The sequence below is a fragment of the Rhinoderma darwinii genome, chromosome 4 (genome assembly GCF_050947455.1).
Source record: "Rhinoderma darwinii isolate aRhiDar2 chromosome 4, aRhiDar2.hap1, whole genome shotgun sequence".
NCBI classification, from domain to species: domain Eukaryota; kingdom Metazoa; phylum Chordata; class Amphibia; order Anura; family Rhinodermatidae; genus Rhinoderma; species Rhinoderma darwinii.
In genome coordinates, this window is record NC_134690.1 from 373675843 (window position 1) to 373784018 (window position 108176).

General features: G+C 41.5%; 1 protein-coding gene across 1 annotated transcript; it reads left to right on the forward strand.

The window, feature by feature from the left end:
• Nucleotides 1-6672: 6672 nt before the first annotated feature.
• VPS54 (VPS54 subunit of GARP complex) lies at nt 6673-89818 on the forward strand. The gene is made up of 23 exons (XM_075863138.1): nt 6673-6906; nt 23011-23164; nt 27899-28140; nt 29242-29317; nt 30455-30492; nt 32455-32586; nt 37736-38121; nt 43541-43667; nt 43868-43975; nt 46616-46671; nt 50365-50461; nt 56630-56973; nt 59867-59996; nt 61829-62010; nt 64210-64322; nt 66180-66243; nt 66328-66433; nt 72626-72713; nt 74416-74537; nt 75158-75238; nt 78072-78179; nt 88158-88252; nt 88649-89818. Exons 2-23 carry the CDS (start codon nt 23020-23022, stop codon nt 88752-88754), a joined length of 2946 nt encoding a protein of 981 aa, XP_075719253.1. The 5' UTR covers nt 6673-6906; nt 23011-23019; the 3' UTR covers nt 88755-89818.
• Nucleotides 89819-108176: the final 18358 nt, after the last annotated feature.

Below are 108176 nucleotides of genomic sequence, written 5' to 3' on the forward strand. Positions count from 1 at the left end.
AAACCATTGTACCCTAGCGACCATTTCCTCAAGACTTTTTTTTTTAGAAATAACTGGTCATCCAAAGCACAATATCAAATATAAATTAATCCAAAGGATTGGTTTCCTTTGTCTAGATCTTTCTAATGAAATAAAAAAAAGATACTGTATATGACTGTCCCTTTAATGCATACAACAGATGAGTAATACTAATACTAGCCAAGCAGAACTTCGCTTTAGATTTCACTCTGTAATATATTTCATTGATCACATTACGATAAGTTCTGAGTTATTTTATTTTTCAGAAGGTGCACTTTAACCGCAGTATTTGCAGATTGCGTCCTCCAAATCTAGGTCTCGATGCGTTGCCATGTTAGGACAGTAGAGGTCATCCTAAAGCAATGTTTTCATGGAACCACTAAGGTAACAAGAGCAAATGTAAAATATACCCTGAAAGCGGCAGAGGTAAGACTGAGCTATTACTTCTACTTAAATCACAGAAGATCGTGGTCATCGACTGATTGTATCTTTTTAAATGCCTAAACTATTATCGTTGTCGGCAGCACATCTCCCTGTGTAAACAGAGATGCGCTGCCGACATGATGGAAATATATGGGGACGATCGATTGGAGTAACGAGTGCTCGTCCCCATACATAGCTTCTTGTGAAAGGCGCAAATGAGCGCCAATCAACGTCTTGTTGATTGGCGCTCATTTACACAGCCCTCGTCGGGCCGTGTAATACCAGCGTAAGGCTCTGTTCACATTTGCATTGAGGGCTCTGTCGCACATTTAGTCAAATTTGACGGGAAGAATATTGCTGCATGGAAAACTAACACCATGACGGAACACGTCATTATAAGTCAGTGGAGTCCGAACAGAAATGATGACGCAGACGTGAATAGAGCCAAATGCACACAGTATATTATTCCACACAATAGAGATAAACACTGTACACGTAATTACAAGCACAAAAATTCTCAAGTACATTCGCCTTAGTATAAAGAGGTAAACGAGTAATAAAAAGATCGAAGAGGAAGGAAAGAAGGAAGAAAATAAAAGATTTCTACTTTGGCTCCTAAACTGTAATCTGTAAATCTGTGGCAGACGTAGAGCCTCCTCCTCAGCCTGAATCTGGATATTAAACTTCCGCAAGTTTCTGGAAAATGCAAGTTACTCATTGTATAATGAAACGTTTTAGAATTTTCCAACATACTTTCTGTATCGATTCCATGTGGTTTTCCACATCTCTGCTTGCAGTCATTCAATAGGAACCTTCATTCTTCACTTACGGTGGAAAAAAATCTGTACTGGTCACATTAAGATTTTTTTTCTCCAATGATCTAAATAATTATGGGACCGGCAGTTTGAGGTGTACATTCTAGGATGGGATCACTTTTTATAGCCTAAATTGTTCCCATGGTAGAAAAATAAAACCCTGCTGCTCCTCATAATGGGCTATAGAGGTTACAGCTGCAAGAGGGCCCCAACGTTTTTGAAGCCCATAGTCCATCCAGTCATATAAAATAGTATTATAAGAAGGGGCAATGACTTCTCCTAAATGTGCAATAATGTTAGACAGACCAATATCACTAACTAAAGTATATAGAGTGTACATAACATTTAATCATTCAATATAGTGGTATGTGATGTTAAAGGGGTTGTCCAGTCCCCAAAAATAGATGGCCTATACTGTGGATCACAGTATTAGTCTTCTCTTATTCACTTCAATGGGAGAAGGCTGTAATACTGTGAACCGCTGCTACAAGTGTGTCAGCGCTTCACTGTATGAGCAGATAAGGAATAAATGGGAAGCAGCGATCATACGAGGGCCCCCTCAAAACAGCTGATCGGGGGATCCCGGGATTTGGTCCCAGACTGATCAGATATGGGCCATCAATTGTTAGGGACTGGACAACCCCTTTAAAGGTGACTCTGTGGAGGTCCCAGATACTGCTTTTGCATGAGGGCCCAGGACGTCCAAGCTGTAGTAATAATGGGTGATTTTAATTACTGGGATATTAATTGGTGTCATGGTTCGGCTTCAACTGCAAAGGGGAGACATTTCCTCGACCTGTTGCAGGAAAATTTTATGGGCCAGTTTGTGGAAGACCCGACTAGAGGTGACGCTCTGTTGGATCTGGTCATTTCTAATAATGCAGAGCTTGTTGGGAAGGTCAATGTTCGTGAAAACCTCGGTAACAGTGATCACAATATAGTTATATTTTACCTATACTGTAAAAAACAAACGCAGGCTGGGAGGGCAAAAACACTTAATTAATAAGAAAGCCAATTTCCCCAGGATGGGGGCAGCAATTCAGGATATAGACTAGGAAGAACTAATGTCAAATAATGGGACAAATGATAAATGGGAGATTTTCAAATCTACTTTGGGTAATTATAGTGCAAAATTTATTCCTATAGGTAACAAGTATAAACCACTAAAATTAAATCCCACATGGCTTACACCTTCTGTGAAAGGGGCAATACATGACAAAAAAAGGGCATTTGAAAAATACAAATCTGAGGGTACAGCTGTAGCCTTTGTAAATTATAAAGAGCTTAATAAAATCTGTAAAAATGTAATAAAATCAGCAAAAATACAAAATGAAAGGCAGGTGGCCAAGGATAGTAAAACAAATCCCAAAAAATTCTTCAAGTATATAAATGCTAAAAAGCCAAGGTCTGAACATGTAGGACCCCTAGATAATGGTAATGGGGAGTTGGTCACAGGGGATCAAGAGAAGGCAGAGTTACTAAATGGGTTCTTTAGCTCTGTATATACAACAGAAGAAACAGCAGCTGATGTAGCCGGTGCCAGTGCTGTTAATATATCAGTTGATATACTGAATTTGATGAATGTAGATATGGTCCAATCTAAATTAAATAAAATAAATGTGCACAAGGCCCCGGGACCAGATGGGTTACACCCTAGAGTTCTTAAAGAGCTTAGTTCAGTTATTTCTGTCCCCCTTTTCATAATATTCAGAGATTCTCTAGTGGTATAGTGCCAAGGGACTGGCGCAGGGCAAATGTGGTGCCTATTTTCAAAAAGGGCTCTAGGTCTTCCCCGGGTAATTATAGACCAATAAGCTTAACATCCATCGTGGGGAAAATGTTTGAGGGGCTATTGAGGGACTATATACAGAATTATGCCCTGGAGTTGGAAAAAATACAAAGAAGAGCAACGAAGCTAATAAGGGGCATGGAGAAGTTATGAGGAAAGATTAAAATAATTAAACCTATTTAGCCTTGAGAAAAGACGACTAACGGGGGACATGATTAACTTATATAAATATATGAATGGCACATACAAAAAATATGGTGAAATCCTGTTCCATGTAAAACCCCCTCAAAAAACAAGGGGGCACTCCCTCCGTCTGGAGAAAAAAAGGTTCAACCTGCAGAGGCGACAAGGCTTCTTTACTGTGAGAACTGTGAATTTATGGAATAGCCTACCGCAGGAGCGGTCACAGCAGGGACAGTAGATGGCTTTAAAAAAGGCTTAGATAATTTCCTAGAACAAAAAAATATTCACTCCTATGTGTAGAAATTTTTACCTTCCCTTTTCCCGTCCCTTTGTTGAACTTTATGGACATGTGTCCTTTTTCAGCTGTACTAACTATGTAACTATGTAACCACAGTACACCTGTGCCAACCACATTCTATAAGATTGACAGCTAAAATACTGACGAAGTAAGTGACATTGCCCCAAGAACCAGACATTGTGTCCCCAGTGTCAGACAGACTTTCTTGCTCCAGGCACCTGTTGTGTTGTTTCACAGTAAGCACAGAGTTGCAAGCATGTCCTGGGACAGTGAGTGCTGGAAAATCACGACTGTCCCGCTGAACTTGGGGACGTTTAAGAGGTATAAGTACCTGACAAATAAAGAACTCTACTTGTTAGTGGCTAAAAAGCTGCATGTGATATGTGGAGTGTTTGGAACTCCTGAATGCAAAATTGACATTGCCAGCAGTGAACATGTCCCAATACTTACTGCTCCACCATCCAGTGCCATATGAGCCAAAGTATCAAAAGCAGTTGTGTATGGGTCACTCGTTCGACCAAGGACGATCGTTCTTCAGATGACAACCTGCAAAGCAGGAATGTAGGAGGGCTTGTCACTTCCGGCCATACATCATCCGATAACTTTCTTATCCCATTGGATATGTATGGGCAAATTGCATGACTATAACAGCCAACATCATCTGAAATATGTATGGGGACGTCGGCATAATGAATATTCGTTGGACGAACAATCCTTTGAACATCGCCCTACTGCTGTCTAATGTGTATGGCCCGCTTAAAGGGGTTTTCCCACGAGGGAAATTTATGACATATCCACAGGATATCCTCAACGAAGAAATGGACCCACATTAAATAGAGTGTCTTTCTCAGGCTTGAGAAAGACCCTCTATTTAATATGGGTCGAAACGTTGCCGTTTGAGACTGGGTGTTTTGACAATAAAGAGCAATTTTTTATTCTACATCAGGAGACGTGTACTGCTGTTTAACCATTTCCTTGTTGAGGATTACATCATGTCAGATTCGGTTTATCTGATCTAACAGCGTGACACTGCTCCGGTAACCAGGACCTGTGCTGCTTTAAAAAGCTTTATATATCCACAGGAATTGTCATAAATGTAAGATAGATACGGGTCCCACACCTATCTCTAGACCAGGGCTGCCTAAACCCCGTTCTAGTTTTTTGTGCTCCTGCTCACTCCCGGCCCCTTCCTGATTACATGGTCAGGCATTACGGAAACAGCATAACTCGCTGAGCTACGCGGTTTCCGTACCTCCCATAGTAGTGAATGGCAGTTACGGAAGCAGCATAGCATGCAAGCTACCCTGTTTCCGTACCTACCATTCAGTTTTATGGGGCTTACGGAAAAAGTGTAGCTTAGAGAGCTATGCTGTTTTCTCCTTTATGGTCGGAAACCAGCCTAGACACAAAGAGGTAAAACGGGGTTTAGGGGCCCCATTATAGGGATAGGTGCAGATCCCAGAGGTGGCACCCGCATCTATCTGACATTTATGACAAATCCTGTGGATATGTCATAAATGTCCCTCGTGGGAAAAACCCTTTAAAGAGGCTCTGTCACCAGATTTTGAAACCCCTATCTCGTATTGCAGCAGATCGGCGCTGCAATGTAGATAAGAGTAACGTTTTTTGTTTTTTTTAAAACGAGCATTTTTGGCCAAGTTATGACCATTTTTATATTTATGCAAATGAGGCTTTCTAAAGTACAACTGGGCGTGTTTAAAGTTAAAGTACAACTGGGCGTGTATTATGTGCGTACATCTGGGCGTTTTTACTTCTTTTACTAGCTGGGCGTTGTGAATGGAAGTGTATGATGCTGACGAATCAGCATCATCCACTTCTCTTCGTTACCACCCAGCTTCTGGCAGTTCAGACACACAGCGTGTTCTCGAGAGATCATGCTGTGACGTCACTTCCTGCCCCAGGTCCTGCATCGTGTCGGACGAGCGAGGACACGTCGGCACCAGAGGCTACATTTGATTCTGCAGCAGCATCAGCGTTTGCAGGTAAGTAGCTACATCGACTTCAATAGCAGATAGGTGTTGCAAAATCTGGTGACAGAGCCTCTTTAAAAAACTAAAATATTATCTTTGACGGCAGCACATCTTGGTGTATAAACAGGGAGATGCTCTGCCGACATAATAATAATGTATGGGGACGAGCGATCGTGAGTGTCGAGCGCTCGTCGCCATACATAGCTCCTTGTGACTGGAGCAAATGAGCGCCGATCAACGAGCTGTCTCTTTGACTGGCGTTCGTTGCACCGGCCAGAATTGGCCGAAGTAAGAGCAACCCAAGGCTATATTAAAACAGGATAAGTGTAGATAGTGCCACACAGTGCCCCTTAAAGTTAGTTCCACACAGTGCCCCTGTAGAAAGTGACACACTGCACACCCCTGTAAAAATTGCCACACAAAATGTCCCCTGTAGGCACAAAATGACCTGTCCCCGTACCCACTCTGTCATCCAGCGATGAAGGCCTGGCCTCTTTAGTTCAGGTGTGCTCCAGCATCACGCGCCTACATCACAGGAAAAGCGCCAAATGGTGGAGCAGGGAACGGATGGTACCCTTGCATACCCCAGCATTAAGTAAGTAAGTGAATATAATTGAGTGCAGGGGTTCGGACAGCTAGCGACAGTGGTTGGCCAGTTGATTATCCCTGGCCGATCAGATACAGTATATTCACTAAAGACCCTCAGAAATCTCTTGGAGATAGCCTCCTGCTATGTGGGATCCCTGAGATATGGCGCTATCATCCATGCGTGCATCTATTGCTTCTTATGTTTTTCCAGTCATTAGGTTGTGGGGGCCATTTCATTCATCACTATGGGGCCCTATCAATTCTAGTTACCCCCTGCGGTGCCCAAAGTGTGCCATTTCTCAAGTTTTCCTGAAAATGATTCTTAGGGTCCACTCACATGTTGTGATTGAGGTGCGGTTCATACTGCATAAAAAAACTGCATTCAAAAACTATGCGCAATTTGGTGCGATTTTCGATTCAGATCCAGTTTTTAAAACATAACTAAATGGAGGTAACAACCACGCAATGTGTGAATGGCAGAAAGCAAGTATGTTCAATATGAAGGAGCAGAGAGCGGCCATTCTGGACCGTTGTCATTGTATTTATAATGATTGACTATGAGTATAATTGTCGGCAGTGTCGCTTGTAGGAGTCTTCCCCCTGTAGTCGGTGATACATGTGTCGGCTGCTTCTGCCCTCTCCCACGACTTCATGCCAGTATCAGCCTGGCGGCCATTCAGCGGATCTCCCCTCCCCCGGTGTCTGACGCGTTGCATGCCGGGCTCTGCTGCCGGTGCTCGGGGCTCTGGCTGCCCGGGAGATGCTGCTGGACCAGCGTCGAGACCCATACAGCTGCTGCAGGTACCGGCACTGAGGAGAGGGAGGCGGGGAAAGTTTGTGCGAGTGACCGTATAAGAGCCCGGACACTGAGGGGAGGGTAGGCCTGGCGGGGAGCGTGGCAGGGCGGATACTTTACTGGGAGAGCTCCCGGCTCAGGATGAGGCCTACGTCAGAGTTCATGTTCTAGTGCAAGCAAAGCAATGTTTACATAACGTAGTAGTGACTGGAGCAATGGCGGACATGACTGATACTGACTGCAAGCACCGGATCTATATGTCTTATGTAATGTCCCAGTCACCTGCACAGACACTGGTATATAATACATCATATAAGAGGATAGTGCTCATACATGTATATTATTATATTCGACACGAGATGTATATTATTATATTCTACTACACTAGATGTATCTTGTGTCTGTTTTTGGGAAGGTTGGATGACAACCAATATGTCGGTATAGCTCACACATAGGCTGTCACTCAGCTTTCCCAGACTCTGATATAGCAAATATGCCTACGGTAGTTTATTGTCTCTATCAGGTAGATCTGCCATTCAGGACTCTAGGAAAGCTGGGTGACAATCCTTGTCACCGCTGTAACGGCGGCCATGTAGGTAGTCACCCAGCTTTCATAGGAATGTAAACAAGACACGGCTCAATAGACATTTTAACAAATTGACGACTTCTATAACTTGTAAGAGTAAACGTGTGATTCAGCAGAACGGTACAGTCCGCATTATATTTGTTCTGGCCGCTTTTCTTGCGTGATTTTTATCTTGTGTGTTTTGCAATTCTATAGATCAGATCCCTTCTATAATGTGCGCCTTGGTCTGAGCTGCCACGTACTTAGAAATTTGGCACACGTTTGCGGCAATTTAGTCCACACCCACATAATAAAAAAGGTCAGACATGAGGAAAACGTAAAAAAAAAAATGTATGTGACTGTACGGTGTATAGCCCGAGCTGGATCTTGTTCACATTCACAAGGGGAGGTATTGGTACACAGCACGTCAATTGTATTTGCCTAAATGCTGCTTATTGGTTGCAGGTTTTCCCCATTGAATTCAATGGGAGGTAAAAACCCGCAACAAATAGCACTTGTTGCCTTTTTTGCGACGGGATTGCAACGATTCCGCCACAAAAAACGCAACTCAGAAAAAATACATCTTATACTTACCCAGGAGTGTGTGTGTGTTTATTCCTCCCGGCCGGCCTCCTGGGATGACGTTTCATCCAATGTGACCGCTGTAGCCAATCACAGGCTGCAGCGGTCTTCTGGGATGAAACGTCATCCTAGGAGGCTATCCTGCTAGCAGGCCGGCTGAGTGCTGCAGGTTTTCGCAGCGGGCATTCCGGGTGAAAAACTGCACATAGTTTGGTGTGGTTTTTCACCCAGAATTCCCTGCGGCACACAGGGTGGATATGCTGCATGCTATTACGCAGGGTAACCACCTCGTGTGAACTCAGCCTAATAGTCAAATTGGGTCTAAATGGCGCCTAAAATCTGTTATGTCCTTTCCTGCTTAGTTGTAGACAGAACACCACAAAGCTTGCCTTTAGGCCATGATCACACACACAGTTTTGATGCAGTTTTCAAAAGGAAGGAAAGGTATAAAGAAAAGGCTGATGTGTCTCCTTTCTTTTATGTTCACTTCTGTGTTTGGCTTAAAGAAAACCTGAGCCGATAACTGCAACACGATTATGCGTGTGAACCTGACCTAAAGGGGTTCTCCAGGGGTAAAACATTGATGTCCTGTCCTTAGGATAGACCATCAATATTTTATAGGTGAGAGTCCGACCACTGAGACTCCCGCTGATCAGACTACAGGGAGCACCAGTTGGTCCATTCATGTTGCTGCGCTTGGTAATGCCAGTCAGACCCTTTTCGTTCTGCTGATCATTGATGACTTTTTTCCTAAAGATAAGCTATCAATGTTTTACTTCTGAAAATACCCTCTGGCTCTATATATACCAGTGTCTCTTACTTCCGTTTCATAACGTTAGGATCCATTTTCCCATTGATTTCAGGCTTTTTTTAAATGGATATCAATGTAGCAGAGAAAAGGTCCTCTTACACAGCCTGACGAGGGCGTATGAACGATCGATGAGACAGCTCGTTTGCTCCTTTCACAAGGAGCTATTATCAGTAATGTATGGGGACGAGCGCTCATTACTCCGATCTCTCGTCCCCATACATTTCTATCATGTCGGCAGCGCGTCTCCCTGTTTACACAGCGAGATGTGCTGCCGACAACGATAATATTTTAGGCTGTATCGGCTGATCGTTGCCTCGTTAATACCGGTTGCTTGACTGTGAAATCGTAATTTAATGGCGCTGTGGTCACAAGTGCCACTTTTTACTCTGAGTGACAGCTCTAGCGTCCAATCAGGAGACCGCTATAGACATCACTCTAGCAGAGGGGAGGGGCTGGCAGGGTGCAGTAAGGAGAGCCTGGAACACTTGAATATCGAAGGGCGTGAATTTCTTGGTCATGCAACTTGCATGTTGGACACAGCAGGTATCGTTACACTGCCCTCCTGTAAATAGCGCTATCGGCGGATTTGATGGCCTAAAACTGTTGACCAATTTCATTATTAAGTAATTAAATCTAAAGATCTGTCATTTTCTAATAAACTTTGTTTCGATTGCTTACTATTTTTTAAGATCTCTGTATGCTGTCAGTGTATGAAAACATTCTTGTTTAGATCTAAGGCTATGTTCACACTTGCGTTGTGTTTTCCATTGTTCTGCTCTGTCGGTGGAACAGAATTACAAGGGAATAACAGAATTACAAGGGAATAACAGAATTACAAGGGAATAACAGAATTACAAGGGAATAACGTTTTGACTGAAAACGTTTACCTACTACTACTGATCTGGCAGCAGAGACAAATCTACGAATTTTTTCATCGAAAGGGTGTGCAGAGTATTTCTACACATTGTAATTGTGTAGAATAAAGTTAGGCTTTGTTCACATCTGTGTCGGGATTACGGAACGGAAACAAATGGAAACCATTAGCAACGGAAGCATTACTATTGAAATCAATGCTAATGCTAATGGAAAGCTATGGTTTCCGTTTGCCTTTCCGTTGATGGGTTTCTCTTATGGAAATGTCTGACGGAACCCATCAACAAAACCCCAATGCTGATGTGAACGAGGCCCTTAACATGATGTTTTTACCGCATGTTGAAAGCCGTAAAAACGAATCCCAAAAAAAACAATGGAGGAATCCCATTCCACCCCAAAAAGAATAATTTTTTTCAGTTTGCCAGCACATTACATGGTACATTAAATGGTGTGGCTAAAAAAGTACAACTAGTTAGGCCAAAAAACAAGCCCTTATGGCTATATCGACAGAAATATAAAAAAAGTTATGGCTTTTGGAAAGTGGGGAAGAAAGAAAAATCCAAAAAATGGCTGTGGCGAGAAGGGGTTAACTAGCACGTTCTCCCTACAGACATATAGGCTTGTTTTGGTAATATCTATAATTTATTTTATCGTTCTCTAAGGAGCATATCCTATAAGAGGAGCACAAAAAGTACCCAGCATATTAAAGGCTATGTACACCTTTGAATGTTGTGGGGTTTTTTTTTGTTTGTTTTTTAATAAAAGGGTCAGTCAGTGGGATTGGTGCAACTTCATAAATAGTTTTTATTAAAAATTATTTTTACTTTTTGAGATACAGCTGCTCTTAGGTGTGATAAATTACAGGTGTCAGACTGCGGAACGGATGGGAACAGGATTTAGTGACCGATACAGCTGCTCTGTATAGAGAATACAGAACAGCTGTATCTCAAAAAGTAAAAATAATTTACTTTAAAAGTCGCACCAATCACACTGACCTTTTTATGATAAAATAAAAATGCCATTTAAAGGTTTACGTAGCCTTTAACAGTGTGTTCAGGACATGCCTATGTTACCTGGTTCCAGTGTGCAAAATGCTCTGGTCCCACTACCCCAAACTGTGTGTTTATACTGCGTCTATAGACTCCCAAATGGCAAATTTGCCATAACTCATTTTTAACTTAATTTATCTTAACTCTTTTTTTTAATGTTGCGTCGTCCGCTAGGTAGAGCACAAAATAATTTTTTAGTAACAAAATAAATTAAGTCATTTACCCCCATTTATTAAAGAGGCGAGCGCATCAGGTCTGGACTCCCTAATCCTCATGTTTTGTGTTCAGTGACACGTCGGCTTGTACATTACATACTCCACGCGTTTCTCTTGTTTGCTCAGTCTGGGAGCAGGTCACACCTCTTTCAGTTTTTGCTTTCTTCTGAGTATGGTTCCTTTCACACCCAAAAATAAAATACATTTGTAAAAACGAGCGCTTATCTATGATGTGGCGAGTCGGTACTGTTTGAAAGGCGTACATTTATATGTAACAATAATAGTTTTTTTCGTTAATTCAGTTTGTTTTCCGGACAACGCCACACGTTCTGTCTTGTCTGCTAAAGACTAGTAGTCTGTTTACACGAGGGGATGTACCGCCGCCGTATGATATATGATTTTTAGGTCATAAATGATTTGATTAAAGACAAACAAGAAATTTCTCGCTGATCGTGCACGTGTTTGCAAACTTTTACTTGATATTACGGGTTTTTTTTTTTTACACTTTAATTGCCGCGTGTGAAAGGCCCTTTACGCACTCCTGGTGTTGAGAACTGTAATATTGTACCAAATATCTCTGCAAAGAATGTCCAGTTCCCTCTCCCAAGCTGCTATAAAGGGTGGTGTAACTGAGTTATCATTGGAAAGTAAGGCTGGATTCACACGAGGTCGTTACGTCCGTAATTGACAGATGTATTTCGGCCACAAGTCCCGGACCGAACACACTGCAGGGAGCCGGGCTCCTATCATCATAGTTATGTACGACGCTAGGAGTGCCTGCCTCGCTGCGGGACAACTGTCCCGTACTGAAAACATGATTACAGTACGGGACAGTTGTCCGGCAGGGACTCCTAGCGTCGTACATAACTATGATGCTAGGAGCCCGGCTCCCTGCAGTGTGTTCGGTCCGGGACTTGCGGCCGAAATACGTCCGTCAATTACAGACGTAATGACCTCGTGTGAATCCAGCCTTATAATCCATACATTTTTTAGATCAGCCCCTTAGGTAGCTGAGGAGCCATCAACAATGTCTCCAATCTTAGCTGCTGATAAGACGCATCGTGCACAACAATAAGATAATTATTTTAAGAACAATTGAAGGGGCAATTTACCAATTATTTAAAAATACACTGATTTGCGGCTGCTGTTGCAAAGAGTGAAATCTTTTAATAATCTGTGATATAAAAGGCATGCTCCCTATATTCAAATCCGATATGAGTGAATGGAAGTCTGAAAACCCTGTTCACATGTATTTTACTGTACTTTGTTGTGGATATTCTATGCGGACCGGAAATCCGCTACAAATCTGCCATGTCTGAACATGACTTTATTGTAAATGTGATTGCGGTTGTTAGGCTGGATTCACACATGCGTTTTTGATGCAGTTTTTTAAGCTGAAACCAAGACTTCTGCTTCACCTCTCTTTCATATCTACTCCTGGTTTTAACTGGCACATTTCACCTGTGATGGCGCTGCGTTGAAATTGAACACTTAGGCCGGGTTCCCTCGTAACGTAAATGCTGCGGAATTTCCCTAATGGAATTCTGTGTAGAAATTCTGCGGCATTTACAGTAGCAGCAAAGTAGGTGAGATTTTGATAATGCCATTGCGGGCCTCTGATGGGGTGCTATGGCAGCCGGGGGCCTGATAAAAGCCCCCAGGTCTACCCTGGGCATATGCCTATTAGGACGTGCCAGAGCCGCGACTGTAATGAGCCAAACAATAAAGTTAATATGTAATTTAAACCACAAGGTGAACACCGTAAAAAAAACACGCAAAAAACAATGTCAGAATTGCGTGTTTTTTTTCCCATTACTCCCCAAAAAAAGTCATTTAAAGTTAATCAATAATTCCCATGTACCACAACACAGAACCAATCAAAACTACTTCTTGTCCCGCAAAAAACAAGCCCTCTTTTCCCTACATTGACGGACAAATAAAAAAATTGCACCTCTTGGAAAGCGACGATGCAAAAAACTAATAATTATATTTGTAATATACAAAAAATTAAAGTTTAAAAGTGTTTTTATTCTGCAAAAGTCGTAAAACATGAAAAAAACCTCTACATTTGTGGTATCCTCGTAATCGTACCGACCCATAGAATAAAGGTGCCATTAAAAAGTACAACTAAGGGCGGATTTACACGAGCGTGTGCGTTTTGCGCGCGCAAAAGGCACTTAACAGCTCCGTGTGTCAGCAGCATATGATGCGTGGCTGCGTGATTTTCACGCAGCCGACATCATTATGACACTCTGTTTGGATGTTTGTAAACAGAAAAGCACGTGGTGCTTTTCTGTTTACATACATAGTTTTACTGCTGTTGCGCGAATCACGCGCGTCCCACGGAAGTGCTTCCGTGTGATGCGCGTGATTTTCACGCACCCATTGACTTCAATGGGTGCGTGATGCGTGAGAAACGCAGAAATATATAGCGGACACCCGCTGTGTAAAAATCACGGACTGTCTGCACGGCCCCATAGACTAATATAGGTCCGTGCGAGGCGCATCACGCGCGTTGCACAGACGTATATCACATTCGTGTAAATCCGCCCTAATCCGGCAAAAAAAACAAGTCCTCATACAGCTATGTCGACGGAAAAATAAAAAAGTTATAGCTCCTGGAATGCAACTATAGAAAAACGAAAAAAATAAATAGCTTGGTCATTAGTGCCTAAAATCCCTTGGTCACTAAGGGGTTAAAGGTGCTTGTTTTATATTGGGGTGTTTCATCTCAGAGGTTGGTTACTAATCTATTGGTGATGTCATATCTTAAATGCGTTATTAAATGACTGTGACTAACACATCGTAGCACTTCTTTATGCTTCATAGAAACCATTACAAGGACAAGATTCTTCTGTATAGCATGACAACACCCATCCCGCTGAGAGAGCTTTCTTGTCAGGCTAAATTCACACCTAGCGTTTTTGTTGTGGTCTTCTTATTGTAGTGATTCACCACAGAGGCCGCATATTACATTGTTGTGAATTGGATTTGTAAAAATCCTGTTCACCCAATGCAGTTAAAAAACCTCTAGACCAGGGGTCTCAAGCCCGCGGGACACCTAGCCGTTAGTACAGGCTCTGCTACGGGATTCTGTGGAATTCCCTGACATCGCTGTCCACATATGGACATTATCAGGGTCTTCTCCAGTGTGGAGTACCGAGCAGAGCGCTAGTATAGGCTCTGCTCCGGGACTCTGTGGAATGCCCTGACATCGCTGTCCATACATCGACAGTGATGTCAGGGGCTTCCACAGAGCAGGAGTCCCAGTGATGTCAGGAGCACAGCTGGAGTCCCAGGAAGAGCCTACTAGTGCTCTGCCCGGGACTCCAGCTCTGGGGTTGCCCCTGATATCACATTCCCGACCAGGAGAATCCACTGACGTCCCTGTGTATGGACAGTGACGTCAGGGGCTCCAACAGTAGAGGAATCCCCAGCCAAAGTGTCGGCAACGCTCTGGTTGGGGATTCCACTCCTAGAGGAAGCCCCAATGGAGCGATCTACTTGGGGTGTGTGTGTGGCATTATCTGGGGAGGGCACCGTGGCACCATCTGGGGAGGGCACCGTGGCACCATCTGGGGAGGGCACCGTGGCATTATCTAAAAAGGGGCTGCCCAATCTTGACATGTGTGTCTGCCAAACACTGCCAACTGAGCTGCTGGACTGCATTTAGCGACACTTAAACTGGAAAACTGGATTGTTAAAAATAAGCACGTGGAGAATTCTCTCAAATTTTTAAACCTAGTGGTATTATTATAGTAATGTAGTATTATTATAGTAATGTATTTTTATTATTATTATTATTATAGTAATATAGTGTTATAATAGTTCAAATAACTAATTGATTAACAATAATTTTGTATTGTATCAAATTTGAAATTAATGCGGCCCGTCAACTTCCCATTTTTTCTACATGTGGCCCACTTACCCGGCCGAGTTTGAGACCCCTGCTCTAGACTATAACTGGACATCCACTTTCCAAGTCTTCCTTGTTCCTGCACAATTTTCCCTGGTCTCACATGTATAATGCCTTGTTCCTGTGCAGCAGGGAGACCATACTATTGCAGGTAGCACTTCCCGTAGATAAATGTACTGAATTAGTGGTAAGTAGATACTTGGTAACTTGAACTCGAGCAATCTGCACAATATACGAAGAGCGGAAACCCAACCACTACCACATCAAGAGAAGCGGCGTATTACATACAGTTTCGGTTTTACTATGGACTTGCTGTATCTTTTTTTAGAGCAGCGGTCCCCAACCTTTTAAACCTTGTGAGCCACCTCCAACTTTGAGTGATGGCCGGGAGCCACATTTTAGTAAAAAATATTAAATTAAAAGTAGAGTAACACAAAATCAGGAAATTTCAATTTGCAGGTAAATATTTGAATTTGAAAAGTAACCCACTGGTACTCACCACCCAAATTGTCACTTTTCTGGTGATGATATATGTCTGTAAGGCTCTGTTCACATCTGCGTTGGGGTCCCGTTCTGACGTTCCGTCTGAGGTTTCCGTCAGAACTGGACCCTGAGCTGAACAACCCTTGCTTCCGTTGTTTCGCCGGAAGCAATAGCTACTCTATTGCTTCCGGCAAAACGACGGGTCCGGTGCACAACAGACACAAACGGAAACCATGGGCACCGGCTCCGTCACCATTGAAATCAATGGTGATGGAAACGGAAACCTCATATAGTCACAAACTCCTATGGCGAGCCACACAGCCGGGGGGTTCGAGCCACATGTAGCTCCCGGGACCACTGATGTAGATAAGAAGTAAATAGGGATGAGCTGCAATACCAGATACATCCCATGAACCCAGACACCCCCTTAAAATTTTCAGTTGCTGCTGATGACCGGTTTTCATTGACACCAACAATAAAAATAACCCATCCTTTTGGTTTTTTGAACGGAGAAAAAGTCCTGTACTCTGCACTTTCATCTCCGTCAAAAAAACTGATGCCTAACATAACGGATGCGAACAGACGCTAACGGATACAATTAAAATTCCCATTAATTTGAATGGGATTATTAACGGATCCGTTTATATCGGAATTCAGCCTTAGTTCTAATAAGATGTATATCAAGTCATTTTTTGTTCTGTGTTCTTCCCTGAACGGTTTTTGCCTGCGCAGTGTCATTTTATGTACACACAATAGGACTTGTGTTTTTAGAGGAATATTTCTCACTGCATTTTCTGACCTTTTTTTTTTTTTTTTTACTGTGTCCAGCTCTGCTCTTATCTAACAATTCTTTCCAAATTCTCATTCTAACTGTGCATATAAGGCTCAGTTCACATCCGTGTCAGAGCCTCCATCGCTTGAAAAAATAGTGCCGCATTCTAAGCTATTTTTTCGGTAAAGTGACAGAAACCATGACGGAAATCCGACAGACGCCATTCAAGTCGATAGGGTCTGTTGGGTGTCTTTGGTGTCAGTCATAGGACTGATTCATCACAGCATTGAGTTGCGTTTTTTTGCTCCTATCACGGAACAAAAAAAATGTGCAGATGGGAAAAGAGCCTAAGGGTCTTTTTACTCTCGCCACTATTGGCCGTAAAAAGGAGCGCCGATCAATCAGACGGCACTGGTTTGATCCTTTGACAAGGAGCTATTATCGGTTATGTATGTGGATGAGCGCTCATTACTTCAATCGCTCACCCCCATGCATTTCCATCACGTCAGCAGCGCGTCTCCCTGTTTACACAGGAATATGCGCTGCCAACAGCTATAATATTGTGTGCTTCATAAACGATGCAATCAGCCGATGGAACGAGCGTTTGCCAAATAATTGGCCCTTGCTGAACACATTTTCGTTGCTTTCACATTTTTGAGAGACCATACAGACCTTGTGAATCTCTGTGTACGCAGTTTTATTTGTTAATTTGTAATCATTGTATTCTTAACCACTTCCGGACCGCCCATTGACTATAAACGTCCGGGCGGTTCTAGGATGTCCTTCAGAGATAGCCTGTTGTCAGATGCTCCGTGGTGTCAAACAGCTGACATCACGGAGCTCTGCCCAGAGACCAATCAGTAAGGGCATGTGATCTGGTCACTGATTGGTCAGCGTCATACACGTAAACACGCCCAGTTAAAAACAATACACGCCCAGTTGGACATAACGAGAAAAAAAACGCCCAGTTGTCCATTTCAAACCTCATTTGCATATATATATATATATAAAATAGCTCATAACTTGGCCAAAAATGAACGTTTTTAAAAAAAAAACGTTACTGTTCTCTACATTGCAGCGCCAATCACATGCAATAGGAGATAGGGATTTGAGAATCTGGTGACAGCCTCTTTAAATAGGCACATGGCTAAAACCTGAAAATGGGCTTGGTCAGGAAGGGGGGGGGGGGGTAAAGCCTCTGGTCAGGAAGTGGTTAATATTATCTGAATTGTGTCTGGAATTGTTGACATTTGTGCTTACATTGTATGTATATTCACTCTGTGTTTATCAGGCAATTTGCATTACAGGACAAGGATATATTTCCTTGTACACTCTGCAATCTATGTAACCCTTGGAGCAGGATGTTGGCCTGGTTTATATTGTAGGTAAAGTCTATTTGTGTATAAGTATTATGTGAGGTCATGGCTTAAATTGCAGCTGATTCCATTACCTGCAAATGTAGAATTTAGCACATTTCTAATATATCTTTATTAACTTTCTTTTTTTTTTTTTTTTTAAATACATTTTTCATAAAAACAAATAAATTGCCAACAACAAGTACCGTAATACAACTATAACATTCTGGTCATATTTGCAGGCACAGGTCAACAGTGATAGCCATCTGCAGAGAAAGAAATTCCAGCATGTCGATAACCTTTCTAGACCGATACAAATAGATTAGGATCATAAAAAAACAACTGGTTCTATTAAGGCCCTTTTACACTGGCCAATTATCGGGCAAACGAGCCTTCACAGAACACTCGTAGCCTATAATTGCCCTGTGTAAACAGGGCAACGATCAGCCAATGAACGAGCAAATGCATCGTTTTTAAATAACTAATCTTACCGTTGTCAGCAGCACATCTCACTGTGTAAACAGAGAGTTGCACTGCCGACATGATAGAAATGTATGAGGACGAGTGATCAGAGTTAGGGCCTGTTCACATCAGCGTTCGCTTTCCGTTCCGTTGGAGGTTTCTGTCGGGTGAACCCCGCAACAGAAAGTGAATGTGAAACCACGGCTTCCGTTTCAGTCACCATTGATATCAATGGTGACAGAAACATCGCTAATGGTTTCCATTCGTCACCATTCCAGCAGGTTTACGGTTTTCTGACAGAATCAATAGCGCAGTCGACTCCGCTATTGATTCCTTCGTTAAAACGGAAACCTGCCGGAATGGTGGTGAACGGAAACCATTAGCGATGTTTCTGTCACCATTGATATCAATGGTGACTGAAACGGAAGCCGTGGTTTCACTTTCACTTTCTGTTTCGGGGTTCCTCCGACGGAACCCCGGAACGGAAAGCGAACGCTGATGTGAACAGGCCCTAACAGGTGCTTGTTCCTATACTAGATCCCTGTGACAGGAGCAAACAAGCACCGATCAACTAGCTGTCTCATTGTTCGGTGCTCTTTTAGGAGATATTACCTTTTTTTTTTTTTTTTTTTTTTTTTAACGTAGTGGCAATTTTTGCGAAAAATACCTCTTTCCTGTATTTTCTGAAATGTTCAGAATTTATATATCCCTATCAATCATACATAACGGCCGCACTCTGCTCACAAGTCCTATTAAACTATAATGAATACTACATGGTAAAACACACAATAATTGAAAGGACGTGGCATACAAGAAATGTGGTGTCATCGAGCATATAAACATACCAAAGGTCGCACAGAATGCAAGATAATTGTATTACAGTATGCAGATGAAATATCAATACAGGCAGAATACCCATGATAAAGTAAGTATTGCTCCAGGTTATGGAAAGTAATCAAGATAAAGTGCTTGGTGCAATCAATAGTATAAAGGCCCTATCACACCGGCCAAGACATCGTTGATCGGCGCTCGTTTGCTCCTGTCACACGGAGCTATGGATAGGGATGAGTGGTCGTTACTCCGATCGCTCGTACCCATATGTTATTATCATGTCGGCAGCGCGTCTCCCTGTTTACACACCAAGATGTGCTGCCGACAATGATAATATTTTACTTTTTTAAAACGATACGATCAGCAGATGATCGAGCGTTTGCTCGTTCATCTGCTGATCGCTGCCCTGTTTACACAGAGCAATTATCGGCAACGAGCGTTCTATAAACGCTTGTCTGCCCGATAGCCGCCCAGTGTAAAACCCCCTTAACTCGTGCATAGACCTGAATGTAAAGTGCACAGCACAATCGTTAGAATAGCCAAGGCATACAGCTGAGCAAAGAGGGGTCTAAGGCCTGTAGATTTCGTCCTTAATTACGGACTGTAACTACAGACCCATTCATGTCTGTGGCCGATGGACACCTTCCTGTATGTATATATTTGTATTTTACGGACCGTGCGCCCATGTTTTATAATGCGAGCACGGCCTGTAAATGCGGACAATGGACCGCGGCCGTCAAGTGCATGGGGCCTCCGCACCTATCACATGTATCGCTGGACACAATCAAAGTTATACATGCCTAATAAGTAGAGTAAGGCCTCTTTCACACGACAGTGAAAAACGGCCATGTGATGGCCGTCCTTTTAACGGCTTTCACATGGCCGTTTTCAGAACAATGATGTTCTATGGGTGCATTCACACGGCCGTTTTTTTAACGGCCCGTGAATAATGGCCGTCAAAAAATAGGACATGTCCTATTTTTGGCCGTTTTAACGGCCTGACGGCCCCTATAGAAGTCAATGGATCCGTTTTTAACGGCTGTCAATACATGTAACAACCGTTAAAAACGGATCTGTTACATGGGGATTGGCAAGGGAACTATTAGTTCCCTTGCTGGCTATCGTTGGCATACTCACGTTTGCGGCGCTTCTTCACGTGTGGTCACTCGTCTGTGGTCACTCGGGTTTGAAGGCGCCTCGATGACGTCACCGCCCCGTCGCGCTGCCTTGCCAGATCCCGTGCAGACGAGTGACCACAAGTGAAGAAGAGGAGAGACGGCGCTGCTCTCGTGAGTATGTTGCATGATCTATAGGCAGGCTGGTGTGGCATCTACAGGCAGGCTGGTGTGGCATCTACAGGCAGGCTGGTGTGGCATCTACAGGGAGGCTGGTGTGGCATCTACAAGGAGGCTGGTGTGGCATCTACAAGGAGGCTGGTGTGGCACGATCTACAGGGAGGCTGGTGTGGCACGATCTACAGGGAGGCGTGTGGCATCATATACAGGGAGGTGCGTGGCATCATATACAGGGAGGCGTGTGGCATCATATACAGGGAGGCGTGTGGCATCATATACAGGGAGGCGTGTGGCATCATCTACAGGGGAGGCAGTAAATAGTGTCTAGGTGAACATGTGACCTTCCTTTGGTTGTTTTCAGGGGGTTGGGACAAAAGAAGCCTGACCAATGAAATTCATCAGTTTTTTTAACGGCCATGAAAAACTGATGCAAAATGGATGTCAAACGGCCATTAAAAACGGACACATGGACTTGAAATGGATGAAAATTTAGAGACAAACTGATGCAAAATGGCCATGAAAAACTGACAGTTGATCAGTTTTAAATGGACATTTTTTTTCACTGTCGTGTGAATAAGGCCTTAGATAAGCCATACAGACCAAGATGGCTACCTACTGCCCAATGAGCATTTCACCGTTGCTTTTTCCTATGCCCCAGAATAAGCAATGGCGAAATGCCGCATTTCAAGCATTTTTATTTTTCCGAAGCTGTATAAGGGGATTGTTTTTTCAGAACGACTTGTAGTTTTCGGTTGTACCATTTTTGAGTACATATGACTCTTTGAATCCTTATTATTCTTGTTGTTCGTTATGGCGTTTACCTTGCAGGAAAAAACAAACCTAGTAATTTTATATTACGAGTTTTTACCAATGCGGCAATACCAACTATGTATATATTTTTTTCATTGAAGGGCAAAAAATATATAGCCACTGCACCCAGAGAAAAAAAACACGAGTTGCACTGAGGGCTATTCTCTAGTTGTCTACAATAATCAAACATTGTGTAAGGGGGTGAGATTATTATTTTTTTTTCTAGGTGCTGCGGTTAGCATTTGAGGGACAAAATGACTGGGTCGTGGAGTAAAAACAAAACAAAAACTATGACCCCCCCCCCCCCCATGTGTTAGAATAAGAGAGCAAGTAAGGGTGATACACTGACCAAAGTCCATGTTAGGCTTCGTTCACATCTGCGCTAGGGTCCCGCTCCGTCGGAACAGGACCCTGACTGACACAAACGGAAACCAAAGGTTGATTTCAATGGTGACGGATCCGGTGCCAATGGTTTCCGTTTGTCTCCGTTGTGCAAGTGTTCTGCCATTTTAACGGAATCAATAGCGTAGTCGACTATGCTATTGATTCCGTCAAAATAAGGGAACGCTTGCACAACGGAGACAAACGGAAACCATTGGCAACGGATCCGTCACCAAATCAACCTTTGGTTTCCATTTGTGTCAGTCAGGGTCCCATTCCGACGGAACATCGGAACGGGACCCTGGCGCGTATGTGAACGAAGCCTTACCCATTCTCCTGGATAACAGATCCCTCTCCTCTCCCTTCAGGCTGTCAGCGCACCCCTCACTGCCCCCCTTCTCTTCCTTCACACAGGCTAAAGGAAGAGCTGCAAATACAGTATATGTAGTTCCCACTTCAGCCAGCTCTAGCTCCGTCTAGTACAGGGTTAGAGCCGCGATCTTGGTCTTGCTCTAAAGCCAAGATTAGCTTGAACTAGAGCCTTTAGGGTATGTGCACACGATGAGAGGCTTTTACGTGTGAAAAGACAGACTGTTTTCAGGAGAGAACCGCTGCATCGTTTCAGACGTAAAAGCTCCTCCTCGCATTATGCGAGGCGTCTGCGACGCTCGTAAATCTTGAGCTGCTCTTCATTGACTTCAATGAAGAACGGCTCAAATTACGTTGCAAAGAAGTGCCCTGCATATAATGTATATGTGTCCTGCACTTCTTTGCCGAGGCAGTCAATTTACGTGTCGTCGTTTGACAGCTGTCAAACGACGACGCGTAAATGACAGGTTGTCTGCAGAGTACGTCGGCAAACCCATTCAAATGAATCGGCAGATGTTTGCCGACGTATTGTAGCCGTATTTTCAGGCGTAAAACGAGGCATAATACGCCTCGTTTACGCCTGAAAATAGGTTGTGTGAACCCATCCTTAGAGTAGAAGCTGCTGCTGCGGTTTCACTGCCCGAGCTGTACTCGGGCATAACTGCAAGGACCTTTTCCTGCACCCCTAGCACAGCTTGAGATAAACTGTGAGGAGGTTAATTTAGTACATGAGCATTGCCAGTAATCCATGGTTTTTCAGCTTAATTTTTTTTGGGGGTTTGTATTTTTCCCTGTTTGAGTTCTGAGAAGTATGTCCAGCAAAACAAGTAAAAAAATAATTAAATGAATAACCGTTGCTTTTTTTCCAGCATTGTATGCATTGTGCGTGCGCTATCTGTTTGTTTACATCTGTCAAATGTGTGTTCTGTCTGTCCCATATCTATTCAATGTCTGTCCCATGTCTATCCCTTAAAAAGCCTGTCCCTACTTACCATTTAGTAAGTGGGGAAATAATCTTTAGCATATGTGCTGTAGACCTGGCACATGAATTATTTAGCTCCTGGTGTACTGTTACATGCTGTCTTGTCATTACATTAGGCTGCAGGAAATATACCGGTAAATGCGTTCTTACCACGATCCATTATAGAGAACATGGGATGTGATGTGTTTTATGGTTTGAAGGCTTTGATGATATGCATAGCATTGAAGTTGTAAATTCACAAAATTTTTTTCTTGGTATGTAGAAATCTCTGTAAACCAATATAGCCTTAAATAGTAATATGTAATAGTATGAGAAAATAAATTGCACCCTGTACAAATCTGTCTTTGTTTTTGCACAGCTTCAATAGATGTATGCAATGGCGTCGAGCCCCAGCTCTTCATCAGTGCCTCACTCAAACGTCAGCAAACCTTTGTACAGAAAAGGACTGGATCCTTCACAACAATTAGGACTTGTACGCTCACTTCCAGATGTCTGCCCCAAAGAGCCTACAGGTAAGTTTCCTGAGTCAGGATTGATCCCTCTCAGTAAAGAGGTAGCCTATAAATGTATTTATATTGTTCCTGCCACAACCTCCTTTTGCTTGTATATTTTCATGCAGAAGCAGGATGACTTCAGCAGCTGTTTTCTTATTTGCCCTGTTCCTGAGTTGGAGGGACCTAAAAATCATCTAACGTGACCCTTAAAATATAATGAAGGGAGGCTGAAAGAATACAAACTTTGCATAGTTGTGTAATTTTAATTGAAGGATGTGCATGTAATAACAGGATTTTAAGCACCGACCTCCAATACTTAAAGAGGCTCTGTCACCACATTATAAAATCCCTATCTCCTATTGAATGTGATCGGCGCTGCAATGTAGAGAACAGTAACGTTTTTTGTTTTTTTAAAAACGATCATTTTTGCCCAAGTTATGAGCAATTTTAGATTTATGCAAATGAGCTTTTCAATGGCCAACTGGGCGTGTTTTCTCGTTTTACCAACTGGGCGTGTATTGTGTTTTTACCAACTGGGCGTGTTTACTCGTTTTACCAAGTGGGCGTTGTGAATAGAAGTGTATGATGCTGACAAATCAGCGTCATACACTTCTCATCGTTCCCACCCAGCTTCTGTCACTGCACAGATACACAGCGTGACGTCACCCACAGGTCCTTCAACCTTGGCGTCGGACGAGAGAAGACACATCGGCTCCAGGCATCCGAGAGGGCAATATGCTCGTCTCTAGGGAGAGGGTACAGTTGAATCTGCAGCAGCATCACCGTGTGCAGGTAAGCATAGTAAACTCCCTAGAGACGAGCACATTACCCTCTCGGACGGCTGGAGCCCATGTATCTTCTCTCGTCCGACGCCAATGTTGAAGGACCTGTGGGTGACGTCACGCTGTGTGTCTGCAGTGAAAGAAGCTCGGTGGGAACGATGAGAAGTGGATGATGCTGATTTGTCAGCGTCATACACTTCTATTCGCAACGCCCAGTTGGTAAAAACACAATACACGCCCAGTTGGTAAAACGAGAAAACACGCCCAGTTGTCCATTTGAAAAGGTCATTTGCATAAATCTAAAATTGCTCATAACTTGGGCAAAAATGATCGTTTTTAAAAAAACAAACAACTTTGCTGTTATCTACATTGCAGCGCCAATCACATTCAATAGGAGATAGGGATTTCAGAATCTGGTGACAGAGCCTCTTTAAGGCCCTTTCACACAGGCCTTTGCTCGGTTGAACGCTTGTTCCCGATCATTACCCTGTGTAAACAGGGCAGCAATCAGCCGATGTATGAGCAAACAGTAGTTCGTCGGCTGATCGCATCATTTATGTGGCCAGAAAAATGGTCGCTTGTCAACAGCACATTTCCATGTGGAAACGTGATGAGCTTCCCACACTTCTCCCCGCTAAAGCTCTTCCTCAAACTCTGTGGGCCCATTCACACGAGCGTGAATATCCAATGGGGCCGTTCACACATTCGTGAGTTTTCACGCAGCGAGAGTCTGCTGTGTGAAACTTACTGCATGTCCTATATATTGGTGTGATTTCACGCACCGCACGCGGATGCACGTACATGATTTGCGCATCAATTCGATTGAAAAAAAAAAATATGTGCTTAGCGAGTGCATGAAAAATACATGAGTCTCGCAAAGCACTCTGACCAGATTCACGCTAGTTTTTCTCGCGTGTGAATCTGATACGCTCGTGTGAATGTAGCCTAAGGCTACATGCACATGTTGGATGGACATATATAAAATCCGCACTGCAAGTCAATTTACGGGCGGAAAAGTTCCACAACGTGTAAAAGAGATTACTTGGACTGTATTTTACTGTATTACGGATTTGCTGCAGGAAATCAATGCAGAAAATCCGCACATAATGCACATCATGTGTATGTGGTCTAAGGGTGGATTTACATGGCTAGATTTCCTGGTCGGCAACTATCGCCAATTGATGGCATAGCACGTCTACCTGCGCTCATTTAGCTCCATTTACACGGGGCAATGGTCAAAATGGTTGTTCTTCTTCAAACATTTTGCCTCTTGCCAGCAGCACATCCCCTGTTTACACTGAGAGATGTGCTGCCAACAAGCGACCATTTTTCTGGCTGCATAAAAGATTCGATCAGCCGAAGTTGAGTGTTTGCCCGTTCATCAGCCGTTCGCTGCCCTATTAACACAGGGTAATGATATGCAACAACTGTTCGTACGAGCTAGTTCCCCCAATCATTGGCCCTTATAAAAAGGCCCTAAATGGTGTATTCCCATGTGTAGGTTTTGATCAGGTTTCATTTTAGGTTTTTTTATGTCGTTTTTTTTATGCCAAAACCAAGTGGAAAGTATAAGGCCTTATTCAGACCGCTGTATTCGGTCCGTGAGATACGGACTGTATGCCGGCTATATTTCCCTGGACTGAACACAGTTCAGGGAGTCGGGTTCATAGCATTGTAGTTATTTATGATGCTAGGAGTCACTGCCTCCCCGTGGGATTACAGTCTCGTACTGAAAACATGATTACAATACAGAACAGTATTCCTGCAGGGAGGCAGGGACATCATACATAATTATAATACTAGGAGCCCGGCTCCCTGAACTGTGTTCCCTCCGGGAAATATGGCCGACATACGGTGCTCACAGACCGAACACGGCCACCCGAATAAAGCCTTAGGCTTGGTTCACACGACCTATTTTCAGGCATAAACGTGGTGTATTATGCCTCGTTTTACGTCTGAAAATAGGGCTACAATACGTCGGCAAACATCTGCCCATTCATTTGAATGGGTTTGCCGACGTACTGTGCCGACGACCTGTAATTTACGCGTCGTCGTTTGACAGCTGTCAAACGACATGTAAAAATACAGCCTCGTCAAAAGAAGTGCAGGACACTTCTATACATTATATGCAGGACACTTATATACATTATATGCAGGACACTTATATACATTATATGCAGGACACTTATATACATTATATGTAGGACACTTATATACATTATATGCAGGACACTTATATACATTATATGCAGGACACTTATATACATTATATGCAGGACACTTATATACATTATATGCAGGACACTTATATACATTATATGCAGGACACTTATATACATTATATGCAGGACACTTATATACATTATATGCAGGACACTTATATACATTATATGTAGGACACTTATATACATTATATGCGGGACACTTATATACATTATATGTAGGACACTTATATACATTATATGCGGGACACTTATATACATTATATGCAGGACACTTATATACATTATATGCAGGACACTTATATACATTATATGCAGGACACTTATATACATTATATGCAGGACACTTATATACATTATATGCAGGACACTTATATACATTATATGCAGGACACTTATATACATTATATGCAGGACACTTATATACATTATATGCAGGACACTTATATACATTATATGCAGGACACTTATATACATTATATGCAGGACACTTATATACATTATATGCGGGACACTTATATACATTATATACGGGACACTTATATACATTATATGCGGGACACTTCTATACATTATATGCAGGACACTTATATACATTATATGGAGGACACTTATATACATTATATGCGGGACACTTCTATACATTATACGCGGGACACTTCTATACATTATATGCGGGACACTTCTATACATTATATGCAGGACACTTCTATACATTATATGTAGGACACTTATATACATTATATGCAGGACACTTATATACATTATATGGAGGACACTTATATACATTATATGCGGGACACTTATATACATTATATGCGGGACACTTATATACATTATATGCGGGACACTTATATACATTATATGCAGGACACTTATATACATTATATACAGGACACTTATATACATTATATGCGGGACACTTCTATACATTATATGCGGGACACTTCTATACATTATATGCGGGACACTTATATACATTATATGCGGGACACTTATATACATTATATGCGGGACACTTATATACATTATATGCGGGACACTTATATACATTATATGCGGGACACTTATATACATTATATGCGGGACACTTATATACATTATATGCGGGACACTTATATACATTATATGCGGGACACTTATATACATTATATGCGGGACACTTCTATACATTATATGCGGGACACTTCTTTCAGACGTAATTTGAGCCGTACTTCATTGAACTCAATGAAGCACAGCTCAAAATTTACGGCTGTCAGAGAAGCCTCGCAAAATGCGAGGAAGAGCATTTACGTCTGAAACGAGGCAGCTGTTTTCTCCTGAAAACAGTCTGTCTTTTCAGACGTAAAAGCCTCTCTCTCACCGTGTGCACACACCCTTAAGGACAGAGCTTTTCCTCTTATTTGAATCAACTCTTGCCTGTCTTATATTTACTATTTACTGAACATTGGCAGAAACCCTGCACACAGAATGGGGAACTACAGACTGCTGGAAGATGCCACTTTGCCCTTATAAGATAATTTACAAAGTTTCATGTATTCCCATTTACTATTGATTTATGGCGAAAAAAACTATGAAGATAAAGGAACTTTTTTTTTTTAAAGTTGATTGCAATAGTAAGGAAAATGCTTTATCATCTGATAATTTTTCAATTGTCATGGTATTTACTTAAGGTGATAAATAATTTAGAATTGATCAAGTACTCTACATAGCATATAACTTAGTTTCTCATTAATCTGTTTACATAGGTGACTCTAACAGTTTGTGTGATGAGCCATCTGTGGTTGCCGATCAGCACAAATGGACTATTTATCATTCCAAAGTGAACCTCCCAGCAGCATTAAATGACCCACGGCTTGCAAAACGGGAGTCTGACTTCTTTACGAAGACATGGGGTCAGGATTTTGTGGAAATGGACGTCTTACCCTCACCCTACCTCCAATCTATCAATAAGGAACACTTTTCGTCTTATATCCAGCAAACCAACCTAGTAAGATAAATGATTTCTTCTTAAGGTTTTCATAAGCTGGCCATACACTACCGATGTCAGACGGCCATTTTTCTGAGCGACTTGTTCACGGTTGGTCTGTGTAGGTTGTCAGGCTGGGCAACATTGTCAACAAATTAGCAATTAATCTCTGCTGTGAACTAGGTGGGTTTTCTATTAACAGGGTGCACGTGTGTCGTTTTGGAACAGACGATTTCCAAGTATTGCCAGTGATTGGACCTAAAAAGACTGGAAAAATGTAACACGGCAGATATCTGACTTCAGTCGGTGCCTGTCGCGCTTATTTATGTCATAAAGTGCCGACATTCAGCAGAAAATGGTCTTTTCGGTCATTTAAATGTCTAGTGTATGACCAGTTTAAGTTGAAATAAATGTATCAACAGGTGAGAACTTTTTTGCTCTTCTCACTTTGAGCTTGGCGGTATCAGGTAATTACTAAGGCCTCATGCACACGACCGTAACCGTGTGCACGGCCGTGATTTTCGGGTTGGCCGGCTGCGGACTGTCAGCCGCAGGCCGCCCGCAAATCGCGGGACATGCACATGGCCGCGGCCATTGTTTTCAATGAGCCCGGACCGCAGAACCGGGCCGTAATAAGACATGCCCGTTCTTTCTGCGGTCCGGGCTCCCGGGCCGTGCAAGGACCGCAAAAACTACGGTCGTGTGCACGGCCCCATAGAAAAGAATGGGGCCGCAATTCTCCCGTGGATTTTCGGGGGAATTGCGGCCGCCAAAACACGTTCGTGTGCATGGGGCCTAAAATAGTCTGTAGCTGCTAGTGTGTGCTGCAAGTGGATCTTCAGTAGAGTGTAATTCTCATATTTCCAAAACAAAGTTTATAATTCTACTGTATTCATATTATTATTGATAAGAAATCTTGTGCATTTTGTCCAGTTTTGCAATTGTGTCATGTTGGTGAATGGCCGCCATTTCTTGACTCATTTAAAGGAGCCCGAACTGTCTGTGTTACAATGGCTAATGGGTTGGAGATCTCATTGTGAGGAAAAAAGAATATCACCATAAGATAATTTTGGTTCTTGGGTTGGTTAATGCTTCTGTTTCCTGTTCATTTTATTTCTTCAGAGAGAAAAAAATCATGAAAGGGGGAAGTCGATATGTCCGCCAAAAGATGACTATAATAGGACCGTATTTTCCCACGGTATGTCTTCACTAAGAAACTTGGCGTAATTATGACCATTTGTCTCTATATTGTACCCGATGCATTTCTGCCATTGAATTGGTATAGGATTTTACATGTGATATTTGTCAGTAGACTGCAGATCCAGATACACAGACCATCTATGGCTATCACACGTTGCGTATTTCTTGCCAAAATTCTGCCCCGTACGACGACCTTGTCATCCACCTGTTATCGATCACATTTAAGTTCATGAACTTAGATTTGAGCTATATTAGCTGGATCCGTTTTTTATATATATATATATATATATATATATCTCTCAATTCAAAAGTTGTTCAAAATAAAAGAAAACTTTGATTTATTTAAAAAAAAATAAAAATACAATTCCCTTCAAAGGTTAACATAGCCTCTCAAGAGAATGAGGAAAAGATTTATCAAAACAAGTAGAAGAGAATACTGGTGTAGTTGCCTATGGCAACCAATCAAATTCCAGCTCTAATTTTTTAGAGAGCCTTTGGAAAATGAATGCAGTTAGCTGATTGGTTGCTGTGGACAACTGCTCCATTTTTTTCCCCCTTACATTTGATGCGCTGCTGACAACCATAATGTTTTTCACTTTTAAAACCATACGATCAGCAGATGAACAATCGTTTGCTCGTTCATCTGCTGATCGCTGCCCTGTTTACACAGCGCAATTATCTTGTACGAGCGCTCTGTGAACGAGCGTTTGCCTGATAATTGGCCTGTGTAAAAGGGCATTAAGTTTGGTACTATATTTAAAAAAAAAAAAATACATAATAATCTTTTATTATCTGATAATTAAGAAATCCTGATAATCCATTTAGTTTCCTACTCAGAATTGAATCTCTTGAGACCAGGCGCAGATGACTGAACTAATTATTTAACAAAAAAATTGCTACAATCATAATTTTGTTATCAGTTTATATTGCTCCGTCATATAACATCTGGTCTATGCTGTAAATTGGTGCAGCGGCAAAGTGTGAGCTTGGCTGTATATAGCCATTACACGAGAATTGATAAATCGAACTGGCCTCTTGTGTTTGTCACTAACAATCTCTAATCTTTGTGCTTGTTGATTTATATATTGACTTGCTGCTTCCTCTCACATTGGGAATTTTCCTTATATATTCTTAGTTAATAAATCAAGGACGGATCTGGATCAAGTACCTAAGGTAAGTCAAGTGATCTATTTGAGTGAGAATTAGATTATAGATGCGTGCATTTCTACATTTCGTGTTACGGTTTATCCTTGTAGACACTTCGTCTGGTTTTCTTTTTCTTTCCTCCTTTTCTACCATTCAATAATGTCTGTTATATACCAGTAACGTTTCATGTGTCCCAAAGTTACATTCACAAGACTTCAACTTTTTGTTTTGTAAATTATATTTCCACCTTGCGATACTAATTCAGGATTATGGAAAACTTGTTTGATTAAGAAATAAAAGGAGCACTGGTCTTAGCTCTTCATTTCACTGTTGCTGGACTTCCTGGGAGACACCTTAAAGGAACAGTGTCACCAATTTTTTTTTTTTATATCAGTTTTATGTTAGGGTTTTATTAAAAACGTTTATATTTATTTGTGTGTTTGTGAGTTACTTTTTTCTATTTTTACACTTTTTCTTCCCTATGGGGGGCTGCCATTTTTTTTCCATTTCTGTAAGTGTCGATTAACGACACATACAGACATGGAATACGGCAGCTCCAGTCCCATAGGGACTGCGAACGGGGCCCGTTCCATCCACTATGGTGTACGCCGTGTGTGTGGGAACGGCGCATGCGCCGCTCCCACACAGTCCAATTTGAAATGTGCGCCGTCCGGCGCCATTTTCCTGTGGACCGGAAGTCGCGGCCGGACAGTAAGATTACTACTTCCGGTCGCGGCTTCCGGACTTGTGCACATGGATCATCGGCAGCAGACGGACCGGAGGGAGCGGCGGCGACATGAGCAGATAAGTGATTTCTATGTATGTTCGTGTTTCAGTGTGTGTTTACTACTGTTTGTAAACCTTCTACACTGTGTTTTAGCTCAAAAAATGGCGACACACAGTGTAGGAGGTTTGACCGTTCAATCCCCTAGTTTCTCCCGGCACTAGCCAGGATAAAGGAGGGGGGGTTCTGAGAGCTCACTAGAGCGAGTGAGTTGTCTCAAATTTTGCAGCATAAAGCAATGTGGTTGCTTTACCACATGCAATGCTGCAATTTTGGGAATTGCTCCATCTAGTGACCAGTGCTGGGAAATATTATAAATTGAATCCATTTTATAATATTTCCTGACTCGTGAAAAAAATAAAAAAAATTAGAACAATGTTTAATCACCTATACACTAACTGTTTAACTAAAAAAAAACATGTTTTGCTGGCAACACATTCCCTTTAAAGAGAGTCCATCCATCCCTCTGTCCCTTCTTTCATTGATTGACAGCGGTCAGGCAGTGTAATAGTCGAGTTCACGCCTGATCCCGCAGCCCAGACGTAATCGTAATTGTGACGTAATCGGCGCATGCGCAGTACTGCCGATTAGACCGGTGAAACGTCAAGCGTGTACTGCGCATATGCCGATTTATGAAGCAGAGCCGCACGCGCATTTAGGAAACTACGGGGTCAGGCGTGAGCTCTTCTATTACACTGCCTGGCCTCTGTTGATCAATGAAGGGAGGGATTGACTGGGGAAAGAAGACCGAGCCTTTTGGAGCAACAGTGACACCCTCGTTTCTCCAAAATGCTCATTTGCATATATTGACTAAAGTGATTCTCTGCAATGGAGGCACCCGTGTGGAAAAGGAAACTAATGTTACATTCATGTGAGCCTGTTCTATATTACTCTGTTGCTAGTTTGGTAGGTACGTTTTTGGTGACAGACTCCCTTCAAAGGGCTTGTCTTCCACTTAGTACCCCCCTCTATTTGCAAAAGCCAAGAGCTGCTGGAATGAGGAGCTCCACCCGATCATCCTGATCTCTGCGATGGAGCGCCCTCCTCCTGTGATGGCAGTAAATGAGATAACATCCAGTGCCCCACAAGTAATGCAGGGTTATGTTACTGGTTCATGGGTGATGTGAGGAAGAAGATCCTTATGACTAGTTACATGAGAAATATAGGTTATAGTAAATCTAGTTCTTGTTCTCATTACTTTCCAGATCTTCATGAAACCAGAATTTGCGTTGGATGATTCCTTAACATTTAATGCGGTTTTACCATGGTCCCATTTCAGTAGCGCAGGTGGTAATGGAAGCAGAGACTCCGCATCGGCCAAGCTGCTTCAAGAAAAGGTAAATCTATACGTATAGTGGTTGTGTTTTCTATTTCATAGTTCAGCAGGAGGATTTTTTTTTTTACGTTCCAGCTTAAGACTAAGTTTACATGTGAAGGTTTTATCACATTTTTTATCCAGTTTTCGTAACAGGAAAGCAGCATTGTAAATTGAAATCAATGTGTTTTTGCAAACTGCATATCAGTCAGCTGTTCAGAACCAAGGATTTTTGGGGCTGCACTATGGTTTTTAAAGGCTATGGACACATATGGGGGTCATTTTTATTTTATTTTTATTGAAATGCATTTATTTTGTGATAAAAATCACTTTTGTAGTTGACTTTTATTTAAAATATATAAATCACTTTCACTCCTGCAGCTTCTATGTATCACAGTACATCGAAGCTGCAGAAAGCCATTCTGAGTTGAATTAGTCAATGAGCTGTACTGACCGCTCGGCTGACAGTGGCTCTTGTGTGCTCCTGGATCCACTTTGAAAATCACTCATGAGCACACTGGAGCCGCTGACAACTGTGCCGTCAGTACAGCTCACTGAACGCTTCGGCCCAGGACGGCTTTCTGCTGCTTCTATGTACTGTAATACATAGAAGCTGCAGGAGTAAAACAGTGACAAAAAAAGGAAAAAATGCAAAGCAGCAATTTATCAATTATCACGTGGCTTCTATACGATTTCTAAAAACAAAATTCCATTCATGGAACTTCAAGGGAAACCCGCATTTTATTTCTTGAGGAGTGGAAATGAAAAAGAAGTCAACTAAAATTCTGTCTATATTTTATTTATATGCAAGCATTAGGTTTTTTACATTTTTATGCCTCCCACCCTAATTTTTTTTTTAAATTATTTATATACATATATAGTTAGAAAAAAAAATCACTATATCAGGGCCAAATCACACCACTCACTATACAGTGATGAAATATTAGCTCCATACTTTTACTGCCTAAAATACACTATACAAAGACCAATGTTCCCACCATAGATACTAGTTCTACAGGCGCTCTGCAGACTCTGTTTGGAGTCATTCGCTTTTTGCTTTTCCAGCACCCTCCAAACCTACTCAAACTCCCCATCCTGCTACCCCCAAAGCCCCTCTACATTTACAGTAGATAACTAATCAATCCATCAAATATTAAAAGTGCATATATCATAGTTTATAGATTGTGACAAAACCGTAATAGCAGTGTTGTACATGTCATTTTATAATTACATGCTAAACATACATAAAAACATTAAAGGGCAGGTTTCCTGAGGCCTCATGAATACGACCATAGTTTACATCCGTAATTACGGATCCGGTAATTACGGAAGAAATTGCGGACCATTCATTTCTATAGGCCACAGACACCTTTCTGTAAATTTACGGATGTGTGTCTTCCACAATTGCGGGCGGCTACGGATGTGCATTCGTACCTGCGGACAGTAAAAACTCTTATGGTCGTCTGTCTTCGTAAAAAAACTCGCAGTAGTAAGATGTGGCTAATATATTAAAAGGCACACGCCACTTAATAAATTTGCCACATCTTCTGCTGTCCGTGCGCCAGAGAGGGAAATCTACGCCAGCTACAAGCGCAAATTTTGATGCATTTGCGACTTCTCTATGCCAAAAAACTGGCAAGCGCTATCGCCAGCAGACCCATAGAAAGTGAATGGAGCGGTGGCCGAGCATGCGTAGTCCCGCTCCATTCACATAGAGCACTCCGAGATCGGTGGGGGTCCCAGCGGTTGGACCCCCACTGATCAGACCTTTATCCTCTATCCTGTGGATAGGGGATAAATTATCATAATGAGAAAACTCCTTTAATCGATCTGATCTGAAGTACTCCGCTCCGATATATAGTGATCCAGAAGCACTAAATGAACGCAGAGTCCTACAGTAAGTGTGATATAACTTAATTTGCCATCTTACGTGAGGGCAATGCCACAGGGGTCTACACACAACAATCATAGTTTACCCATATACATATAGAACTCATCCAGTAGATTTAATAACCTCTATATGAATAGTGGTGTATCCTCATAGTCTAAGCAGCTGAAGCTACATCATGTGTATATAACACACAGTGTAACACATTTACCGCAAACCAGACATTGGATAGGGGAAGGGGCACAAGGCACATTAATGCAGTGTTGACCACTCAACTGTACTTTAACTGACCCCACTACCAGGTGTAAGTGTATACGGGAGTATCAAAAACTATCAAATCAATAAGGTTTATAAAATACACCCATCGGCAAATGATCCAAACCTCACCAATATATACGTGAACATTTTATTGCAAAGGGAAAAATCTAGATTCATACGAAAGACAATGCATATTTATAGCAAAGAGGGGATTCATGAGAAAAATATTAGAATATCAGTATTAATTGCATAATATATTAATGTATGTCGTTCTATACGTCTCAATCATAAATCAGTACCACATGTAGGAGAAGGCAAATCTCCCAAACCTAATACCTCTCCGTTTAAAATTGACACAAAGTCTATATGGCCTATGTGTATTTAAACTATGGATCTATTCAAGTTCTCCCTTAAGAAAAGCCACTCTTTTACCACCCCGTTTAATGGAGGTATATGGTGTATTTTCCAAAAACGAAGTTGCTGTCCCATGTGTTTTACCTCGGTAAAGTGTTTGGATACAGGCAAATCAAGATGTCTATTACATGTCGTGAACCTGTGGTTATTAAGGCGAGTTTTGCCATCTAACATGGTCTCGCCCACATAGGTTAAGTAAGTAACTTCAGCAAATGCCTGATTTTATAATTCACACCAGTAATGGATGGGTGAATGTCTCCCCTTAGTACATTAGCGTGCAATTTATTCAGTTTAAACCGGGATAACATCCCAATTTACACCTGTGTAATCTCCTTTATGTAGTTACTCGTATCCATCACAACTACAGCATCCCCCAATTGAGGTGGCCTTCAAGTTAGAAGATCACGGAAAACTCCAACATGTAAACTGTTATTGTAAACCTTTCACCAGTCAGACCACTTTCTAGCAAGGCACAAGAAAAAGAAGTCCAAAACGATCATGTATCCAAAAAACACCAACTTTTCCTACGATCAAGCAAGGGCACCTTAAAGGCATGGTGTCGCCCCAAAAACATGTTTTTTTTTTTAAATTTAAACATTTAGTGTGTGGGTGATTAAACATTGTTCAAATTTTTTTTATTTTTTTCGCGAGTCAGGAAATATTATAAATTTTTTCAAATTTTTCAAAATTTATAATACTACCCATTTTTGGTCACTAGATGGAGCTGTTTGGAGCTAGTTCCCAAAATTGCAGCATTGCAACATTGGGTTAAAAGCTATCGCTCTAGTGAGCGCTCAGCATCCCCCCCTCCTTTATCCTGGCTAGTGCCGGGATAAACGAGGGGTTTGAAAGGTTTAACCTGCTACACTGTGTGTCGCCATTTTTTGAGGTAACTCACAGTGTAGTAGGTTTACATGCAGTAGTAAACACACACAAACACTAACATACATTGAAATCGCTTACCTGCTCCTGCCGCCGCGGCCCGTCCGCTCCCTTTGCTGCCGCTGTCCCATGTGCACTTGTCCGGAAGCCGCGACCGGAAGTAGTAATATCACTGTCCGGCCGCGACTTCCGGTCCACAGGAAAATGGCGCCGGACGGCGCCAATTTCGAATAGGACTGTGTGGGAGCGGCGCATGCGCAGTTCCCACACAGACGCCGTACACGGCAGTCAATGGGACGGGAGCCGTTCGCAGTCCCTATGGGACTGTGGCTGCCGTGTTCCATGTCTGTGTGTGTCGTTAATCGACACACACAGAAATGGAACAAAAAATGGCAGCCCCCATAGGGAAAAAAAAGTGTGAAAAAAAGAAACAGTAAAACACAAACACACAAATGAAAATAAACGTTTATATTAAGGCACTAACATCTTTAACATATAAATAAAATATTTGTGATGACACTGTTCCTTTAAAGAGGCTCTGTCACCAGATTATAAGTGCCCTATCTCCTACATAATCTGCGCTGTAATGTAGATAACAGTGGTTTTTATTCTGAAAAACGATTTTTGAGCAAGTTATGAGCAATTTTAGATTAATGCTAATTTAGTTTCTTAATGCCCAACTGGGCGGTTTTTAACTTTTGACCAAGTGGGCGTTGTAAAGAGAAGTGTATGACGCTGACCAATCCGTGACCAATCAGCATTCAGCAATCAGCATCATACACTTCTCTCCATTCATGTCCATTTGTACTTGCGAGATCTTGCTGTGCTGTCACTTACTCACACATTAACTTTACTGAAGTGTCTTGAGAGTGAATAGACATCACCTCCAGCCGGGACGCTATGTCTATTCACACTCCTGACACTTTGGTAACGTTTTTGTGGGACTTAGGGTAGGTTCACACTGAGTTTTTTTGCAGGCAGAAAATCTGCCTCAACATTCAGTTTGGAATATTGAGGCAGATTTTGCTCTGCCTGCACGCAGTTTTTCACTTCGTTTTTCACCCGTGGCCAAAAAACACAGCGAAATACGCTTTCTCTGCCTCACTTTGATGTCAATGGGAGGTCAGATACGTAAACGCCCGAAGATAGGGCATGTCGCTTGTTTCCCGCGAAACGGTTTTTCCACTCACGGAAAAAAAAACTCCTCCATCTCCAATTGAAATCAATGGGAGTAATTTTCGGGCGTTTAAAAAAATAAATTAAAAAAACTCAGTGTGAACATACCCTTACTCACTCGCAGGATCATGCTGTGCTGTCATTCACAGAGTGATGTTGCGAGATTGTCCTCTGACTAAGTCCCACACAAACTTTACCGAAGTGTCGGGAGTGTGAATAGACATCGCTTCCTGGCTGGAGGTGATGTCTATTCACTCTCAAGACACTTCAGTAAAGTTAATATGGGTGTATGTGACAGCTATGCTGAGTACAAATGGACATGAATGGTGAGAAGTGTATGGCGCTTAAAGGAGGAATTATATCGGCAATACCTAATATATCTAGGAATCCCTGTGCTAAAAAACGGCCTGCAGTTTTGCAACTGTGTTTATGGCATGATGTCATGTTGTTGTGGAATGAGTGGATATTTCTGTATTTGTTAGATTTAAGCAGTCCGCTTTTTTATAGTTGTTTAATAGTCACCATGTGCACTTTTTTTTCTCTTTTATTCAAGCTGAGCCACTATTTGGACATTATTGAGGTGAACATTGCACATCAGATTTCCTTACGCTCTGAAGCCTTTTTCCACGCTATGACCTCCCAGCACGAGTTGCAGGACTACCTCAGGAAGACTTCCCAGGCTGTAAAGATGCTGCGGGACAAGATTTCTCAGATAGACAGAGTAATGTGCGAGGGATCTCTACGAATCCTGCGGCGAGCCCTGACGAGAAATAACTGTATTAAAGTGTACAATAAACTGAAATTAATGGCTACGGTGCACCAGACTCAGCCTACAGTTCAGCTGCTGCTTTCAACCTCGGAGTATGTGGGGGCCCTGGACTTGATAGCAACAACGCAAGAAGTTCTGCAGCAAGAACTTCAGGGCATTCACAGTTTTCGGTAAGTGTTTTATAATATTACTATATTCTCTGTTTTACCAAGATGCTTCATTTTTTATGTTCTGACACAAAACTAAGAAATATGAACTGAGAATATTAGGACTTTTATAGGGGTCATTACCTCCACAAGGGGCCAATCTTAAACAGGCACAGAGTATTTTCACTAGCATTTGCATGTGAGAAACCGAGAAATAAAGCACTATAGCTGTATCAAATATATTAGGAAAGCACTAATAAAAACCTAATTCATTTATGCTGCTGGTTTCTAGGCAGAATTAAATACGTTCACTGGCACAACAATTTTCATACTTTTGATTTGAAAGAAATCATATTATTCTTCCCATATCCATTTTCTGAAAGTAGACACCTGGCACATTGTAAAAACACCACCCTGCACTTTACACTCATGGACACCTTCAAGCAATTTTGCATCAAAGTGCAATGCTGTGTAAAAAAATGCATACAAAGTTTGTGGCTAATAGTCTGACCCCAGCAGAGCTTTCGATATACAAACTCACCTAATAAAAGATTGTGATGTGCACAGTACATACTTCCCACTTATGCCCGTCTACATGTCCGCTGCAATAACTAAACGCCGAGATCTCATACAAAAATTGCAAACAAGTGCTTGATGAAGGTCATAACTTGACCGAAACGTCTAAAAAGAATTAAGAATTTCACTCCAATCTTGTGTGCCGAGTACTTATTTTGCTAAACATTTTGGATTGGGTCCCTACTCGTGCACCCACTACTGCCTAGTGCTGTCCGAACCCCTGGGAACTATACATGTATAATTTTTCAGATAATAATCAGGACTGAAGAGACAAAAAAGCTCCAAAATTCACATGCCCGTAAATATCTGAATTACGGAGTCAACTAATGGTCAGATTAGGTGCAGGGGGTGAATAGATGTACTGCTCATAATCTCACACTTGAAGTAAACTTTCACTCCTTTTGGTAAGGTGACCATACACATTTGATGTATGTCGGCCGAACCGGCTAACCATATGATGTGTATGGCGGTGTCCCGAGTAAAACCTTTTTTATCCTGCTCCCCATCTTAAAATGAGCGTGGCGCTCTGAGTATTGCACATAGAGCATAGAGTCTGGTATCATTTGAAAGATTCTGGACTTAAAGAGGCTCTGTCACCAGATTATAAGTGCGCCGTCTCCTACATAATCTGATCGGCGCTGTAATGTAGATAACAGCAGTGGTTTTTATTTTGAAAAACGATAATTTTTGAGCAAGTTATGAGCTAGTATAGATTTATGCTAATGAGTTTCTCAATGGACAACTGGGCGTGTTTTTACTTTTTACCAACTGGGTGTTGTACAGAGGAGTGTATGACGCTGACCAATCAGTGACCAATCCGCATCATGCACTTTTCATTGTTCCAGCCCAGCATGATCCACAGCACAGTGTGATTGTGCAGTGAAAGAAGCTGGGCTGGAACAATGAGAAGCGTGCGTGTGTGGTGGGTCACATGACTGATTCCATGTCTAGTAATATTCAGCAAGGCTCCATGCACACGACCATAGAATTCGTCCGTAATTTATGGACCCATTCATTTCTATTTACCACGGACATCTTCCCATTTGTTTACTGGAAGGTGTCCGGGCGGTAGAAAGTCTCTGCAAAAGATAGGTCGTGTCCTATCTTTTGCTTTTTACGTTTTATGGGCGCATGTGCCAAAAATGCGGGTGGCTGTCCGTGGCCGTGTGCATGGGGCCTTAGCCTGTGGATACATTACACACGACTTATCTGTGGGATATACCATTCTGCTGTGACAGCCCTCATGCACTATAAGAAAGGTATATGAGCAAAATTTCTAATAGATGTGTATTAGAAAACTGTATGATTTTTCTATTCTACAAATAAGTAAAAAAAAGAATAAAAACTCGACAACCCCTTTGAAGGCTTTGCAAACCTTTACTGTTATATTTTTATTTTTCTGCATATGTATGTATTTTGGGCTAAAAATCTTATTAGTAATATATCTTTATTAAAAATTTTGCACAGAACCCGCATCTTAGAACCCGCATCTTAGAACCCGCATCTTAGAACCCGCATCTTAGAACCCGCATCTTAGAACCCGCATCTTAGAACCCGCATCTTAGAACCCGCATCTTAGAACCCGCATCTTAGAACCCGCATCTTAGAACCCGCATCTTAGAACCCGCATCTTAGAACCCGCATCTTAGAACCCGCATCTTAGAACCCGCATCTTAGAACCCGCATCTTGGCACTAAGCCGAATCCGTCAGTCCAGCTGATTGACCGCTTGTCTCCGAGCGGATAGTGTGTGCATCTGAAACACAGGATCATCATTCCAATGATCAAATCTAGGTCGATGAATTTAGATTTGATCATTAGTAGGGTAATCCAGTTTTTCCACGGTTTTACAAAAATGGCAACAAATCGGTGAGCCTTTGCCGCACAGAGAACCCAGTTTTATAATTTGGGAAACCAAAAGGGAAAGTGTCGTTGAATAATTGCAAAAGTTGAATTGATAACCGGCAGCTGTTGCAATAGTGATGTGTGCAGAGGTCCGTCATCGTGTGGTCAGTGGAAGAGCCGCCTTCTTAAGTATAATCCTTCCATGTTTCAGCTATTTACACTGGATGGTCTGCTGTAGTCTCCTTATACACAACCACCTCTCCATTGTTATCGACACCGTGACTATCACCCGCTATGTGTACAGCGTAATTACATAGTCTCTTTATTCTCGCTCACTGAAGATGGATCCGTATCTGCTATTCCTGAACAAATAAAATCACTTCTGGTTAAGAGTCGCTCTTCTGTGATTTGCACTTCTTAAAAATCAAGTTGAGGTGTGAATTAATATTTAGACTTTCTAGTATATAATTTATGTGAAAGCTTCCCAGTTGTTCTCATATCACTTTGTATCTGGTGTCTGTCATTTCAGTACATTAACGTGTATATTGATAGAATTAAGCAAAAGTGGTTCTATGTCTCAAGGTATACAATAAGAACAGTACATTTTGTTTATTATAAATGTTTTACCTTTTCGTTACATGCTATTATCACCTATGCTGTCTGCTATATATTCACTCCTAGTCGGCCGTTCACGTCACTTTTAGGTCCTATATTTAGCATAAATGTCTGTAAAGCTCTATATGGTTCCGATAGCCCGATGGAAGCTAAAAGAGTGTTATTTGGCCTTCATCAAATTGGTATACGTCTGTATACCTTATTATATATTTTTCGAAATTTATTTTTAAGAATGAAATAGCGAAGACCACACTATTTCAACTCGTTAGATCCCGAAAAAAAGCGTATACTGCATGGTATACAGTTTCTAACATGGGAGTCTATGTGTATTGTATGGCTTATGTCACAGGTATATGTCATGGGCTTTTCATGACCTATATGTTAAATGGGTACCACATTAGTCTATGGGTGACAGATTAGTTCAACGTAATGCCTCAAAGTAGCATCTGTCACCCATGGACGGTGGTATCCGTGATATGTTTAACATATACGTCGGTAACTTTTCCGTGATCTGAACTAGACCTAAAAGGGATTTACCTACCAAAGCCTTTTATGCTGTATCGACTAGCTAAGCTTTAAAAGTCTGAACAGCGGAAGTTCGACTCCTTGGACCATCAACGACTACAAGAATGGGTGTTCCCAATCACTTGGCTCATTTTAGAGACACTATGAGGTGCTGCTGGTGAGCAGCCACTGATCTGCCAACCGCAACAGAGTGGGACAGAGCAGAAAAGAGCTACTGGTCCTACTCAGCCAATCAGAAGGGAGAGCTGTGGCATGTGCATATAGCCTGTGTACCTTTGTAGTGCTAAAACAGGAGTTTGGGGTCAGCTTAGGGTGAGGAGGAGTAGCGCTTGTCTCCCTAAAAAAGAGGCTCTGTTACCACATTATAAGTGGCCTATATTGTACATAATATGATCGGCGCTGTAATGTAGATTACAGAAGTGTTTTTATTTTTATTTAGAAAAACGATCATTTTTGACGGAGTTATGACCTATTTTAGCTTTATGCTAATGAGTTTCTTAATGGACAACTGGGCGTGTTTTACTATATGACCAAGTGGGCGTTGTGGAGAGAAGTGTATGACGCTGACCAATCAGTGACCAATCAGCGTCATACACTTCTCTCCATTTATTTACACTGCACATAGCGATACAGCTATATCGCTATGTGCAGCCACATAAACACACTATAACGTTACTGAAGTGTCCTGACAATGAATATACATTACCTCCAGCCAGGACGTGATGTCTATTCAGAATCCTAACACTTCTGTAGCGTCTCTGTGATATTTACAGCAAGGCAAGCGTAATCTCGCGATATAACCTCTCATTTAAAACGAGATTACGCTTACCTTGCTTTAAATCTCACAAACGCTACAGAAGTGTCAGGATTCTGAATAGACATCACGTCCTGGCTGGAGGTAATGTTATAGTGTGTTTATGTGACTGCATATAGCGATATAGCTATATCGCTATGTGCTGTGTAAATGAATGGAGAGAAGTGTATGACGCTGATTGGTCACTGATTGGTCAGTGTCATACACTCCTCTGTACAACGCCCACTTGTTTAAAAAGTAAAACACGCCCAGTTGTCCATTGAGGAACTCATTAGCATAAAGCTAAAATAGGTCGTAACTCCGTTAAAAATTATCGTTTTTCTAAATAAAAAACTTCTGTAATCTACATTACAGCGCCGATCATATTATGTAGAAGATAGGCCACTTATACTGTGGGGACAGAGCCGCTTTAAGGCATCTAAAAGGGCATCCAAATATATGGACAACCAAAAATAAAGCAGCAGCATTTCCCGTGAACTATAAAATTGTTAATTATAGTGACAATAACCTAAGTTCCCAACTTAAAAAAAAGTAATTAAAGTGAATCTCCACCTCTTTATCATAATTTTATCAAAATTCTGCCCTGAATAATTTCCTAATATAACATTATAGCGATCAGAGCTTCATTTTTCTAATACAGAGCTCCAAATCCCCTACATAGACATGGATTTAAAAGATAACATGCTGACTGCCTGCTGCCACCACTAAAGGAAGCAAACTAGAAAAGTATGTCCTGGGAGGACAACCCGTGGACATGCAATATTAAGGCATATGGATATCGTAGACGGGGGTCACCTCTTGTGTACCCCCTCTATCTGCCAGAACTGAGAGCCACTTTGTAAGCGCGACTACTTCTCTAGCGGACAAGGCGCCTCCTTGCATTACATGGACAGCAATAAATTTCATGCAGGGGGAAATGTGTGGCTGACCACTGCTTCCCTCAGGGATGACGACTGATCCCCCGAGGGTGAGAGGAGACCGACTCTTAAGCTCCCTCTAGTGGTGGCTGCAGATAATTTGGAGCTCTAAAGATGTTTAGATAACTCCCTTTTTTTTTCTGTCTCCACAGACACCTTGGGTCCCAACTTTGTGAACTGGAAAAACTCATCGATAAAATGATCATTGCAGAATTCACATCATATGCTCGTACTGACTTGAACAGACCTTTAGAGGAGGACTGCCTAGTTATAGAGGAGGTGTGGGAATAGTTTTGAATACATTTCCAGCAGTATTTTTATAGTGAGACAAGTTAACTTTTTCTGTGTTCTCTTTATGCCTTCGATATATCGGACTATGCCTTATGTCTGGGTGTGAATGTTTATACAATGCCATTTAAGTTCCTAATTTATTATTTTTTTTCTTTATAACCCATAGAACTTTTTTTTTTTGTCCACAGGAAAGACTTGTGTCGTTGGTCTTTGGGCTGTTAAAGCAAAGAAAGCTGGATTTTTTCGAAATCTATGCAGATGAAATGATGACAACCGCGAAAAACATCATTAAGCAGGTATTGACCATAGATTCCGGAGTGCTTCCTTAACTGGAGCTCTGTATCCTATACTGAGACAGAGCGTCTTCGTTTTAGGTCAAAATGTTGCGTTCAGTTTCATGAATACCCCACATGATTTATTTGAGTGACTTTCTCTTGTTTTTCTTATTGACGCCATACTTTCAAATTAGTTTGGTAAATTGGAATTGTTAATAACATTTGGCAATATCTCTAGAATGTGGTAGTTGTGGAAAAAAAGAAGAGATTTAGTAAGCAAAATAAACCAGACTAATGAACTACATGCTATGTGCCAAATTTATTAGGTGCTTTAGACACTTTTTACATCGACTGTACCAGGACCAGATAATTGGAGATGATCATTGGGGGCAGACGTTTTTTTTTCTGGCCATCCAATCTTTTGAAGAACACAACATTCAGCCTACTCTCCCAGCCTTTAATGACTGATAACATGGAACAAAAGATTGCATTAAAGAGGCTCTGTGACCAGATTATAAGTGCCCTATCTCCTAAAGAATCCCATCGGCGCTGTAATGTAGATAACAAGTGTTTTTTTTATTTTGAGAAACTATAATTTTTGAGCAAGTTATGAGCAATTTTAGATTTATGCTAATTAGTTTCTTAATGCCCAACTGGGCGTTTAACTTTTGACCAAGTGGGCGTTGTAAAGAGAAGTGTATGACGCTGACCAATCAGTGACCAATCAGCGCCATACACTTCTCTCCATTCATGTCCATTTGTACTCAACACGCCGTGATCTAGCGAGATCACGCTGTGCTGTCACGTACACCCACATTGACTTTACTGAATTGTCTTGAGAGTGACTAGACATTGCCTCCAGCCAGGACGCTATGTCTATTCACACTCCCGACACTTCGGTAAAGTTTGTGTGGGACTTCACTCTGTGAATGACAGCACAGCATGATCTCGCGAGCTCACGCTGTGCGAATAGACATAGCGTCCTGGCTGGAGGTGATGTCTATTCACTCTCAAGACACTTCAGTAAAGTCAATGTGGGTGTATGTGACAGCACAGCGTGATCTTTCGAGATCACGCTGTGCTGAGTACAAATGGACATGAATGGGGAGAAGTGTGTGATACTGATTGGTCAGCGTCATACACTTTTCTACAACGCCCACTTGGTCAAAAGTTAAACGCCCAGTTGGGCATTAAGATACGAATTAGCATAAATCTAAAATTGCTCATAACTTGCTCAAAAATGATCGTTTTTAAAATAAAAAACCACTGCTGTTATCTACATTACAGCGCCGATCACATTATGTAGGAGATAGAGCACTTATAATCTGGTGACAGAGCCTCTTTAAGCAACATAGCAAATGGTGGTAAGGGTCCTATTAGATGTTCTTTCATGAACAATAGACGAGTGATGATTTAGTGCGTCGATTGCGTACAAAAGATGGACTATTACACATGACAATAACTTCAAGAGATTTTCGCTGTTCAGACGTTACTGCGATTGTTGCTGGTTTGCGCACAACTCAAACGACTGGAAGATTTCTAATTAGACGAGGGGATGTGGTGGCAGCGAATGATAATCTTTCATTCAGGTGGATGTGACCGGTTCATGCAAACCCAACGATTTTTCATTTTGATCATTGCACACTATTACACGTGGCGATTATCTCTTGCATTAAAACGTTTGAACAAAAATGTGTACAATAATCGCTTTGTCTATTAGGGCCTTAAAGGCGTTTTCCCAACAGAGACATTTATGACATGTCATAAATGTCAGATAGCTGCGGGATCCACCTCTGGGACCCCCACCTATCTCTAGAACAGGGCCCCTAAACCTCGTTCTACCTCTTTGTGTTTTGGCTGAATCGTGTGATTTTCGACCATGAGTTATGGAAACGGCGTAGCTCGCATGCTACGCGGCTTCTGTAACTGCCATTCACTACTATGGGAGTTACAGAAACAGCGTAGCTCAGCGAGATACACTGTTTTCGTAATTCATGGTCAGAAATCACACGATTCATTTGGAACGGGGCTTAGGGGGCCCTGTTCTATAGATATGTGCTGTTCCCAGAGGTGGGACCCGCATCTATCTGACATTTATTACATATCCTGTGGATATGTCATAAATGTCTCTGATGGGAAAACCTCTTTAAGAGAAAATTTACTGTCACTTTAAGGTTGTCGGGCACAAAAAATAAATTGGACGAGCATGAGTACCACGTGTGCAGAAGATTGTGCGCTAACCAATAGGTTTGTGAAGCATTGCGGTATAGAAGCTAAATTAAAAAAAAAAGTAACAATAAATGTGACTGCGCTTACATTGCTACATTACACTTCCCTGTAACAAATTTCACATTTAATAGCGGAAAGAGAAGGTTTGTATCAAAACCACATGTCGGGCAGATCCGGAGTAAGAACCACTGCTCCCTGTGTATATAGAGCAACATGTGTTACCGGAGGTTGTCCTTATGACTGCAGGTAACTTACTAAAGTGGCTCACGATGGACAAAAGAAACCATGATCATTTCATTTAAGATACTCCACCAATTAGAGCTGATCATTTACTATGCACAATTTTTATCAAGCGTTCTACATTCTTTACGTATTTACTTGGTTTCTTGTATATCTCACATTATAATTTTGTTTGTGTTTTTTTATTCTCAGTGTGTGGTTAGCATAGTCTCCCAAATTGATGAGATCGATTCTGAGCTTGTCACTAAGTAAGTATGCGTTACCAGTCCTACCATTTTTGTAGATTGACATTACTTCACAGCATTTTTCAGTTGTGAAGTGTTGAAAAACATTTGAGGTGCACAATATGATCTAGAAATCTGAAGGACGGCTGCAGGGTCCTGTACCACCCTGGCATTCTCATGACTTGTGTTAGATTTACATTGTTATTGTTCTAGTGAACATTGAGGGTGGCCATAAAGTAGTTGTCGGCTCAAAGAGGCTTTCTTTATCTGTTAAAATGTCTAGCACCCACACGGCCTGATATGGGCAAGGAGCAAGCAACGGTTACGCATGGAAACAAACGAGCATTACAATGATTGTTCGTCCCAATACATTTCCATCATGTCAGCAGCTCATCTACCTCTTTACACAGAGAGAGATGTGCTGCCGACAAGCGACCATATTATTGGCCGCATAAATGAGCAGATCAGCTGATGAACGAGTATTTGCTCGTTCATCGGCTGATCGTTGCCCTCTTTACACAGGGCTATGATCTGGAACAAGTGTTAGTATGAATGCCCGTTTGCTTGATCATTGGCCCGAGTAAAAGGGCCTTAAGGCTGAATTCACACTGTGTCCACTTGGCGTATGTGCCAGGAAAGCTGCCAGCGCATACGACAAACATATCCATAGGCCCCAATTGACAAGATGAATTCCAGAAGAGTGTCCTTTTGGCCTCTGTTGTGCTGGTATAAGTCCGTAAACCTTTATTTTCAACTGTATGGAATAGCAGTCTTCTGCGCTATTCCGTAGAGAGACATCCCGCAAAAAAGTATACCTCATGGTATACACTTTTTTTCTTAGGAGCCTATGAGTGACGAATACCACTGTATGCCTATACAGTGGCGTCCGGTAAAGAAATATGTCGGTAAGTTTCCTGATGTATACCTCCGACGTACTCTGCAGTGTGAATAGACCCTAACATGAGTGTTCAGTTTAGTTTGGTTGAAGATGCGGTTTTTCCCCCATAACGGGTCTCCGTTATCAATGGTTACACTCTATGATCCTGGGGATTAATTGTCAGAGAGTTTCTAAGCAGGTCACATAACACTCTCCTCACCTTCCCATGCAAAATACAGTGATCATAACAAAAATCATTTAAATTAAATACAAAAAAGTTTTTTTTATTTATTTATGAATTTCAATATTTAGCGTTGTAATGAGGATTATGATAGGTAATTTGGCCATGTGAGTAAAAGCAGCATTGATGAAGAGCCCCTGTCTTTTCCATTTAGTATTTTGTGGCACTTCCATATTGCCAGTTTAACCCTATACAGGTGTTTCAGCTTCCGCATAGGACATATACTAATAGTTTACTTTGGTTGTGTACCCAGGAACAGTAATAATTGGGAACCCCTGTTATAATGATGAGTTCTTAATAGTCCAGATATCATACCCCCTCAGTAGGACAGATGTGTGTGCAATTGTAGAGCAGTAATGTTTATCACATGGTAAAGTCGTTCTAGGTCTGACAAGTGCATTGTGGTCTATAAAGTAGCCTGGCTGTCATGACATCGGCTCTGCTGGATGGACTGCTTATGTTCATACCCCTTTTGGCTCCACAATAAAGCAATTTAATATTTTGGTACCAGACTTAAAACCTGGCTCCACTCAAACCTGCAAATTCAGATTGAGCAGTTCCGCACACCCTATTATTCCCCTTTTTTTTTTTTTCAAATATCTTTTTATTCAAAGTCAGAACACATACAGGTACAACATGTGTGCAACACATACATTACAATGAATATTAAGTAATAGTGTGTTCCAACTCCAAAATAATATTACTTGTAATCAGCAAGTCATAAGACAATGAATAATGAATAAATCAGAACAAAGCCCAACATTCCCTCCCCCCCAAACTCCTCCATCTCGGTGGTCAGTCTCCTAACTCGCCAGTAACATGCCTAGAGTGCCCTGGACACACTGCAGATTATACCATGAAGTATGTTGAAATGTACGCATGAAAACACCAATCTCATCTGTAGAATAATGCTTTTCAATAAATTTACGCCAAGTTTTAAAGAATTGCTCCGTAGATTTTTCTTTGTGTCGATCTAGGTCCAATTTATCATAACCCAATAAAGTTTTGAGAGTTGTCAATACCTCCGCAATCCCCGGGACAGAGCCCAGTAACCAGTGTCGCAAGATGCACTTCTTAATAGCCAACAAAGCAACATGAATCACCTTCTTAGCCAATAAAGGTGCCCCCCCCCCCATCAAGATCTAAAGGTATATAGTGAAACCGCACCGCCTGTGGACTTGCAGGCACCTCCTCATCCCAAGTGTCTTTAATAAATTGTAGAGCAACGTCCCAAAAGGTCTTTATTTGTGGGCAAAGCCACATTCCATGATACAGATCAGCTTTGTATAGGTCACATTTAGGACAATTCCGTAAATAATGTGCTGGAGCGTCCTTATAAGATAAGTTAAAGGCGTATGTTGCTCCATGCATAAGTCGAAAGTGCATCTCCCGCCACTGCTCATTTACCATGGCCTTCCTCACTTTCTCCCACCCCTCCAAAATTTTGCTGGAAAGTTCTGGGTCATCAATCTCCACCTCCCAAGTCCTAAAACAAGAAGTACTAAAGGAGTTGAGATGAACATTTCTAAGCTTGCCATATAGACTTGCTAGATAGCGCTCTGTGGCAGCGCCCCATCAAATGCTCCCCGTTTCGCCACCGCATCAATGTTGCGGATTTTTGTTTTACAGAACTCTGTCACTTGAGCATACTGCAAATACTGGTTATCCCCTAAATTAGATTTACTCAAACTCCTGCCATGTAAGCCATCTCCCCTCCTCAACATTCATGAGTTGACCCAGAGCAGTGATCCCCTCGATTCTCCATTGGGAAACTATTATTCCCCTTTTAATTTTTTTACTTCATACTCAAAGGGGTCCAGGAAGTTTAGATCTGCGGTGGTTTGCTGATTCCTTGCAGCTATTTGGTTTGGTTATGACATGGAGGGTACACTGGTCACCATTGTATTTCTTTCCCTTCCTAAGAAAAGCACACCATTAAAGGGTAGCTAAACTTTGACAAACTTCTGACATGTCATAGTGACATGTCAGAAGTTTGGATTGGTGGGGGTCCGAGCACTGAGACCCCCACAAATCACTGAAGCGCTCGTGTCTGTTCGTCTTTTTCCGGAAATAAATGTATCTGTGTACGGACTCAATAGAAAGTCTATGAGTCCATACATACAACCCATACATTGGCTTTCCGGAAAAAGCCGAACAGACACGAAGCGGATGAGCGCTCACACGAGTGCTTCAGCTGCTTCGTTCTAGCGATTGGTGGGGATCTCAGTGCTCGGACCCCCACCAATCCAAAATTATGACGTCACTATGACATGTCAGAAGTTTGTCAAACGTTTAGCTACACTTGAAGGAATGAGAAGTTTTACATACTTTTTTTGGAACAATTAGAGCCTCTGCTTTGTCAGAGAAAAAAATCCCTGTTGACAATCATGTTAGCGCTCTGGGCAGCTTTAAAGCCGTTATATAGTTCTATAGTTTTCCGCTTCTCAAGGTTATTGTAGGTTGTGCATAACTGCCCTTAAACCTGAATTTTCAACTTTATTCTTGTGCATGATCAATAATATTAATGACTGTTTCCTTATTAAGCTGTCAGTATGTCTATATTGTAAACTGCATATTAATTGTAGTGTTGTTGCTGCAGGCTTGCCGATCAGATGCGGATGATGAATTTTTCACAGTGGTTCAATTTGCTCCAAAGCATTTTTTCGACGTTTACAATTTTCCTTCAGAGAGTCAAGGTAAGATGTCTGAACGTGGTCCCTGGCCTTTTACTAAAAGTGCTTTGAAGTATGGAGAGCAGTGCAGCTAGACAAGGTAAATACTGATTCTCTGTAGTTTATCGGCACACACAGACAGGATGTAAACTGCTGTGATCTGATTCAACCACTGCAACCTCCACTGATTCAGCAGAGCCAGGAATATAGCAGAAAACCTCATCTCTTGTATGGTTCACCTTGGTCCTCTGGAAAAAGCCAAGCCGGGTCAAAGTGGCACAGTACTTTCGTAGTATCATTGCCAATTTGTTCTTGCAAATGGCGGGGGTTATAACTGTTGTTCCCTCACCGATCAGACATCGATGGCATATCTCATGTTCGTGCTGAGACAACCCCTCTTTAACCCCTTCGCGCTCAGCGACGTACTATTCCGTCGCGCTAACCAATACGTTCGCGCTCAGCGACGAAATAGTACGTCGCGGCGTCCTCCCGACAACATACAGGAGCTGTGACAGCTGCTGTCTCATACAGCAGCTGTCACAGCTCCTACAGCGGGGACCGATCACTGTGTCCCCACTGATGAACCCCTGAAAAGCCGTGTTCAATAGAGATCACGGCTTTTTAGGGGTTAAGCTACAATCGCCAGCCTGCTACGCGATAGTGGCTGGAGATGCTGACTATGGCAACCGGACACCAAACAATGGCGTCCGGCTCTGCCATCGACGGAAGCCTAGTGCGGACCCACTATGCTTGCTGTCAGTGAGCAGCTGACAGCTCTAATACACTGCACTACGCATGTAGTGCAGTGTATTAGAATAGCGATCAGGGCCTCCTGCCCTCATGTCCCCTAGTGGGACAAAGTAATAAAGTAAAAAAAAAGTTAAAAAAAGATGTGTAAAAATAAGAAAATAAAAGTTTTAAAAGTAAAAATCCCCCTTTTCCCTTATATAAACAAACAAACTATACATAATTGGTATCGCCGTGTCCGTAACGGCCTGAACTACAAAATTATTTCGTTATTTATCCCGCGCGGTGAACGCCGTAAAAGAAAATAATAATAAACCGTACCAGAATCACAATTGTTTGGTCACTTCACCTCCCAAAAAATGGAATAAAAAGAGATCAAAAAGTCGCATGTACCTAAAAATGGTCCTGATCGAAACTACAGTTCGTTACGCAAAAAATAAGTCCTCGCACGGCTTTCTTGATGGAAAAATAAAAACGTTATGGCTCTTAGAATAAGGTAACACAAAAAGTGAATGATTTTTTACAAAACGTATTTTATTGTGCAAACGCCATAGGACATAAAAAAAAACTATAAACATCTGGTATCGCCATAATCGTATCGCCCCGCAGAATAAAGTGAATATGTCATTTATAGCGCACGGGGAATGCTGTAAAAAAAATAGAATAAAAAAACAATAGTAGAATTGCTGTTTTTTAGTCACCGCGTCACCTAAAAATAGAATAAAGACTGATCAAAAAGTCGCATGCACCCCATGAAAACTACAATGGATTCCTCAAGGGGTCTAGTTTCCAAAATGGGGTCACTTTTGGGGGTTTTCCACTGTTTTGGCACCACAAGACCTCTTCAAATCTTCAAACCGGACATGGTGCCTAATAAAAAGGAGGCCTCAAAATCCACTAGGTGCTCCTTTGCTTCGGAGGCCGGTGCTTCAGTCCATTACTGCACTAGGGCCACATGTGGGATATTTCTCAAAACTGCAGAATCTGGGCAATACGTATTAAGTTGCGTTTCTCGGGTAAAACCTTTTGTGTTATAAAAAAAATGGTATGAAGAGGATTTTCTGACAAAAAAAATTGTACATTTCACCTCTACTTTGCTCTAAATTCACGTGAAACACCTAAATAGTTCATAAACTTTCTAAATGCTGTTGTGAATACTTTGAGGGGTCTAGTTTCTAAAATGGGGTGTTTCATAGGGGTTTCTAATATATGGGCCCCTCAAAGCAACTTCAGAACTGAACTGTAACCTAAAAAAATAAATAAATGAGGCAATACTTCGCTTCTTACATTATACGGATAATGAGCCGTGCCCACCCCGAGATGACCCCAGTTTTGACCATTTGTATAAACGGAGACCCCTATTAGACCGTTTCAGTGCCCGGTTTTCCCAAGCATACACCCCCGAGAAGTGTATTTCTATTGATGAGTCCTTGGTAGATTTTAAAGGGAGGCTTCAATTCTGCCAGTACCTGCCGGGTAAGAGGGCAAGGTATGGCGTGAAGATATATAAGCTGCGAGAGTGCATCAGGGTATACCTACAAACTTAGGATATATAAAGGGAAGGACACCAGCATTCAACCTCCAGAATGCCCCCCCTTACTGGGAGTTAACGCAAAAATTGTGTGGGATTTGGTGCACCCACTGCTGGACCAGGGTTACCACCCCTACCTGGATAATTTTTATACGAGCATCCCGCTCTTCAACTGCCTCGCTTCCAGTCCTGTGGCATGCGGCACTGCTAGAAGAAATCTGAGAGGCCTCCCTAAGACTCTGCAGGGCAAACAAGAAGGGGTGAGAGCAGGGCACAATCTAGCATCAACATATTGTGTCACGTACAAGGCAAGAGAGATGCCACACCTGTACCCATGTACCTGTACGAGGTACCAGAACAGAGACCCCCAAACCAGACTGCATCCTGGACTACAATAGGTACATGGGAGGGGTGGACTTGTCAGATCAAGTCCTGAAGCCCTACAGCGCCATGCGGTGTGGTATAAGAAGCTGGCCGGGCACATCATACAGATGGCATTGTACAATGCGTACGTGCTACGTCGATGTGCAGGCCAGACGGGAACTTTCCTGGAATTTCAAGAGGTGATTATCAAGAACCTAATCTTTAGGGACCAAGAAGGGGGGGCACCCAGTACTTCTGGAAGCGGGGCCACACGCATCGTACCAAGGCGGCAACACTTTCCAGGAGAAGTTCCCCAAACTGGCAAGATGGGAAAAGTCAAAAGAGGTGCAAAGTCTGCAATAAGGGATGACACTATATCAATGTGACACGTGTCCCGAATAACCAGAGCTCTGTATGAAAGAGTGTTTTAAAATTTATCATACATCCCTTGGTTTATAATTTACCCCAATTTTACTTACCCTGATGCACTCCACACATCTTATCCCCCCTCGTCTTTCCCTTCTGAGCCCTGCTGTGTGTCCAGGCAGCTGATAACAGCATTGAGGGTATTGCCATACCCAGGAGAACCCACATTACAGTTTATGGGTTGTATGTCTTTGGTCAAAATGCTCACTACACCTCTAGATGAATGCCTTAAGGGTGTAGTTTTTAAAACGGGGTCACTTCTTGCGGGTTTCAACTGTACTGGTACCTCAGGGGCTTCTGCATACATGACTTCGCATCAGAAAATCCCCAGTAGGCCAAATGGTGGTCCTTTCGTTCTGAGCCTTCCCATGGGCCCAAACGGCAGTTTATCACAACAAATGGGGTATTGGCGCACTCAGGACAAATTGCGCAACAGAATGGGGTATTTTATTTCTTGTGAAAATAATTTTCAGCCAAAACTACATATTATTGGAAAAAATTAATTTTGTTTTAATTCCCAGTCCAATTCAAATAAGTTCTGTGAAAAAACTATGGGGTCAAAATGGTCACAACACCCATAAATGAATTCCTTGAGGGGTGTAGTTTCCAAAATGGGGTCACTTATGGTGGGTTTCCATTGCTTTGATACCTCTGGGGCTCTGCAAATGTGACATGGCACCCGAAAACCAATCCAGCAAAATCTGGACTCCAAAGAACTAATAGTTCTCCTTTCCTTCTGAGCCCTCCCATGGGCCCAAACGGCAGTTTATCACCACAAATGGGGTATTGCTGCACTAAGGACAGATTGGGCAACAAAATGGGGTATTTTGTTCCCTGTGAAAATAAGAAATTTTGATAAAAAATGACATCTTATTGGAAAAAAAATTCATTTTTTTTAATTTCACAGCCCAATTCAAATAGGTGCTCTGACAAAACTTTGCAGTAAAAATGGTAACAACAACCATAAATTAATTCCTTGAGGTGTGTAGTTTCCAAAATGGGGTCACTATTCAGGGATTCCTACTGTTTTGGCACCTCAACACCTCTTCAAACCTGGCATGCTGCCTAAAATATATTCTAATAAAAAAGAAGCCTCAAAATGCACTAGGTGCTTCTTTGCTTCTGGGGCTTGTGTTTTAGTCCACGAGCGCACTAGAGCCACATGTGGGACATTTCTAAAAACTGCAGAATCTGGACAATACATATTTAGTAGTGTTTCTCTGGTAAAACCTTCTGTGTTACAGAATTTTTTTTTAATAAAATTGAAATTCAGCAAGAAAAATGAAATTTACAAATTTCACCTCCACTTTGCTTTAATTCTGAAATGCCTGAAGGGTTAAAAAACTTTCTAAATGCTGTTTTGAATACTTTGAGGGGTCTAGTTTTTAAAATGGGGTGTTTTATCAGGGTTTCTAATACATAGGCCCCTCAAAGCCACTTCAGAACTCAAGAGGTACCTTTAAAAAAAGGCTTTTGAAATTTTCTTAAAAATATGAGAAATTGCTGTTTATGTTCTAAGCCTTGCAACGTCCAAGAAAAATAAAATAATGTTCAAAAAACGATGCCAATCTAAAGTAGACATATGGGAAATGTGAACTAGTAACTATTTTGGGTGGTATAACCGTCTGTTTTACAAGCAGATGCATTTACATTCTGAAAAATGGTATTTTTTTCAAAATTTTCTCTAAATTTTGCAATTTTTCACCAATAAACACTGAATATATCGACCAAATTTTACCACGAACATGAAGCCCAATGTGTCACGAGAAGACAATCTCAGAATCGCTTGGATAGGTTTAAGCATTCCGACGTTATTACGACATAAAGGGAAATATGTCAGATTAGAAAAATGGGCTCTGAGCCTTAAAGGAACAGTGTCACGAAAAAAATTTTTTTTACATCAGTTTGATTTTAGTCTTTTATTAAAAACTTTTATATTTATTTGTGTGTTTTGTGTTTTACTTTTTTTTATTTTTACACTTTTTCGTCCCTATGGGGGCTGCCATTTTTTTTCCCATTTCTGTATGTGTCGATTAACAACACATACAGACATGGAGTACGGCACATACAGTCCCATAGTGAATGCGAACGGGGCCCGTTCCATCCACTATGCTGTACGCCGTCTGTGTGGGAACGGCGCATGCGCCGCTCCCACACAGTCCAAGTTGAACTGCGCGCCGTCCGGCGCCATTTTCCTGTAGACCGGAAGTCGCGGCCGGACAGTAAGATTACTACTTCCGGTCGCAGCTTCCGGACTTGTGCACTTTGAGCGGCGGTAGCAGACGGAGCGGTCAGACCGGAGGGAGCGGCGGCGGCTGGAGCAGGTAAGTTATTTCTATGTATGTTCGTGTTTTACTGTGTGTTTACTAGTGTATGTAAACCTACTACACTGTGTGTTAGCTCAAAAAATGGCGACACACAGTGTAGGAGGTTAGACCGTTCAATCCCCTCGTTTCTCCCGGCACTAGCCAGGATAAAGGAGGGGGGATTCTGAGAGCTCACTAGAGCGAGTGAATTTTCCCAAATTTTGCAGCATAAAGCAATGTGGTTGCTTTACCACATGCAATGCTGCAATTTTGGGAATTGCTCCATCTAGTGACCAGCGCTGGGAAATATTATAAATTAGAATTTAATTTATAATATTTCCTGACTCGTGAAAAAAAGTAAAAAATTAGAACACTGTTTAATCATTTTTACACTAACTGTTCAATTAAAAAACAAAACAAAAATAAACTCGCAACACATTCCCTTTAAGGCCAAAACTAGTCTGCGTCCTTAAGGGGTTAAAAGCAACTCTTCAGCAACCCCCTAATAGAGCATATGGACGGGTGTTGTCCTCGTGAGACATTCCCTTAGTGCATTTGTGAACATGCCCAGCGGGTCAATGTAACCTCTGTATGATTATCCTGGGTGGCCATTCGGTAACCGCTACTCATGAAAATTGTTACATGTCCATTAGAAGCTGATAATGTGAACATGCACAGCCCGAGTACAGATTAATCTATAGTATTATAGTAGCCACGTTACATTTCTGGAAACATGCAGGTTTGTCCTACCATATCATTACTCCTGATTTATTGAATACTCACTATTTATTCTTTATAATGAATTCTATTTTTTCACAGGCCACGTTAAACGTTATCCGCAGTGTTGTGCTCATGGTTTTAGATAAGAACCAGCGGATCAGAGAAATGGAGGTAATGGCAGCCCGGAAAGCCCTGGCCAGAGAAAGCAATGTGGACAACGATCTGGCTTACTTGACTCACGAAGGCTTGTTTATAAGTGATGCATTCAGTGAAGGTGAGCTTGCCCATGCTGCTACCAACACTAACTTTCAGAGGAATGCATCACCCTGCAGTAGCGAGCCCTCTGGCAGCGATTCTGTATCTGAGCCTGAATGCACTACTGACTCATCTTCCAGCAAAGATCACACGCTGCCTTCAGTCACCCCAGGGGGAGTAGAAATAATGTGAGTAGAATTAGACTTTGTAGAAATTGCCTTGTGAAAGCAGACCTGATGATCATAACAATAAGCTTTATTTGGGAAGGTGTGTCTTTAACCCCTTAATGACCGGGCCTGAAAAGACCTTAATGACCAGCTCAATTTTTCTGTTTTTGCCTGTCTGCGCTTCAGCAGCCATAACTTTTTTATTTTTTCATTGACATGGCTGTATGAGGCCTTGTTTTATGCGAGAAAAATATTATATTTTTTTTCCCACAGTTTGGTAGGTTTTTTGTTTTTATTTAGTGTAGGGGCAATAAAATGTATTTTATGCAAAATAAAGACTCTTTTTGGGACTTTTTTTATTTATCTGTTTTGTTACTTTTTTTTTTTTAATCCCATCAAGGGATAACTTTATTTGTAACTTTATTTTTTACTTGTAATGTATTAGCATACTCTCCTGTATGCTAATACATTACACTGTGTCACTATGACACAGGCTGCTGATCGGGCAGCACATAGTGTGCCCGAACAGCAGGCACACGGAACAGACAGCCCTGGGGTCCTTTGTAGGTCCCCAGGGCTGACTGCAGAGGGATTCCCTGGTGTTTGATCGCATCACTGGAATCCCGGTGATGCAATCAAAGAGGGGAATTCCCTTTGATCTTGCCGCCACTGCCCTCTCTGCCGCCACTGCCCTCTCTGCCGCCACTGCCCTCTCTGCCGCCACTGCCCTCTCTGCCGCCGCCGCCACTGCCCTCTCTGCCGCCGCCGCCACTGCCCTCTCTGCTGCTGCTGCCACCAATCAATTACTGATGGATGTGAGGCAGAGAGTGTGCAGTAAATGCCGACCTAGGTTTACACCGTAGTCTACAGAGCGCATGGAAGCTGGGCAGTAGTATTATACGTCACACACCGCCGCTCCTTAGCTGTGATATATATTTACTGCCCAGTGGTCCCATCTTCCTTGCGCTCTGTATACTGTGTTAACGTAGGAACAGTCCGTATTACTGCACCCCGCTGCATCTGTTTACCATTGGACGCCAACAACCGCATCGATAAGTAATTGATTTCCAGTGGCGGCGCATGAGAAGCCGCTGCAGAGGGGGGCAGGGCTTTATTAGATTTTATGATCTTGAAAGAATCAAAATTGTGGCACATTGAAATGTCGAATTAATTAATTCAATTAATTTGATTAATCGCCCAGCCCTAATATGAATGGTCATCGGAACGAGCGAATATCTATCGCAAAACCAACAGAAATCTGCCACGTAAAACAGTGATCAAACTCCTCCTGATTTCCTGTGCTTATTCCTTGCTCTTTTTCCCTGCCTCTCAACATTTAAATCCCAAATCGAGGGGCATTTTAAACCCCACCCCCGTCCCATCTGAGAACACCTCAAAGCAGGCCAGAAACACCCGTTTTATATAAATTTGTGTCAATTCTATCACTTATGCAGATGCAAAAAAACACTTAACAGGTTTGCATTTTCTCAAGCTTTGTTGTCCTTTCGTTGGCATTAAAGAATATATATATTTTTTATTATTTATTTTAGCGATGTGACCACTTTTGATTTTAACCTTATGTGACATGTGCCGCTTATTGGAATGCAGTATCATTTCTAGCATCAGTGCATTTCACCATGTCCCATAGCTGAAGAATGGCATCGCACTCCGGTGTAATTCACCAGTGCACCAGTGGTCATTGCAGATGAATGTTGCCTTCTATGAATGGTCACTGAACGTCACTGACTTACTGCTTAGGGTACCAGCACAGGAGGTGTAAATGAGGCTTTAAAAAAACACCCTTACAAAATAAACATGCACGTATTTCTCTGCGTTGCCACAATTGCGGTCAATTTCTTTTCTTTTTGTTTTTTACTCTGCATTAATTGGGCAGATTTACCAGCACCTCCTAACAAAGTGAACTAAAGGTGCAGGTGCGTGTCTTCTGTGACTGTAAAGCAAACCAGCACAAACAGGATCTGGCAGCGCTCTGTGGGCACTAAGGTCTATGCAATCACTAAATATATGGATAATTTTAGATTCCATTTGGCTGGGTTCTTACGTTGCTGTCAAAATGTGCTTTTTGGCACAGATCAAGGCAAAACCGCGATGGGTGAACTCCGCCTTACTGCTATATTAACTATATTTATAAATATGAGGTTCTTAGCGCACATTTTGATCAAATTGTGTGTGCCCACCTGCCACAACAAGGTGGATCCCTAACCTAAACAGACTCTCCTGGGCCTAGACCTACAAATGGACTCAAGGTGGGCAGGAACCAGGTCTACTTCTAATTAAAAAGCAGATTTAAGTTCAACACATCCTAAAAAAGTGAAATAAATGTGCAAGTACGCTTCTGCTGTGACTGCAATGCAAACCAGCACAATAGGATATTAATTCTTAGCGCTCGCAGAGTGCTGCTTTATCCTTTTCATACCTATTTAGCCTACAGTTTTGGCACAGATCACAATTGCAGAAAAAAACACATGTATTTAGGCAGTTTTACCATGATGAGATGAGGCTGCACCGTTACCACTCTGTGTGCTCCCTACTTTATCAGCCCTGCATATTATTTGCTATGTAATGTGCATGTATGACTTTGTGTGTCGTTCATTGTAAACCATCTCCACAATTTCCTACAAAAAGCTTTCACACCAGGCGTTGACTTTCTAGAATGAACCTTGCGTCGTCCGCAGCAGGATTACTAAATCATTAATGGGGTCATTTATTCCTGCACGACATGTCTGCACAGCTGTCCATCTACTATTTTCAGCAGAGTATGACAATCATTTATTATTAAAGATGGTTATTTGCATTAATATCATTCCTGCCTGCTGTACTGTTGTGACTTTAACCCTCTCCTGGCTGTAAAGACAGAAGAACTGAATTAATCCGTGTGTTTTGTCTCTATAAGAATGACCGAGGATATGAAATTAACAGACCTGGAACTTGGTAAAATTGCAAACCATATACAGGAGCTTCTGTACAACGCTTCTGATATCTGTCACGACCGCTGTGTCAAGTTCCTGCTGGCCAGATCCAAGGTACAGGATACATTTACAAGTCATGTGTGAATGACCTTGTTTAAGAGTAGAAATAGTGTTAGTGTGTATAAATGCGCTGTGTAAAAAAAACAAAAAACCTCATACGTGCAGTATAAAGTCTTGTCTGTCTGGCTGTGTTTTAGTTTAGTCTGTTGAAATCCAGTCTCATTTTTGGTCCAAATGTTTTTGATGGAGACATGGGCCAAAAATTGGTCTGTAAAAGAGCCCTGAGGATGAATTGTATTTTGTATTCTGAGTATATAACTACCCATACATCTTTAGATTAGTGATGGCGGATCCCACCAGCAATCTAATGTGTATGGGGGGCGCCTGAATGTCCCAGACAGCAGATGCCAGTGGAAATGAGGATCAGACTTGTTAGGTTTCGGCATACTTGATCCTTTATTTTGCCAGGAGATAAGCCTCTACCAGAAATGGTCAGCAGCAGCTTCTCTCCGCTATTGAATAAACATGGACGCTTGGGCGAGTGGAGTGTTCATGTTTATGGGGCGGTCCGAGGTCGGAAAGATGGCTGAACGATTACTCATGTGTATGGCTGGCTTTATTTGGGGGAAATAACCTACTAATAAGTCGAGTCTAGAGAACAAATGCATTTGCTGATAGTATGATTTGCACGGATTCACCTTAATCTTACCGTGTATTAAGGAGTAGTAAGTGGGGTACTGAGTAATGCATGTGAGCCAGCTGAGAACAAGTTGATGCCGTTTTTTGAGCCAAACACAGGAGGGGATCCAAAAAGACAAAAAAGTATAATGCAAAGACTGCGGTGTCTCCTCTTTTGTATCCACTGCTGGGTTTAGCTTCAAAAACTGCATCAAAACCTACATGTGTGATTCCAACCTAAGAAATTGCTCTCTCGCAGTGGCAGATTTTATTATATTTTTTATAGGAATTTGAGAACTGGGTGAATCTCTCTGTTCAGTTGCTTTTCATTTTGTTATGGGACGGCCCAGACTACAGAATAACAGCCAGAGGAGTATATAAATCTGGCTGCCTGTATCCACCACTAGGGGGAGCTCACTGAATAAAAATGTATATAGCTACCATTAAATGAATAATTGATCCTAGTTCTCCATAGTTGTGGCTGCAGGCACCCTCATTTTTGATAAATGTATCTAACTCTATGACTGTGAATGGAAGCAGGAGATTTGGTACTTTTGTATCAAAAAAATGGTGCGCCAACCCAGCAAAGATATTTTCTGAAATGAATAAGCATAGAATTACAAACCGGAAATGAAGGGTACAGAGTGACACAGACAAATGTTTAGGTTTCTGGGCTCCCTTTATCGCCACCTTTTGATCAAGAGCTAGTGTTGCACTGCTACCTTATTAATAGGCACCACCAGAACATCCAAAATTTCTCCAGATATCTCATTTTGTGTATGCTCCCAGAAAAAAATGTTCCTTAGGCTCTGTTTGCGTCTCCATTAGGAGCCTCCGTCGCAGATCCAGTCAAAAAATGCTGGCAAAACTACGCAACATTCTGTGTTGTGTTTTTTCTGGTAAAGCAAAGGAAACCCGACAGAACCCATTGAACTCATTGTAACAGTGTAGTCTGGCCTGTCACTTCAAATGTTAAAATGCACTAAAGAGTTTGCAGTTTTTGGTGCAGTCTTTGACTTCGTTTTTTGAGCCAAACACAGAAGTGGACACAGAAGAAAAAGATGCATCAGTATTTTTTTTTTTAGACCTTTTCTTTATTTTGGATCCACTTCTGGCTTTGGCTAAAAAAAAACACAGCCAAAAACTGCATCAAACTGTGTGTGTGATCCTGGCCTTATAATGTATTTCTTAACTAATTTTTTTTCTAGGATGGATTTCTTGAGAAACTAAACTCTTCAGAGTTTGTGTCCTTGTCCCGATCAGTTGAAGTGTTTGTCCAGGAAACAGAGAAAATCTGTGGTAGGAAAAGCATGTCTCTCCGAGGGGCTCTTCAGAGCCAGGCCAATAAGTTTGTAAATCGCTTCCATGATGAAAGAAAAACCAAACTCAGGTACAGTTGAACATGTCTGTGTAATGCTGTGGTTACTCACTTGACTGCTAAGGTGCTTATTGATCTGTGAATGAGCAACATTTATCAAAGAGGTTCTTCGCTTTGAACAATCCCGACTTGTTAGACTGTTCTCTGTTGAATAAGAAAATGAAGAAGGTAGGCAGCACCCAGAAGGGGGAGATGTATATCTGTATGGTGGATTAAGGCTTACACAAGCCACAACATTGCACACTGGAAGAAAGCACTGGTGATTTATCTCCACCTTCTTCATTGTCTTGTGTAACTTTGGGGTTGATTAGGACCATGCTCCCAGTTTGGCATGCACCATAGGAACTATGAGGAGTGCTGTTCCCATCTCTGTTTTCTACATATTTTCTGTTAACTAGGCAGTAAGGCCCCCTGCACACGACCTTAAAATCGCCTGTAATTACGGACCTATCCGTTTCTATGGCCGACTCACACCTTCCCTTATATTTACAGGAAGTTGTCCGTGCCGTAGAAACTTGCCAAAAAAAATAGGACATGTGCCATTTTTATATTTTACGGACCGTGCTCCCATGCTTTATAATGAGAGCATGGCACGTAAAAACGGCCGGCTGTCCGCGGCCAGCCGTGACCATAATTACAGGCCGTAATTACAGGCACGGTCGTGTGCGTGAAGCCTAAGTGTTCAATTTCCCGGCAGCGCCACCACAGGGGAACTTAAGTATTACATGGAGTCCATCAGTGGGTTGTCTGTAATGCAGGTGTCAGCAGCTTTTTTCATTGAGCTACTGTTGGTGCTGCTGGACAGCTCCAATGCTGAATCTAGTGTTTGGCTTCTGTCTTTTCCTGCCTCTCTGAATTCCTTACCCTGATTACCTAATTAGTCTCACCCTTTTGGCTCCAATATAAGCCTGGACCTTGCACTTTCTTCTTGCCAGACTATTAAGTTTACTGCCTGTAGTCTAGTTCCTTGCTGCCCCTCTACAAACTGTTGCCGCTATTCTGTGTACCGAACCTGGACTGTTACTTGACTACTCTTACTATGAGCACCCTCCTGGCTAAGGCCCAGTTCCCACAGAGTTTTTTTGGCGCTGATTTTGAAGCGCCAAAAAACTACCGAAAGCTTCTCCCATTGATTTCCATGGGAGGTGGAGGTGTTTTTTTTCCCCCAGGCAGCCTTTAGCTGCTTGCGGGGAAAAAAAATGGCATGTCCTTTCTTGCCATGATTTCCGCCTATGACCTCCCATTGAAATCAATGGGAGGCAGAAAAAGTGTTTTCGCTGCGTTTTTTGCCCACTGTGCTCAATGGCCAATGACGAAAACTGTGGCAAGAAAGTGCAGGCAGGTCAAAATCTGCCTCAAAATTCCTGAAGAAATTTTCAGGCAGATTTTTTCTGCCTGCAAAATACTCCGTGTGAACATGACCTAATATTTTCAGCCACTAGACTTCTAATCTGTTATAGACCTTGACGACAGGACAGGTCCTCCAGAGCGAGAGACACTCTTTGTAATCACTTTTTACTCAGACCAAAATATGTGGACCCTAAACAGAAGACCCCCCCCCCCACCTAATAACTGAGAATTCCCTAATATGGTATATGAAAATGGTTTTTCTATTTTAGACAACACCTTTTAAAATTCAAATGACCACCAACTAATGGATGAAATATCCAACACAGCAGATAAACTTTTCATCAGATTCTCTGTCCGCAAACCGTGCGACCAATTAATGACAGATAATTGTTACCCCCATCCCCCCCCCCCCCCCCTCTTCTTGACATCCACTACCAGGGCAGTTTTGCTTATTTACTGTCTTAGCACAGAATTTTCCTTTTTAAATTTGTCAATTCCTGTAAATCCGGTCGTTCCTGTTTATAATGACTGCTGGGTACTTTTTGGGTGAATAAGCAAATATTAATGAGGGATCCAGCAAACTGATAGATATTGGCAGATTTGGAGAATAGAATGATAATCCCAATCTTGTTTTATAAGGCATGTTCACCTCTGCGAGACATACGTTTCATGATATGTTTTTTGTGTTGTCATTGTAAATGTGGAGCTGTTTGGTTATTTGATGTCGCTGATGTATCGGAGGGAAATGACATTTGTTTAGTGTCGCTGATAAAGAGCATTCCGTCTGTATAACTAATAGTGCTGACGACTGGACATAATCCACCAAATAACATTTCCTGAAATCTATTTACTTCTCCTCAGCCTTCTGCTAGATAATGAGCGCTGGAAACAAGCCGATGTCCCTGCTGAATTTCAGGACTTGGTTGATTCCATAACAGATGGCAAAATAATTTTACCTGAGAGGAAATCTGGATGTGAGTTGGTATTTAATAATTCAACATGTGTCACACAATTATCATCTAGCACGCACCGAACTACCGTTAGTATTTGTTTAAGAGCTCGGCACGCCATAGGTTATTTAAATGAGGCTTGTACTCTGCTCTATGGTCTTATTTCTCATATTTATTTACCACTTACAGAACTATACACCGTATTCGCATTAAACTAGGGTTCAAAATTAGAAATATCAGACCTAAATACAACATGATCTTAATAGGTGAAGATTAACTCTAAAGGCTATGAACGTTCACAATCTCTTTTTTATGTAGTTTAGGTGATTTGGAACAAAAACAAAAATAACGACATTTGTCAGGTATTTTTAATCAAGGTTACCGCTTTTGTATGTACAACTCCCAATCAGACCTATTTGTCTCCATGGTTACAGACTACAAATAACCCCTCTGTGTAGTCTGATTCTGCATTTATATGTTACTCCCTTTTATTGGAGCATATTTATCCAGTGAAATGCAATAAATCCAGTAAATGTGGCATAATGTGCTTTAGAAAATTTGCACAAGTTCTGTGTTCCTTCTTGTTTGCCACTCGCAAGACTCATTTAAAAAAAAAATCAACGGGAACAACTTGTAATGGTTGCGCAATATAGTTTATTTCTGTTGCGCTGTACAGATATTATCATCACTTATGAGTCCCTATCCCCAATAGGGCTCACATTCTAAAATTCCTTTCTCAAACACCCATGGGCAAATTTAATAGGAAGTCAATTATACCTATCCGTATGTCTTTTTGGAAATGGAGTACCCGTAACAAACATGGGGAGAACGAACAAACTCCATGCAGATGTTCTCACTGGTCGAATTTGAATCCAGGACCTCAGTGCAGCAAGGAAACAGTGCCAAGCACTAAGCCCCAGTGCTGCCCACAATTATTATTGATTAGCACCATATTTGTTTTTGTTTGCAGCAAAATACCGGCATACATATATGTTCTAAACTCCAGAGACACATCCACTCAACCTGTTGTAATGCTTTGCAAAATTCCATAAAGAATTTTTTTTGAGGCACAGCAAAAATCGTACTTGGCACAGGTGGCAAGAAATGAAAGGTCCAGTACTCCCCTGGTAACGTCAAATGTAATATTTTATTTGCTCAGGCCAATAAAGTACAAACCTTCATAGTTCTTGATCACAGAATGTGCATTCAACACGTATAGTCATGGTCTGTGGGAATAAAATACTGGATCTTACGCCATCATTAACTGCTGGAACTTCTAAATGTTGCTTTTGAGGACTTCCTGGCGGCAGTGGCTGGACATGTCTGTGCATGAATGACCCAGTGCTGCTTGTTCGTAAAAATCCTTACACCAAGTCATCCATGTATCCATGTCTGAGAACACTGCCAAACTACATGAGAGAGTGCCAGGGAGGATGATCAAACTCTGTATGCAGGGAGAAAGGGAAGCCAAAACTAAGAGTCCTTATACAAAGGCCAATTTTGGCCGTAGCAACGAGCGCCGGTCAGCTCGTTCATTGGCGCTAGTTTGCTTTTTTTATAATCCGTAATGTATAAGGACGAGCAATCATTGCTACGATCGCTCATTACCATCATGTCGGCAGCACATCTCCCTGTTTACACCGTGCAATGATCAGAAACGAGCGTTCATATGAAATCTCGTTTGCCTTATCATTGGCCCATGTAAAAGGGCATTAAGGGTGATGAGCAAGTTGTGATTGACCCTATGTGTGTCCAGAAGATGATATAAAGCATGTAGGATTACAGCAGAGTCTTCTAAGAGTGCATACAGCTCGCCTAAAGTCCCTGTGTGCTTATTTTATAAAAAGGAAAAAGTGAAAAATTCTCTTATTTCATTTTCAGGTGTAGAAGAGCGAAAACCCACAGACTTTCTTACAGTTGACGGCCAGAAATATGCTGTCGTTGGGTATGGGGCTTAATTCATTTATATTAATGAGATTTGTGATATTTTACATACTGTATATACTCATAAACACTTGTTTTTTTGCAGCACTGTGCTGATTTTAATCCGAATAATTCTGGAGTACTGCAGCTGTGTGGATGACATCCCCTCCATAACCACAGACATGCTGACTCGTCTGTCGGAGCTACTGAAGGTAGCTATTTTATACCATCTGTGAATTTAGCATTTACTGCCAGTGGGCTAAAAGCGATTTTTTTTCCAAGAGAAAAATGTGGAAAACATACCCTTTTTTTCTCAATGCTTTTTAAAGTGAATCTTTCACCCCTTTATGAAAGAAACCTAGCAGAGTGTACAAGTCCTATGAACAATATAGAGGAGAGCCAAACACTGGCCCAAAGATTTTGTAGTCTTTCATGCCAGATTCTTCTTTCCCCCCAAATCTGCTATGACGCATCGGGGAAGAGTCAGGAGACCCTTATACAAATTATCTAATGTCGATGGGCACCTTAATGGCCATATTTGTGGGTCCGTATGAGTTCTTTCTTTTTTGTGTCAGAAACTAAATCAGATCTCGTACATCTCCATATGGACACATGAAAGTAGCTTTAGGTAAAAAAAAAGTTTATATGCTGGAAATCATACTGCCCACATGAAGAAAACAAAATTGCATCAACCGAAATCAAGGCTGATAATAATCCGGTGCCCCTTAACCCCTTCCCGACATTTGACGTACATGTACGTCATGGAAAGCATTGACTTCCCGCAAAATGCCGTACATGTACGTCAAATGTTTGGCACCGGCTCAGAAACTGAGTCGGTGCCATCATCACCGGATCTCCGCTGTATCTTACAGCTGACATCCGACTGTAACGGCGGGGACCGAAATTAGCTTCGATCCCCGCCATTAACCCCTTAAGTGCAGCGCTCAAACGCGATCGCTGCACTTAAGGTGTTTGCAGCTCATCGGAGCCCCAGCAATGAAATTGCCGGGGTTCCGGTTGCTGCAATGGCAACCGGAGGCCTAATACTGGCCTCCCGGTCTGCCTAGCACCGAAGCCGGTCAAGATCCGCCCGGCGGCGGAGCCTGATCGGCTTCCGTAGCTGCCGGCAAGATGGCGCCGGGTCAGGAGCTGATCCGGCGTCATCAGCGGTGGATGTCAGCTGTACTGTACAGCTGACATCCACCTGTAACGGCAGGAACCGGAGCTAGCTTCGATCCCTGCCATTAACCCCTTCGATGCAGCAATCGAAAGCGATTGCTGCATCGTAGCGGTTACTAGCAGATCGCCAGCCCTGACAGGCAATCGGGACTGGCGACTGCTGTTATGGCAACAGGAGACACAATGGTCTCCTGCTCTGCCATTACGGAAGCCTATTAGGCCCCGCCGGGAGGCGAAGCCTAATCGGCTTGCTGTCAGTGAATGACTGACAGATCTAATACATTGCACTACATAGGTAGTGCAATGTATTAGAAAAAAAAAAATCTGACCGTTGGACCTTCAAGTCCCCTAGTGGGACTTGAAGAAAAGTGTAAAAAAAGTATAAAAAAGTGTAAAAAAAAGTGCAAAAAATAAAAGTTTGAAAACAATAAAAGTTTCAAGTAATCAAATAACACACAATCCCCCTTTTACTCTTATCAAGTCCTTTATTATTGAAAAATAATAATAAACCATATGTATTTGGTATCGCCACGACCGTAACGACCTGAGGTATCAAAATATTGTATTATTTATTGCACGCGGTGAACAGCGTAAAAAAAAACTTAAAAAACGTTACCAGAGTTTCTGTTTTTTAGTCACTTTGCCCTACAAATATTAGAATAAAAAGTGATCAAAAAGTCGCACGTATCCAAAAATGGTACCTATAAAAACTATAGCTCGTCCCGCAAAAAACAAGCCCTCATACACCTCCGTCGACAAAAAAATTAAAACGTTATGGTTCTCACAACTTTGCGACAGAAAAAAAATACATTCTTTTTACAAAAGTAATTTTATTGTGAAAAAAGTTGTAAAACATAAAAAAGTTCTATAAATGAGGTATCGCCGGAATCGTACTGACACGCAGAATAAAGTTAACATGTAGTTTATAACACATGGTGAACGCTGTATAAAAAAAACGAAAAAAGCTGTGCCAGAATTGCATTTTTTTGTTTACCTGGCATCCCAAAAAATAGGATAAAAGGTGATCAAAAAGTCACATGTACCCCAAAATGGTACCAATAATAACTACAGCTCATCCCGCAACAAACCAGCCCTCATACCGCTACGTCTATGAAAAATAAAATTAGTTATGGCTCCAATAAGTCAGGAAATAAAAAAATATGCAGTTGTGCCCGAGGGGAACATTTCTTCTGTTTGAAGAGGCGATTTATCAAGGACCTAAAATTAGGGAACCAGGAAAGGGAGGGCCCAAACATATCCGCTGGAAGCGACGGTGCCCGTATTATACCAGGATAATACTTTCCCAGCAAAATTCCCCAAACTACAAAGGCGCGGAGTGTGGACCAAAAGGGGGATAAGAAATTACACCATTTATCAGTGCGACACTGGCCTGTGCGGAAAGGATTGCTTCACAGCGTAACACACATCTATGGATTATTAATTTTTTTTCATACCACCTGACTATGCCCCTTATATACTCCGCCCCGCTTACATGTACCCCCACATTATAAAACACCAGCAATACTCAAACAAATTTAGTACCAAGCAAAATCCGCTCTCCAAAAGCCAAATGGTGCTCCCTCGGCTCTGAACCCTACAGCGTGCCCAAACAGCAGTTTCCTTCAACATATATGGCATCGTCATACCCGGGACAACCCTTTTAACAATTTTTGGGGTGTGTGTCTCCAGTGTCATAAGCTTGGCATGACATATTTGCCACTGAATGGCATATCTAGGGAAAAATATAAATTTTTAATTTGCACCATCTGCAGCGCAATCATTTATGGAAAAGACCTGTTGGGTGAAAATCCTCACTACACCTCTTAATAAATGCCTTGAGGGGTGCAGTTTCCATAATGGGGTCACTTCTCAGGGGTTTCTTTTTATTATTTCACATCTGAGCCTCTGCAGTTGTGAACCAATACTTTGTAAATCGCCAAATTAGGCCTCCACTCCGCATGGTACTCTTCACTCCTGAGCCCTGTCATATGTCCAGGCAAAAGATTAGGGCCACATGTAGGGTGTTTCTAAAACCGGGAAACACCGCATAATAATTAGAGGGCTGTCTTGTTATGGTGGCACAAGCCGGGCACCACATATTGGCATATCTATGGAAGAAAATCCCATTTTCACTCTGCAACATCGAGTGAACACTAATTTCTACAAAACACCTGCAGAGTTAAAATGCTTACTACACCCCTTGGTAAATGCATTGAGGGGTGTCGTTTCCAAAATGGGGTCACTTCTGGGGGGTTTCCACTGTTTTGGGCCCACAGGCGCCCAGAAACCAATCCAGCAACATCTGCACTCCAAATTGCGGTCCTTTCCTTCTGAGCCCTGCCGTTTGCCCAAACAGCAGTTTATGACCACATATGGGGTATTGCCGTACTCGGGAGAAATTGCTTTACAAATTTTGGGTTATTTTTTTCCTTTATTTGTTGAGAAAATGAAAAAATTTGCGCTAAAGCTACGTCTTATTGAAAAAAAAGGACTGTTTTTATTTTCACTGCCTAATTCTAATAAATTCTATGAAACGTCTGTGGGGTCAAAATGCTTACTACACCCCTAGATGAATTCCTCAAGAGGTGTAGTTTCCTAAATGGAGTCCCTTTTTGGGCGTTTTCATTGTTTTGTCCCCTCAGGGGCTTTGCAAATGTGACATGGCCTCCGCAAACCATTCCTGCTAAATGTGATCTCAAAAAGCCAAATAGTGCTGTTTCCCTTCTAAGCCCTGCCGTGTGTCCAAACAGCCGTTTATTACCACATGTGGGGTATTGTTTTACTCGGGAGAAATTGCTTTACAAATTTTGTGGTGCTTTTTCTCCTTCAGTCCTTCTGGAAATGAGAAAAAATTAGCTAAACCTAGATTTTTTTTGAAAAAATGTAGATTATTATTTTCAGGGCCTACTTCCAATATTTTTTGCAAAAAAACTGTGGGGTCAAATCGCTCACTATACCCCTAGATAATTTCCTCAATGGGTGTAGTCTCCAAAATGGGGTCACTTGTGGGGGGTTTCCACTGTTTTGTCCCCTCAGGGGCTTCGTAAATGTGACATGGCCTCCGCAAACCATTCCTGCTAAATGTGAACTCCAAAAGCCAAATGGCGCTCTTTCCCTTCTAAGCCCTGCCGTGTGTCCAAACAACCGTTTATTACCACATGTGGGGTATTGTTTTACTCGGGAGAAATTGCTTTACAAATTTTACGGTGCTTTTTCTCCTTCAGTCCTTGTGGAAATGAGAATAAATTAGCTAAACCTACATTTTCTTTGAAAAAATTTAGATTATCATTTTCACAGCCTACTTCCAATAATTTATGCAAAAAACTTGTGGGGTCAAAACGCTCACTATACCCCTAGATAATTTCCTCAATGGGTGTAGTTTCCGAAATGGGGTCACTTGTGGGGGGTTTCCACTGTTTTGTCCCCTCAGGGGCTTTGTAAATGTGACATCGCCTCTCAAACCATTCCTGCTAAATTTGAGCTCCAAAAGCCAAACGGCGCTCTTTCCCTTCTAAGCCCTGCCGTGTGTCCAAATATCCATTTATTACCACATGTGGGGTAGTGTTTTACTCGGGAGAAATTGCTTTACAAATTTTGCGATGCTTTTTCTCCTTTAGTCCTTGTGGAAATGAAAAAAAAAATCGCTAAACCTACATTTTCTTTGAAGAAATGTTGATTTTAATTTTCACGGCCTACTTCCAATAATTTCTGTAAAAAACCTGTGCGGTCAAAATGCTCACTACACCCCTAGATAATTTCCTTGAGGTGTCTAGTTTCCCGGATGGGGTCACTTTTGGGGGATTTTCACTGTTTTGGCACCGCAAGAGCCCTTCAAACCTGACATGGTGCCTAAAATATATTCTAACAAAAATAAGGCCCCAAAATCCACTAGGTGCTCCTTTGCTTCTGAGGCCGGTGCTTCAGTCCAGTAGCACGCTACGGCCACATGTGGGATATTTCCTAAAACTGCAGAAACTGGGCAACAAATATTGAGTTGCATTTCTCTGGTAAAACCTTCTGTGTTATAAAAAAAATTGTATTAAAAATTTATTTCTGCAAAAAAATATGAAATTTGTAAATTTCACCTCTACTTTGCTTTAATTCCTGTGAAATGTGTAAAGGGTTAAGACATTTTCTAAATGCTGTTTTGAATACTTTGACGGGTGAAGTTTTTAAAATGGGGTGACTTTTTGGGGGTTTCTAATATATAAGACCCTCAAAACCACTTCACAACTGAACTGGCCCCTGTAAAAATAGCCTTTTGAAATTTTCTTGAAAATGTGAGAAATTGCTGCTAAAGTTCTAAGCCTTGTGAGGTCATAGAAAAATAAAAGGATGTTCAAAAAACGATGCCAATCTAAAGTAGACATATGGGGGATGTTAATTAGCAACAATTTTGTGTGGTATAACTGCCTGTCTTACAAGCAGATACATTTAAATTGAGAAAAATGCTAATTTTTGCAATTTTTCACTATATTTTCGTGTTTTTCACAATTAAATACTGAATGTATCGACCAAATTTTACCACTATCTTAAAGTCCAATGTGTCACGAGAAAACAATCTCGGAATCGCCCGGATAGGTGAAAGCATTTCAACGTTATTACCACATAAAGTGAAACATGTCAGATTTGAAAAATGAGGCTCTGTCAGGAAGGTCAAAAGTGGCTAAAGAGGGAAGGGGTTAAAGGCGATGTAAACCTTTGAAATAGACATTTATATTGAAAAAAAAAACACACAAAAAAAAAAAACTATCTGTGTTTGGTGCAACTTTCTAAATACTTTTTATTTAAAAAAATTTGTGTTTGAGATACAGCTGCTTTGTATCCTGTATACAGAGCAGCTGTATCTAGCGCTGAAACCTGTATCCATCAGGTCCACGCAACTGATGGGTTCAGTGTCAGTGGGTCCGGTGTGTCTCTGACACGCAGGATTGAGATGTTATCGATCACATCTAAGTTCATAACTTAGATGTGATGGATAACTGGTGGATCCTGCGTTTCAGAGACACACCGGACCAACTGACACTGAACCCATCAGTGCCGCTGACGTGACGGATTCAGGTTTCAGCGCTAGATACAGCTGCTCTGTATACAGGATGGAAAGCAGCTGTATTTAAAAAATGTTACATTTTTTAATAAAAAGATTTAGAGTAACAAATGGTGTTGAAAACAGATCTTCCCAATATTGACTGTCGAGCTGATGATCTAGTCTTCTTTTCTTTTAGTACTTCAACTCGCGAAGTTGTCAGCTGGTTCTGGGAGCTGGGGCTCTACAAGTTGTTGGATTGAAGACAATAACCACAAAAAACCTTGGTAAGTTAATTCTTCCTTTCCTTACAGATGAAGCAGTGCGAAGTGATTTTTTGGCACAAAACGTTGCTGTATCAAAATATGTACAGAGTACTTTACTATGGTTTTACATAGGATGTAATGCATTATCTTCAGGGTTTAATTATACATTCAGCTCTGGTAGTCTGATCAAGAAGCGACAGATGTAAGTTTACTGACGTTTTTCATAACAAGTATCTTTTATTTAAATTGTGACTTTTATTAACATAAAGTGAAATAAGTAAAACGCTGTACATTAGCAGCACATCAGTACCCTATATTAGGCCCTGTTCACACTGAGGTTTTTTTTTTACGTGGAAACTGCGCCAAAAAATGGCCGAAAACGCCTCCCATTGATTTCAACAGGAGGCTAAGGCGTTTTTTTCCGCAGTGGCTTTTAGCCGCTTGTGGTAAAAGCGGCATGCTCTTTTTTTTGTCGCGGTTCCACCTATGACCTCCCATTGAGATCAATGGGAGGCAGAGAAAGGGGTTTTTGCAGTGTTTTTTTTGCCTGTGGTACTCAATGGCCACGGCTGAAAAGGAGGCAGATTTTGAGGCAGATTTTTCTGCCTGCAAAAAACTCGATGTAAACAGGGCATTCAAGGGTGCTTGGCAGACCGCCTGATCTAATAGTATGGCCGTAACTAATAGGCTGTATCCCAGCGTGGTGCACTACATGTAACCGTGTGACTGGCACACTTATAAAGCTATATCTGTGTGCAATGATAATACTAAGAACCACCCCCCTCATGAATAGTAGGTGTTGAGAGTGCCTGTTCATCAGTATTTTACACCTGAGCGATCGCCCTCTATGTAGCATTGCAGTCTGTCTGCATCCTGTTGGGAATTGGTGTTTGTACCTGCCCTTGTATAAGTGGCCTTTTTCAGTGATTTTAAATAAATATAGTTCTTTTCTCTGTGATTTGTTAGCCTAAAACATGGATGCAAAATACAGCTCATATCTGCACTATGTAAATGTGGCCTATGGCTGTGCTACACAATGACTAGCAATATTGCAGCTGCTGAAGTACCAGAAGTCATTATTAAGACGCATTAATATATGTAGATGCAATTGTGACGGAACAATCACCAATACGCATCTACATAAATCCCATAGGAAATAATTAAATTGCATGCAACAACAGTCTATTGGATTATTTTATCAACTTTATTTAACTCCACTTTAGACATTTTATCAACTTTATTATTTAACTCAGTCTGGCTTGTATAATTGATAAGTTGCGTTATTATCGCACATAAATTACACATGCGGCCTTTGGCAATGTGTGTAATACAATTTCATGCAAGGACTGTCTCACGTTGCCCGCCCCCCCATGATTACGCAATGTCAATCTATTTTGCTTTTGTCAACATGGGTAGTATCCTGTAGGACCGGAAGGCCCACACTAGCCCCTGTTGATCCAAGTAGGCAACAAATCCTAAAAGCCATGAGCCAAGTGCTCCTTCCTGAACTAACATGGTGTCCAGACTGGATCCATATTCAAACAAGTATTTTACACATTTACCAATTACTACAGAGGGAGCACGAATTTACCCCGTTCTTTCTGACAAACCTTGTCTATTTAGTCCTTTGACTACTTAGGAATATATTGGAGATATAATGATCATGTGTTTCACCTACACTGATAACTACAATGTTATAATGCTAATAATGTTTGTTTTCCAGCATTATCCTCCCGGTGCCTGCAGCTCATTGTACACTACGTTCCCGTCATAAGGGCACATTTTGAGGCACGAATGCTGCCTAAGCAGTACAGCATGCTTCGGCAATTTGACCACATCACTAAGGTAATCGTTCCCTGGCACCCCATAGCTATTTTCCCCACTATATTCCAGTTTACCAGTCTTTAAGTGTGTCTAGGATTCTGTTTTGCATAAATCAGTATTAGTACATGTGAATATATGAAACTTTGTAGTATATTTTATTAGAGAAAAATCGCATATTCCTCACTTTCTAGCCGCCAGTATTTCCCTATTTCCTTGCTCGCAGGTTCTCTGTAAATGTTTAGGGATCTCCCTAGTCCTCAAAAAATCATTCTAGATTATTACGGTAAATCGTAAACCGGGAAGAGGGAGATGCAGCTGCAGTTTCTCTCTTTGTCCTATAGACTGTTTGTTGTGAGGGGACGGGGGGGAGCTCAAGAGGGGAGACATCTGATTGGCTCAGTGCTTTAGCATCACACTAGGAAGAGCCAGCCCACACAAGAAAAATACACAGAGCACACGGGTTATACACACAATTTCTGGCTATACCATACGAAATATAAATCTACTGTCTAAAGACGGATCGTGATTTTTTTTTTGATTTTTTTTTTTTGTAACAATAGGTGAAAAACGGAATACTTGCCGAAGCATCTTACTAACCTGCAACATGTACAGATATATAACTTTCTTTTTTCTTTTAACAGGACTACAATGACCACATAGCGGAAATTTCTGCCAAACTGGTGTCTATAATGGATTCTTTATTTGAGAAACTTCTGTCTAAGGTACATGAAGATGATAAAAAGACACATCTGTCTGATAGACATTGTTTCTCGGCAGTCTGACGTTGTTTGTGAATTGCCTACTTAGATCTGCATTTGCAGATTGTGTTGATTTATAATGATTTACCATGGGAAACCCATATTTTTACTGGAGTTTAGACTTAAAGTAGGTGTGAAACTTAATCCAGAATTTTCCATTATTGGAAAGCTCTGACGCCATATTATGGTGATTTGGACATTTTCAGAAGAGACTAGACCTGTTTGGTTCTGGCAAGTTTGTTTTGTAAGGTTCTGTTCACATCTGCGTTTAGCAGTCCATTGTACTGCTCTGTCAACCGGCGCCTGACAGAACCCAGTGACTTTAATGGGGTCCGTCGGGGTGTCCGTGGATTTACCGGAAACAATAGCGCAACATGCTCCAACGAAGATGTGAACAGGGCCTATCTTTGACATAATTATCTTTACCAGCAAGCCTCCATTCATTAGTCTAAGGCCTCATGCACACGACCGTAAAAACTCCCATTATTACGGGCTCATAGACTTCTATTGGCCACGGGTACCTTCCCGTTTGCTTACGGGAAGGTGCCCGTGCCGTTGAAAAAGATAGAACATGTCCTATTTCAGGCCGTAATAACGGCACGGGCAGCCCATAGAAGTCTATGGAGCTCCCGTAATGACGGGTGACTACGTGTGTGCACCCGTCATTACGGCAGCGTTGCTAGGCGACGTCAGTAAATAGTCACTGTCCAGGGTGCTGAAAGAGTTAACTGATCGGCAGTAACTCTTTCAGCACCCTGGACAGTGAATTCTGATCACAATATATAGCAACCTGTAAAAAAAAAAAAAAAAAAGACGTTCATACTTACCGAGAACTTCCTGCTTCTTCCTAGAGTCCGGCCTCCCGGCCGTTGCCTTGGTGACGCGTCCCTCTCGACATCCGGCCCGACATCCCTGGATGACGTTTCAGCCCATGTGACCGCTGCAGCCAATCATAGGCCAATCACAGGCTGCAGCGGTCACATGGACTCCCGCGTCATCCAGGGATGTCGGGCTGGATGTCAAGAGAGGGACGCGTCACCAAGGCAATGGCCGGGTAAGTATGAATTTCTTTTACTTTTACCTCAGAAAGGGCTGCCCCATCTCTCTATCCTGCACTGATAGAGAGAAGGGGCTGCCGATTAGTGCAGTGCAATTTTGCATCGAAAATGTGCCAGTAAATACGGGTGGAATACGGGTGACACCGGAACCATATTTACGGGCACGGGTCCGTAAATACTGGTGCAAAACGGGTTGAATACGTGTGACCAAGGACCCGTATTTACGCCAGTATTTACGGGAGGGAAAAAATACGGTCGTGTGCATGAGGCCTTAGTAAGGGATATGACCAAACAAGCAATTCCAGATCGAGTCCTGGAGGAATGGCCATTATTGATTTGCTCATTTAATACCAAACACTCCTCTAAGATAAGTCCAGGAGATTTATGGTGGTTTGAGGACATGTTCGCACGTCAAATGTTCAGGCTGAAAAATACAAGGCTGATTTAAAAAAATATATATATACTTCAGAATCTAGGCTTTTTTTAAGCTGATTTTAAAAAGCGTTTTTTATTTTTGCAAGCGTTTTTAAAGCGTATTTTAGAAGTGTTTATTTTAAGTGTCAGTGGGAAATGCGAAAAATCAGCTTGTAAAATGCTTTAAGAAGGGACATGTCACTTTTCTTTTTTTACAAAGCATATTTTTAAGAGGCTTTTTTTTTATTCAGAAGTGTAAAATGACACCTCATATGAACTACACAGTGTATTTCCCATTAAATGAATGGGCCACTTTTTCCCATGCGTATTTCAAGTGTATTTCGGAGCATAATACGAGCGTTTTACACTCCAAAATGCGCCTGAAAAAATGCTGTGTGTACATTGCCTTACACGGGCAGCATGTCGATCGGTGCTCGTTTGCTCCATTTAAACGAAGCAATGATCAGAATTTATGTGGACGGATGGTCGTTAAAGGGAACTTGTCACATTGAAAATGCAGTCCAATCTATGAACAGCATATTGCAAGATGAGCTGAACAGACTGATAAATGCTGTATTTTTATTAGAAAAGATTCAGTGTAACTTGTAATTTATTTATTTAAATCTCTTCTCATTTTTAGCTTAGGAGTCCAGTGGGCGGTCCTACTCAGTGATTGACAACCTTCCCTATATAAGTGTGCATACAAAAATAGCTGTCAATCATTAAGTAGGACCGCCCACTAGACTCCTATACCCAGAGTGTGCAGAGGTTTACATAAATTATAAGTTATACTGAATCTTTTCTCACAAACTCATCCTGCTTTATAACAGGACACCTGCAGATTATACTGCATTTTCAATATGACATGTCCCCTTTTAATACGATTATTCGTCCCCAAATGTCCCCCCATTGATTTTAATGGGAGGCAGAGGCAGTTTTCACCCAGCTCGGCTTTTGACCGCTTATGGGGAAAAAAAGCAGCATGCCCTTTCTTGAAGCTGTTTCCGCCTCGGAACTTCCATTGAAATTTTTCCCACGATTTTTGCATTGGATTCATTGAAGAAAAAGCGTGAAAAAAAACAACTGAATTTTGAGGTCGATTTTTTTTTCTGCCTGACAAAAACCTCTGTGAACCTGTATTAATATAAAAACTTGCTAGGTCTGTGGTTTACTTCATTAGGACAACTTTTACTGGATTACGAAGTTATTGATGGACATGCTAATGTATTACTGTTGTCACATGGCTCTTATATAAGGTCACTAGAGCGATCATTTGTTTTGTAGTATGTGATGCTATTCCTAATAACATATGTTCTCTCTTACAGTATGAGGTAAAAGCCCCTGTTCCCTCAATGTGCTTTAGAAATATCTGCAAGCAAATGACTAAAATGCATGAAGCTATTTATGATCTTCTACCCGAGGAACAAACGCAAGTAGGTGTTTCTTTCAGTTTTTCCCAGTCCATAATTAAAAAAATGACTAAATACTAAAAAGTATTCTAATACTGGAACTAGAAGGGTGATGTTACCTGAAATGTAGCCGTGTCCTTGACATGACAAAGGAGAAGGAAATTTCTTTGCTTCTTTCAGACCGAGAAAAGAAACTTAAATAGATTGTATTTCATTAAGTAGAAGATTTGGCTTATAGAAGCCAAACTTAAAGTGAAACTCCATAATTAGTAAAATGGTCATGCAACATACCAAGGCTGTTAATGCTTTCACAATAGCCCCCTAATTGCAAGTTTCCGCAGGTAACAAAAAAAAAATCTGCTGCATGTTACTCCGCTGTACAGGAGAAGTTGCCAAAATGACACCCTCACTCCCGCTGACATATACTTAGTGCTGTACAGCTATTGACTGAAGCTTCACCACACAGACTTCCTCCTCTTCTCACCACCTGCATGCACTCTGCATATAATACTGGTGTAGTTGGGAGCTTTCTGCTCCCTTCTGAATAATTCTCCCTCCTCACTAGCAATTTGTTCAAACCGCATTAAATGAAAATCTGGATCTTTTGCTGTAAAAAAAAAAAGCGCAATTGCATAAGAATATAGGAAACCCTGCATCACCGTGGTACAATTTAATCATTCTGTCGTTCCAGTCATGAACAGCCACAATTGGGTTACGTAGTCATGATATTGCAACATATTTATCATGTGATTGTGCCAGTTGGGTCTGTTACAATAAATGATAGACCTGTATCCGCTGTTTACATCAGAGCTGCAAAACTTCCTCTTATTTAACTTTTCTTAACCTCTTAACGCCGAAGGACGGATATATCCGTCCTCAGCAGCTGCTAGTTCGCACAGGAGGATGGATATATCCGTCCTGTGATCGCGCGGGTACTGACACTGTACCCACGCGATCAGGGGCAGGAGCACGGCTGTTATACTCAGCCTGGCTCCTGCTGCAACTGCCGGAGTCGAAGCGCGCTCCGATTCTGGCAGTTTAACCCATTAAATGCCGCTGTCAATAGTGACAGCGGCATCTAATGTGTTTGACAGAGGGAGGGAGCTCCCTCTGTCACCCCATCGGCGCCCCCGCAAACAAATCGCGGGTCGCCGTCGGGTTTCCATGACAGCGAGGGTTCTAACAAAGACCCCCAGGTCTGCCTTCAGCATCTGCCTGTTAGGCGATGTCGGAGGCATGACCTAATAGGTTGCCTGTCAGTTTTACACTGACAGGCAATAATGCTTCGGTATACTAAGTTTACCAAAGCATTATATATGCGATCGGCACATCGCATAGTGAAGTCCCCTGGTGGGACTAAAAAAAAAAATGTCAATCAGTTAAATAAAGTTGGTGGAAAAAATAAAGAAATCATTACAGTGAAAATCAAATAAAAGTGTCAAAACAAATCACACATACACATATATGGTATCCCCGCGATCGTAACGACTTGAACAATAAAATGAACACAATTAAACCGCCGGATGAACGGCGTCCAAAAAAAACGCAAAAAACAACGGCAAAATTCTCTCTTTTCTCCCATTCCCCCCATAAAAAATTAAATAAAAATGAATCTATAAGTCCTATGTACTCCAAAATAGTACTAATGAAAACTACACATTGGCCCGCAAAAATCAAGCCCACATACGGCCACATTGACAGAAAAATAAAAACGTTACGGCTCTTGGAATGCGGCGATGCAAAAACAAGTAATTTTTTTCTAAAAGGCTTTTTATCGTGCAAACGTAGGAACACATATAAAACCTTTACATATTTGGTATCCCCGTAATCGTTCCAACCCATAGAATAAAGTGAACATGTTATTTACGCTGCATAGTAAACGGCGTAAATTTGTAACGTGAAAATCAATGCTGGAATAGCTGCTTATTTTCAATTCTCTCCTAAAATAAAGTTAATAAAGGTTAATCGATATATTATAAGCATCTAAAAATGGTACAATTACAAAATACAACTCGTCCCGCAAAAAACAAGCCATTATACGGCGATGTCGACGGAATACAAAAACAGTTACGACTCTTGGAATGCGACCGTGAAAAAACAAAAAATAATCCTTGGTCATTAACGTGCAAAATGGCCCGGTCATTAAGGGGTTAAACAGGATCTGTCCCCAAAATGCTCTTTTTCTGTGAATGTGCAAATCATTTTAGAATGGTATAATAAATATATTCTGCTGTATGTGCTGGTTAACGTCTTCATATCGTTTACATCATGAATTTATATCCAGCCCACTACATGCTTACAGTCTGATTGCTCTCTCATGTGAGCAACAATGAATGTGTTTAGTCAAAGCCACCATTGAATCTCCATCCTATAGGCCGGGTCCCCACGTCTTCATTTAAATGCGTTTTTTCCGTGTACCGCGGTAAAACTGCATCATTTTGCCACGATTGAAAAAAAAAACTGCGCAGTTATTCCGCGAATCACCGATTAAAACACATTTAAACCGCGATGTGAGAATCCATCCTTCGACTCCTTCAGAAAGCGGCAAATCCCTTAGATTCCTTCATTCCCAAGTAATATTTCCTGGAAAAACAGACCAATAGGAACTGAAAGAGAAACATTATTATTATTATAATGGAATATTCCTATGAAAATACAGGGTTACATAACATTGATAACTGTGACAGATGCACATTAAATATTAATTTCTCAGTGAACCTTGAAATGTAATAATAGATCAGCAGATTGTCAAAAACAGACAGTACCTGGGCCCAGTGCTTTATTATGTGAATTTATGATCAAGTTACTTTAGATTTGTGTTTGGCATGTTGATGATAAAAATGAGCAAAGGAAGGATCTCACAATTGTAGAGAAAAGAGATTTATAGATTACCTACTACACATAGAATTGTTACTGCTGCGGTTATTAACCCCTTGGTGACATTGGCTGGTGTATGTTTGGAGCAGGGATCCGCTATATATTACAATTTACACCCTGTTATGGCTGGCATTGGAGATAATGGCCGTTTAACCACTTAGATGCAGCAGTTAATAGAGACCACAGCATCTAAGCCATTAGATGGGGGGGGGGGGGGGATGGGTTGTCATGGCAACAGGCGTCTAGTGATGGCCCCCAGGTCTGCCATCTTGGCCCTTCTATGACGCCTAATATTTAAATTCTCTAGTGGGACTAAAAAAAGATGTAAAAAAAAAGTTTAATGACCTTTTCAAAAATGAATAAATGTATGTGTGTATAGATATAGATATAAAGATATATAGAGAGATAAAAAAACCTGTTCCCATTTTATACATCAAATAATAAAATGGTAAACATAATTGGTATCGCTCCATCCGTAATTATTCAAACTATTAAAATGTCACGTTATTTGTGTGTGAATTGCTGTTGGTCACCTTGGCTCCCAAAAACAATTGGCTACAGCTCACCCCACAAAAAGTAAGCCCTCACACGGCTCCGTTGACGTAAAAATAAAAAAAGCTATGGGTCTCCGAATATGGCAACAGAGATTTTATTTTTTTTAATAGCAATTTTTTTTCCCGTAAAAGTAGTAAAACATAGAAACAACTATATATGTTACTAAATTTGGTATCGCCGTAATCCTAATGACCCATAGTATAAACTGGACATGTCATATTTATCGCACGGTGAACTACACAAAATCAAAACCAAATGAACTATGGCGGAATTGCTGTTTTTTTTCATTCCACCCCACAACAAAAAACATTTTATAATTTCATTATATTCTATTATGGTATATTAAATGGTGCCATTAAAAAATACAACTCATCCTGCAAAAATCTCAATGGAAAAATAAAAAGTTGTGGGAGGCCAGAGGGGAGCCCCCCAGCGAATACTTCTCCTTGAGCCCAGCACTTAACACTAGCTGAAACCCAGTGTTAAAACTATGATTTCTCTAAAACAGCACCGTGCTTTAAAGTAAAACTTTGTTTGCGTCAAATATTTTTTTTTATTGAATTTTAAATCAGAAAGTAATTACAGATTCCAGAAATACAATAGTCACAAATTACACGTAGAAATAACAGCAGGCAAATCAATGCATCTCTAGAAAATATCGGAGAAAAGAAGTGAAAAACCTGTTAGGTAGGCATATATAAAAGAAGTCGCAAATTCTGAACTAAAGAAGTAAATATCAAAACTTCTAATTACTAAATAGAATAGCCTTAAAGAGGCTCTGTCACCACATTATAAGTGCCAGATCTCCTACATAAGGAGATCGGCGCTATAATGTAGGTGACAGTAATGCTTTTTATTTAATAAAACGATCTGTTTTCACCACTTTATTAGCGATTTTAGATTTATGCTAATGAGTTGCTTAATGCCCAACTGGGCGTGTTTTTACTTTAGACCAAGTGGGAGTTGTACAGAGGAGTGTATGACTCTGACCAATCAGCCTCATGCACTTCTCTCCATTCATTTAGTCAGCATAGGGATCCTTTTAGATCACTATGTGCTGTCTTATACTGACACATTAACAATACTGAAGTGTTTAGACAGTGAATAGACATTCCACGGGATGTCTATTCACAATCTCTGCACTTCGTTACTGTTTTTGTGGTAGTTACAGCAGAGCAAGAGTAACAGGTACAAACATGGTGTGAAATGGGACCTAGGGGTCCTTTTAGACCGGCCCGTTTTGGCCGTAACAACGAGCGCCGATCAACAAGACAGCTCGTTGATTGGCGCTCGTTTGCTCCTTTCACAAGGAGCTATGTATGGGGACGAGCGCTCGTTACTATGATCGCTCGTCTTCATATATTTCTATCATGTCAGCAGCACATCTCCCAGTTCACACCGTGAGATGTCCCGCCGACGATAATATTTTCTGATGCAACCAGCCAATGAATGTTGCTCGTTCGTCGGCTGATCGTTGCCCTGTTTACATGAACACTCGTTTGCCCAATAATTGGCTTGTGTAAAAGGGCCTTAACCCGTTAGTGACCGCCAATACGCCTTTTCACTAACGGGCTTTATTCTGATGCATAAGCCTTTTTACGGCACTGCATCAGGATAAATAAGCAGAACAGGGAGCCGTCAAATCTCCCTGCTCTCAGCTGCCAGAGGTAGTGGAGGGCTGGGGGCGTCCCTGCTTGACCGGGTGAGATCGATATTCGTATCGATCTCACCCGTTTAACCCTTCAAATGCGGTGCTCAATAGCGTGCACCGCATCTGAGTGGTTTTGGAGAGAGGGAGGGAGCTCCCTCTCATCCCACCGACACCCGGCGATAAAATCACTGAGTGTCTGTGTCTCCGATGGCAGCCGGGGGCCTAATAAAGGCCGCCAGGTCTGCCTGTAGTGAATGCCTGCTAGATCATGCCGGAGGCATGACCTAGCAGATGCCTGTCTGTCTTAAACGGACAGGCAATAATACACTGCAATACCAAAGTATTGCAGTGTATTATAATAGCGATCGGAGGATCGCATGTTAAAGTCCCCTAGTGGGACTAGTAAAAAAGTTTAAAAAAAATTGAATAAAGTTAATTAAAAAAAATGAAAAACCCACTTTTTTCCCTTACAAAATGCTTTACTATTAAAAAAACAAAATAAAGTAAAAAAGTTACGCATATTTCGTATCGCCGCGTCCGTAATGACCCCGACTATAAATCTATTACATTATTTCACCCGCACGGTGAACGCCGTAAAAAATTAAATAAACTATGGAAAAATTGCTGTTTTCTGTGAATACTGAAATGTGATAAAAAGTGATCAAAAAGTCGCAGCTACTCCAAACTGGTACGAATAAAAAGTACAAGTCTTCCCAAAAAAAAAAAAAGCCCTCATACAAGTGCATTGGCGGAACAATAAAAACGTTACGGCTCTTCAAATATGGAGGCACAAACCACTGGCGTGCCTCATAAGACAGGAGGAGCGTATAAGAGGCTTGCAATATGGGGAAATGGAGGAAAAAATTTCATTATATGCAGACGATATTTTAATATATATGACGGACACTGAGAATACACTGCAGGTAGTAATGGATACGATCACAAGGTTTGGGGAGTTCTCGGGATTAAAGATTAACTGGACCAGGTCTGCTCTGATGCCACTTGACACAGTGAATATTGTAGATACTGGAGTGGGACTCCGGATTCCGATAGTCTCTGAATTTACGTATCTAGGGGTTAAGGTGACGGCTAGGGTCCAAGACTACATGTCTTTGAATGTCTCACCACTGCTGCTCAAGGTGAAACATAAGGTAGATGCCTGGAACAGGCTCCTGCTCTCTGCTCTGGGGAGGACTAACCTAATCAAGATGATCCTTATGCCTCAAGTTTTATACATTCTTCATAACTCCCCAGTATGGATACCTAAGCACTGGTTCAGACGATTGCACAATCTCTTTCGGGATCTGGTCTGGAAAAAAGGGGTTCCAAGGATTAAATTGGAGAAATTGCAATTGCCCAAAGACGAAGGGGGGGTCGCGCTGCCAAATGCCTGGATATATTACCTGGCTGCCCAGAGCCAACAATTTAAGGGATGGGAGGGCACAGAGACTTGGGGTTCCAGTGCACGTTTATTGTCATATATGGGGGGAGGACACAACCCACTAAAAGAGTCTGGAAGCGCATACCTTTAAAGAGGCTCTGTCACCAGATTTTGCAGCCCCTATCTGCTATTGCAGCAGATAGGCGCTGCAATGTAGATTACAGTAACATTTTTATTTTTAAAAAACGAGCATTTTTGGCCAAGTTATGACCATTTTCGTATTTATGCAAATGAGGCTTGCAAAAGTACAACTGGGCGTGTTGAAAAGTAAAAGTACAACTGGGCGTGTATTATGTGTGTACATCGGGGCGTGTTTACTACTTTTACTAGCTGGCCGTTGTGTATAGAAGTGTCATCCACTTCTCTTCACAACGCCCAGCTTCTGGCAGTGCAGATCTGTGACGTCACTCACAGGTCCTGCATCGTGTCGGCACCAGAGGCTACAGATGATTCTGCAGCAGCATCGGCGTTTGCAGGTAAGTCGATGTAGCTACTTACCTGCAAATGCTGATGCTGCTGCAGAATCAACTGTAGCCTCTGGTGCCGACACGATGCAGGACCTGTGAGTGACGTCACAGATCTGCACTGCCAGAAGCTGGGCGTTGTGAAGAGAAGTGGATGATACTTCTCATCAGAACGCCCAGCTATTAAAAGTAGTAAACACGCCCCGATGTACGCACATAATACACGCCCAGTTGTACTTTTACTTTTCAACACGCCCAGTTGTACTTTTGCAAACCTCATTTGCATAAATACGAAAATGGTCATAACTTGGCCAAAAATGCTCGTTTTTTAAAAATAAAAACGTTACTGTAATCTACATTGCAGAGCCGATCTGCTGCAATAGCAGATAGGGGTTGCAAAATCTGGTGACAGAGCCTCTTTAAGAGATTGGCGAGTGCTAAACCAACGTTACTCCTGATACATAAAATATGGTGGCAATGCAAACAGATCCTGGGAGTGGGAATGTGCACCAAATATACTCCCCTATGGCATAATCCGGTCCTGTGGGAATTATACCAATTAGAGTGCATGCAAAAATGGGAGTTGGCAGGGGTTAGACGAATACAACACTTGTATGATGATAACGGGTTGAGATCATTTCAGCAGTTGAAAGACCTATTTCCACTAGAGCACAATATGTTCTATCAATATTTGCAGATCCGTCATGCCCTACAGGCGCAGGCGCATGTGGTGGACCTGACGGTCTGTGCTCTTGGGGTCCTGGAGTATGTGGGAAGGGCTGACACGACCAAAGGCCTGATCTCAATGGCGTACAGGAGCTTGCTGTCCAAACACCTGGGCAACCCAATGGTGCTGGTAAAAGCGAAATGGGAACAGGATGTTGGTCCATTGACTGAGGAGGAGTGGGAGGAGATATTAGCGTCCACATGTCACTTATCACTCAGTCTGGCGCAGAGGAGATCCCAACTCTTTCTGATACATAGAGTGTATCGCACCCCGTGGGTATTAAAACAGATGGGTATTAGAGCAGATGCTAAATGTCCTAGGTGCACGGAAGAGAAGGCGGATATACTGCATATGTTTTGGTCATGTGAGGCTCTGAGGACCCTATGGGGGGAAATATTGGATCTGATAAAGCAGGTGTATGGTCGGGAATTGGCGGCAGACCCTAAAGTTATGTTGTTGGGAGCGGTGGGAGAATTGGAGAGTGACAGAATGGCAAACCTGGCAATTGCCAAGATATTATATCAAACCAGGAAGTGCATTGCTAAACACTGGCTGGATGAGGAGCCACCAGGGATGAGGGAAATTGTAGGAATGTTGAACTATAATATCCTGATGGAGCATAAGATATTTTCTAAAAGGGGCACGGAAAAAAAATTTGAGAAACAATGGAGCCGATGGATGGCCTGTCCTGAGGTGCTGACACCTGAACTGAGCAGAATAAGGGCGAGAGTCGTCTGAGGAACTGGAGGTGATAGAGTCTGGAGCAAAAAGGGGTGGTGGGGAAAACTTGATAAGAGAAATGTGCTCTGACCAGGAATGGTACTAGAAACAAAGGGCGGAGATATAGTGGGGGGCCGTGCAGGGAGGGGGGAAAGGGGGGAAGTTGGGGATTTCCTGATATACTGTCACTATTGTATACGATGTTGGAAAATTGAAATGTGAATGTGACTATGTTATTTCTTTTCTGTGTTAGTATCAATAAAATTGGTTTGATTTAAAAAAAAAATATGGAGGCACAAAAACAAATAATTTTGAAAAAAAAGCGTTTTTACTGTGTAAAAGTAGTAAAACATACAAAAACTATACAAATTTGGTATCGTTGCAATCGTAACAACCCGCTAAATAAAGTTATTGTGTTATTTATACCACACGGTAAACGGCGTCGATTTAGGACGCGAAAAAGAGTGGCGAAATTTCAGGGTTTTTTCTATTTCCCCCCCCAAAAAAAGTTAATAAAAGTTAATCAATAAATTATAAGTACCTCAAAATGGTGCTATTAAAAAATACAACTTGTCCCGCAAAAAACAAGACCTTATACAGCTATGTCGATGCAAAAATAAAAAAGTTATAGCTCTTGGAATGCGACGATGGAAAAACGTAAAAAATGGCCTGGTCACTAAGGGGTTAAGATGCCATCATTGTATGTAAACAGTAATTGGAAGGGAAATCTCTTTATGAAGAAGTAGCTGTTCTTATTTTCCTAGGATGGGAGCAATTTTCAATAACTTTACATGTCTGTTAAGGCCCTTTTACACAGGCCAATGATCGGGCAAACGAGTGTTCATGTAAACAGGGCAACAATCAGCCGATGAACGAGCAAACGCACGTTCATTGGCTGATCTGCTCATTTACGTGGCCAATACATAACAATTACTAATCCCTATACATAACAGATCATTGCTCCTTGTGAAAAAAGCAAACGAGTTCCGAACAACGAGCTGTCTTGTGTAAAGGGACCATTAGGCTCTTCTCACTATTGTTTGGAAGAATAGTGCATTGCATTACTCTTCTTGCTTTAAAAAATACAGTAAGCCATTATAGTCCGTGTCTGTCCGCAAAAACGGATCCATCGCAGCATCATGGCTTCTTTTGAAATCTGTAACAAACATTGTTAACTCAGTCTGAAGGTAAACTGGCCACACAAGATAAGTCAGCCAGAAATGTCGAGATCAGCGGACGATGTTCGTTCCATGAGCCAAACGTGCATGTTCATGGCGGAGTCAGGAGTAAAATGTGTATAACCAGCTGTAGTCCTTGATCTGTGTGCCCTACCAGGAAACCACTGCTTGGTTAATATGAGCAGGAGATCCAGTTTCCCTCTGCAGCTGTTAAATACATATAGCGAATACGTATATATAAAATCAATTATACAACCATGTTTATTCCAAGTTTTATAAGTGAGCAGTTTCTATCCCGGAAAATAAGTTGATAAAGATTTTCTTGCTTGTCCTCTTGTTCTTTGCCTGTCGCTGCAGAATACTGATATTATTTTGTTGCCTTTATGCAGAGTCTATTCCTCCGAATAAATACAAGCTGCAGACGCCACTTAAAAAATCAGCTGTGCCACGTAAATGTCACGAATGATGGAGGTCCACAGCATGGGTGAGTATCCCCTCTGTAATGTCCAATTCTCATATATATATATACATACACACACACAAACAACGATACATGTATAGACACAGACATTATGTGTATGTGTGTGGAAGAATGCTCTTTACAAGAAGGAGATATCTGATGATAACCTCCAAGGCTGCAGGGAATATGAGGGAGCGTGCAGATTACAGGCTGTCGTGATCTTCTGATGTTAGAGAATGCAGGCCCGTATGCTGCTCACAGGTCCTGAAGGGCAATCGTGACGAATTTGACAATATTTTCTGATCGCTCCCGCTTATATAGAAGGCAGCTGTAATAATAATACATATACTGTATAGTAATAGAATTCTATGTTCAGGTGACGTATCTACAGCTTGACCTGGCATTGCTCTCTATTTGCAGACTGGTGGCAGCAGATATTGCCTTTTACACTGGAAATATCCAAGCTCTAAAGGGTCTTAAGAACTTAGACCTAAATATGGGGGAAATTTGGGAGCAGAAAAGGTGATGTCCAACCAAAGGAGAAAAAGACTCTGATCTCCCAAATAACTTATGTGTGTACAACTGGAAGTGTTCTACACAAGACCTTATTGTTAAAATCCAAAGTGCGAGTCAGGGGCTGGAAGACGTTGGTTTCCGGTAACTGGATCCAGCCTGGCTGTCGGGGATTACCCTGAACTACTCCTATCAATGAACAACTGATGAACTCATAACTAGGAAACTTTTTTCTTTTTTATTGGAATCCGCCTCAGGTTTTTTTGGGTTGTTTTTTGGGACCAAATCCAAGCAAGTGCATGGCTGTAACACAGCTTCTCTTATGTCCGATCTCCTGTAAGAAACAGGATTCCTCATCTGCAGAAGACTTTTCAAAGACTTGTCTTGTAATGTATGATAATGGTACAGATTCCCTGGCGCAAATTCAGAATACTATGAATGGAAAGAAGCGTCATTTTTGATTTCTCTATTTAAAAGAACATTTGGTTGCGTGTGTATAAACAGAAGCCGGGCATTTTAACCTTGAAGAAATGGGATGGAATAAGCTTTAATGTTGCTTGGCTGTCAAGCAATTGCGGGAGTGGGTAAAAGTCATTTGTTCACCTGGTTTATTATCTCTTCTTGAACTGGAAACCGGGTTTCCTATTTCAAATCTCCTATTTCATGCCCTCTAAGCACAATGGAGTCATTGATCCGTGATGCACAGGGCGGCTTCTCTGTGTGGGACTCTTCATCATGCTCAGGCGATATGTGGCTCTCCAGAGCGGGGGAGGGGGTATGCGGGCCCATGAGCGGAGGAGCCACAGGTTGTCAGATCTCCTCTATGTCCTCCAGTAGAATATCTCTGTAGTAATGGTGCTTTGATTAGCTGATAACCTTTGGAGAGCTTGGGGACAATGCTATAAATTGCTGGTATTTTCAATCAGTATTTTTGTACAATATTTTTTTTTTTTTTTAAATTAAGGTATTTTTGCTCTTCCCTTACTTGGCGAGGGCGAAAGTATTTATTTGCAGTATCTGCTGTTATTGTGGATATTTTCTGATTGCATTTTTAAGTAAATTTCAATCAATTAAGAATTATCCTTGTTTTTTTGTATTTGTTATGGGAACGCCTCGATGTCATACAGAAGTGTATGTATATTCAGAGTATGTTCACAGGTAAATATTGCACATACAATCCCAGATATTTTTATATATAAAACTATTGTGTCGACCTGGCAGGTAAAAAAGTATTTTAGTTTTAGTTTTACTTCTATAAGCGGCACACTTCGTTTTTCTCTGGCTACAATATGATTTTAGCTTCATAAGGATATCGGGATACCTGGTGTTAAGGTAAGATACTGCACTAGCACTCCTAACTAAAAGGGATTGTCCAAAGCTGACAACCCCTTTAATACAGAAGGGTCGCTTGGCAATAAGCTGATCACAAAGTGTCCCCCTGCTGCTGGGACACCACCGATCAGCTGTAATCTGTTGGGGAATCCGACAGCAAGTATTAAATTCCCCTGAAGCGCCACCACAGGAAAAATGAGGTATTACACCATTCTCATTTAAATTAATGGGCCATCTGTGTCATGTAATTCATATGCTGGGTCCTCCAGAGTGAGAGGCGCTCTGTGTAGCCACTCTTCGATCTGGCTAATAGATAAGGGTCCGGAACGGGGGAACAAGTTTCAAATTAAATTCCCTCATAGAGACCTCTTAAAGGGGTTTGCCCCGCAAATAGTGTGATCACTGGGGGTCTAACCTCTGGGACCCCTAGTGATGAGAACGGGGGACCGAAAGTCCCCTAAAGTGCTCTTGGCGCTGGTGCGCATGTTCGACCAGCGCTCCATTCATTTCTATGAAGCTGCCGGTCCCATAAGTCACATAGAAATTAATAGAGCGCTGGCTGAGCAAGCGCACCATTGCTTTTTCTCATGGAGCACTTTGGGGGACTTTCGGTCTCATCGCTCGGGGTCCCAGCGGTCAGACCCCCAGCGATCACGCATGTATCCCCTATCCTGTGGACATTTGTTTTGTGTGAAAACCACTAAAAGTCAGTGCCCAGCCTTCAGTTATGATGGTGTCTTCATTACTGCTCTAGTGAACACTCCAGGAGTCGGCATACGTGTACAAACTATTTAAAAAGTCGTTCTCGTAAGATATTAATATAGTGTTTTTACTTTTCTTTCAGGTCACGCTATAAAACCGTGATGCAATTCAGGAAAGCTGATCATTTTATAAACCTCTTCCTGCCTGGTACACCAGACTATTTCTAAACCTCTGTACTGCTATTGCGTTTACATCCCATACTTTTAATATCAGAGTTTTAAAGGACCACCCACTGTAGATATGTGTCATACATTTACCTCCATCCCCCACAGCTGGATCGGGAGGCCACTAACGTCACTAGGACCAGAGGTTATCATTGGAACCTGAGTGATTCAGGATCCCATCATGTGATCTGCATGACAACCAATCATTACAGGAAAAGTTTGTTGTAGAAACACATTTTCCCAGGGTCTGTTCTGTATAAAATCCTCTTTCCTCCCGCCTCCTGTCATAGTGAGATCTGAGGCGATAAAGACACCGTTACGCAGAACAGACAGATATTTGGCTGAAAGTAATAAGCTATTAACCCCTTCCTGCATTCTCCACCTAAAATAACAGGCATCTGGCGCAGTCCCTGGCATTTTAAATGCTCTTTGATGGCACTGCTCGCTCCTGCACATGCTGCCATCAATGGGTTCGGGCTGTCATTTTTACAGTCCAACCCTGTAATGTAACAGAGAACTGAAGTTTAATTTGCTTGTATATAAAGCTCCTGGAGAAAGCGCTGATCTGATACTAAAATGGGGGCTGTGCTCTTGTAGAGCTATAACGGTGTCAACGTTAGACAGTATACATATATATGGCATAATCTTTACAGGACAATTAGGGGATACATTTTAGGGGTAAATATTGTTTATGGAACCAACGATCTTAGAACAGAATATAAAAATAGGACCCTTTTCAAATTTTCTTTCTGCTCATTTTTGCCTATATGAGACTGACCAAATAAAAAGATATCGGTTCCAATTTTGAAAAAAATATATAAATGATAAAGCGTGTCCCAGAAAAAATAATAATATTTCAATAAAAATCCCTTTAACATACAGCATCCCAAAATGTGTAATCAAGGTCCAAACCACCCCCAGTCATGAAAGGGTTAAACTAAATCAATCATGCCCATTATTCTGTTATTGCATGTACAGTATGCTACATTTTATGGCAATTTCATATGAAATTAAACTGAATACTAAATTCTGCCAAAATTACATGCCTTTAAGGTAATGTTTTAAAAAAAAAAATGAATACCAAATGTAATAATCTGAATATTAGGAAGAAGTTTTACAGGGTTTTTAAAACCATCTCTCCTGTTATCTTAACGGCACTTCTCATCTCTTGATGAGATTAGAAGGATATTGATATTGGTCTGCGCAAAACCAAAAAACTCAGGTTCCGCACATTTTGTAGAACAGCCTATTTTTAGGCTGGTGCCACACAATTTACCTGTACCCCTGCCACCATCAGGCGGCCACAAGACCTACATGGTAAACTCACCAGCAGCTTCAGAAACTAGGGGAACCCTCTACAGTCAGCCCATGGGACCTAGAAAAGGACCCCAGGGCTGTCCGTTCAGTATGGCTGCTGTTAGGGCACACTGTCATAGTGGCACAGTAGAATGTATGCAAATACAAGAGTATACAAATACATTTTAAGTATAAATTAAATTTATCCCTTTATGGGATTAAAAAAATTACCAACAAAAATAAAGAAATGCCCACACAAGTCATTATTTAGTATAAAATGTATTTTATTGCCCATACATTACCTAAAAACAAAAAACCTACACATATTAGGTATCTGCACGAGCGTAATAACCTGAAGAATTCACGTAACAGCTTATTCCGTGTGAAACGAGAACGGTATAAAAAGAAAAAAAAAAAACAACTTTGCCAAAAACCGCTTTTCTATATTCACTCTGCAAAAAGAAATGATACAGTATATATTTGTACCCGCAAACTGCGCAGCAAAAAATACAATTTCTCCCACATAAAACAAGGCCTCACACAGCCACGTCAATGAAAAAATAAAGTTATGGCTGCTGCAGAGGCAAAAATGAAAACATTTAGCTGGTCATTAAAGGGTAACTAAACGTTAAAAAACTTGTGACATATCAGTTGTATGGTAGAAGTTTTGATCGGTGCAAAACGAAGCACACGGAAAGCGAAGCGAGTTATGTTGGGGCTCAGACTTTCCGTACCCTGCTCCAAGGAAAGCAGATCAGATTAGTTTTAGCGACGCTCTGACCCCCACCTATCAAAACCTCTGACATGTCACTATGACCAGATTGTGCTTTGGCGCTGTGTTTAACCCTTTATTATAACATTAGAGAGGAAAGATATGTTTATCAGTACGATATAAAATGATATATATGGCTTCTCATGAGCAGTATGCTACAGCACATGGATATAGCTCAGCATTTGTTGTCACTTCTTTTGCTCAGTTGCTGAAAAACTCATTACAATGGGTCGCACAGGTCTTGAACTGTTTCATTTCTTGCCAATGTCCTGTATGTTCGATTGTATTTGATCATCATTAATCTGTTGGACTTTGAATGTTTTAAATCACTACATACTTTTTTCTATAAGGATGCAGGTAGGGCTGATCTGTCGCCAAAATCTGAAACAGGTGACGATACATTTTAATTAAAGGTACAATGTGTTGTTGCTAACTGGTCCTTGTATACCATTTTTGTAATCTAAATTGGTGCAAATAGATATTCAATATAAAATTTTATTAATTAATATATCGCTATAGGGATCACAGCTTTGTTTTTGATAGAAAGCCCTGCATAGACATATTTAAAAGATAGCATGCACCACTAGAGGGAGCTCATGGGCTTACTGTATACTGTTCTACATTGTACTCCATAAGAAATCAGTATGCAGTAAATGCCTAATCTCCCTCTAGTGGTGGCCGCTGGCAGACAAAATATTCACTTTTAGGGTATGTTCACACGCAGTGTGTTCAGGCGTAATTCAGGCATTTTACGCCTCGAATTACGCCTGAAAAAACGCCCCTAATACACCTACAAACATCTGCCCATTGCCTGCAATGGGTTTTACGATGTTCTGTTCCCACAAGCCTTTATTTTACGCGTCGCTGTCAAAATACGGCGCGTAAAATGATGGCTCGTCAAAAGAAATGCAGGACACTTCTTGGGACGTTTTTGGAGGCGTTTTTCATTGACTCTATTGAAAAACAGCTCCAAAAATGGCTGTAAAAAACAGCTCCGTATTTTCAGACGTTTCTGGTCACTGCGTGTGAACATACCCTTAAACCTATGTCTCTTCAGGGGATTTGGACTTCTGTATCACTGGGAGGCTGAGTAATGGCACGCAGCGTATCCGCTGGTGCAGTTTATCGCCTGGAATATCCACTGCAGAAAACTTAAGCACTTACGAGCCTGCTAGCAACCCGGCCTCCTGGGATGACGTTTCATCCCAGGAGGCCACTGCAGCCTATGATTGGCTGCAGCGGCAGTCACATGGGATGATGCGTCCTCCCAGGAGGCTGGCCCTCTGACATCATCCAGACCGGCCTCCTGAGATGATGTTTCATCCCATGTGACTGCCGCTACAGCCTGTGATTGGCTGCAGCGGTCACATGGGATGAAACGACACCCAGAAGTCTGTGTTCCTCCGTCCAGCACGGCCTCCTGGGATAAGTATGGGATTTGTTTTCTTTTTCAGAGTTGCATTTTTTTGTGGCGAAATCATTGCGAACCTGCCGCAAAAAAAACGCAACAACTGCTATTTGTTGCTGGTTTTACTTCCCCATTGAATTCAATGGGGAAACCCCACAACAAATAAGCAGCGTTTACGCAAATAAAGTTGACATGCTGTGGAATAAAATACTGTACTGCAGGTCAATTTCTGAAAGGTTCTTCCGCTCACTATTTACGCAGCGTGTGGATGAGATTTGTTTTATCGCCACTTTGCTGCTACTGTATTATGCTGCGGATTTTCCACAACGAATTTAGTTGCAAAAATCGCAGTATTTACGCAACGTGTGAACTGACCCTGACTGTTATGAAGAAATCTTCTTTACAGAATCTTGGGCCTAAATATAACAAAGTAAACGTTCACTTTTTTTTTTAGTTAACGGTATGTTTTCTATATTTACTGTGCAGGTGCATTGTACATTCAATCTACTGTTCCTTGTTATCCTCCATTTCAGTCTTGTAGATGATGACTGTTGTATCCTGTAGTTGGATGACCTACAAAAAGTCTAGAAAATGGTCTATGGACGACTTTTTAGGTTGTGGATCCCTAGATAGCACTAAATACATAATATATGAAAGGGTCCAACTCTCATTGGTCCCCGTCCTATTGGGGTCCAGTCTTGTTGCCCTGTCCGGCGTGCACACAAACAATGGGAACAATTTCAATATGATTTTAAAGTGTTGGTGAGAGCTGGACTACCCGGAAGAAACCCATGCAGAACATATAAACTCCATGTCTATGTGGTCTTAGATTCCAAACCAGTTCTGCAAGGCAGCAGCGTTTAACACCTTAACCCCTTAAAGGGTTATACTCAACGTTCAAAGTTCTGTAGTTCATAAATTTGTAAGATATGCCCTCCTCTATGGCGCATGTCATTAGTTTAGTTGTGATGGTCATTCTGTTGTTCCTGCGCACTTCTCCCTTTTCTCATCTCTCTTCTATAGCGTGCGCGCGCATTACCGACACGTGCGCACTGTCTTGCCAGCATACCTCTTATAGGAGTCGCCTCTTATCAGACACCACACTCTGCACTTGCTCCCACCATGTTCTCTCTATTCTGATATAGAGATAATTTTGTGAGCGTTTTGGAACAAGGACATTGTGTTGTCTCTGTAAGGACCTTCCTAAACGTACTTCTATTTGTTTCTTTATATATGATTTTAATCATTGAAGCCCTCGGTGGGGGCGTTCCGTAAGGGCGATGCTGCTATGAATGCCGTATAACATCTGTATTGGGAGCGCGCACATACACCAAGCAGCGTTGTACTTTTATTACAGCGCCACATGCGGATGAGTGATAGAAACACATTTAGTCAAAAATAAACTTTAGATTGAAATAAAATTTGACTGGCAAAAATTTTTTTTTAGGGGAACATTATTATTTATTCATATGTAACGTTAAATAATAAAAAAAAACAACCCTTTAAAGACCAGGCCAACTTGAGTTTTTCTGTTTTCATTTTTTCCTCCCTGCCTTCCAAAAGCCGTAACTTTTTTTTATTTCTTAGTAAACATAGCCGTATGAGGGCTTGTTTTTTGCGGGACAAGTTGTAGTTCTTCATGGTACCAATTATTGTCTCATGTATATTACGGCAATACCAAATTTTGCTTTTTTTTAGGTTTTACTACTTTTAAAAAAAGTAAAACGATTTGCTAAAAAATAAAAATGTTTTGTGTTGCCATATTCTGAGAGCCATAACGTTTTTATTTTTCCATCAATGTAGCGGTGTGAGGGCTTAAATTTTGCAGGGTCAGCTGTGGTTTTCATCCATACCATTTTGGGATACGTGACTTTTTGATAACTTTTTATTCCATTTTTTTGGAGAGCTAAGGTGACCAAAAAACAGCAATTTACGAGCGGGTGAAACAACACTATATTGTGACAGTTTGGTATTGCCGTGTCCATAAAAGTCCAGTTATGTTAAGTTTTAATTTTTTTAACATTTCTCTTTTCCCTAAAGCAAAGGTGTTTTTTTTTGGAACATTAGAGAAAAAAGTTTTTTTTAACTTTTTTTTTTAAATTAGATAATTAGTTCCCCTAGGGGACTTGAACCAGCAATCGTTGGTTTGCTTGCATGATATACTGCAATACTAATGTATTAAAGTATATCGTGATCTTGACTGACCGCCTCCTTTGAAGCCCTGCCAGAAGGAGTACATGATGGCAGACCATTAGGCCCCCAGGCTGCCATGACAAGAGTTCACCTGCCAATATCGTCACAATATCGATGGCGTGTTAGAGGGTGCACCCCCGATAAACAATTTAAATGCCACGGTCGCGATTGATTCCGCCCGTTTAGCACATAAATACCACGGTCAAAGTGATCTTTGATTCCGCCCGTTGTAGTGAGGCGTCTGCTGTATAACACAGCCGTCACCCGCTGAGCCCTTGAGCCTACTTCCACTTAAAGGAAGGGTGTCAAATTTTTTTTTTTATATCAATTTGCTTTTAGTGTTTTATTAAAAAATGTTTTATTTATTTGTGTTTTACTTTTTTTTATTTTTTAACTTTTTCTGGTCTATGGGGGCTGCCATTTTTTTTTTTCATCTCTGTGTCGATTAACGACACATACAGACATGGAATTCGGCACATACAGCCCCATAGTGAATGCGAACGGGACCCGTTCCATTCACTACGCTGTACGCCGTCTGTGTGGGAACGGCGCATGCGCCGCTCCCACACAGTCCAAATGGAAGGTCTTCGGCCGAGCGACGTCCGGCGCATTTTCTTGTGGACCGGAAGCCGCGGCCGGACAGTAAGATTACTACTTCCGGTCACGGCTTCCGGACTTGTGTTCTAATGCAAGCACTTGGAGCGGACGGACCGGAGGGAGCGGCGGCGGCAGGAGCAGGTAAGTTATGTCTGTTTGTTCGTGTTTTACTGTGTGATTACCACTGTATGTAAACCTACTACACAGTGTGTTCGCACAAAAAATGGCAGCACACAGTGTTGGCTGGTTTGAACGTTCAATCCCCTCCTTTCTCCTGGCACTAGCCAGGATAAAGGAGGGGGGATTCTGTGAGCTCACTAGAGCGAGTGTGCCTTCTCAAATTTTGCAGCATAAAGCAATGTGGTTGCTTTACCACATGCCAATTTTGGGAATTGCTCCATCTAGTGACCAGCACAGGGAAATGTTATAAATTAGAATCTAATTTATAATATTTCCTGACTCGTGAAAAAATTAGAACAATGTTTAATCATTTATACACTAACTGTTTAACTAAAAAAAAAAATTTTTCTAGCGACACATTCACTTTAACAGCTGTCACGTACATGTATGTGACATGTTGTTAATGGGTTAGAGCGGTTATCCTATGAATCATTTTCATACTAAAAGTCCTGAAGTAGCTGTTTTAACGTAATTGTACATGATAAATAAAAAAAAAATCTAATCTTTTTCTTCCATGTATCCCCCTTGGTGCTGCTACTCATCCGTGGTTTTGGGGTAAGAGCTCTAAGCTGAATAAACCTTCTCACCCTCTGGCAGCTGACAGTATAGTCCCTTCTTCCTTTATTATCCAGATTTACAGTCCTAACAAGCTGAGAAGAAGGGGTCTACTCATCTATACTTCCATGTTACTGCAGAGGCTTTGCTCCTTCCCTGACTAGCAGAAAGCTCCAGTGAAATAGTGACCTGGCTGTGGGGAGAGTGACTGAGCATGCTCAACCACCAGCACCAGCTCCTTAGGTGGATGTGCAAATTACTGTGCACTTTGAACACCAGGTGGCGCCATACTAATAAATGTAATAACTTCACTGGATCATTTTTATTTTTTAACGAGTACAAATTTTTTTTTTTTAGTTTGGTGCTTTAGTTAACATAATATTCTTTTCGATAACGCCTTTAAGGAAACAGTGCTTACAAATAAGCCACCCTAAATATGTCTTAATAGTATTTTTTTCTACTTTTATAACCTGCATTCTTTAGCAATCAACACCTACTCATAAATGGGTGAAATACAAGGATGTAGGGTGAGATAGTTCATATAAGGCCGGATTCGCACGAGCGTGTGCATTTTGCAAAAAACTTGGCGTTTTGCATGCGCAAAAGGTACTTAACTCCGTGTGTCATGATCATATGGTGCGCGGCTGCGTGATTTTCGCACAGCCGCCTTCATTATGACACTTTGTAAACAGAAAAGCACGTGGTGCTTTTCTGTTTTCATTCAGTTTTTACTGCTCTTGCGCGAATCATGCACGTCACACGGAAGTGCTGCGCGTGATTTTCACGCACCCATTGACTTCAATGGGTGCGTGATGCGCAGAAATATAGGACATGAGTTTTACGCACGGACAGTCTGCACTGCCCCATAGACTAATAGAAGTCCGTGCGACACGCGTGAAAATCACGCGCGTTGCTTGGACGTATTACACGGCTCAGTTCACATCTTGTTTTGTGCATACGTTTGTGGTATACCACGACGTAAATGGTTTTAAAGTTACAAAAGGGTATGCATTTGCAACATACGCGTATGTTTTTTTTGTAGTATACGTTTATACTGGTGTGTCCATTCACGTATACTTTTTTTGTTCTTGAGCTAAATCAAACTTTATAAAGTCATATATGGTGACAAATACGTTAGGAATGCAAACGTAGGGTTTAACCCCTAGGCGCACCACGACGCAACTGTACGTCCATGTGGCCAGTGTCTTAGCGCACGGGGGCGTACAGTTCGGGTATGTGCACACGAGAACTGTCTTTTCTCCTGAAAACAGTCTGTCTTTTCAGACGTAAAACAGCTGCGTCGTTTCAGACGTAAAAGCTCCTCGCATTATGCGAGGCGTCTTTGACGCCCGTAATCTTGAGCTGCTCTTCATTGACTTCAATGAAGAACGGCTCAAATTACGTTGCAAAGAAGTGTCCTGCACTAATTTGCCAAGGCAGTCAATTTACGAGTCGTCGTTTGACAGCTGAATTTATCTACAATTTTTCCACCATTATAAAATACAATATGTCACGAGAAAACAATTTCAGAATCGCTTGGATAGGTAAAAGCATTCCAGAGTTACCACATAAAGTGACACGTCCGATTTGAAAAAACAAGGCCAAAACAGGCTGCATCCTAAAGGGGTTAAGATTACAAATAACATAAGTGTGGTGTACATTTTGGAATAGTACTGAAAAGCGGAGTAGACTATGCTTTTCAGGACATAATAAAAAAAAAGACCGTAAGCACACAAAACGTATGCACAAACTACACCATTAGCTCATCCTCTAAGCAGGAGCTGTAACTTAGCTTCAGCCTGCGGAAAATATTTGGACCCCAGCTGTTTAACCCTTTGATCGCCGTGGTCCGTGACATGATCAAAGGGAACTCCCCTCTGATCGTGTCAGTGGAAACCCGGTGATGTGATCAAAGAGCAGGGAATCCCTCTGCAGTCAGCCCTGGGGACCGACACAGCTGTCTGTTCAGTTTTCCTGCTGTTACGGCACACTATGCGCTGCCCTAACAGCAGCCCGTGTCAAAGGGACACTGTATAATGCACTAGCATACAGGCGTATGCTAATACATAAGTAAAAAATAAAGTTATAAATAAAGTTATCCCATAATGGGATTAAAAAAAAAAGTAAAAAAATTAATTATCTTGCATTTTGCCCCTACATTAAATAAAACCAAACAGATTAATTCTTCAGGTTATTACGGTCATTTAGATACTAACAGGTTATTTAGCATGAAACGTGAACAGTATAAAAAATAAACAAGAAAATTATGCAGAGAATCGCTTTTTCCTATATTTACGCCGTAAAAATAAATTATTTTTCTACCTCCAGACCGGCCTCCTGAGATGATGTTTCATCCCATGTGACTGCCGCTACAGCCTGTGATTGGCTGCAGCGGTCACATGGGATGAAACGACACCCAGAAGTCTGTGTTCCTCCGTCCAGCACGGCCTCCTGGGATAAGTATGGGATTTGTTTTCTTTTTCAGAGTTGCATTTTTTTGTGGCGAAATCATTGCGAACCTGCCGCAAAAAAAACGCAACAACTGCTATTTGTTGCTGGTTTTACTTCCCCATTGAATTCAATGGGGAAACCCCACAACAAATAAGCAGCGTTTACGCAAATAAAGTTGACATGCTGTGGAATAAAATACTGTACTGCAGGTCAATTTCTGAAAGGTTCTTCCGCTCACTATTTACGCAGCGTGTGGATGAGATTTGTTTTATCGCCACTTTGCTGCTACTGTATTATGCTGCGGATTTTCCACAACGAATTTAGTTGCAAAAATCGCAGTATTTACGCAACGTGTGAACTGACCCTGACTGTTATGAAGAAATCTTCTTTACAGAATCTTGGGCCTAAATATAACAAAGTAAACGTTCACTTTTTTTTTTAGTTAACGGTATGTTTTCTATATTTACTGTGCAGGTGCATTGTACATTCAATCTACTGTTCCTTGTTATCCTCCATTTCAGTCTTGTAGATGATGACTGTTGTATCCTGTAGTTGGATGACCTACAAAAAGTCTAGAAAATGGTCTATGGACGACTTTTTAGGTTGTGGATCCCTAGATAGCACTAAATACATAATATATGAAAGGGTCCAACTCTCATTGGTCCCCGTCCTATTGGGGTCCAGTCTTGTTGCCCTGTCCGGCGTGCACACAAACAATGGGAACAATTTCAATATGATTTTAAAGTGTTGGTGAGAGCTGGACTACCCGGAAGAAACCCATGCAGAACATATAAACTCCATGTCTATGTGGTCTTAGATTCCAAACCAGTTCTGCAAGGCAGCAGCGTTTAACACCTTAACCCCTTAAAGGGTTATACTCAACGTTCAAAGTTCTGTAGTTCATAAATTTGTAAGATATGCCCTCCTCTATGGCGCATGTCATTAGTTTAGTTGTGATGGTCATTCTGTTGTTCCTGCGCACTTCTCCCTTTTCTCATCTCTCTTCTATAGCGTGCGCGCGCATTACCGACACGTGCGCACTGTCTTGCCAGCATACCTCTTATAGGAGTCGCCTCTTATCAGACACCACACTCTGCACTTGCTCCCACCATGTTCTCTCTATTCTGATATAGAGATAATTTTGTGAGCGTTTTGGAACAAGGACATTGTGTTGTCTCTGTAAGGACCTTCCTAAACGTACTTCTATTTGTTTCTTTATATATGATTTTAATCATTGAAGCCCTCGGTGGGGGCGTTCCGTAAGGGCGATGCTGCTATGAATGCCGTATAACATCTGTATTGGGAGCGCGCACATACACCAAGCAGCGTTGTACTTTTATTACAGCGCCACATGCGGATGAGTGATAGAAACACATTTAGTCAAAAATAAACTTTAGATTGAAATAAAATTTGACTGGCAAAAATTTTTTTTTAGGGGAACATTATTATTTATTCATATGTAACGTTAAATAATAAAAAAAAACAACCCTTTAAAGACCAGGCCAACTTGAGTTTTTCTGTTTTCATTTTTTCCTCCCTGCCTTCCAAAAGCCGTAACTTTTTTTTATTTCTTAGTAAACATAGCCGTATGAGGGCTTGTTTTTTGCGGGACAAGTTGTAGTTCTTCATGGTACCAATTATTGTCTCATGTATATTACGGCAATACCAAATTTTGCTTTTTTTTAGGTTTTACTACTTTTAAAAAAAGTAAAACGATTTGCTAAAAAATAAAAATGTTTTGTGTTGCCATATTCTGAGAGCCATAACGTTTTTATTTTTCCATCAATGTAGCGGTGTGAGGGCTTAAATTTTGCAGGGTCAGCTGTGGTTTTCATCCATACCATTTTGGGATACGTGACTTTTTGATAACTTTATTCCATTTTTTTGGAGAGCTAAGGTGACCAAAAAACAGCAATTTACGAGCGGGTGAAACAACACTATATTGTGACAGTTTGGTATTGCCGTGTCCATAAAAGTCCAGTTATGTTAAGTTTTAATTTTTTTAACATTTCTCTTTTCCCTAAAGCAAAGGTGTTTTTTTTTGGAACATTAGAGAAAAAAGTTTTTTTTAACTTTTTTTTTAAAATTAGATAATTAGTTCCCCTAGGGGACTTGAACCAGCAATCGTTGGTTTGCTTGCATGATATACTGCAATACTAATGTATTAAAGTATATCGTGATCTTGACTGACCGCCTCCTTTGAAGCCCTGCCAGAAGGAGTACATGATGGCAGACCATTAGGCCCCCAGGCTGCCATGACAAGAGTTCACCTGCCAATATCGTCACAATATCGATGGCGTGTTAGAGGGTGCACCCCCGATAAACAATTTAAATGCCACGGTCGCGATTGTTCCGCCCGTTTAGCACATAAATACCACGGTCAAAGTGATCTTTGATTCCGCCCGTTGTAGTGAGGCGTCTGCTGTATAACACAGCCGTCACCCGCTGAGCCCTTGAGCCTACTTCCACTTAAAGGAAGGGTGTCAAATTTTTTTTTTTATATCAATTTGCTTTTAGTGTTTTATTAAAAAATGTTTTATTTATTTGTGTTTTACTTTTTTTTATTTTTTAACTTTTTCTGGTCTATGGGGGCTGCCATTTTTTTTTTTCATCTCTGTGTCGATTAACGACACATACAGACATGGAATTCGGCACATACAGCCCCATAGTGAATGCGAACGGGACCCGTTCCATTCACTACGCTGTACGCCGTCTGTGTGGGAACGGCGCATGCGCCGCTCCCACACAGTCCAAATGGAAGGTCTTCGGCCGAGCGACGTCCGGCGCATTTTCTTGTGGACCGGAAGCCGCGGCCGGACAGTAAGATTACTACTTCCGGTCACGGCTTCCGGACTTGTGTTCTAATGCAAGCACTTGGAGCGGACGGACCGGAGGGAGCGGCGGCGGCAGGAGCAGGTAAGTTATGTCTGTTTGTTCGTGTTTTACTGTGTGATTACCACTGTATGTAAACCTACTACACAGTGTGTTCGCACAAAAAATGGCAGCACACAGTGTTGGCTGGTTTGAACATTCAATCCCCTCCTTTCTCCTGGCACTAGCCAGGATAAAGGAGGGGGGATTCTGTGAGCTCACTAGAGCGAGTGTGCCTTCTCAAATTTTGCAGCATAAAGCAATGTGGTTGCTTTACCACATGCCAATTTTGGGAATTGCTCCATCTAGTGACCAGCACAGGGAAATGTTATAAATTAGAATCTAATTTATAATATTTCCTGACTCGTGAAAAAATTAGAACAATGTTTAATCATTTATACACTAACTGTTTAACTAAAAAAAAAATTTTTTCTAGCGACACATTCACTTTAACAGCTGTCACGTACATGTATGTGACATGTTGTTAATGGGTTAGAGCGGTTATCCTATGAATCATTTTCATACTAAAAGTCCTGAAGTAGCTGTTTTAACGTAATTGTACATGATAAATAAAAAAAAAATCTAATCTTTTTCTTCCATGTATCCCCCTTGGTGCTGCTACTCATCCGTGGTTTTGGGGTAAGAGCTCTAAGCTGAATAAACCTTCTCACCCTCTGGCAGCTGACAGTATAGTCCCTTCTTCCTTTATTATCCAGATTTACAGTCCTAACAAGCTGAGAAGAAGGGGTCTACTCATCTATACTTCCATGTTACTGCAGAGGCTTTGCTCCTTCCCTGACTAGCAGAAAGCTCCAGTGAAATAGTGACCTGGCTGTGGGGAGAGTGACTGAGCATGCTCAACCACCAGCACCAGCTCCTTAGGTGGATGTGCAAATTACTGTGCACTTTGAACACCAGGTGGCGCCATACTAATAAATGTAATAACTTCACTGGATCATTTTTATTTTTTAACGAGTACAAATTTTTTTTTTTTAGTTTGGTGCTTTAGTTAACATAATATTCTTTTCGATAACGCCTTTAAGGAAACAGTGCTTACAAATAAGCCACCCTAAATATGTCTTAATAGTATTTTTTTCTACTTTTATAACCTGCATTCTTTAGCAATCAACACCTACTCATAAATGGGTGAAATACAAGGATGTAGGGTGAGATAGTTCATATAAGGCCGGATTCGCACGAGCGTGTGCATTTTGCAAAAAACTTGGCGTTTTGCATGCGCAAAAGGTACTTAACTCCGTGTGTCATGATCATATGGTGCGCGGCTGCGTGATTTTCGCACAGCCGCCTTCATTATGACACTTTGTAAACAGAAAAGCACGTGGTGCTTTTCTGTTTTCATTCAGTTTTTACTGCTCTTGCGCGAATCATGCACGTCACACGGAAGTGCTGCGCGTGATTTTCACGCACCCATTGACTTCAATGGGTGCGTGATGCGCAGAAATATAGGACATGAGTTTTACGCACGGACAGTCTGCACTGCCCCATAGACTAATAGAAGTCCGTGCGACACGCGTGAAAATCACGCGCGTTGCTTGGACGTATTACACGGCTCAGTTCACATCTTGTTTTGTGCATACGTTTGTGGTATACCACGACGTAAATGGTTTTAAAGTTACAAAAGGGTATGCATTTGCAACATACGCGTATGTTTTTTTTGTAGTATACGTTTATACTGGTGTGTCCATTCACGTATACTTTTTTTGTTCTTGAGCTAAATCAAACTTTATAAAGTCATATATGGTGACAAATACGTTAGGAATGCAAACGTAGGGTTTAACCCCTAGGCGCACCACGACGCAACTGTACGTCCATGTGGCCAGTGTCTTAGCGCACGGGGGCGTACAGTTCGGGTATGTGCACACGAGAACTGTCTTTTCTCCTGAAAACAGTCTGTCTTTTCAGACGTAAAACAGCTGCGTCGTTTCAGACGTAAAAGCTCCTCGCATTATGCGAGGCGTCTTTGACGCCCGTAATCTTGAGCTGCTCTTCATTGACTTCAATGAAGAACGGCTCAAATTACGTTGCAAAGAAGTGTCCTGCACTAATTTGCCAAGGCAGTCAATTTACGAGTCGTCGTTTGACAGCTGAATTTATCTACAATTTTTCCACCATTATAAAATACAATATGTCACGAGAAAACAATTTCAGAATCGCTTGGATAGGTAAAAGCATTCCAGAGTTACCACATAAAGTGACACGTCCGATTTGAAAAAACAAGGCCAAAACAGGCTGCATCCTAAAGGGGTTAAGATTACAAATAACATAAGTGTGGTGTACATTTTGGAATAGTACTGAAAAGCGGAGTAGACTATGCTTTTCAGGACATAATAAAAAAAAAGACCGTAAGCACACAAAACGTATGCACAAACTACACCATTAGGGGTCCGTCCTGGTCAAAACGTGAACATCAGATGTACATTAAAAACGAGATGTGAACTTCACCTAAGAAAGACTAAAGATGTGCTTACTCAGGCATTCCTTGGGAGAAAATCCTATATGCAATGTCCTTAACCAAGTAACATGTATTGAATACTTTTTTGCACTGCTTTAGGAAGTAGAAAAACTTAGAATTTAAGTTCAATTACGGAGGCCACAGATCTAAACTCTTAATATAAGTCAAACATTGTTCTCTGTTGCAAAACATCAACTTCCAGCATACCCTGACAGTAAGGCGCCGTTCAGATGTGGCAGATTTACAGTATAATACTTGGGATTTTGAAAAGCCGATCCACATGTAGCAGAAAAGATCAGCGTGGAAATACAATGGAAAGGGTAAAATCTGCAGGTAAACACTGAACGTGGCCTAAAGGGCAACATCTGAGCTTCCTTAACTCCTAAAGACCGCCCACCGTCTTGACGGCAGGCGGTGCAGGTGCTTAGTCTATAGCGACGCCAAAAGACTAGGCTGATGAGCGCTCCTGTGAGCGCTCATCCTCTAAGCAGGAGCTGTAACTTAGCTTCAGCCTGCGGAAAATATTTGGACCCCAGCTGTTTAACCCTTTGATCGCCGTGGTCCGTGACATGATCAAAGGGAACTCCCCTCTGATCGTGTCAGTGGAAACCCGGTGATGTGATCAAAGAGCAGGGAATCCCTCTGCAGTCAGCCCTGGGGACCGACACAGCTGTCTGTTCAGTTTTCCTGCTGTTACGGCACACTATGCGCTGCCCTAACAGCAGCCCGTGTCAAAGGGACACTGTATAATGCACTAGCATACAGGCGTATGCTAATACATAAGTAAAAAATAAAGTTATAAATAAAGTTATCCCATAATGGGATTAAAAAAAAAAGTAAAAAAATTAATTATCTTGCATTTTGCCCCTACATTAAATAAAACCAAACAGATTAATTCTTCAGGTTATTACGGTCATTTAGATACTAACAGGTTATTTAGCATGAAACGTGAACAGTATAAAAAATAAACAAGAAAATTATGCAGAGAATCGCTTTTTCCTATATTTACGCCGTAAAAATAAATTATTTTTCTACCCCCAAACTGAAAAAAAAAATACAATTCCTCCCGCATACAACAAGGCTACTGAAAGGCAGAGTTAAAAACGGAAAAACTTAGCTGGTCAGGCTTTCCAGGCCCAGTCATTAAAGGGTTAATATATTTTACCCACCACTGCTGAAAACCAGCAAAAGAGTAAGGCTATGTTCAGACGCTAAAGTAAAACGGCTGTAAAATACGGAGCAGTTTAAGGGAAAACCGCCTCTGATTTTCAGCCATTTTTAAAAATTAAGCGTTTTTTTGGAGCTGTTTTTCTATTGTTACAATGAAAAACGGCTCAAGTAGTGACATGCACTTTTTTACGGGGTGTTTTTTTCACATGGCTGCATAAAAAATACGCCCAGTCTGATTTCAATGGGAAAAATGGTGTTTCGCTCAAAGGGCAGATGTTTGGAGGCGTTTAGCTTCCGTTTTTTCAGGAGTTTTTCGCCGTTTTTCGGGGTGTAAACGGTGTGTGAACATACGCTAAATGACCCTTTACATGACTTAATTTGGGCCGTGCAAACAAGCGCCGATCGGCCCTCGTTTGTTCCTCTTATAAGGAGCAATGATTGGTTATGTACGGCGATTAGTGATCGTTGCGATTGTTCGTACCCATGTTCCCATCACGTTGGCAGCATATCTACCTCTTTGCTAGTCGGCAGCACATCTCCCTGTGCAATCATTTTGACCATACAGTCTATGTCTAGCCCCAGCCTAAAAGGGCCTTAACGGAACCCTATAAAATTAGAAAAAATATATATATATTATCTAAGAGATTGTAAAGCAGAGCGCTGTATTACGTGAGAGCTGTATAGAGAGGACGCATATAAAAGTATCATAATTAAAAAATGTTGCCCTGTCAATGTGAACTCCTACTTGGCATTGAACATGCACAATATGCCAGCTGGGGTCAGTGCTAAAATCTGTCAGTACATTTTCTAGAAATACACAGTAAAGAACTCTAGCCCTCACATTCTTGGCAGCTCTTGCTGTGCATTGTTACCTTTTGGACGTGTTTATAAAAGAAGCTGACGCGTTTAACAAAAGGAAATTAGTGTGTCAGGTAAAATAAAAGCAGAAAGAGCAGATCGGGTAAAACAATTAAAAGCAAAGTCCATTTACGGTCAGACATCAAGTATGAAGGGAACAGAAAAAAAGTTAGGAAATTTAAGGGGTTATCCGGTGAAATAAAATTGATAGTCTATCCTGAGGATGGGCCATCAATACCTGATAAGAGGGGATCACTCTCAGCACCCCCACCGATCGAGTTAACGGGGTTCCATCGAGCGAATGTAACGGTATTTTGTGGTACGGAGCTGTGCAAGTAATGCAGGGGAAGCAG

Excerpts from the sequence above, each read along its gene's own strand:
- VPS54 (XM_075863138.1), top strand. The coding sequence starts at position 23,020 with ATGTATGCAATGGCGTCGAGCCCCAGCTCTTCATCAGTGCCTCACTCA. Across the intron at positions 38,122-43,540 it reads CAGGGCATTCACAGTTTTCG|ACACCTTGGGTCCCAACTTT; the intron begins GTAAGTGTTTTA and ends CTGTCTCCACAG. Across the intron at positions 72,714-74,415 it reads AATAACCACAAAAAACCTTG|CATTATCCTCCCGGTGCCTG; the intron begins GTAAGTTAATTC and ends TTTGTTTTCCAG.